A 144,179-nucleotide genomic window follows, 5' to 3' on the forward strand; every position below is an offset into this window, starting at 1 on the left:
AACTTAATATTTTATTTAATTCTAAATAAATTTCATCTAGAATCCACTGTAATAACCTACTATATGTAAAGCAAACATATTTTATTTTATTCTAAATAATTTGCATCTAGAATCCACTAGAATAACCCATTCCCTGTACAGTAAACTTAATATTTTATTTAATTGTAAATAAATTTCATCTAGAATCCACTGTAATAACCTACTATATGTACAGAAAACTTAATATTTTATTTTATTCTAAATAATTTTCATCTAGAATCCAGTAGAATAACCTATTCTCTGTACAGTAAACTTAATATTTTATTTAATACTAAATAAATTTCATCTCTAATCCACTGTAATAACCTACTATATGTACAGGAAACTTAATATTTTATTTAATTCTAAATAATTTACATCTAGAATCCACTAGAATAACCTATTCCTTGTACAGTAAACTTAATATTTTATTTTTATTCTAAATAAATTTCATCTGGAATCCACTGTAATAACCTACTATATGTACAGGAAACTTAATATTTTATTTTATTCTAAATAAATTTCATCTAGAATCCACTGTAATAACCTACTATATGTAAAGCAAACATATTTTATTTAATTCTAAATAATTTGCATCTAGAATCCACTAGAATAACCTATTCCCTGTACAGTAAACTTAATATTTTATTTAATTCTAAATAATTTGCATCTAGAATCCACTAGAATAACCTATTCCCTGTACAGTAAACTTAATATTTTATTTAATTCTAAATAATTTACATCTAGAATCCACTAGAATAACCTATTCCTTGTACAGTAAACTTAATATTTTATTTTTATTATAAATAAATTTCATCTAGAATCAACTGTAATAACCTACTATATGTACATAAAACTTAATATTTTATTTTATTCTAAATAATTTGCATCTAGAATAAACTAGAATAACCTATTCCCTGTACAATAAACTTAATATTTTATTTAATTCTAAATAAATTTTATCTAGAATCCACTGTAATAATCTATTCCCTGTACAGTAAACTTAATATTTTATTTAATACTAAATAAATTTCATCTCTAATCCACTGTATGTACAGGAAACTTAATATTTAATTTTATTCTAAATAATTTTCATCTAGAATCCACTAGAATAACCTATTCCCTGTACAGTAAACTTAATATTTTATTTAATACTAAATAAATTTCATCTCTAATCCACTGTAATAACCTACTATATGTACAGGAAACTTAATATTTAATTTTATTCTAAATAATTTCCATCTAGAATCCACTAGAATAACCTATTCCCTGTACAGAAAACTTAATATTTTATCTCTAATCCACTGTAATAACCTACTATATGTACAGGAAACTTAATATTTAATTTTATTCTAAATAATTTTCATCTAGAATCCACTAGCATAACCTATTACCTGTACAGTAAACTTAATATTTTATTTAATTCTAAATAAATTTCATCTAGAATCCACTGTAATAACCTACTATATGTACAGGAAACTTAATATTTAATTTTATTCTAAATAAATTTCATTTAGAATCCACTGTAATAACCTACTATATGTACAGAAAACTTAATATTTTAATTTATTCTAAATAATATGCATCTAGAATAAACTAGAATAACCTATTCCCTGTACAATAAACTTAATATTTTATTTAATTCTAAATAAATTTTATCTAGAATCCACTAGAATAACCTATTCCCTGTACAGTAAACTTAATATTTTATTTAATACTAAATAAATTTCATCTCTAATCCACTGTAATAACCTACTATATGTACAGGAAACTTAATATTTAATTTTATTCTAAATAATTTTCATCTAGAATCCACTAGAATAACCTATTCCCTGTACAGTAAACTTAATATTTTATTTAATACTAAATAAATTTCATCTCTAATCCACTGTAATAACCTACTATATGTACAGGAAACTTAATATTTAATTTTATTCTAAATAGTTTTCATCTAGAATCCACTAGAATAACCTATTCCCTGTACAGTAAACTTAATATTTTATTTAATTCTAAATAATTTACATCTAGAATCCACTAGAATAACCTATTCCTTGTACAGTAAACTTAATATTTTATTTTTATTCTAAATAAATTTCATCTTGAATCCACTGTAATAACCTACTATATGTACAGGAAACTTAATATTTTATTTAATTCTAAATAAATTTCATCTAGAATCCACTGTAATAACCTACTATATGTAAAGCAAACATATTTTATTTAATTCTAAATAATTTGCATCTAGAATCCACTAGAATAACCTATTCCCTGTACAGTAAACTTAATATTTTATTTAATTCTAAATAAATTTCACCTAGAATCCACTGTAATAACCTACTATATGTACAGCGAACTTAATATTTTATTTAATTCTAAATAATTTACATCTAGAATCCACTAGAATAACCTATTCCTTGTACAGTAAACTTAATATTTTATTTTTATTCTAAATAAATTTCATCTAGAATCCACTTTAATAACCTACTATATGTACAGGAAACTTAATATTTAATTTTATTCTAAATAATTTTCATCTAGAATCCACTGTAATAACCTACTATATGTACAGCAAACTTAATATTTTATTTAATTCTAAATAATTTACATCTAGAATCCACTAGAATAACCTATTCCTTGTACAGTAAACTTAATATTTTATTTTTATTATAAATAAATTTCATCTAGAATCAACTGTAATAACCTACTATATGTACAGAAAACTTAATATTTTATTTTATTCTAAATAATTTGCATCTAGAATAAACTAGAATAACCTATTCCCTGTACAATAAACTTAATATTTTATTTAGAATCCACTGTAATAATCTATTCCCTGTACAGTAAACTTAATATTTTATTTAATACTAAATAAATTTCATCTCTAATCCACTGTAATAACCTACTATATGTACAGGAAACTTAATATTTAATTTTATTCTAAATAATTTTCATCTAGAATCCACTAGAATAACCTATTCCCTGTACAGTAAACTTAATATTTTATTTAATACTAAATAAATTTCATCTCTAATCCACTGTAATAACCTACTATATGTACAGCAAACTTAATATTTTATTTAATTCTAAATAATTTACATCTAGAATCCACTAGAATAACCTATTCCTTGTACAGTAAACTTAATATTTTATTTTTATTATAAATAAATTTCATCTAGAATCAACTGTAATAACCTACTATATGTACAGAAAACTTAATATTTTATTTTATTCTAAATAATTTGCATCTAGAATAAACTAGAATAACCTATTCCCTGTACAATAAACTTAATATTTTATTTAGAATCCACTGTAATAATCTATTCCCTGTACAGTAAACTTAATATTTTATTTAATACTAAATAAATTTCATCTCTAATCCACTGTAATAACCTACTATATGTACAGGAAACTTAATATTTAATTTTATTCTAAATAATTTTCATCTACAATCCACTAGAATAACCTATTCCCTGTACAGTAAACTTAATATTTTATTTAATACTAAATAAATTTCATCTCTAATCCACTGTAATAACCTACTATATGTACAGGAAACTTAATATTTAATTTTATTCTAAATAATTTTCATCTAGAATCCACTAGAATAACCTATTCCCTGTACAGTAAACTTAATATTTTATTTAATTCTAAATAATTTACATCTAGAATCCACTAGAATAACCTATTCCTTGTACAGTAAACTTAATATTTTATTTTTATTCTAAATAAATTTCATCTGGAATCCACTGTAATAACCTACTATATGTACAGGAAACTTAATATTTTATTTTATTCTAAATAAATTTCATCTAGAATCCACTTTAATAACCTACTATATGTACAGAAAACTTAATATTTTATTTTATTCTAAATAATTTGCATCTAGAATAAACTAGAATAACCTATTCCCTGTACAATAAACTTAATATTTTATTTAATTCCAAATAAATTTTATCTAGAATCCACTGTAATAACCTATTCCCTGTACAGTAAACTTAATATTTTATTTAATACTAAATAAATTTCATCTCTAATCCACTGTAATAACCTACTATATGTACAGCAAACTTAATATTTTATTTAATTCTAAATAATTTACATCTAGAATCCACTAGAATAACCTATTCATTGTACAGTAAACTTAATATTTTATTTTTATTCTAAATTAATTTCATCTAGAATCCACTGTAATAACCAACTATATGTACAGTAAACTTAATATTTTATTTAATTCTAAATAATTTGCATCTAGAATCCACTAGAATAACCTATTCCCTGTACAATAAACTTAATATTTTATTTAATTCCAAATAAATTTTATCTAGAATCCACTGTAATAACCTATTCCCTGTACAGTAAACTTAATATTTTATTTAATTCTAAATAAATTTTATCTAGAATCCACTGTAATAACCTATTCCCTGTACAGTAAACTTAATATTTTATTTAATACTAAATAAATTTCATCTCTAATCCACTGTAATAACCTACTATATGTACAGGAAACTTAATATTTAATTTTATTCTAAATAATTTTCATCTAGAATCCACTAGAATAACCTATTCCCTGTACAGTAAACTTAATATTTTATTTAATTCTAAATAAATTTCATCTAGAATCCACTAGAATAACCTACTATATGTACAGCTAACTTAATATTTTATTTAATTCTAAATAATTTACATCTAGAATCCACTTGAATAACCTATTCCCTGTACAGTAAACTTAATATTTAATTTAATTCTAAATAAATTTCATCTAGAATCCACTGTAATAACCTACTATATGTACAGTAAACTTAATATTGTATTTAATTCTAAATAATTTGCATCTAGAATCCACTAGAATAACCTATTCCCTGTACAGCAAACTTAATATTTTATTTAAGTAGTAGCATGTGGAAAACTTAAAAACCCCACCTTTAACCCACTGAGGAGAGAATATCGCATATTAGAATCGGGGACAAAATTATTTCTGAATTTCAAGACATTGCAGTGGAATTGAATAACTTATCCAGTAACTTCAATATTACAGCCTTGAATACTATTAGTGAACTGCCGACTCAACTGTTTAAATTTCGAGGACTTGGTTACCAAGCATCTCTATGAAATCATTTCAACAAAATCAACTGGGCTAGATAATCTAAATCCTGCCCTAATTCACGCTTTAGCGCACATCATAGCTTTAATATTAACATACAGGGTGTTACGGATAAGAGTACCGAAACTTTTATTATGTGTTCTATGGGTCAATACGAGTTGAAAATGTCTAATGAACCATGGTCCTAAAATGAACCGTGCAATAACCACATCCGCTGTCTAGTCGCTAATGGAATATCTTCCAGAAGCTCTGGTAGGCCTCGTTGCAGAAATTCCAGGTACGAATCTCCATACAATCTTGGCGGAAGGAAATAGGGTCCCACTAGGTTGTCTCCAACAATGCCACACCACACGTTTAGGCTGAATCTTTCTTGGTGAGCTGCGACCACAGTTCCGTGAGGGTGGTTTTGGTTCCACTGATGGGTTTTGTGTAAGTTAAGAATACCATCTCGCGAGAAATTGGCCTCATCGCATGCTAAGATGACAATTGGGAACTGCGGATCTTCTTGCACTCTGTCCACAATCCACTGACAGAAGTTGCGGCGGTGTGGATAGTCGGCTTCGCTTAAGGCTTGAACTTTCTGTAAGTGGTAAGGGTGATAACGATGACCGTGAAGAATTCTCCAGACCATCACGTGATTTACACCCAGCTGTCGTCCAGCTTGACCGGTACTTGTGCTGGGGTCATCAACGAAAATTGTCAGTACCTGAAACATTGAATGGAATGTGGACAGAGTGCAAGAAGATCCGCAGCTCCCAATTGTCATCTTAGCATGCGATGAGGCCAATTTCTCGCGAAAAATTGAATGTGAACGGTGCGTGTAACAATGTCAATAATTGTTCTGTTTTGATAAATAAAAACATATCATTCATTATGTGCTGCTCGTTTTTGTACTATCAAACACGACTAGGTTACAGTTAAACGTCGAAAATTATTACAAGTCTTGTTTTTAAAGCTTCCGGACGATATTGTAATGATCTTTTGATATTCGGCGATCCTGTTATAACTTTCTCTCTAAAAAACAACCGATCATTTTAAGACAACAATTGTGATCAAGGCATAATAAGGATTTCACATTTGCGTGACTTTCGGTGTTTTTTAGGTAAAATTTTGAAAGCTTATATCTCCTAAACGGTACATTTTAGGACCATGGTTCATTGGACATTTTCAACTCGTATTGACCCATAAAACACATTTTAAAAGTTTCGTTACTCTTATCCGTAACACCCTGTATATCATAAACCTATCTTAATTTTCCGGTGTTTTCCCCACATAATTGAAAAAGGCAAAAGCCATTTCCGTTCAAGAATTAAGCGAATTCAGGTTAATTTCAGTTTTGGCTTGTCTATCGAAAACTATTTAGGGAATAGCATATGACCACTATCAGTATGCCATAGAACATGATATTCTATACGTAAAACAATGTGGCTTCAGGAGAAGAAATTCAACTTCAACATGTACGTCAGACCTTTTAGAATCAATTATTAATAAGTTAAAAGAGCGGTAGATCGTTGGTTTGGTGTTCGTGGATATGTCAAAGGCTTTTGATTCCGTTAGTCACCAAATACTACTTCAAATTCTTTAATGCTATGGCGTAAAGAATACTGAAAATAAATGGTTTGCATCGTATCTCACACACAGAAGTCAATCTGTTGTTATTGACGGTTGTACATCACCACCACTACCTATTTACAGCGGGGTACCCCAGGTTAGTGTATTGGGGCCCCTATTATTTAATATATATACAGCCGATATTCATATTTGTCTGGTGAATAGCACAGCACACGAATATGCAGATGACAGTTCGCTAATGACTGCCTCAAACAGTATTTCGGACTTATTATATAATATGGAATTGGATATAAAAAATCCTCAAAACAAAACTTTTAAATCGGAATTTAAAACTGAATAAAAAGAAAACCAAGTTTATAGTTCTGTCCCCAAATTTAAAACACTCTTTTCCTAATTTGATTACTTTAAAACAACATGATATCGATAGAGTAACATCATAAAAAATTTATCGTGGAAAACACATTGAATATACTATCAAGAAAATGAAATTGCGATATTGGCTATTGAGACCATTGCAAAGGTCATTGAACAGCAATATTTTAAATACTCTATATAAATCAGTGATATTGCCAATTCTGATGTATGGTATAATTTTTTATTTCTCGACTAGAGCAAAAAATATCAAAAAACTATCTTCTGCTTATCACTATGGTGCTCGTTTTGTGAAAAAAGTTACAAAATATTTTCCGTTAAAGGTTGCACTCGAGACTTTGAAGTGGCTTCCACTTGGCAAATTATATTCGTTAGCATTATTACAATTCATGCTTAAAGTCCATAATAATCAAATGCATTTCATAATCATAACACTCGGAATGGTGCCTCCCACTTCTTTAGATTAGCTGAAAATTCACATAAAAGATTTTGTAATAAAAGCATCAGGGAAAACGGTATTAGACTATGGCATGAATTACCTAGAAATATAAGAGATATTTTAAACTTAACTACTTTTAACAAAAATGTGTTGTCTTTTTGGCAGTAATTAGTTAGAAAATAATAATTTATTTTAATAGTATTGTATAAAACGACGCACTACTGTGTATATAATTTAATTTAATGTCAAGACCCTTTCGTAAAGCAGTGTATCGCTGAAAAGGATATCTTAAATAAAAAGCTTTTTTATTATTATTATTATTATTAAACCTTTTACATGTTATGTTACTATATAACTATGCAGAAATTACTAAAGTAGTTGAAATATAAAGAACAACATTAATTTAACCTTTAATTACAGTTGAAGCAAATGAAGTAATTTTTCAGAACTTGGTTTTTGAAACCCAGACAATTGTAATGGTACGTTTTCCGGCAGAAAACGCAAAATACTTTTCGTTTGTCTTTTGGGTTCTGACATGTATATTCAAGTTCACAAACTTTGTAGTTGCCTTTAATGTTTTCTAACCATTCACTAGTTATGGATTCGGTATCTATTGTTCTAACATGTATCAACGTTATATACGTTGTAATAATAGGTTCAAGCCAACACAACCCATTTACTTTTTCAAATTTTTTGTTTGGTTCATAATTATTCAAATGTTCCTTATATTCCTCGATAACAGATTTAAGCCACTTTTTATCATGTGTGGTTTCCATTTTTATTCCATTGGTTTTTCTCCCTAGCAAAATGGAGTACAAACATATTTGTGTTGTAATTCCATATTTTGCGACATTTGAATCCTTTATACAATCTATACTAAAAAAACAATTCCATTCGGAAATTAAAAAGTCCAACTTTGCGACTTCCTAGCAGATATGTACTATGGCCATCAGTATCCGAAAACTTAGGTGTGATTGTTCTGATAAAGTTTTACAACAACTCAACATGTAGAGTGATTTTATTTTGAAATGAATTATGCCGAGTGTGATTTCATCATTTAATTGTATTTTCATATTAACTACAATTAATTTTTTGTTTAGGGCTTGATGTAATTGCATAAAACCTGCAACATAATCTATTTTTTCACAACATTCTCTTATGCCAGTCAAACCTTCGTATGCTCTTTGGTATATGCTACTCGGTACCGTAAGAACACTACCTTTCGCGGCATATTTCCTAATTAGAACGGCACTAGTCTTGTCGTAAAGATTTAACCCACAATTGCGTTCTAAAAATTCTATTTCTTCGCCGCTTTCACTTTTATTTAGCTCTTTATTGAAACGTAATTCATTGGCAACTAACTCGGAATTGCTAATATCTCCAGCTTGTGCGTCAAAATGAGGTAATGTATAGTGTTTAAACATGACTTCCATTGGAAAGGGTTCACATTTTTTGTCTTCGCAGGCTCTGACAATATCAAATATTAAACGTCGATAAGTAACTTTTTTTATTTTTATCCAGATCAAGAAGATCAATTAAAAACACTAAAATACAACCACCACTGTCGTATACATTGCTAATTTCTGTGGTTTTCGACTCATTTACCTCTGACCAAGAGTTAGCTTCGCCGAATGCTAAACGTCCTAAAAGTTTTAAAGCTTGCAAGCTATCTTTAATTTCATCATCTGAAGCTACAGAACAGTCTATTATCTTTACTATAGCACTATGTAAGGAAACAGTACCGAGCAGCCAATGAATACCAAAATCTCTGTGTACTGGTATTAAAACTATCAATGTGTTCACACAATTTTCTATGTCTAACAGTCCTTTAAACGTTTCTTCTACCAAACTCAAACCAGCAGGGTCATTTGCTAGTACGATTTCGAAACAATTTGAACTAACTGGGAAAAACTCGGTTTTATTTTTACTTTGATATATTAACTGAGCAACTGCCGTGTTCATTAGCAAATCTGTTATTTTTCCAGGCATGAGACACGCATACTTATTATTTTCTCGCATTTCAACCTCGTAATTAAATTTCTTGATTTTAGATAACTTGCGTTTCTTTTTGCACTTGTAGTTCGTTTCATTATCAGAGAAAACTGACGAGAGGTCGATTTAATTTGAAAGTGCTTCAATAAGGTGCTCAGAATTCTTTGCGCGAGTAGAATATTTAACGCATGGACTATCAAGTTTTACATTTTTGCTTTTAGTAGACACAATGTGTGATAAACGAAGAGTAGGAACTTTATTTTCGGTTGCTGCGTCGTTTGACCGATTGCCAAATAACTCCATAGCTAAAATGTGTAAGCAGCGCTTATGGCCTTTTAGACAACTGCATAATTTGTTTTTATTTTCCGTGTTTATAACATGCCTTTCATTATTGTTTGGATCCCTAATGTGATAGAGTTGGGTACCTTCAACATGCCTAACGAAATTCTTTTCAACAATTTCTGATGCTTTTAGCTGAAGCGACCTTCTTTCGCTTGTAAATTTCAGTACCTCATTAAGTTTTTCATTTTGTTCGTGTAGCGAAAAATACGTGGCTCTACTTAATATATCTTCGAAACAACGCGGAATAACCGATAAAGGGTGTTTGTTAGCGAAATAGTCTTTGATCGTATAATTCTTATTTTCGTTTACTAAAGCAAAATTATAGTCAGTCAATTTAGCTACTTGCACTTCATATAACATTAAAACAATAGCATCATCTTTCATTCCTCTTTCCATCGTGACTACTGTCAACTCTGGGTGCAAAGTTTCTGACAAATTAAGTTCACTTGATCTTTGTTAAAGTTGGAAAATTTTATTTTCCTACCGATGTTTTGCGTAATTTGAAGTTTGAAATTGTGCTCTACAAAGTGGCGAAAATTTTCTGGCCACTCTTTAGAGTATAGCTCAAAGTTAATATCAAAGTACTCCTTGCTCTGAGAATGCATAAGTTTTCGTATTTCATCTACATATAGTTCATTACTAATCAAACGCAACCCACTTAAACAATTATTTTCATTTAGAAAACTATTAATTTGGGCTATCATAAATTTCTCACAAAACATTATATGGTTTTCTGCCACGTTGCAACTGTTACGGACTGCTTTTTCAATATGATCTTCACCTTTTATTAGGATAGGAGTATTTTTACCGAATTTTTCAAAGTTCAGCTCTGCCATCACGTAATCTTTCCAAAATAACTCTTGAACACATCCCAATTTATTGCCATGTAAAAGATAAATTACTGGAAATTCAGGATCTCCCTTAAGCCTAGTGTTTTTTAAAATAACGGTACTTAAAAAAAATTACCAAGTTTAAAAGACGCGTCGTACATCAAACATTGTTCTAATCTAGGGTATTTTATAGAGTCTTTAAGAAGATCTGTGCCTAACATGACACCTTCTTTGTGGCCCAAAACAACCATTAATTCATCTTTAAACGCGACTTTTCTAATTGAGTCTTTGGGAAGTACACTGTCACGAAGCACTAACAAAGATGAAAATGTTGAGCTATTAATTAGCCCGTTATTCTTTTTTTGGACAGTATCAGTCGAATCAACAGTTAAATCAAAAACATTAGATATTTCGTTCACACTGGACTTTCTTAGTGCGATGCAAGTCAATCGTATGGTTTAAATATGACCTTTGTACCCAAATTGATTCGTTACCGATGTATTGTACTATTATTGGATAACAGCCCTCAGGGGCTGTTCACAAATTACGTAACGCGGTAGGGGGGAGAGGGGTTTGTGCAAGCGCTACTAATTGTTACGTGGGGGGGGGGCCGAGGGTTCACTAAAATGTTACGTAACACATATTATTTTTAATATCGTAGAATAAAATTTTCATAACCTTCAGAAACAGTCGTAATTATTAAAAACATAAGCATTTTCATTGGTTTACTCACGTTTAAAAGAATTTCATATGACCTTGATCTACAGTTTCGCCTATTTTCCCCCGCTCGGGATGGACAAAAGTGCGAGAACGATTAGTCTGGATCTACCACGTGAATTTTAAAGTTTTAATTTTTTTCCTCAGTTTAGATTGATTTTTCATAGTTAAAAATGGACAAAAGCGCTCTATTTACGTCCCTCATATCTGCTTACGGAAAAGCGTTCCCCGATAAGACACCACAATAAAACCCATGGGTGGGTATAAAGTGTTGAATAAAAATACAGTTGTCATTTCAAGTTTCAATTACAAACAATAAAATTTAGTACCTGATCTTATTGTACTTTATTGCCAGCATATTAGTTGTTACGTACTATAATAATATCTGTTACGTAATTTGAGAAGAGGCGTCTTTCCATTTGTTACTTTTTGTTACGAGGGGGAGGGGGAGTCTAAAAAGTGGTTTTTCTGCGTTACGTAATTTCTGAACAGCCCCTCAGTTCGTTTCATGGTATACACGTACTTTTTGAAACCAGTACTCTATTCATAATCTTTCACTCCCCATCTTATGTAATATTGACGTTTCAGAACCGGGTGTGAGTCGTTCTTCGAAGATTTGTGCTGCTTCCATATCATGTTGTCGCCCTTAGATTTTTCCAGATCTGCTCTGGCAATTGATAATATTAAAATGTCTTCACCTTAAATAATGGAATCATTTAAACTGAATGTTACTCCATCAATAGCTCCTTTTGCAATGTTATTAAAAATACTTAGCGTTTCATTTTTAGATAATGGTAGATTAACATTTGTGTGATAAGCTACCGACAGTTCTTTCTCTTCTTGAACATTATGAACATAATTGACTTGATCTAATGTGGTGCCGTTGTATTTAGCCTCATTAGTGTCACTAACTTGATCTTCATTACTACCTAAATCCTCCGAGTTTACCAAATTCAATTGATCAGTATACTGAGTGCTACCAAAAAGGTCAATGGCCTCTCTTTGTGAGTATGGGCTCCCCAAATGGTCCAATACCACAGATTGAGAATGTGCGCTAGACGAATAATCCATTTTATTCGTGTCCGCACTACTCGATTAATCCATAGCGTTTGACTCATCCCTAGCAAGTGGAGGTGAGCAGCTGCTATGTGGGCCTACAATACGCTGATAGGCATCACCACCTAAAGATAAAAAACTAGATTTATGTATAGTCATAAATATCTGACCTATAATTTTTTTGTAAAAATGACCAAAAGGTCTTTGCTGTACCGCTAATAATCTATCGAGTTTAAGATGGTACATTCATAAATCCACAATTTCACCTAACCCCCTAAAAATTCTGGCGCCGCCACTGTTGCAGAAGAAATTATTAACCACCAATACAGTCGGAAATAAAAATGCAAGGCCTAATATCAGACGACATGTATTTTACTTTAGTTCTAACATTAAGTTCCAACTATTAATAATTAAAATATTACAAAACTAAATATCGCCAGTAAATAGGAAACTTTGCAATAATTTGAAAAATACACTTACCGTAAAACCTTGTTTTTAAATGTGTAAACATTACACGTTGTTCACTATCAATAGGACCTAAGAACTGCACGACATGGAGAGGGCACAACTAATGAATATATATAGTAGAAAATATGATTGTCGGATTATTATGGGAATCACTCCTAAAAATTTTATCGAGATTTGGAAACTAACTTTTAAATGTTTAATACTTTAATTTTTAATTATAAAAGCATTAATTAAACTCAAATTACACGTTACTTATTCATCCAAGGTTTTTTACCCATACGTTTTTATTCAATTTAGAATTCAGTGAGGTTCTTGAAAGGTTTTCGGATAATAGGGGGCGCTGCATAACACTGGACAGACCTTTTGGGGCCCTGGGCTATTTTTTAAGACCTTTGTGATCCCCAACGGTCAGCCATTGTATGTCCGTTGTCTAAATTCAACTACACAATAATCAAACCAAAACTTTTCAAAAGAATAAGATAAGACTACTGAAAATAAGATTTTTACTGACAGTGACTCGCTGTTAGGTTTTAGAAATTGTAGGTACCGTATGATACGCGATGTGGCGATGAGTCAAATTACTTTAGACGTAACTAAAAAATACATAATATTAAATGAACATAAATAATATTTACCAACTAAACCCTTATCCCTAGCCAGGGCCCCAAAACTGGCTGGGGGCCCTGGGCTGTAGCCCATTTAGCCCATGCCTTAAGACGGCCCTGACACTTGAGGACTAACCTGCCTTTTCTCTTTATAAACCGTACTATCCTTTTTGATTTTTCGAACGCACTATCTTAAAGCTAAATTAGCTCCCTAATGTTGTGCAGTGCCCTTTTAATCTAAAAACATTTCAAGAATGGTCGACCAGTTCAAAAGTCGCTTGATGACTTAGGCCTAGGGTGGTGCCTTGGGTATTAGCCTAGCTGATTATTATTATTATTATTATTATTATTTTAAACGGAATGACGGAGTCAAATAACTATTTGTAGTGTTGCCATAAATTTAACCATGCCTTTATATACTCGAACACATAGACTTACACCTTATAAACACAATAATTTTAAAGTGTCGTCAATTAGGACTCGTAGAGTCACATGCGTAGCGCAATCAAAAAAGCACTGCTCAAAGCTACGAAGTCAAATTGCGACACGTTCTCCGGTAAAAAGATGCGTTCTAGATAGGAGTAAATATTTCTATTGCCAAACAAGACCAGAAAGCAGACGTCCCTTTCGAAATTCTTAACGTAAAGAACAAAGACCACAAGTCCACAAACGCCAAAAGACGGCTAACGGCCAAAGACCAAGAAACGAGAAAGGTTAGTTAGAGTTTTCTTTATAATACTCTATAAAACTATTAAAATAAACTTTTTATACTTTTTTAAAAAATCTGCTATATAAGGTACACAAAAACGGCTTCAAATGATTGAATATTTCGTATTTTTTGGAAGGTAATGCATAATTCGGGCAGACGTTTATAATAAAACCGCATTTATATTAAAACAACACGTAAAGGCAAGGGGGGGCAGTTCGCGGTTCTAAAATCTCAGGAAATTTTAACTCTCTCGTCTTCCGCGTTTGTGACGTCATCATGAGACTCCCATCCCGTCCCGTGTCTCTCGCTAAGCGCTCTACCGCCCCAAATTTCTCGGTTATTTTTGAGTTTTTTACAAAAATTGAAGGCGTGTAAATTGTTTTATTGATATTAAAAAAATATATTTTTTAAACCAGAATTTATTGGAAAAATTCATTTTCCAATTAAACTGAACATTACAATTAGAATTTTACATATAACAAATACAAGTGTTGTGTTATCCAAAAATTTAAAAACGAAATTTTTCAATGAAATAACTCAATCCATTTAATAATATCTCCACTAGTTAACTTTTACCCTTTTATAAAAACCATACCCATTGTTTCAAACAAAACAAAAATGACTTTCTATAAAGTATCACAAATATCTTTTACAATTTTACAATGCCAATTTTAAAATTAATAATATCTTCACTAGTTAACTTTTACTGTTTTATAAAAACAATACCATTGTTTCAAATATACAAAAATGACTTTCTATAAAACATCACAAATAATCAAATATCTTTTAGAACTTAATGCCAAAAACGTTGTATTTTTGAGATTCAACTATTTATCTATTAAAACGCCAATCTCATTCAATAATGTCAGATTTGAAATCTAGTCAACAATTTGATATAAAATATCACCGTTATTTTTCAACTTAGAAATAAAAAGTTAACCTGGGTATGTTTTCAAAAACAGAAATTTTTGAATTTAATTTGGCTGGTTGTGATTTTACATTTATTTGTTAAAGCATTTTTTTTATATTGTCAATGAATTTAAAAATAACCGAGATCAGTTTCCTCTACAAATTATATAGAACCAAATAACTGAGGAAAGACTAGCTAGTGATCTTCGGATATGTGAATATGGCCTCTTATCAAGGGGCAAAAAATAATAATAATATCCTTTATACACTTCCTTACTTTTTATGTCATTGTGTGTAAAGCTGCTAAGTACATTTTAGGATAATGATAATGAAATTGTCAAACATTTCTGTGAAATGTTAAGTCACAATTTTTGTACCTTTTTCCTACTATTATATTCGGATTCTCTTTCGAGAAATCCCCGTCAGTTCTGATTGGAGAACCCTTTTGAAGTCTTCCAAATTAAAATGTTCTGAGCAAATACGCGATGTTTCTGGATTAAATTTGTCTAACCTTCTACAACGCACAACCCACACCTTCTGCAGCTCAGGATCTTTGCGGAATCAATAATATGTTATATTTTGGGTTTCTTCAGATTGTTTGGTGGATTTTCAACAATTTGGCACACTGCAACCGCATATCTTGTACCAGTCATCCTATTAGCTTTTGGAAACCATGTAAAAGAATAAATATTGATATAAAAAATGAAAAACCTAAATAAAAACGGCCTAGTCTTAAGTCATAATGGCATGCATTTTACAAATTGCAATATATTTACGTCTAACTTTGGTTAAAAATAATCCAAAATAAATAAAATAATAAAATCGAATACTTAAATAACAATAAAGTTGAAAAAAATGTACTTACTTAATACAATTCATAAATTATGACATAATTTAGGCAAAAGCGCTGTCCGTCTGACACCAAATCTAGCTTCCTTAAGGCCCTGGCACATGGCCTTGGGAAAAACTTAAAGAAATTCTCCAAGTCTCATGATGACGTCAATCGAACAGCCAATGAACGCGCTTAAAACTGCCCATAGGAAATGCTGCCAAACCAGCCAACCTATATTAGCGTAAATTAATTTCTAGGAACCTTGACGTAAAGGTCATATACGTTACGTCCTAGCTTCAACTCTTGCGATATTTCATTTTACAAGTAATGTTGAACTCCCGAAGCATGACGAACGGACTTGAATAACGGCCGGGATCTTTATGTCGGTGTGGTCTCCAGCTTTTCGCTTATTAACATTAGATTTGGGTTAAGTTAAGTTACAGAACGAAAATAAAAACCACATTTCCGTAGTAAAAATTAAATAACATTTATTAAAATGCTAGTCACGACTAGTTTCGCTACCGTTAGAGAAATAGGCCTGGGCAAGGATAAGCAAAATTATAAATCTATTTTATAGATAAACAGGAATATAGATAAGGCTCTATGATTTCCTTATCCATAATACCATTTTTTTATAGATACCAAAATTATAGAGCGGTTTTTATAGATCCACCGAATTTAAAGATCCAAAATTATGGAGCACTCTAGCTTCGCTTTATTACTTCACCTCATTTTATGGATACCTCCACTTACCTATCTTTTTTACCTAAAATGTATTGGGAAAAAATAACGAGACGAATATTATACTAAATCATTTTTTATTACACTTTTTGTACATGTTTTAATAAAATAGGCTGTAAAATATTATTAATTAGGGAGATTCTTCTTTTAAAATGGAAATTATTTAATAAGGAATAGTTAGTTCGATCTTCTACATCGAGGAAAAAGAAAGTTACGGGAACGAGGTCAAATTTTACATGAATGTTTTTAAAAAGACGTTCCCCCAATAATAGTTTTTTTACAAATTTGCAATCGGGAAATAGTCTCCCGTGTTCCAGAAAGGCATCGTCTTCTGCACCCCAATCTCTGATCTCACCACCACAGAAAAAACACTTCACGCAGTCCGTAAATTTGGTGTAGAAAAAATCCGCGTTGGTGAGTTCCATGTGCCACGGCTTCTCTAGCGGGAAACTGGTGAAAGTCTTTAACCGCTCGTCCGCATACCTCATAGGGCCTAGTTGGGCATCGTAGGTCTCCTGAAGCTTCGCGAACTCGAGCTTGGCGTACTCACACTCGGGAAACAAGGCGGTGTGGCAATCTAAGGGGTTAGATCCCAGCTCCCAATCCCGCACCAGAAGCAGATAGTGATATCCTTATTCCCGATAAAGAAGTAGCCCGCCTTAGCCAGTTCGAGAGTGTCCATATATTCCACCGGGAACTTTTTAAAATTAGTGACTCGTTTCGCCAGGGTATTCATTGTTTAGAGGAAGTTAAAAATTTAGTCCGACACCTTCGTAAACTAGCGATCGAATGATTCCTACCGAAATTTACAATGGGGGAAATATTTCCTATGCTCACCGAAAGGACTATCGCCTTTTTCCCAAGCCATAAGCTCTCCCTCACAGGCGAAGCATTTGACAGAATCTTTGAAATTTAAATAATAAAATCCAGCCCGAGCTAAGGCTCTACCATCTACGATATTAATCGGGAATCCCTTGTTAAACGAACGAATTCTCTCGAGCTCATGACGCATAGGATTTAGCTCCGTCTCATCCGTCTGCTCTTTATCGTCTTTCGGCAGTGTTAGGACGGGGACATTCCCTGTATTCTCGTCATTTACGAATTTACATAAGCGATTCTGCTCGATATGTTTCAGCAACGGGACGTCATTAGTCATCCACCCCTTGACGAACCTCTCACAAGAGAAGCACATGACGTTATCATTATGTCCTGTGAAGAAAAAACCAGCTTTCGCTAGCTCCCTAGCGTTTAAAAACTTACATGGAAACCCTCTGAAACTGGCGATTCTATTTTTCTCAAAATGCATCTTTTTTAACGGAAGCCGAGTAAAAATGGTGTCTATCACCTACGTCCGCGACCGATCGAATGATCCTTAGAACCGAGGCGGGGGTAAATCCCTCTCTCCATCTATCGCTGAGGGGTGAATGACCCCCTAAAAAATAGTCTATTATCACACGGCCCCCCTCGAATTCCTCGGGAGAAATATAAAATCTATTATTGCCCGGGCATGGCTAGATCTTGCCCTTTATCTAAGACTTCGACTATTTCGTTGAAAGAATCGTATATTAATCGTGACTCGGGGTAAGTCGAATAATTCAATTGGTTGTCTTTTTCTACGATATCCTCAGCGGCTATAAAATGCTTCTTGCACTTGAAATAAGAAATTTACAATGAAGAAAATTTTCCCAATGTTTCTCGAACGGACTATCTTCCTTATCCCAGTTCATTCGTTCCCCAGAACAGGAAAAGCGTTTTACGCAATCTTTGAAATTCGTATAAAAAACCAGATTTGGATAAATGCCTAGCTTCCCTTAAAGGATCAATCGGCAAACCTTCCTTTTTATTAATATTATTCTTAATATAATTATTATTAAATCCTATAGTATAGGAACGAATTCGCGCGATCTCGTATCGCATCGGCTTTGACCCTTCAAGCTCCATCGACACGGCTGGGACATCCCCCGAAAAATCATTTCTTATGAACGGACAAAAGTTACACTCTTTTTCGTGTCTTAGTAACGGGACGTCGTTGGCCGTCCAGTCGTTGACGACACACTGACAGGAGAAACACATTACGCTGTCCCGGTGACCGACGTAGAAAAAACCCGCTTTCGTTAGCTCCCTCACGTTTAGAAACTTACAAGGAAAACCCTTGAAACTAGCGATTCTGTTTTTCTCAAAATTCATCTTAAGAAAAAATACGTCTACCACTTACTTCTCCGACTTCAGGAATGACCCGGGAATGATCCGGTACTAGACGGCTAAAAAAAACCCTCGACTTTCTCTTTCCCCCACCCCCACTTACAAGTTTAGGCGTGTATGTTGAAAAAAGAAAACATAAATTTGAACGAAACATTTATTAATACAAAGGAAGATATTACAAAAAATGATAACATTGAATATAAGAAAAATGATGCGAATTGAGAAAATTACGTAATGGTTTTTTAAAAACATAAGAGTTCGAAAAAGAATTAATTGTTTTTTTATAAAGAAAAGTTTAAAAAGAATCCTTCGTCTTCCTCGAAGAGCGGCGAGGGAGCTGTCTGGTGATGGGCCTCCAGCCACTGGGCGAAGCGGTCGGGCTCCCTCGTAGATGAAATCGACACCGATTGTTCTGGTCGATGCTGATGTCCTTGGCCTTGGTGCAACCGATTTCCCCGAGTTCGATCACCTCTTTGGGGATGAGTTTCCTGAGGACGTGGCATTTCTCCTCTCCCTTGCAGTAAACGAATTCGGAGTCCTCGGATAAGGCCTTGAACCGATGTTGTAGCTCGATGTAGGGGGTATCCCCGTGGTTCCACAGGTAACCGTTGATGTGGGTAAAGACCCATTGATTTTGCCGGGCTACGTGATGAGAAAGACCGCTACCGTGGTACGGAGGTTTAACGAATAAACTTTTAACTAGGGGAAACTCCCCGACGAACGCGACGGCAACTTCTTTAACGAACGGTTGTCTTTCCATGATGTTTCCGTTGGTTGATACCCCCTCTGACTCAAGGTAGGTTAAATCCATTGGTTCCTCGTGAACCTTTCAGCGAAGGAGGTCAAACTCCGCCCCCTATAGCGATGTTCCAGATAGAACACGCAGTATTGTCCGCAAACTTTGCTTCCCACGGCCTGTAGACGACGTCTATTGTAGAGTATTTTCGAGGAATTTTTTCTCAGGAACTTTTTAATCGTGGGAAGGGTCACCGGACGACCCGCCGAGTCAAAGTACCCAGCCCTCCTGAAAGCGTCTAGGTAAATAGCTACCCAATGAGTCCCGGGCCCATCTTGAGGATCGAGGTTAACGACCAGGGAGGCGGGGAAGGAAGGCATATATTCGGGGAGTCTATCGGAAGCAAAGGCACCTTGATACCCGGGTAAATGCCCGAGGATCTCGTTTATTTCTAATGTGTTCATTTTTTTAATAATCAATCACCACGTTACGGTCTTTGTCTATTTGCATTAAACTATGGAATTCCCCGTAAATAACGACCGAAACCGATTCCGTGAGCGGGGTTTCGAATCCCAACTCGATACGTAACTGTCCCCGTCTTACGGGGTTCCAATGAGAGTTATCACTTGCGGAAAGATCAGGCGTGATATCAAAGGCGTATAGAGTGTACCCCCTCGGATATTCTGAGTGCGATATATTATTCCCATCATCTTTAAAATGTATATTTGTCCCCGTAAACAAGGTGTAATATTCACGGGCAAATTGATTCTGGGAAAACTTGGGCTGGAGAGGTTTTCTCGGAACCGCGTCTGAATCAACGTAGAGAGATAAGAAATTTAACCCGAATGGTTGAAAGTTATCAGGATTTTTATGAAAATCGCCCGCGCAAGCCGTATGTGAGACTAGGCCGATAATAACGCGTTGAGGGAGCGGTCCCAGCCACACATTGTCGAGACTCGTATTTGAAACGCCGGTGAGCAGTACGTGACTTTTCACTTCGGTTCTGGTAAAGGGTTACTTCGCGGTGGCACCTAAGAGAGCGTTTTCGTGAGCCAGAATGATTTGAGGACTTATCTTGCATTTCCGTATTTCCAAAGTAGCGTCCGTTATAGCGATCTTAAAATTTCCCACGTTTAACGAGGGGTCTCCCATAAGGACGAAGGCCGTTTTACTCCTAGAAAGTCGAACTTTAATTTCCACCCCGCTTACAAGGTATTTCGGAATGTTGAAAAGGTCGGCGTATATTGCCCCTACTAAGGAAATTTCCTTTGAATCCTTAACAGCTGTTTGACGAATCTTGCTCCCCGAGTTGGTAATTATATCGTCAAACTTTCCGGCAGCGTCTTTGGCGTAGAGACACGAAGTCAGGTGATATGTTTTAGCCTCGCCAGAATAGTTCACGAGCGATTTTAAATAGGCCCGGTATAAATATCGACTTGCCGAGGGCGTGATTAAATTGTCGTTCAAGTAAATTTCAATTTGATCGAAGAGACTATGCATTAGGTTATTACAAGTTGATAATTTAACGTCGGGGTCTAAATTAGCCCCATTCTCCCGCGTTACTTTACATTTAACGTGAAGGAGACTCATCGCGAGATCCGTATATTCCGGGCTTTTAGGGATACAAAATTCAATTTGGGAATCATCTCGTAGCGTAGAGATCGGTCGATAGAACGTTGGAGTCGCGCTTTCGACGCTAGTTTGCACGGGGGTGACCGAGAACAGGTCCAATTCCGATTTCAAGACTTCAACTTTGTACATCTTGTTCTTTTAGTTGAGGGAAAAAGTCACGAACGTGTTTCGTGGACTTCCGACGAGCTACTGGCCCGATTCTACGTTTAACGGTCCTTTTTCTAGTTTTCCTTCTGATAGTTGTTTTCTCGTTTTAGTTCTCCTACGCTTTTTTTGCCCCAAACCGCTTTGCCCGGTTATCCCTTCTAGAGCTTCACCGAAACGTTTCCTCGCCGAAGATTTTATATTCTCACCCGCCACAGCGTCATTGAGGATTTTACTTCCGACCCCCAACGCTTGTTTTCCTATATACTTCGCCCCTCTAACTAAAAGAGGGAAGGCCCAACGGAAGAGCCCCGAGAACAGACTTCCGAGACCGTGTACTTTCTGATAAGCCGCTCCTTGATAGAAATTAGACCCCCCGGTTTGAGCCTGGTTAAGATAATAATTTTTATAGGGACAGGACCCCCGCGCGTCGAGGACATCCGGCTTAGGCATCTTGTTTACGTAGATGTAGTTTAACCGTCAGAGACCCGAAGGCAAATGGCACTGGTTTCCCCTGAGGGTTCATTATATGTACTTGGATCGTGTCGAAATATCGTTTGGAGACTCGCACGTAATGAGGCACGTCGTATATTTTCCCGACGTTTTCCCCAAACGAGCCTTCTACGGGGACAATCCTAACGAGAGGAACGAGAGTGTCACCCACCATTTGATCTTCGACAATATAAGTGTAAACGTAAAGTTGAGGGGGGATTTGAAAGCCTATAAGGGCCGGTCTAACGCCCCGGTAACCCCTTTCCAAAGATTGAATTCCGGGATCGAAGCCTAATGTCATGGCTAGGCCAAAATGAAATTGCACTAGTACGTTATGACGAAAGGGGCTTATTCGAACTCGGCGCGTGATCTCGTTATATTGAAGAGACGTCTTCATATCTTTAATAATTTCGTTTATTACCTTAATTAAATGTTCGATAGAAGAATAGTATCCTATGGGTACCCTATAAACGTGGGAGGTCCCTCTGGGTCTTCTAGGCTGAGCTGCGCATTCGGCGATCTGAGCTTCACCCGTAAGAGTTTCTCCGTTTTTGGCGACATCGAAAATCTGCTCCGTTTTTTTCCCTTTCGGATTTTTTTTCCCCGGCGTGGTAATTTTAAGTGTTATTCCCAAAGTAGGTTGATCGGCTTGAGGCGGCTCTAGGTTTTTTTCGATGCTAGTCTTCGGTTCATTTTGTTTGACTTCGATTGGAGACGGGTTACATTCGACAGGAGGGATTTCGTCGACAACCATGAAAACGATAGTGTTTTGTCCCTCGAGGACGTTGAAGAACGCGCTAGTGTAATTTATCTCAGCTAGTCCGCACTCCCAAGACCCCGCCAATTCGACAGGTTTCGGTAACGCGGAGGTATAGGAGGCCATCGCATTGTCGGCGTAAACCGGCATGCTAGCGTTCGAAGGTAATGTCAGATACATCTTTTATCTTGACCTACGAGTTCGCGTTCGGCGGATATCCTATGAAACTGACAAAGTATTCGACCTGATTTTTGCGTTTCCGAGACTTTAGAATTTTATCGATCTTGTATAGTCGAGGTTTAGCGGCTAATTGCAGTTCTTCCTGATAGTAACTTCCCTTTATTGCCTCCCCCGTTAAATCTTCGATCGTGTAAAGGGGCGGGTCTAAATTCACGAGACGGGTGATTTTAAAGACTTCCTTCGACCATGTACCGGGATAGGCTTTATCAAAGACCCCTCTGTATTTGCTGATACGGCAAAATTCGCCGACTTTAAGTTTAGGTTGACGCCGGCTTTTCACGGGAATTTCCTTGTAAATTGTTTTAAATACTTTCAGGATATTATCCGGTTTCACGTCTAGGGATGACATTTTTATCGTAGAATGTTTTGTGGTATTGTAGCTACGAATGAAATCAGGGAGAACGTCCAAGTATTGATAAGTGTTATTAGCGGTGAAATATTTATACATTTTAGCCTTTAGCGTACGATTTAGTCGCTCGACCATACACGCTTTGATTGTATCGTTTTCGCTAGTAAAGAATTTAACTTTTATTTTTTCCCCGTGAACTCTCCCCCTTTATCGGTTTGGACTTTAAGAGGCGTGAGATCCTCGAATATTTTCTCGGTCGCGGCGATTACGTCTTCGGCTTTCTTACTTTTTATAGGGACTGCCCACGCGCGTCGCGAGAATGTATCGATACATACTAGTAGGTAATTAAACCCCGAATTGTGTTCGGAAATGTCGCTCATGTCCGCTAAGTCCATTTGAAACTGATCGCCTCTATTCGTCACAAAAACCTTGCTCCTTTTAAATTTTCGAAAGGCGGTCTTATGTAACGTGTACGATTCTTGCTTCGTTAACCATTTTTCCAATCCGTCGAAACTCGCGGGATGTTTTGGATCGTAATAAATTTTTTTCAAGACTGCCTCGGGGTTAGAAACTCTTCCCATATTGGTTGTTCCGTTTTCCTTTTTTTCTCGCCTCTATTGATAACCCCTTTCGATAAGGCCCGGGGTTTAAATTCGAGCGGCGTCCGAACGACTGATCCTTTTCTAGGTTTCGCCGAAAATGCAATTTTTTTCTTCTTCACTCGCGGGATGGTTTTCTTGAATGATACCGTAGGCGTGAACAAGGCGTCGAACTCGTTCCAACCGGGGGGGAGGCGTTCGTTTTCTATTTATAGCCCCAACGGCGTAACTTACGAGCGTAGCGATGTCTGACCCGGGTACGCGCGTTTGATCTATAAACCACTCGACCACGAAACTTTATCACCTAAGCTAATCAGTCTGTTAATTAAGTCCTTCGCACTTGCCCTAAACTGAATCGGTACGAGATTTAAGAAGGCCGTGTCCTGTCCGGTTTCTTTTCTATTTTTTGGCTTCGTCGCTATATCCTTAATGTTTTGATATCGATGGAACATCTGCTCGAATAATTTAACTTTATCCCTAATGTCAAGATTGGAATTGAGTACGTCGGTCATGCTATTATTTAATTCATCCACGGAGGACCCTAACGTATGGGGAAACAAAAATTGAGGGGTATCTCGAGAAGGGATGAGAACATTTTTATTATTATTATTAATATTATTATTATTATTTCCTAACGAGTCGAGGGGCACTAAGGCTAACTTTTGAGCGTACATTTTTTTATTTCCTTAAGAACGACCTAAAATCCCACTGAGGGCTGAAATAACGGTGGGGATGAGAATACTTAGAATCCCGTGACCTTTTTAAACTAAAATTAATTTCTACTTACGCCAGGCTACTTTTTTAGAGGCTATCTGTCTAATGAATTTATTTTGTTTAGCTAGTTTTCGTTTCTGACAAGGGTTTAACTTTAAATTCCCTTTCAAAGTATTATCGCAGCATTCAGCAATAGCATCAATTAAGGGTTTTTTTTAGCGTGATGGAGAATAGCGCGTCGTTGTTTAAAATTTGATCTACCTAGGGCCGAGAGAAAATCTTTGTGTCCGGCAACCAGGGCCGGCATTTCCAAACTGGTTAGGAACTTCTTGCTCTCCGCTGACTTTATACTCCCTACTTTTTTTCTTAGGGATATAAACCATTTCGGTTTCGTCGGGGAAAATATCCGTTCTTAAACGGAAGTCATCGGGGCACTCCTGCCTGATGTCGATAAGAATATAGCCGTGAGGGCGTTTGGTCGCGTCGAGATAGGCCTCGATAGCGAACCGGTAATTGGCGCCTCTAAGTTGACGGAATAATATAGCGGGTTGAAGTTGATCACGAGGGTTCTTAAACAAAACAATGTAATTCGCGTTCAACGAACAATCACGCGCATCCTTTGTTTTTGGGAAAATGTTCTGGGTTATAAATACGAAGCTTATATTACGGTGGTGAACGCCTTTCGTGAAGAAAGCCCCGACTTGACCATTGTTCTCGTTCATTAAATCGTCGGCGATGAGGAGAATGTGTTCACCTTCTTCACCGGGATAATCATCGAGATTGGGGACTCCTTCTCGGAACACTACGGAGTCTTTAAAGTGTCATAAAACGTTTGCCGCTCACTATAATGCCAAAATATTTTTGTCGGCGGAGGGGAAATCATTTCATCTTTATTTTTTATAATTCGCGCCATCAAAACGGACTTCCCGCTACCGCTCGGTCCGCTCAGAAGAGCGGAGAAAGGACCATACAGTGGTAACATGCTTTATTAAATAAGGCCTCTAAGTTAAACTACATCGATATTTAAAAAACAAACCGTTCGGGTAAATAAAAAATGATTTTAGCGGTGTTCTTTACTTAATACTGATGCTGCCATTTTAAGGCGACTTATCGCCTAATATGAGATACATTATAGGTTAATAGTTTTAAAGCCATAACGACTTATCTTTTGAATATGTTGGATAAACAGTTAATACCGAAACTTCGCGTATAAGGGTAATTAATCAATAATTACTTTTACAGGCATTCTATAAGCGGGTTATACCTGAATATTAGGATATGTTTTCATTCTCATTCTGAACTAGTCATTTTTTTAAAAAATATTATTCTTTATATCCGAAGGGTAATGTTTCGAAATTATCGATAACGCGTAATTTATTGACAACTGGCCTATATTTTTTAACTTGCTTTACAGTTACCACTGTATGATCATTTAACCGACAAATATGATGGGGGATTTCGATTTCTTTCTCGAGAGTGGGCGCGTCTACGTCGATTCCGAGCATCCCTTTCAACGAGTCCATAGATATGGAATTCCTAGTGGAATAGTTCTGCCTGAGACCTTTAGCCTTAACGACCTCCTTAATTTCACCAGTATCGCGGTTGAGTACGCGGAAGGCGTAATTTTTCGGACCGCCCTAGCAAAATTCGTAATATGACAATTTGGACCGAATTCGGATAACTGGTCCGTCATATCCCCTAGAAAGGTCCCTTCCTGCACTAGTTTATTTCCATCACGTGATCTATAAACTAGGCTGTCCGTATCGTGGTATAAAATACTATTCCCTAGAGCCTCTAGATGACTATAAGAGCCTCATTCGGGCAAAAGCGGTGGTATAACAGGCTAAAACTACGTTTACATGAGCCAAAGCCGGATCGATTTCCTTGAGATGTTCCCATTTGACCAGCAACGTCTTATCGTTTATCGCCAAGACACTTTTCCTTTCGATGTTCGGGTCGTTAAATAGTTTAAAGAATTGTTCGCGGTCCTTAATGATCTCAGTTTTTACGAGGTTATTCCGTTGTCCCCACTTACCGTAAAAACTATTTAACAATAACTTCGCGACGGGACGTTTACCGGGGTTTAACGCGATCTTCGCGGGATCGAGTTTAACGCCTTCGTGGTCCTCGAAATCCGAGACGTATTTGTTTTTTTCGTCGGGGGTAGTGATCCCCGCTGGAAACCCCGAAGCCTCGGCCTTCATTTTGTACCTTGTCTTGATGTATTCCGAAAACAAGCCCCCTCCTGGGTCTCCTTGTTATACTGCGTTGTTTGATAATGCCAAGCTTCGTACATTTCAATCACTTTGTAACCTCTGGAAACGGCTAGTTTCAGTTCGTCGGAAACGAATGTCCCCACGAATGCCCGCTCGGGATCGGAATGAGGACACCTTCCTTGAAATCTTAGACGTGCACAGGTACCACATAAGACGAAAAGAAGTCGCGAATTATGGTGCATGGGTAGGATAGGATGAAAAAGTCTAGGAGGGGCGAGAACGCGGCACTGAATTAACCCGTCCAGCGAATCGAGATCTCGTAAATCATCAGGGTCTAATAAAACTTTTGGGTGACCGACGGGAATTTTATCTAGAAGGTTGACAGTCGGGTAAAGTGAAAGCATGTCGACGTTAAACGCGCGTTCATCTCCTTTGGCCTTGTAGTAAAGGACTGTCGCGTTAACTCGAGGATTCAAGGGTTAAATTAACTTGCGCGTACTTTTTCGAAAAAGCCTCATCATTGGCTTGACGCCTTAGATCGTAAAAATTACATTCCCAGATCTCTATGACGTTTTTCTTAAGTTTCCGGAGTTGAGCAACGACCCTGACTGTTTGTTGGTATCGTAGGTTAAACGTTTGCGAGGGATCTGACCATAGGGGTCTGTCTCTCCCCACTACTTGACACCGTGGACACCCGTGAAAATAGCAGCCTTGAAACATGTAAACGTCGTTCCCATCTAATCCATCCACTTTAAATATACCGACCATAGCCTCTCGCCCCCGCATAGCTGACACTATTCTTATACCCCTGCGTTTTTCTTCCCAGACGAGCCATTCAAAGGCCGCGTTTGATTGTCGGTCCCTATTTCTCATCCCCCCGGGGGGAGTATCCCTATCGTGTCAGGAATGAGGAAGCGTTTCCTAAAGACGTAATTGCAGGCACCCGGAAGCGTGATGGCAGCGCTGAAAGGGTCAGTGTCGCAGATTTCCATGAATTCACGTCTAAACGTAGCGCATCCCAGTCGGAGTATATTGACATCCACCGTACAATACGTAATCGCCCTTTAAGGAAGTCAAAGTGACCGCCAGCGGCTATTTGCTCCCGGTGCCATTTAAGAAGAGCTGTTCTTTCTTTTACACCTAGATAGTTAGCCCCGTACGCTTCAAGGGGCGGGAATTTATCCCGCTTCTCGGTCGAATAATTCGTGTTTATGGGGTCAGCGGGATCGAAATTATTTTCGACAAAATTAAACAAAAAGGTGAGGGAATCTACCCTTATCCATGGAAGGCCCTAGTCCAAACGTCTTCCTAAACGCGGCGAGTCCCATGGGGATGAACGAATAGGAATCGAGAAAATTGAAATTAAAACAGAAAGAAATTTCTAGGACCCGCGCCGGGAAGACTTCCGAGGTACACGAAATTTGAACTCGGTCATCATCGAGAAGTTGATCAAAAATAAAGGTCACGAACTGCGTAATCCCGAGTTCTATGTCGCCCAGGAAGCGTACTTCAACGTATCTTCCAACGAGATTGAATAGCGGATATTCTTTCACCCCATCTTGGATAATTTCGAAATTCGCGGGTAGTTCCAGTTGGAGACCCTGGCCATCTTGTTGAACGGGCGAAGCCTCGATGACTTAAACCGGAAGTGGTGGGATGCCTGCGAGCTGTAGAGGCTCCTCTTCTTGAAGAGCAGGCAGGTTTTCAGGCTGGGGTGCTTGAAGAGGCTGAGCGATTTCCGGTTGATTACCTCCAACTTGAATCGGGGGTGGTTGGTCGATCTCTAATTCATCGAGCGGAAATGGTTGAGGCGGTGGAACTTCATCATCGTCCGCGGGGAGAGGCGATAAAAGGGGTGGAATATCTTCGCTCGAATACCAGTTAAATGATGAAATTGAACTTTCACTGCTCCACTTTAAAATTTTATGGGAGGGCCCCACTTGATCTAGAAAAGGGTCCGGGTTCTTACGCGGAGAAGGAGAAAACACGGGGCATGGGGAATCGCCGCGAGAAAAAGTGTCTCTAAGAAATATCGCGTTAGTTTGAGGGAAAGTCCCGGCTCGCGGTGAAACTTCCCCGGAATCCGCTTCAGGAACCGTTAAATTAAGCGGTAGAAGTTGCGATAAAGATCGCCTTTTTCTAGAAGGAACTAGGTTATTAACGGTTGAAGTCCCTTGAAATTCAGACGTGTTATTATTCAGGCCGAGAAAAGTATCTACTTCCGGATTTAAGCGTCTATTTTTATTTTCCTCCTTATTAAAATAGTTATCGCCATCGACGCCAGATGGCGAGAGGGGGCCAATATTCGCGAAAGCGGTATCTCGCTTAAGACCGCTAGCTGGCGTGAGCGTTCCAATATTCGGTGGAGAGAGGGAGGATTCTCTCCTCGCCGCGCGCCTCGATGCCACGTGCGGTGAAGGGGTAACCGCCGCTATTCGCGGAACTGTCAGCTGGGAGTTTTGACGTTTCGTTTAAAGGGAATTCCGCTAGCCATATTTCTTCTTCAGAGGGTAAAAATAAATCGTCATTAAGCGAGTCTAAATTGTTTTCGGGGGGGAATCGAGGGTAGATCAGAGGCTCCACTTTCATCATTGTTTTTAAAAATATTCGTTCCTTCAAGTTCAGCCCCGATTGTTTCCCGGATAATATCCGCTAGTAAGGAAGTCTTTGGGGGCTTAAGGCCCCGTGTTGAAGGACATTTATCGGGCGCGGTAGCGCTAGGGATAATATTTTCGAGGTCTACCGAATGTCCGCTGGTTTCGGCTTTGCTGTTAATTAGTAATGCTTTTTCAAGCTGAGAAAATTGCGAGAATAGGCTGGAGTGCAGTGCCCCCATTCTGGGCTTTTTTCCGGGGAAAGTTGAGTAATTTCTAGAGGAGGCGTCGCGGGATTAGATCCGATTAGTAAAGTTTTTTCATACTGAGAATATTCGGGGGGAGTGAAAAATCATCCGTAAATATTTCAGAATTCGTAATCTCTTTTTCGGGGTTATTTAATTCGGGACTAGGTGATTTTTCCGAAGGGTTAAAACATTTTATGAATTTTATCTCGTCATTCGAAGTGGAAGAGCTGTCGTTTAGAGTCGCGTCTGATATCTTTTCAACCGGAGGCATCCATAAATTATTTGATAACGGGAAATCGGCGTCTAGCGAATTGCCATCGATGGGGCTAACGGGGCTGGGGTTAACCGGTAATTCGCGTGGTTGAGTGACCGTTGGATCATTTGATTGGTTAGACCAAATGTAATCGAAGTCATCATATTCCCCGAATTCGTTTAATACGTCGCGTTGTTTCGCGCATTCAGCTAAGAAGGTCGAGGTTTTAATCTCGGACGGAACATTATCGATTAGCGATTCCAATTCTCTTAAATTATTACAATTTCGCGGGGCTAGAGGTATAAGTGTAAGGTAATCAATAAGTTCAATAAATACGCGTATCAATTCGAAATCTTTCAAACATTTAGGTAATACGCGCGGTAATTCGTCAGGACAAAGGGTTAACGAAGTCAAATAGAAAAAAACCTATATAAGAAATTAATGCTTACCGGTCTTATACCCGATTTAAAATCGCGCAGTGCGTTAAGGAAATTTAGTTCCATATTTTTTGGGTAAAAATTTCGAATGGGGCTTTTTAATCGGGTCCCGGGTCTATTTATGGCGTCGCTTTTAAGACCCCCTCTACATCGGGGGATGGTATTCCAGACATGTAGGGGGGTGGAAAAATGAATCGTGTCTATCCAAGGCGTAATATTATTCAGGTATAATATTTCCCACGGTTTTGGAACAACAATCCCATTACTCACAATTTGAAGCCGGGTCCGCTCGTATTATCCCCCTAAATTCATCGACAGCTTTTCTGATTCGTAAAATCTCGCTTTAGAAATAAAAATCGTCGGATTTTTCACATTGTAAAAAAATAACATTCCTGCCTTTGTATTTTTTCCCCGTTAATTATAAAAATTCCTCCTTTTATTGAAAGTTAACCTTAAGTCGTAAACTCCCCGGTTGTCTTCAATAACTTGGAGGCGCTTTTATTTGGTGAAAAAAACTGTATAGATCTAGCCTCGTGAATTTACCGATAGTCAGAACAAGTCCAAGATTAAAAAATATGGCCTCTGGGAATTCCCGAACACGCTGGTAAGTTTTTCAAATTTTATTTCGCTTGATTATTTAATTCTAACTTTTAAAAAAATTTATCTAGCCGTCAACCCTCTTCATCATCGGATTCCTCCGATTCTTCCTCTGGGGAAGAGCTAGAGGCTCTTACCTCTATTTCGTGAGTTTTGATATTTATATATTTTCGTTTCGTTATTGAACTATATATTTTTACCTAGTTATTCCCCTGCAAGCCCTGTTCTGGGCTTTTCTCATTGGAACGAGAACCTTCTACTTCCTTCATCACCGGATGTGGTGATAATTTCTCCCAAGTAGGTTTTTTTAAAAAATCTTTAACCTCCTTTTTTTAAAAAAAATATCCTAAATCATTTTGTTTTTCTAAAAGCCCACTTTCATCACCTTCCTCACCACCGGTGGCTCTTTCACCGACGCCTGTACTCCTCGCGACCATCGTTATGTGTCAGCATTAATCTCCTTTGCCGCCGTGTTACGTGGTGCCTTCCCTCGATCATAACGACTCGCCTTCTCTCCAAGCCACCACCCTAGACTCCTTTAGTAGTTATACTAGATTCTTTTTTTTTAAATTTAAGTTCTATATTTTAGCAGTATATTTTGGGACTAACTTTTTAAGGGTAATAAAAAAATCTTCTCCAGGCGTGATATATTTTTTCCCGGGGGTGCATGAGTCATCCGAGGGATAAAAAGATCGGGGATAGCTCCCGGGTTTGCGTCATTTCGTATTCGGGCTTCGAAGCGTTAGATGTCTTACGATTTGGGTAACAGAAAACAAGATGCAAACTTTCAGCGGAAAATCAATTTTCGCTGGCGTTTAGGAAAAAATTCGTGTCTATCAATTGGCTTAAAAGGTGAGGACCTGGAAATATTCTTTTTCAACGAGGTTACTTTCCAATCCTCGATATGCCTCCCGCCTGTAGCTTTTAATAAGATGTATAAAAATTGGTATATCATTGAATCACATACCAGAGAAGTTGAAAAAAATAAATTTAGTCTCGAGCTTGCCAAAATTGGGGGTCGTACTTTTGAACTTTTAGCTAGTAAAGGAAACGTTACTCTTTTGGCGTATAAAAGTTTCGGGAAAAAAGAGGAATTCCAACTTGGCGAAGCGGGTATCCTAGCTTTAAATCTATGTATCCATGCTTTCGACAAACATTTGACTGAAATTGAAAAAGAGAGGCCTTGTATTGAAACCATGTTCGAAGTTCTCAAACTTCACGTTCAACGAGTTGCCGGGTACCCTGACAGCGAAGATTTTGAAGATATCCATTTCGGCCAAGGAGATTCTGATATATTTCCAGACGTAATGCGTAAATTTGGTTGTTATTCGAGTACATTTACCATTATAAGCGATTATACTAATCTAATTGAGAGGCGTAACCTGATATCTGCCCTTCAAGCGTATAACTTGTTCTTCTTGTGTTTTACGCAGTTACCAAGTCTGGTGTATTATCAAAATTAAAATAAAAAATGAAAAAAATATATGTCTTGTTATTCAACTTATCTAATATTAGGCAATTGAACGCGCGTCGTGAAAGAGGCTTATTCCTACAAAAAAAGAGTGAGGGAGTGAGTAACATTCTTGGCTTGCTATTGTCGGAAAAAAGAGGGGGGCCCCTGGAGCGCAGAAGTCAGCGACTTGAACGGTCATTGTAAGTATCCATAAAACGACGGGTGGTAAGCGAAGCTCCGTAAAAACGGCGGAGGCAAAAAAAAAATAAGCGAGGTTAAGTATCTATAAATTCGGTGGATCTATAAAAATCGCTCTATAATTTTGGTATCTATAAAAAATGGTATTATGGATAGGAAATCATAGAGCCTTATCTATATTCCTGTTTATCTATAAAATAGATCTATAATTTTGCTTATCCTTGCCCAGGCCTATTTCTCTACCGTTCGGTAGCATCATCAGGTGTGTGAATGAGAGCGAAACCCGGTTACAATTTCCAAATGGTTGCCAAAAAATTATTTGGACCTTCGTCAAGATTAAAGATGACATTAGTCTTTTGATGGTCTAAAATTTCTAAGGATTCTCTGAGATTAAGTTTAACGTAATTGTCAATTTTACATAATATTTTAGTTTCATCAAATAATATGGAATGATTAGGGTTATTTTTTGTGTGTTCGGCGAGGGCAGAGGAATAGGTTTTATTGTTTTTTACATCGTTTTTATGTTCATTAAGCCTGAATTTAAAATTGCGTTTAGTTTGGCCAATGTATAGGCCTTCACAGGAACAGCAAATTTTATAAACACCATAATTTTCGGTAATCGGGATCTTATCTTTTTTGGGGGCTAGTGTGTTGCTTATTTTATTACATGGTTTAAAGACTGGTTTGATTTTTTGGTTGCCTAATTTTTCCGAAACATTTTTTATGAAAGGGATAACAGTGTAGGTTGTTTTATTTTTATTATACGGGATGTTGGTATTTATATTTATTAAGTGTCTACTTTTAACTTTGGATAGAGTACGGTTTATTAAAGTTTTGTTGTACCCTCTATCTTTCCCTACCGCTTTAATAAAGTTTATTTCGTTTTTTAGTGCTATTTGGTCTGAGGAGATTTTTATAGCTCTAAATAAGTATGAGTGGAAGCTGTTATTTTTTGACTTTCCACTCATACTTATTTAGAGCTTTATCTCCTCAGACCAAATAGCACTAAAAAACGAAATAAAAGTTATTAAAGCGGTAGGGAAAGATAGAGGGTACAACGAAACTTTAATAAACCGTACTCTATCCAAAGTTAAAAGTAGACACTTAATAAATATAAATAACAACATCCCGTATAATAAAAATAAAACAACCTACACTGTTATCCCTTTCATAAAAAATGTTTCGGAAAAATCCTTAAAATTTTAGACCATCAAAAAACCAATGTCATATTTAATCGTGACGAAGGTCCAAATCATTTTTTGGCAACCATTTGGAAATTGTAACCGGGTTTCGCTCTCATTCACACACCTGATGGTGCTACCGAACGGTAGCGAAACTAGTCGTGACTAGCATTTTAATAAATGTTATTTAATTTTTACTATGCAAATGTGGTTTTTATTTTTGTTCTGTATTTTAATGCATAGGGTTAGCCATACCTTCTCAATAAGTTAGGTTAGGTTTCATTAGGATTTCAGTTTATTGTCATAAACATTTCCCGAAGAATATTATTAAACCATATATGGATACATATTCCAACAACACCCGCATATTCGCATAGCGTGAAATATCATTTTTACGCCAATACCTTAAGAAACCACTTTACTAGAGAGGACTAATATTTTCTAAATTCTAGTACTCAAATTACGCCTATTTAAAATATTAGAAATATATATATTTTTTTCTAAATATATTTTAGATAATTGGTTTACTTGGTGGTGCTAGTTACGTCAAGTGGCATGAACAAATTAGACGACCAGGGGAGTGACCGAAGAAGTGCTCATTTAGATATTGATTATGATGATAAATCAAATTGCGATAGTGTCGATGAATTAAGGAGTAATCATTGAAATCTTATCATTGATTATCGGTATAACTACAGTGAAACTGGAATGAACGTTGATGAAAACGGGACGAATTTCTCACAAGCTAGTGCAACTGTATATGATAATCCACATTTGGGCAATAATTTCGAAAATAATTCGCTTTCCTTACCTTATCTAAGAAACGTAGATGCTTATTTGTCACTAGATGAAGCATTTAAAATTTTAAAAAGCGTTGAAAATGGTTCGTTTGAAGGTCATGTTCCAGAAATAAATACTTGCACGGTAAAAGGAGGATATATTTTTATTTTTAAAACTTTTGATGCCAAAAAGAAGGATACATCAAGGGATGGAATGATTTGGAAACAACATAAAAACACGTTTAAAAATGCTTTTAAACATCCTACTGTGAAGCGTGAGTTTTATATTCGTTCAGGGAAAAATGATAAAGATTACAATGTAGGATTTGAAAGACACATCTATACTCGAAGAGAAGAAAAGAAACACGGGCCATTCGTCGTAATAATACAGTATACTGGTAATGAATCGCTATGGATCCCTAGACCACATGGAAATGTGAAAAATAGCATGAGAAATTTCGTCAGTACGTTTCCCTCTACAATAAAAGCATTAAAAGAGAAAGCAAATGAAAACTTATGTCCCCAAAAAATTTATAAAAATGTGTATAACAAAGTAAATAGGGAGCTGTGTTTATTCTGTAAGAACGAAGCTAAAGTTATGCGACCCATTGCTTTGCCTAGAAACCGGAAACAAGCTCAAAACACGAAATATTCTTGCGATAAATCCAAAAGAATATCTGACGACTCTTTATCCTCTGTGTTAATTTTAAAACAAACTGTTATGAGCGACATTATAATGGAAATAGATTTTGGGGGTAAATTAGGTTTAACGATTATCTTTTCCCAGCCATCTGCCTTATCGCTCTGAAAACAACTTCTTGAAGAATCAAATAATTATTGTGAATTAGATCAATGTATAACGTATGATACTACGTTTAATATGGGTAATTTCTATCTAAGTACAGTTGTGATGCGAAATACGAGATTGGAAAAAGACCCCATTTTCCCCCTTTTATACGTCTTACATCAGAATAAAGAGTCATCGGTACACGAGATTGTTTGGTTTAACTATGTTACAAAAGAATTAAAGTATGAGACGTTTGGAAAAAATACCCCAATTGTAACAGATCGTGAATTAGCTTTAGTAAGGGCTATTACTAAAAGCTCAGAAATAGCGGATAATAATCTTCTATTCTGTTCAAACCATATTCTAAACAATGTTAAGCTATAGCTAATTAAGAAAAAAGGCACGTGTGAAGATAAAGCCGTATACCGAGACCAAATTAAGATGCTAATGCAATGCCACAGTCAAGAACAGTTTGACCAACAATATGAATTGTTTGGTGAAGATTGGTCTATAGCTTTTTTTAAAATATGCGAACACTCATTTAAAACTGGATATCCGGAAAAGATGATTAAAGGAAAATGTTAAAAGGTTTTCTGCCTTCCAATCTAAATCTTGCATCAATAATTTAAGTGAAAGTCTCCATAAGCAACTGAAAGCAATTAGAGGGAAAAAAGAGCTGACCGAAGACGCGGTTATATTAAGATTGGTAGAATGGCAGACACAAACGTTATTGGAATATAATCTGGCGCTGAACAATGAGGGCAGTAATAGAATTAAGCCCATATTTGCACAAAGTAACGAATTGAATATCAACGACTTTTATGTGGAAGAAGTAGTCAATGAAGCCAAATCGTCTTTAAGCGTACCGAATTTTCTTTTGGAAAAGCCGAAATGTAGCAAAATATTTAAAGATATAGCAGCGGAAGTCTTACAAAAGGGTTTGTTTACAATTAGTTTTGATCATTTTCTTATCGATGTTAGAAGCCCTCATAATGATGAATATCATGTTGTCAATATTTACAATAAGAAAAACCCTTGCAGTTGTCCATATGGTAAAATTCGTTGTTTCCACATCGAAGAAGTCGAATATATACTTAGGAACAAATTGCATAATATTCCGGATACGATGAAACTGAGTAAGGTATTCAAAAAGAGTGGAAAACGAATAAAAGGACGAAAGGGCTTTACTCGACAGCATTATGAATTTATAGTGGCTCCTGATTCTCTCGCAGCTTCTACTTACGGACCTGCCACTAAAAGATATGTACAAAGAGATTTATTAGAAAGTAGTCTACTTCAAAATGATATAAGTAATACTTCTAGCCAAGACTCGGACTTGGATCTTCACACCGAAATTTAAAAAAAATAAAAAATTTAATACCTTTCAGAAGATAAAAAAAACACAGCGACTAGCTAATGAGTGTGTAGCAATGAATGGCTTTGATCTGAATTCATTTGATTGCAATCAAATTTGTAGAGTTAAAATGAAAAGAATTGATCGTTTTACTTCTCTGAATCCAACGAAATACATTGACGGTATATTATAGAACAAAGCTTTGGCAACACTTATTAATATTTTTAATCGATCAGAAAGTTTTTTGATCTTAACTACCTACCTGTATCAATTAATGTTTTCTGTGGACAAAAATCAAAAAGATCTAGTTACAGAATATTTGACTACACACCAAAGAAGTAATAACCGCGATTTAGTAGTACTTGTTCCACGAAATGTTCATAGCCATGATCATTGGATACTAGTTGTATTATACAAAGATGATCGTCGAATGGTAGTTCTAGACCCTTCACCAACTTCTAAAAAATCAATTTTCCAAAAACATTTGCAAAAATTAAAGGAAGTTGCCAAAATATATTTTAATATTCAAAACCAAAAATGGAACTCCGAGTTCGGATTTAAAGCATTACCTAAACAAGAAAATGGTTTCTATTGCGGACCACATTCTTAACAAAAGTCCTATAAATAATTGGTCGACAAAGATAAACACCACAGTAGGACGAAGCTGGATTTTTCATTTAGTAGGGTGCCACCTTATCTTAAAAAATCATTTTACTATAAAAATATATAACAAGGTATACGAAAAAATATCATTTTGCTCATTACACTTACAGTATAATACTATAAACTGAGGGTTTTCCAAACATTTCCAAGTTTCAAGATTATTATGGATTCTAGATGAAAATTATTTAGAATTGAATAAATTGGCATGTTAACTGTACATATAATAGGTTATTACAGTGGGTTCTAAAAGAAAATGATTAAGAACTAAATAAATTATTAAGTTTGCTGTAAATATAGTAGCTTACTACAGTGGATTCTAGATGAAATTTATTTAGTATTAAATAAAATATTAAGTTTACTGTACAGGGAATAGGTTATTACAGTGGATTCTAGATGAAATTTATTTAAAATTAAATAAAATATTAAGTTTATTGTACAGGGAATAGGTTATTCTAGTTTATTCTAGATGAAATTTATTTACAATTAAATAAAATATTAAGTTTACTGTACAGGGAATAGGTTATTCTAGTGGATTCTAGATGCAAATTATTTAGAATAAAATAAAATATGTTTGCTTTACATATAGTAGTTTATTACAGTGGATTCTAGATGAAATTTATTTAGAATTAAATAAAATATTAAGTTTCCTGTACATATGGTAGGTTATTACAGTGGATTATAGATGAAATTTATTTAGTATTAAATAAAATATTAAGTTTACTATACAGGGAATAGGTTATTCTAGTGGATTCTAGATGCAAATTATTTAGAATTAAATAAAATATTAAGTTTTCTGTACATATAGTAGGTTATTACAGTGGATTCTAGATGCAAATTTATTGAGAATTAAAAAAAATATTAAGTTTGCTGTACATATAGTTGGTTATTACAGTGGATTCTAGATGAAATTTATTTAGAATTAAATAAAATATTAAGTTTGCTGTACATATAGTAGGTCATTCTAGTGGATTCTAGATGCAAATTATTTAGAATTAAATAAAATATTAAGTTTGCTGTACAGGGAATGGGTTATTCTAGTGGATTCTAGATGAAATTTATTTAGAATTAAACAAAATATTAAGTTTACTGTACAGGGAATAGGTTATTCTAGTGGATTCTAGATGCAAATTATTTAGAATTAAATAAAATACTAAGTTTGCTGTACATATAGTAGGTTGTTACAGTGGATTCTAGATGCAAATTATTTAGAATTAAATAAAATATTAAGTTAACTGTACAGGGCATAGGTTATTCTAGTGGATTCTAGATGAAATTTATTTAGAATTAAACAAAATATTAAGTTTACTGTACAGGGAATAGGTTATTCTAATGGATTCTAGATGAAATATATTTAGAATTAAACAAAATATTAAGTTTACTGTACAGGGAATAGGTTATTCTAGTGGATTCTAGATGCAAATTATTTAGAATTAAATAAAATACTAAGTTTGCTGTACATATAGTAGGTTGTTACAGTGGATTCTAGAGGAAATTTATTTAGAATAAAATAAAATATTAAGTTTACTGTACAAGTAATAGGTTATTCTAGTGGATTCTAGGTGCAAATTATTTAGAATTAAATAAAATATTAAGTTTACTGTACAGGGAATAGGTTAATCTAGTGGATTCTAGATATAAAATATTAAGTTTACTGTACAGGGAATAGGTTATTCTAGTGGATTCTAGATGAAATTTATTTAGAATTAAACAAAATATTAAGTTTACTGTACAGGGAATATGTTATTCTAGTGGATTCTAGATGCAAATTATTTAGAATTAAATAAAATACTAAGTTTGCTGTACATATAGTAGGTTGTTACAGTGGATTCTAGATGAAATTAATTTAGAATTAAATAAAATATTAAGTTTACTGTACAGGGAATAGGTTATTCTAGTGGATTCTAGATGCAAATTATTTAGAATTAAATAAAAACTAAGTTTGCTGTACATATAGTAGGTTGTTACAGTGGATTCTAGATGAAATTTATTTAGAATTAAATAAAATATTAAGTTTACTGTACAGGGAATAGGTTATTCTAGTGGATTTTAGATGAAATTTATTTAGAATTAAATAAAATATTAAGTTTACTGTACAGGGAATAGGTTATTCTAGTGGATTCTAGGTGCAAATTATTTAGAATTAAATAAAATATTAAGTTTACTGTACAGGGAATAGGTTCATCTAGTGGATTCTAGATGCAAATCATTTAGAATTAAATAAAATATTTAGTTAACTGTACTGGGAATAGGTTATTCTAGTAGATTCTAGATGAAACTTATATAGAATTAAATAAAATATTAAGTTTGCTGTACATATAGTAGGTTATTACAGTGGATTCTAGACGCAAATTTATTTAGAATAAAATAAAATATTAAGTTTACTGTACATATAGTAGGTTATTACAGTGGATTCTAGAAGAAATTTATTTAGAATTAAATAAAATATTAAGTTTACTATACAGGGAATAGGTTATTATAGTGGATTCTAGATGCAAATTATTTAGAATTAAATAAAATATTAAGTTTGCTGTACATATAGTAGGTTATTACAGTGGATTCTAGAAGAAATTTATTTAGAATTAAATAAAATATTAAGTTTAGTGTACAGGGAATAGGTTATTCTAGTTAATTCTAGATGAAAATTATTTAGAATAAAATTAAATATTAAGTTTCCTGTACATATAGTAGGTTATTACAGTGGATTCTAGATGAAATTTATTTAGAATTAAATAAAATATTAAGTTTATTGTACAGGGAATAGGTTATTCTAGTTTATTCTAGATGCAAATTATTTAGAATTAAATAAAATATTAAGTTAACTGTACAGGGCATAGGTTATTCTAGTGGATTCTAGATGCAAATTTATTGAGAATTAAAAAAAATATTAAGTTTGCTGTACATATAGTTGGTTATTACAGTGGATTCTAGATGAAATTTATTTAGAATTAAATAAAATATTAAGTTTGCTGTACATATAGTAGGTCATTCTAGTGGATTCTAGATGCAAATTATTTAGAATTAAATAAAATATTAAGTTTGCTGTACATATAGTAGGTTATTACAGTGGATTCTAGATGCAAATTTATTTAGAATAAAATAAAATATTAAGTTAACTGTACAGGGCATAGGTTATTCTAGTGGATTCTAGATGAAATTTATTTAGAATTAAACAAAATATTAAGTTTACTGTACAGGGAATAGGTTATTCTAGTGGATTCTAGATGAAATTTATTTAGAATTAAACAAAATATTAAGTTTACTGTACAGGGAATAGGTTATTCTAGTGGATTCTAGATGCAAATTATTTAGAATTAAATAAAATACTAAGTTTGCTGTACATATAGTAGGTTGTTACAGTGGATTCTAGAGGAAATTTATTTAGAATTAAATAAAATATTAAGTTTACTGTACAGGGAATAGGTTATTCTAGTGGATTCTAGATGCAAATTATTTAGAATTAAATAAAATATTAAGTTTACTGTACAGGGAATAGGTTATTCAAGTGGATTCTAGATGCAAATTATTTAGAATTAAATAAAATACTAAGTTTCCTGTACATATAGCAGGTTATTACAGTGGATTCTAGATGAAATTTATTTAGAATAAAATAAAATATTAAGTTTACTGTACAGGGATTAGGTTATTCTAGTGGATTCTAGATGCAAATAATTTAGAATTAAATAAAATATTAAGTTTGCTGTACATATAGTAGGTTATTACAGTGGATTCTAGACGCAAATATATTAAGAATAAAATAAAATATTAAGTTTACTGTACAAGTAATAGGTTATTCTAGTGGATTCTAGGTGCAAATTATTTAGAATTAAATAAAATATTAAGTTTATTGTACAGGGAATAGGTTAATCTAGTGGATTCTAGATATAAAATATTAAGTTTACTGTACAGGGAATAGGTTATTCAAGTGGATTCTAGATGAAATTTATTTAGAATTAAACAAAATATTAAGTTTACTGTACAGGGAATATGTTATTCTAGTGGATTCTAGATGCAAATTATTTAGAATTAAATAAAATACTAAGTTTGCTGTACATATAGTAGGTTGTTACAGTGGATTCTAGATGAAATTTATTTAGAATTAAATAAAATATTAAGTTTACTGTACAGGGAATAGGTTATTCTAGTGGATTCTAGATGCAAATTATTTAGAATTAAATAAAAACTAAGTTTGCTGTACATATAGTAGGTTGTTACAGTGGATTCTAGATGAAATTTATTTAGAATTAAATAAAATATTAAGTTTACTGTACAGGGAATAGGTTATTCTAGTGGATTTTAGATGAAATTTATTTAGAATTAAATAAAATATTAAGTTTACTGTACAGGGAATAGGTTATTCTAGTGGATTCTAGGTGCAAATTATTTAGAATTAAATAAAATATTAAGTTTACTGTACAGGGAATAGGTTCATCTAGTGGATTCTAGATGCAAATTATTTAGAATTAAATAAAATATTTAGTTAACTGTACTGGGAATAGGTTATTCTAGTAGATTCTAGATGAAACTTATATAGAATTAAATAAAATATTAAGTTTCCTGTACATATAGTAGGTTATTACAGTGGATTCTAGACGCAAATTTATTTAGAATAAAATAAAATATTAAGTTTACTGTACAGGGAATAGGTTATTCTAGTGGATTCTAGATGAAATTTATTCAGAATTAAATAAAATATTAAGTTTACTGTACAGGGAATAGGTTATTATAGTGGATTCTAGATGAAATTTATTCAGAATTAAATAAAATATTAAGTTTAGTGTACAGGGAATAGGTTATTCTAGTGGATTCTAGATGAAAATTATTTAGAATAAAATTAAATATTAAGTTTCCTGTACATATAGTCTTTTATTACAGTGGATTAGAGATGAAATTTATTTAGTATTAAATAAAATATTAAGTTTACTGTACAGGGAATAGGTTATTACAGTGGATTCTAGATAAAATTTATTTAGAATTAAATAAAATATTAAGTTTATTGCACAGGGAATAGGTTATTCTAGTTTATTCTAGATGCAAATTATTTAGAATAAAATAAAATATTAAGTTTTCTGTACATATAGTAAGTTATTACAGTGGATTCTAGATGAAATTTATTTAGAATTAAATAAAATATTAAGTTTACTGTACAGGGAATAGGTTATTCTAGTGGATTCTAGATGTAAATTATTTAGAATTAAATAAAATATTAAGTTTGCTGTACATATAGTAGGTTATTACAGTGGATTCTAGATGAAATTTATTTAGAATTAAATAAAATATTAAGTTTACTGTACAGGGAATAGCTTATTATATTGGATTCTAGATACAAATTATTTAGAATTTAATAAAATATTAAGTTTGCTGTATATATAGTAGGTTATTACAGTGGATTCTAGATGAAAATTTTTTACAAAAATATAAAATATCATCTTTACTTTACAGATACTTTGTTATTATAGTGGATTCTAGATGAAAAAGATTAAGAGTTAAATAAAATATCAAGTTTACTCTACAGGGAATTAGGTTTTACAGAGGATTCTAGAAAAAAACATTTATAATTAAATAAAATATCGAGATTACTTTGCGGGTGAAAAATTTTTATACTGGATTCTGGAGGATTTTTTGGTTTAATTAAAATATCTTGTTCATTGTATAGGATTCTATATCCAAAAATCAAAGATTGAAATATATAAAATATTAGATAATTGGTCTTATTTTAAGCGTTTCGAGTGACGTGTGTAAAGTTATGTTATTATCTTTGATATGTGAAAGTGTATATTTTGTCAAATAGTACTCTCTTAACTATGTTAGTAGCAAACATACTGTATTCTAAGGATTCTAAGATTCTAAAATTCTAGTGATTCTAAAGATTCTAAGATTCTTTTTAGTATCACCCGAAACAGATCACTGCATCGCGACTGTTTTCATAATGAAGCCATTCAAAAGTTTTAAACCAGCTACTATGGCATGACCTAATCGAACTATTCTTAGGATATGAAAATCTTTCATCGGGAATGCACTTTAGGGTGACACTTTGATGTACTAAGCTGGTCGAAGGTTGAGCCAATGTGTCTTCTAATGCAGGCGTTGTACTTGTATTTTCCAAAGTGCCAGAATCAACATTGTCAGTTCAAAATTGGATGGCTCCTGGAGCCTGTGATAGTTCAATTCCAATTGCTTCATTTGATGGGCAGGAATCGCGGGTCTCGATATTTTCTTTAGAATAACTCTGACTTGAATTTAATTTAGACTTATTTATCCAATCAAGTACACTCGGAGTTTTTTTAGACATGGTAAAATATTTCTATTCCAACACAACTGATTTAATATATTTTACTAATAAGTCATTTAGTGATTTAAGGCGTTAGAATGAATTTAGTAAAAAAAATCAGCTTAAGCCCTAGTATTATACTCAATTTCCAAAAAAAAACCCTACTTTGGTCAATGTAATAATTTAATTTATCATCTAGAAGTGTGTCACTGTTGTTCGAAAGTTCTGGACAAAACTTTGAACTTTCCTGGGTCAATCTCATTTTCAAACGCTAATTTAAAAGAAGGGGTGTAAACCGAGTAATACAATATTACCAAATATACTTGTAACACAATTAAAATTTACGTTTTGTTACTTTAAATACATACGTAAAATATATTACAAATATCCAACAACATATTATAAAGACTGATCTAAAATTGCAATAAATATAAATTATTCGCCTGCTTCTATCTGGCAGTCAAGGCTTTCTTAGGGCATGGGCTAGCAAGCCAGGGCCCCCGATCAGTTTGGGGCCCCGGTGTAGGCAAGTATGTGTGGCCTACCACGTGTATCTGCGGTTGAAAAGCTTTAATGTAAAAATATTATTTCGTCTACTTTTGTCTAAACCATTTTTCTCTTGTTTCGTATCCTGTGTTATCCCAAAATGTAATAATGTAGAATTATGCTGAAATCTAGCTTTCTCAGTTCCTTAGATTACATGTTAGTTTTCTTAATATATCAATATCAAACTGTTCGTACATTTTATATTATTTACTATAGTATTACTAACTTAACGCTTAAATAGATTTATATTCATTATTCACGGTATCTGCACTTTAGACGGCTTTAGAATAATAGTATTCTGAAGGATGTTATCGCATTTTTAATCCGCGAAGATTTCTACATTAGTTTTTGTTTTCTATTTCCAACAGTATCACGGACACAGCCTAATTGTCTACTATATGTAAAATGGGAAGTTATGTATGTCGACGTTAGAAAACCTTGAAGAGGGTTCGGCGGGATATTCAAAGGGAAATTAATTTTCTTGCTTTTAAAATTTTCGAACTCTATGCAATGGTTTTTGAAACATACGTTTTCTTTAAACAAGACTTACCCTTTTTTTTGGCAAAACAAATTACCTATTAGTAACTCTAACTGGAAAACTGAGGGGGTGCTGCCCCTCGGATTTCACAGTCCTGTTTTGTTATTTTGAAAATGTTTCTACCACAAAACTGTAACTTTTTTCACTCTCTCTTTGAACAAAATGGTATAATTAGATAACTATTTAATTTAATGTAATATTCTTTTCACTGCTTTGTTTTCTGGGATATGTTTGCATCACAAGCTCTTGAGAGAAGTTTTCCTCTCTCCACTGGGTTTTTACACTTGAGATATTAAACTGTGGGAAAATAATATGACGTCAAACAATGGGTTTTTCCACTTTAGATATTAAACTGGGGGAAAATAATATGACGTCAAACAATCGGTTTTTCCACTTTAGATATTAAACTGTGGGAAAATTATATGAAGACAAACAATGGGTTTTTCCACTTTAAATATTAAACTGGGGGAAAATAATATGACGTCAAACAATTGGTTTTTTCCACTTTAAATATTAAAGTGGGTTATTTATATGACGTCAAACAATGGGGTCCACATAAGATATTAATTTTGAGAAATGACGTTAGTGTAGTCGTCAAAAAATGGGAATCAATCTTTAGTTGCAGTTTCGATATTAATATCAAGTGATTTTAATCTCGAGTGTCAAGAAACTAGCTTATTATTTACCCTGGCGTCATTGCTTTCCGAGACACTGAACTGAAAAAGTGCGTTAGCTTTGCTCCCATCCTCTACCGTAAAAATGGAAAAACGTTATATTCTTAAATCTATTTAGTACAAAATTAACTCTGTTTCAATAGACAAACGTTTAAATTTTTTTCTTTAGCCGAGGTTTATACCGTATCCAAACGCAAGGCCTAAAAAAGACGTATCAACATAAAAATATCGTTAGGAGGATCAGTGTACATTTCTTTCGGTTTCGACGGATCCAAGTTACAAGTTCTTTTCTTCAAAAAAAAACGAACGAAAATATTCTGTTCTTGAACTCTGCGGCTTTCAGTAATCTAATCTCTCTTTGGGAAGAACCTTTCGCCGCAACGCAAACCGGAGCATCGTCTCTAACACCGAACATCATCGTCTACCACGGCAACAAAGAATCCATCGTCGCCACGTCAAACCAAATAAAATTGAACTCAGACTATGGCCATGTTCTGGATCTGCGAGCTCGCGAAATCAGTGAGGACCAAACTAAACTTAATTTTATTCGGTTACAAAGAGAACTTGTAAACGAGCAAAAAATTTAATCGAAAGCATGTACTTAGCTAATGTTAAAAACCTTCAAAAAACTTATAAGGGTTTATTTTTGTACCCTGATCAATTTAACTTGTACCGTAAAGTAAAATCATATTTTGGCTGTTTTAAATCACCCTCGTAAGTACTACAAGATTTTACCAATTTACTCGTAGATAATAAACTTCGCTACTGTGATTTGTTTTTATTGTGTAATGTACAAGATAACCATCTTATGGAATATCTGATAGTACCTACTAACATGTAAACAAAAATACTAATATATACAAATTTAATGTCAAATAACTTGTTCTTATTGCTCATATTCTAGAGATTAGAAACTATGGGGTTTGAGGGGAAACCGGAGAAATCCATCCTAAAAAAGGCTGCTAGGGCAAATCCAATTCTGGAGAATGGGGAAAACATAGATAATCTGGTGATTGGAAATTCTGGTGATCGGGGGGAGGGAGGAAGTCTAGGGATTGGGAGAACAAAGGGGGAGCAGAGAGAATCTGGCTGTTGCCGTGTTTTTATTGAGATATCAGACTGATAATCTCAAGCACCAGAAGGTCACACCTTTCTCTAACTTCTAAAGCACTTGGCTTGGCCTTAGTAAAACCAACATTTTTACTTGAAAGCCCAAAGCTCTGTGAAAATAAGTCAATCGGATTTGACTGACACAATTTAAACTTAACTATTGACTCTGTGGCCCTGTTTACCCTCAACGATTGTTTTATTACTTAATCTCCTAAGTTATTGAAATCGGTAGGAGGAGCTTTTATATTAATTGATGAATCAACTACCTTTCTACATTTTCGGTTGAGGAGCTTAGTAGAGTACCATGAAATCACAAATATGGGCACAGCCAAAGTATCGACCCAAATATCAATATTGAGCTATGGAAATTTGGTAATGCTTTCACTATTGGGTTGTCATTTGCTATTTTAACCGTAACGTTTGAAGAGTTATGCCCCGAACGCCAATGGTTCTAGTTGAAATTGCCAAATATCTTAAAAACTCACACTAAAGTAGGCACATGATAAACTTCAAGGGCCCTGATTGCCGACAATAATATTCAGCTATAATTGTCCGGCTACCGTTTTAATACTAACGGTTGAAGATTTATTACAAGCACGGCGGCGTTGACTTAGTTGTATGTAAAAAGGTACACAACAATCGAAACGAATGACTTTATCGTGGTTTCAATTGGTCAAATGATAAAATAAACGTAGACAATCGTAACGCCGTCTACGCTTTCACTGTACACGTAAGATTGCGCAAGCTCAACCACTTTCTCTTCATTAGGTCGATATGTAAACGAAATTTGCAAGTTTTCAAATGTTAAGCACGCGGCAGAAATATCGAAAGCTAAATGAAACAAGCTACATATAAATACATTACAATATTTTTAAAATATGAATTTGAAATCGGAACAAATTTTCAATCATCGTGTACGTAATACACCCAAGAGTTATTTTATCGAAATTGAAGTTTTTGAGTTACCGGGAATTAGAAATAATTTAGCGAAACACGTCAACCGTAATTTATATTAATTTTGAGAAAAACTGAATTTTTCAAGTTACCTGATTTTTAAAAAAAGGTAGCGTAACACAAACATGGTAAATTAATTAAAATTTTAGACACACCGAATTTTAAGAATTACCTAGTTTTGGAAGCACCGTATTTTAAATTAATTTTTAGACAATGCGAAATTTTAAAATTACCTGATAATTCTTCATCAAGTCGAATCAATTGGTACGAAAAACAAATATATCACAATTGTGCGTACGCGGGTTGCGGGATCCCGCGAATAAGTCAGAAATCTCTCTAAAAATTAAAATATCTGTTTGAAGCCGAAAAAGTAGTTCACAAACAATCAGTACTAACTTAAAAATAATATTCAATCAAGTCGGTATTAATGTAAAAATTAAGTATATTTAAATTCGAAAATCACCAGAAAACCACTGAAATGCTCAAATGCCCCACTACCGGTGCACCGACCTGACCGAAGTTAAAAAGGCCGACGAGTGCATGATATTTCCCATCGTTTGACTTATCATGTGTCTTTGTACCTCTAATGTACCGCGCGAAATCGTGTAAGCACCGGCGGCGATAGCGGACAGAGTACGTAAAATTAAAACAATATACGCGTTGGGTGAAAGAAATAAAATAAAATTATTTTTAAAGAATGTAGTGAACATTGTAACTAAAATTTTAATTTTTGTAAAAATAGTGAATGAAATTTAGTAATAAAATAAAATTTGACGTTTTAAAGATTCAACAATTTTAGCATTAGACTATAATATTTAATGTGATGTTAGAAAAAAAATTAACAAACCGGTCGTTACATCTCCGACTTTGTAAAAGATTGCGCTTTTCCAAAGGAGTTTTCAAGACTGCTCTTTTATTTGCAATTTATTCCTAGATTGCCACCCCGTTTCGAAGAAAAATACAACAATGCCTATTTCACTAGAGTCAAACAGAAACTAAAACCAGTTGTCAAAACAAAATAGTACCTCTTCTCGTATTAGTTCTTTGCTTTAAAACACGCAATCACCCTAATCGTAAAACTTCCACACACGTTTCTAGAATAGTTTTCGTATTTTTAAAAGATTCATTAACTATATGTAGCACAGCGCGGTCGGTTAGTAGTCGGTTAAGAGACTGAGAGTCGGTTAAAGGTCGGGTCGGTTTTGCCGACTGAAACCGTCTACAGTCCAATGTTTTGACTTTTTGCCATCGGCGGTTAAAGTGGGCACTAAGCAGACGGCCATTGCAACACTCCCAGTTCAATGTATACTTAGGTGCCGACTATTTACCAACGCTGATTAAGATAACCATTTTAAAGTCGGCATTTGTAACCCTAAATTTGATAGTACGATAGGTCGGCTCAACCAACAATTGACCGACCTCAAGTGAATCGGTCTTAGGTCGGTGAAAATAACTGACATACGGCTAACTAATGTACGACTGATCTTGTGGTCGTTTTAACCGACCTTTCCGTTTTATATGTGTTGTATGTGCCGCCTGTTTACCAACACTGTTTCGGTTTGCCATTTTACAGTCGTCAATAACGACCCTTACTTTGATATTCGAAATGTCGGGTTAAACAACTATCTGCCGACGTAAAATAAATGTACCTTAGGTAATTGTCGACTCAATTTATTGACGGTTTTACCGACTCTGAAATTAGATTCTGACTAGAATGAGAGTGGCTAAAATGAGATAGAGGATATGCTATTTGGGTAAGTGTCAACGACAATTTGCCACCCATATAACTAGACACGTTTATATAGTTGGCTTTACCGACAGGTCAGACATTTATTATATCCTTATTTTAAAATAGCGCCAGATTCTTTCATTTAAGTGACATCTATATTTAAAAAGGAAAATTTATTACAACAATCTATTCAAATAAGTTAAAATAATAAATAAATGTGATTAATTTGATTGATATTCATCATATTTTAATTTACGAGTTATAACAGTTTTGACCTGCCACCTGTTGGTAGCGTCTATTTCAAACGGGGGAACTAAAGTTCGTGGGCCTTCTACCATACAAATATCTTTCCGTGCGTACCACGTGATATTCAGAAATCAGGACTCTGAGAGAGAAGGGGAAAGCCGGTATCTGCTCGCTGCATGTCGTGGCCAAAAGTTTAAGTTTTACTTTATTCGACCGTGTTAAATTTATATCTCTATGCAGGGGCGGCTCAAGGGCCGGGCAACCCGGGCAATTGCCCGGGGCACCGGTTCGACAGGGGCGCCGAAATTGAGTTGTGCGCCTTTTTGGTTTACCAAGAATTGGATTTGTTTATAAATTTTTTAATGAAAGCGTAACATAATTTGAAAAATCTTTAGCTAATTAGAAATACAAATCGTTTTCCCAACCAAAATGTCCAACATCGTCGATGAACGTTTTTTTGCTACTAATTTATTTTGCAATTCTGACGGATGAAGCATTTTTCTGGTATTAACATTATAAACCAGGGTATATAATAATAATAAGAAGAAAAAGTGGTTGGGCGATACTACAAGAATAGAAGTGTGCCAGAATTTTTAGCCCGTTGTACCTAGTAACGGGGGCCATACCTCCAGAGGCCTATCATCATAGTGCCCTACGCCAGCGTCCCAAAGCCCGGACAGGTGACAAATCCAGCATGGGTAGTAGTACCCTACTAATGATGGTCGCACCTTTGATGCAAACCACTCAACCCAGCTAAAGGTGCGGCAATGGGTTGACCAATTCTCACTTCGCACACAGTGGTGGGATTAAGAGTGTATGCTATAGCAACAACTCCAGCTGACAACCTACCTACGTAGGTCATACCCTTTGGAGAGAGCTCCTAAAGGGGAACGACGGGAACACAGCAGTCCACATAACCCGGCACAGCTGGCACAGTAGATCCCGGTGTGCTCCAAAAGGCCAGGAAACAGGACCACCGTGCCCTCATATGGAGGCCCGCCACCCCACAGCAGGCTACCCAATCCAAACCTGACCGAAGTCGGAGGTGTAGGTACACCGGGCTATAAATTCTGACACACTGTCAGGATACAACATTTGAAATAATCGACTCAATTCAAGTACATTTCGTTGACAGGTATAACGAGGCATTTTTTATTTTACTGGAGTACGTTCAGAGAATAATTTTAAAACGAAGCTGTCTCTTTAAAATAAAAAACACGTGGGAAATTCAGTTGGCATAAATTAGACTTCTTGCAACATTCTTGCCCCAAATAAGACGCGTGAATTCTGGAATTGGTCTACTATGTAAATTGTATTTTTTCTAAAAAAAGATTTAAAATGATTTGGCTTAAAAAGCAGTCCCTATTTTTATCTTTACCAACATATGATCATTTCAAATTAGATAGGTTATGGTGTTCGAGTACGCTCTACAACTTGTTGATTGAAAATTTTCGTCTACCACCTATCGTTCAATACTATACTGTCCTATGCAGCTGTAGTCTGGTGGCCAAGGGTTACTCTTAAAACGGTGCAGTCAGAACTGCGCACTCTTCAAAGGCTAGCTTGCGTTGGCAAAACAGGAGCTATGAGAACAGCCTCAACTGCTTCTCTAGAAATTCTACTGAATATTCTTCCTCTACATTTGTTTATAGAGGAAGCTGCTACTTTTGGTGCCTATAGGCTAAACCAAAACGGGTGGTGGATGGCCAATAGTTGGGAAAAGAGCCACACTACGCTTTTTAGGGATATTTCCAGTCGGTTACCTGTTCTTTCAATGGGTTCTGACAACATGGCTGCTAAACTTCGTTTTAGTAAGCCTTTCGGCGTGAACTTCCCTAGCCGCACAGAATGGTCAAATGTTACCCTCGGTACCAGAGGGGAAGTTGTCTATTTCACCGATGGGTCTAAAACCCATTTAGGTGCGGGCGCAGGGATGAACTGCCTAACGACCAAATACGGCTTCTACGAGAGCCTTGGGATTTATGCAAGTGTCTTTAAGGCAGAGATTTCTGCTATCTGCTTCTGTGTTGACTTCTGTCTTAAGAAGAACTATCGCGGGAAAGTTATCGAAATTTGTTCGGATAGCCAGGCTGCTTTAAAAGCTCTAAACCAGTCTAGTGTTTCTTCCAGACTGGTTCTTAGCTGCTTGGATCTCCTTTTCAATCTCGGTACGCTTAATAAGGTTCCACTTTATTGGGTCCCAGGACATAAGGTGTATCATGGGAATGAAAAGGCTGACATCTTGGCCAGGGAGGGTGCGACGGCTGGGTTCTGTGGGCCAGAACCTGCTGTCCCTATCCCCCGTGGCTTGATACGCAGCCTGGTTTCCAAGTACATGACTAACCATCAACTTGAGCTCTGGCTCGAGATGGATGGCCAAAGACAGGCTAAGGAGTTTATTCCTGGCCCCTCTAGGCAAAGGGCGAAAGAACTGCTTTCGCTCTCAAAATCTAGTATAAGGTGGGTTACTGGCCTGCTTACAGGTCACTGCCAGCTCAACAGACATTTAAATCTTATTGGTATCAGCGATGACCCACTATGTAGGGCCTGCAAGGCCGAGGAGGAGAGTGCCTCTCACGTTCTCTGTAGCTGCGATTTTTATGCGGCTCAAAGGCTAGAGCATCTTGGGATGCATCAATTGGAAACTAACGACTTCTTTAATATGCCAGCCAAAAGTATCTTAAGGTTTGTGTCGGAGATAGGACTTTTCTAAGTCATAGGTCAGGGGAGAACAATGGACCTAGGGTCGAAGTGCATGGTTGGGCATTCATGCCTCCCCGCCCCCTCTCAATAATAATTATAATTATCGTTCAAAAAATAAAAATTTCAAAACGGTGAAAAATTTAACGATTTTTCTGAAAATTCCAAAAGAAAAGGGTTCTTTCTTATAAACGCCTGGGCCGATCAAATTAGGACAACCTATATATTAACGATAATCCTATTCAGCATGGACATTATAAGTAAAGTACTTAAGGTATACTAGTCTTGCCACCTTACCTAGTGTTTCAAACTCCATGTAAAATGACCATGTACCATAAAGAAGGTATTAAATATGTTTACACAAAGTATTTAGAAAGAGATTATTTATTGTTATGAAAAAGGTAAATTTATAACATGGACACGGTAATGTTTTTACGGGGGGGGGGCAGTTTAATTTAGCCTCAAAATGAGAGGGGCGCCAAAAATCCCCCTTGCCCGGGTGAAAAAAATTTCTTGAGCCGGCCCTGTCTCTATGGTGTAAATACTTGTATTGATAATTTAGATAATTTTAAAAATTTAAGAAGTTGAAAGATAACATTGAGTTATTATCTTCTTTAAAGAGCTATTATTTGTTTGAAAACAAGACAATCGTAAACGATTAAACGTGTCCGTGACTAGTAAATTTAAGTCTTTGCTTTATCAAATAATCATTTACCAAAGCTTTGTAATATAGTTAAGCGAATTAATCATAATTATTCAGGTGTGTACTCAGATTTCCTACATTTATCTACCAAATATTGATTCAAAATATTTTTAAGTAATATTTTTAGCTGGATATAGTTCAGTTGATGTTAGTAATAAGCTAAAGAGCCGGCGAAAGACAGTTAACGTGTAATCGTTATAAGATGGTGTTTCGACTGAAAGTTTCAATTTTATTTTAAAAGTGGGTGATCTGTCCTGTAATATCAAAATATTATTATTCTTAAGAATTTTAAATTTTTTACGGTTTTCTTTAATTGATTTGAATGTTTTTAACGAAATTGTTAAAAAAAGGTTTGTATTAATTTTTCTGTATATTCCTGATTTTTAAAAGTTTTTAAGACATATGCTACCATTTTTTTATACACAGGTAACGATTTAGCTCCTAGAAATAACCAACTGGAAGTCTCTTAAGTTTTTGATAATTTTTGTTATATTGTGAATTGTACAATCTATTAACTTAAACTTATACCTTTGCATCTAAACCAAACTTTCATTAAAAAATTATATTTGACTTAAGCTAAATAAAAGTTCAGAAGAATATTATTTTATGTGATAAAATACTCTTATTAAGTAATTAGTTTTGCAATAAATTAATTTTCATAAAAATCAATAAATAAATTTTATAATTAAATTGAAATTGTTTGCAGTTTCTTAGGGGAGATAATTTGCCAACCTTTTCTTGGATAGAACATCCCGACAATTTTGGGTGGTATCCATCATACTGAAGGCTCGGCAATAAAATGACCTATCAGATAATACTGTAGACCAATATCGAATTTTTAGGTGGGAAAAGAAACATTTAGATGTCGGACAACTAAAGATCTACTGGCGGTTAATTTGTATATTTAGAAAAGGCCAACAGTAGGGCCGACTAAATAACTACCAGCTGATCAACCCACAAATAATAAGTCGGAAAAGAGGTCAATATGCTGTCGGCCAGTTTGTGTTACTTTTATTAGTCGGGCCAACCATGGCGCGGGTAGGGCATCCCGACTAATCGCCTAGTAGTGTATAGACACCACCCCCGACTTAGTCCCGACTAGTCGTCCCTACCAAAATCGTAGCGTTCGGGCCGACTGCTTTGTGCTACATGAGTAGTGTATGATTTTGCAAGCTTCAGAAAATCGTTACTTTTTAACTTTTGAGTTAAATTGTACCGAACTATTTCTTATTCTTATCTTTTTTTTGTGTGCATGGCCTAATTTAACCACGTATATATTTTTTGTTTAGTTACTCGGGATGCCGGTCGGGTATAAACCTGACAAATAGTTGTGATGCCAGGGTTATAAAGGCGTATCTCTACGTTTCTTAGAAATAGCAATATTCCAAAAGTTGAGTGACAATGGAAAATAAATCGTTGTGCGAGAGTTCTTTTGGTGAATCTCATGCAAAATGGGACACCTCGTCAAGGGTGGGGTCAAGAAGACCCAGGATGCAGCGTCCCTAACTTGATTGGGTCCCCTCTAATTTTGGGGGGGATTTTGTTATAACTAATCCTCCAACTCTTTGATATTTATACGGAGGACGGAAAAGAAAAAGACAAAGAAGTGTTGGACAACGAAACCAAAAAAGTCGGGAACCAAAAGAGAGACATGGTCTCCAAAAACTACGCTAGTGGGCCTATGGAAAAGTTGTTACAGAAGCTTAGAACACGTGCAGAGAGATGTGTGTTTCAGGCCAGATAAATTATTATTTGTTAGTTTTGTTCGAGGGGCTAACCACTTCATAAAATCCGATTACACTAGTACAAAAATGAGTACAGCCTTTGGTAGTGCAAATTCTGTAATCAGTTAGGTAATCATTTTAGTACAGTCAAAGCTACAGGCTTGTACACCGATTACGGCAAGTGATCAACCCCTCGGTTTTGTTCCATATATAGGCAAATGCATTTTACTCCCAAGCTATCTGATATACAAATAACCGAAACCAGATATAGGTAAAAATATTTAATTTACATAAGGCTGAAACATTATTATTTTCTATTTTTTAATATGTTAATTAATGTTCACGGGATTCACAAATAGTTTTTCTTTTTAACATTTATTTATAACTTACAGATTGTACAGAAAATTTTTAAGAGTGTTAACTTTACTTCTAAAACCATGCGCCACAAAATTTCGTTGTTTATCATTTTGTAGAAAATTCGACAAAAACAATAGAAATATTACGCTAAAGGATATAAACAAAGAACGTAACAATGTATTTATGTCTTCTTGTAAAATATATTGTTCCTTTTGAATATCAGGAACTCTTAAATTTTTCTTGATGTCTTTTTTAAATAATCCAGCAGATAAAACGTGGCTTATGCTGCAAAACAAGATTTATTTTAATCGTATGGAAAACTCATTTACGCTGAACCAGGGAATTATATAGCTAACCGGGGGTCTTTTACTACGCCAAGAAGGAACAGATATTGTATAGGATACTAAAGACATTTTTTTGTCTTACACACATCATATGAATATATATGAAGCATTTCCAAGTCATCTATAAAAACGATCAACAACGGGATAGAATATAACCCTTCAAGTGAACCTAATAGAGTCAATAATAAATAATAATAATAATAATGTCCGAGGTCTGTTCGCTCGTGCCCTCGGTAGTCCAAAGGTAATGGTATTGGACCGGTAACAAAAAAGGTGTAGGTTTGATTCCTGATCGAGTTGATATGATTTATCTCAGTCAATCTGGTATGGAAATTAACGCATTAACTGAATATCTCTTGGTAATAAAACCCATTTTACAGGTAACGTTTTTCAAAAGACTATATAATTTGCAATACGACCACTCCAGGTCAACTCAATGAACATCACGGGGAGAACAACCTGTTGAATTTAAACGGATATAATTCTCTTTACGGCAAAATGCCAGTAAGTTAATGGCCAAAATTAGCAAAGTTACACTTAATACTGATCTATATGGTCAGGAGCAGTGTTGGGTAAAATACTTCAATTTCGGTATTTATATAAAATACTAAATACTCATGGCCTAAAGTATTTAAAATAAAATACTTTATTTTAGTAATTTAAAATACTAAATACTCAAAATACTGTAATTTCTTGAAAGCGGAAAAAATGCCAGACTGTCCGACAGATCGAGAATATAACGCTTTTACGCGTGATCTAAAAGGCAGATTTTCTCGTAAGACTAGTCTAGTGGCGTTGAAGTACCGAGGACTCTAAGAGTCCTCGTTACTCCAACGCAACCCCGGCTGATATGCGGAATTTTTCACGACTTTGTGGGCGAATATAAATTATGAAGTATTTCTTCCGCTCGCGGCTTGATGATGTTTTGTCGCGGATAGTTTAATTGTATGGAGACTATATGGTGGATAAAGTATTTTGTTCAAAATACAAGAAAAATGTATTTAAAATAAAATACTAAATAAATTTCTTTAAAGTATGTAAAATAAAATACAAAATACTGAAAAAGTATTTAAAATACAACTATTTAAAATACTACCCAGGAGTCCAGCTGGTCCCTAGCAGGATGCTTCCCTAGCACACACTGCGAAACGGACATTTTTAGTTAGAACGGCGGGTTTCGTGATCGTGGTCAACCATTCAAGGTGGGCACTCGTAACACCATAGCGGTGTTTGCGACTCGGAAATAGTTTCGCTAGCCAAGAAGCCGAGTTTGATTTTCACCAGTGGCGCCGATCGCTTTTTTTTCTAATAAACTTGGAATGAGGCTGCTGGCAACACTGTCTTGCGCTAAAATAGACATATTAAAGAAATAGATACCTTACGCGGAGAGTTATTCGCCTAAAATATACAGGAGCGATAACTACCAGACAACCCCGTATCAAGTTATATAAACCTTGCCCTTATTACGGGTGTACTACGTGTAAAGCGCCACCTAACGCTTAACAAAATTTATCGAGTTTAAAATCACGCTATGATTTTTTTATAATCTCACCTACTCGACAGCCGAAATTGATTGTCTTCTTGGCGCCGCTTCCGTATTAACTAAACAGCTCACCTTCCTCAAAAACCTTTGATAGAAGTTGAAACGTATTGAAAACGTATGGCAGACACGTTGCGCCGAATTAATTAGAAATTCTGACTTCCTACTTGATTTATAAGGCTAGTGTTTTAAATATTAAAGATATCGTAGGCCAAATAATGTTCATTATCACAACCACGCGTATGTTATTTCTTTAATCTCTGCTCTTTGTTCTCATTGTGCCGCGAAGCGTTATAGTTTCTTGCTCTTAGGAGACTTTAATTATCCCTCTATAGACTGGCTTAATAATATTCCGCGTGTAGGTGCCTGTGCCCAAACGAAACTCTTTCTTGATTGTATAACTGATTCCTCCCTCTCCCAGTTTGTTAATTTCCCAACTAGATCTGCCGGTGCACTGTGTCGCGACAATATTATTGATTTATTTTTTCCCTCTGACCCCGGTCTGGTTTCGAACATTTCCCTTTTTTCTCCTTTGGGTACTAGTGATCACGGTATTATTTTCTTCAACTTTGCTTTGTATGGCTCCCATTTTAAGACCTATTTTTAAACCTAATTTCTACAAAGGGAACTATGACGCTTTTAATGAGTTTCTTTCGCGTATTGATTGGTCTTTGACGCTTTCCCGTGATTCCCTCGCTGACTCTTGGGTTGCCTTTCGTACCTCTTAACTGCCGGGATTTCGTCCTTTATCCCATTTAGTAAGCCGAAGCATCGTAAAAGTAACTCTAACCGCCGCTCTGCCTTAAGCGGAAAAGCTAAATCTATGGCCTGGTGTCGCCTAAATCAATGTAATAAACGACACGCTTCCCAGTCAGTTATCTCTGGAAATGTTGCCTCTTATCGTAAGGCTCACAACGGCCGCACTAATCACTCGCGTAATTTGAGGAGAAAATCTGAGGCAGCTGTTTCCAGTCTTGTAAAGGTCAACCTTAAAGGTTTCTGTTCTCACGTCAATCGATTTCGCATTTCTCGCCATAAAATAATTGAAATTAAAAAATCTGATGGCTCCTCTACGACTTGTTCCTTGGAGGCCGCCAATGTTTTAATCAGTATTTTGCCTCTGATATTCAACCTCTGCCTTTTGTCCCGTCTCCTTCTTGCGCTGCCCCTCTCTACTTTTGACAATTTTACCTGTACGCCAGCTGATATTAGTCGCCTTTTCGGGAAGCTAAATTTTGACAAGTCTCCGGGTTTCGACGGTATTCATCCACTCTTATTACGCAATTGTGCCCCTTCCCTTGTTTTTCCGCTTTACCTTTTTCTTTCGTTCTCCTTCTCGAATTTTTCGTTGCCTCCTTCTTGGAAGGAGGCAAATGTCACACCAATTCACAAAAAGGGTCCCCGCAATCTTCCATCTAACTTTCGTCCCATTTGCGTTTAAATCCAGGTTCCTAAATTGTCTGAAACCTTGGCTTTTGAACAGCTGCTTAGCTTCCTCTCTTCCTCAAAAGTTTTCAGTAATGCCCAACATGGCTTTCTACCTAAACGATCCTGTCTCTTTAACCTCCTGTCTGCTTCTAACCGTTGGCCAAGTTGGCTTGATCAGGGCTTCGCCGTTGACGTAGTTCTTTTGGATTTTAGAAAGGCGTTCGACTCCCTCCCCCACACCGCTATTCTTTCCGCCCTTCAAGACGCCGGTGTTTGTGGTGATGCGCTTGCTTGGCTTGCGGATTACCTTTCTTCTCGTAAACAACGTGTTGTGGTTGACGGTGAAGTCTCAAACTCTCCAAGCCCCTAGTTCGTTCCGCTCAGCGTCTAAATCATTTTTCCACACTCTTAGAAAAAAGGATCCAATGTTTGTCAAAAATTGTAGAAAATAGTCCAACTTTGGATCATACGAGTAAATGAACTCCCTGTTTTTCCTCTTAAAGCCAAATGTGGATCCTATAGAAAAACGTGTCAACTTCAAACATTATAATTTTATTTCAAAAACCAGATCGTTTTTGAACAGCGGCAGGGGGCAGCAACGATAAAGGGAAAAAACAGATGACGTTAAAAAACGTTGTTGGTTTTTTGACGACGGTCACCACATACTCTCTCTCTCTGATCTTATTCGAGAGATAGCGCGTTCAAGCAGCACTTTATTGGAAACGAGCGTCCGCGTGGCTAGAGATCGGCGTTTGAATAAGAAATTATCCAATTATTTATTTTTTTTATAACCGCAAATTATTCAAAAAATATACGAAAAAACCGATTATTTTGCATGGTAAATAGTTGTTTATTCGTAGAAATAGTTTATAAAAAAAAATTAACCCAACTTTTTATGGTTAATCGAAATTTTGCCGGTTAATTTATTCGTTCCGCCGACCTCTACGCGTGGCTTTGTTCGAAATTTTGTTTCGGAACTTGGAAAAATCACTACGACCTATATCTTTAAGGTAAGTGTTTTTATACTTAAACTTAAGAATTATGGGTTGCAGCACAGTATTAATTTTAAGCTGAAAACTATGTTACCGACAAAAAAAATGAAAATTATTCCATTTTGTAACAATATTCATCAAAGACAGGTCCAAAAAACCTGTTTAGTTTATGATGGACATAGCGAGAAAGTTTGTTCGTGGCGGCTCAAGTTTCCCCCTTTTTCGTGAAGGTTGTGAAGGGGACATTCCATTTGTCTAGAGCTACGTAAACGGAAATCGTCATTGCGTGTCGTACACACCGGGAATGAGCAGTTATATCATTGCGCTATTAGTACTATAGAACTTATATTCTTCCGAGGCTGCAACTAAGAATAGATTGGCTAAAGAACCATAATCTCATATAAGAAACATTTATTTTTCCGAATTAATTTATATATTTTTATTTAGAGTCCAAAAACTGTCACTCCAAATCTGTTTAGGAAATGAAGACTTCACCACATGTAAAGGCGACGTCGAAATAAAAAAAAAAAAATTAAGTTTCTATAATCGAGCGGCTCTATTTGCGGGTGTTTACGCTTTCCAAAACGAACTTCCAAAAACTCGTCGCGGAACATTAGAATATTTTCAAAAAACGAGGTTTAAAATAAGTGTAGATAAAGTAGCCCCATCCATAATTACTATTGTAAATCAAATGTCTAAATAAAAAAAATATTATTTTTTGTAAAATTATTGCAGTTTTATTTCAACAATTTATATATTTCAAACACTAAAATTTTTGGAATTCCAAAGAGTTTTTTATTCGAATCCTACAACGCCAAAGGGCGACTCTTGCCCGTCCAAATGGGGACTCTTGCCCGTCCAAAAGGGGACTCTTGCCCGTCCAAATGGGGACTCTCGCCCGTCCAAAAGGGGACTCTCGCCCGTCCAAAAGGGGACTCTCGCCCGTCCAAAAGGGGACTCTCGCCCGTCCAAAAGGGGACTCTCGCCCGTCCAAAAGCTGACTCTTGAACGTCCAAAAAGGGAATTTTGCCCGTCCAAAAGGGGACTCTTGCCCGTCCAAATGGGGACTCTTGGCCGTCCAAAAGCGGACTCTTGCCCGTCCAAAAGGGGACTCTTGAACGTCCAAATGGGGACTCTTGCCCGTCCAAAAGCTGACTCTTGAACGTCCAAAAAGGGAATTTTGCCCGTCCAAAAGGGGACTCTTGCCCGTCCAAATGGGGACTCTTGGCCGTCCAAAAGCGGACTCTTGGCCGTCCAAAAGGGGACTCTTGCCCGTCCAAAAGGGGACTCTTGGCCGTCCAAAAGCGGACTCTTGCCCGTCCAAATGGGGACTCTTGCCCGTCCAAAAGCTGACTCTTGAACGTCCAAAAAGGGAATTTTGCCCGTCCAAAAGGGGACTCTTGCCCGTCCAAATGGGGACTCTTGGCCGTCCAAAAGCGGACTCTTGCCCGTCCAAAAGGGGACTCTTGCCCGTCCAAAAGGGGACTCTTGCCCGTCCAAATGGGGACTCTTGCCCGTCCAAATGGGGACTCTTGTCCGTCCAAAAAGGGACTCTTGCCCGTCCAAATGGGGACTCTTGGCCGTCCAAAAGCGGACTCTTGCCCGTCCAAAAGGGGACTCTTGCCCGTCCAAAAGGGGACTCTTGCCCGTCCAAATGGGGACTCTTGCCCGTCCAAAAAGGGACTCTTGCCCGTCCAAAAGGGGACTCTTGCCCGTCCAAATGGGGACTCTTGCCCGTCCAAATGGGGACTCTTGCCCGTCCAAATGGGGACTCTTGCCCGTCCAAAAGGGGACTCTTGCCCGTCCAAAAGGGGACTCTTGTCCGTTTAAAAGGGGACTCTTGCCCGTTTAAAAGGGGACTCTTGCCCGTCCAAAAGGGGACTCTTGCCCCTTTAAAAGGGGACTCTTGCCAATCCAATGGGGGATTAAATAGAGTTCAAATCTGAACCTTTTTTTTGTCCAAATCTGAACCAATACCTCCTAAAATGCAAGACAACTCGTCCAATTTTGGTTAAATTTAAAGCTACAAAGGGATTGATAACTCTAGAAAATTTGGATAGCTAGATCCACATTCGGACTCTAATATATCCATCCAAATTTGGACGTCAATTTTCTTATCCAAATTTGGACCGAAATGTGTGCTCTCACAGAGTCAGTCATTTGGATTCTGTTTCATCCAAAATTGGACAACATTTTTTAAGAGTGGTATTAATGACTGGAATTCCCTTCCCCGAGAGATTGTTTCTATCCCTAATCGCCACACGTTTCGCCGCCACGTCTCTGCCTTTTTTCCTTTTAAAAATTCCTCTCGCGTTACTTGATTCTTAACCTCTATTTCCTAATTAACTCATTTGTTTTCGTATCTCCCTTTATTTATTTATTTTTTCGCATTCTCAAAATCCCGTGTCATTTTGTCATTATTTTTATTTTATATCGGTCTGGTTTTTTTTGCGTATTTCTGTAACGATGCTCAAAAAAAAGCCCACCTAGCAATTTTTTTGTCATAAATAAATAGCCCTGAGCATATCGCCATCTAACTATTGGTTTCAGTTAAAGTAAATAGTAAAAGGAGTCATTATTTAGTCAAAAGGTACAATCATCGCGACTAAAAAATGTGTATTGACCGACTGTTACTTTTTGACCAGTCATTGCCACTAGTTTGATGGCTGTTGGACGTCAGCCTGACGTCGTCACCAATGCTTAAAAGTAAACGGCCTTTAACATCGGCGGTTTTACCAATGGGGGCAAAGCCCCCATGGATTTTTCCCAATGGGGGCTTCGGCCCCGCCGCCCCCATGGGATCGGTGCCACTGGTTTTCACGCGTTGGGGCCAGATTGAACAGTCTCGTAAGTGCGTCCTGACAAGTGTGTCTCGTGTTCTCCCGAGTCCGTGGTTTTGTTACTACTCCGCTTCAAGGAATCTTGTTTGACGAAAAAACATTTCCTTCTCATGGGACTTGTGCCCCGGTATATTTGACTGGACCCCAACCAATGAAAACCATAACGTCATGACGCTGACTATTATAATTGGGGTTCCACAAGCGAAACACATCAAAGGCGCAAAAGAAGCGTCTCCAATAAATCAACTCTTTACTTTTGTAAAAGCTGACATATTTGAAATAAAACACAAAAATAATACAATGCGGAGTTTCTCAATACTGCGAAAATTGGAAACTCTCAATTCAGGCTCGCGAGGGAATACTTGGAAATGAACGGACCTCGGTCCATCCCCAAGCAGCTACGGCGAAAAGAAAGGAGAGTGAGATAAGGATATGTGTGGAGGAACTCGGGCTACCTCTTACCAAAAAGTCACTTTAGATACCCCCGAGCAGATATGACTAAAAATACTTTATCACGGAGACCCCTCACAACAACGGCCGCTTGCGGGCGCCTGAAAATATCCACCAACCTAAATTAAAGAATGACAAGGTCGAATCTCCATCAGTTTAATTATATAGTCATCGGAATTAGTGGAAATGGCCTAAAAGACATCGTTTCTTTTTATATCAACCATAGTGATTATTTATCTAGTGACACCGTAGATAGAAACATTTCACTTTGAAAATCTTATTAAGCGATATCGTACCTATTGGCATCCTCCTTAGTGATATCATTCCTACTGACATTTGCCTTAGTTTCATCGTAACTAGTGACATCAACTTTAGTGATGTTGTTCAAAGTGAAATTATAACTTAATTCTTATCCTTCCTCGTTTCATGTCCATAAGCGATTACGTAACTATTGGCATAAGTCTTAAGTGATATCTTACCTAGTGACCTCACCCATAGTGATACTGTACCTAATTGCATAGCCGTAAGTGTTATCGTACCAAGTGCTTTTTCCTTATTGGCATTACCCACATATATAGTGTACCTTGTGACACCCTAGCTCTTTTGACACATCCTACCTGGTCCATCTCCTTAAGTGATGGTGTAATATCGAGCCTGCGACATCCATTTTAATGCAATGGTTGTAAATGACTTAATATCTGAGTACATCCCCTTTTGTAATATATCTCATATTAGCATCTTTCCTCGAAACAATCTTTCATATATTTGTCAAACTAGCTTTTGTGACCAATATTTTTTATTGAAACTCGTAAAACATGGTTTTTTTAATTTTAATTAAGATGGAATGGTTTAGACTAGTATTTAACGGGATATCATTTACCATTAAAGCCATTAATTATTTTTATTAAACATTTTATATTTTATAAAGTTGTAGTCTGAAATATTAAGTTTTAGGCCAGCAAATTCGCAGGTTTTTACCTTAAATCCAACAGTTTAATAAAAACTAATTATAACCTTATTTGTTATTGATTACTTTTTAAATGTTTCAGATTTATGGAAAAATTATGTAATCTGCACCAATGAGATTCAAACTCACACTCAAGGATACAGCACTTATTTTTTGATATTGCGTTTGTATTACGTTTCAGTCACACTCGCCTTCGCCAGTTACATAATTTCCATTGCATTAAAGATCTCTTTGTAGACGGTAAAATTACAATTGGCCGACTGTTCAAATAACTGTCGGCGGTATACTTGTTTTGGGCATGATTACCGACATTAAAGGTCTCTAATAGACTCAATTAGGTTTATACAGCCAACAGTTGGTCGACTTTGGTCGAAAACATCTTATTTTTAATTTAGTTAGCTAAAGGCTGGCCAAGAGATTTACTAAGGGCCTATCTCTATTCTTAAACGTCTACAATGTTATTTTCTGCTTCTCCGTGCGTAGAGTAAATTCTACGAATTGTAGCCGTCTACTGACCGAAATATAAAATAATTATTTCATAACAATCACTATAGTAATGCTTAAGCATAGGCTTAACAGACGACTGATACAGACACTTTAACTACAGCGTCGCTGCGCCACCTAGCAGCGTGGGAAATAAGGCGGTGGCAGTGGGCAAATTACCAGTTTAAAAATTTCTCGGAGTAGTTTATATATTAAATCGGAGGGGGGTTAGTTAATTCGAGGTGTTTTATATTTTTGTTAGTAATTTGTAAAATACTAAGTTTTAAGTTTGTACACTTCAATTTAAATTCACCCTATTGAAAACGGTTAAAAGTTAAAACACAATATTCTAATGTAGCAGATGGCGTTCACTGGTCCAAGGTTAGTAAATTTTAGTAATAAAATGTTGCCTCGATACGCTGCGGTTGCTAAGGGCTAAGGCTGGCTACTTCGTTGCTAACGAAAATCATGATGTCACTGAGATGAGATCCTATTAAAAATCAATGGGATCTCATCTGAGTGACGTCAGCAACAGACAAATTTTTGAGGCAATGTAATAATTCTTTCAAACCGTTTCTCCTTCGAGACCCCGTTGGTCAAGGTCCAGTTTATTTATTCTAATGGGGAATGAACGCGCCATCATCCTTGTAAGACGTGTAAAAGGCGACAAGATGACGGCCGCTACGCCAAGGAGGTCTCATGTACGAAAAAATGCATATTGGCCGAACCAGGTGACGTCACCTGTAACTTTGAGAAAGCTAGCATTTTCCGAACCAGTGATGTAGAAGCGCAGACTGAGTAACAGACCTAGAATCAGAAGACGCGTAAACCAAAACCCCCTTTTTGAGGCAACCTTTTCTAATATAAATTTTACCTACCTTGCGCTACGTGCTGCCGCCATTTTTCCGAATTTTTCCCGCCGAGCACACGCTAAACTTTTTACAAGGATACTGGTGCGTTCATGCCTGCTACTTCGTCTTCCTTTCGAAGTTTCTATCCTCCTTGGTTTCGGTATCGAATTGATTAAACGATTGTTTAAAGACTATTTCAGCGACGTAGGGACGGACTGAATATTCAGCGTTCAGGTGTGGGAGAAATAGTCACATCGCAAATAGACTATTTTTACTTGTTGTGAATATATTTCCAACTGTCCGTCTTATTGAGTTATTAAAGACAGAATGTTTTTATAGTTTTTTCAACCTGTTGCTCAATTAGCCACTTATAAGAATTTTTAGAAGTTTTCTAAACTTTTCTTCTTTTAGGTTTCATTCGTCTGCTTTAAGGCATACACGATTTTATTAAGCTAGGCTCTAAGGAGTAAAAATTATATTAGTTGGGCGAGTTTCGTTATTCATTTAATCGAATTATAAAAATACTCCTAGCGTTTTTTTTTGTGTAATATTTTGCTAAATCTAACTGAAAAGGTTTAGTCTAATTGATTCATATTTTATATGAATCTTGGATTTGTAGTAAATGTTTTCTATTTGAAAAGTGTAACTGTTTTATTTAACTTAAAATTCAAGTAAAAAAGAACACATTGAAATTAAAAGATTGTTAATGTTTTAAACTTCTAAAATGTTCAAAACGAAGTAGTGAAATTATGCTTTTCTTTGTTACTTAAGTGCTTTTACACTTGTTCTGAAAGCGTTCAAATAGTAATTTGAAAATTTGAAGTGTAAGTTCCTATTGAAGTGAAAACTAGGAGAAATGTTGGAAATCTGAACAGTATTAAAAAAATTCTAGTCCGATCTTAATGATCAATATACAGTTATATAAATTTTATAAACTATTTATCAATAAATATATTTTTAAGAAATATTGCACTGATTATATTCGGGATGTATTAATATAATACGTTGTTATAGTTTCATAGCAGAATTATACGTCTAGAGACATCTTAATATTCCGAAGAGGTGGTGTTGGGTATGACTCCATAACGGGGTCGGGTAAGGATCCTAATCAGTGTTTCTTTCAGAAAATTTTCTTCGGAGGGGTTTCCCAGACATTCGGGGGTGCTTGTATCCAGTGGCGTGCGTAGCGCTCCCTGCACGCCTGGCAGTGGCGTCAGAAAAAGGGGGTAGCTCCGGGGGGGTGGTAGACTTTTTAGGAGGGGGATTCGCCCCCCCGGAGAGATGCCTGAAAGAGACACTGATCCTAATCGGAGTCGGGTATGAATAAGTTATTTGGTCGGGAATTAATCCTAATCGGGGTCGGGTATGGTTGCGAAATGGGGTCGGGTATAAATCCGTTATGGTGTCGGGTGTGTCTTCAAAACGGGGTCTGGTATGAATCCGAAATGGAGTCGGGTATCATTGCAATATAATACCTACCCATTGTTAGTCGGAAAGTAGTTTCTTTGCGGTAAAAATAGTCTCACGGACTGTAATTCGGGCGGACAAAGTACCAGTCAAAAGAGTAGTTTAACGACTGTATTTTGGCCACGAAATAGTCGCCGTCAGACAGTCGGCCCAACCGAAAATCGGCGCCGTCGGGCAGGCGAAAATTGCTACTGGGGGGCTGTTAAGCAGAATCTTGGCCAAATGAATTATCTTCCCCTAGGCTAAGGAAAACGTCCGCGCTACCCTATTTACATACTTTCACCTATAAGTAAAACCACAGCGTTTCTAGCGGCCAAACGAAATATACGTTAAACCGCCTTTAAATATCCTCTACTTGATCACAGGAAATCACTACGCTTGTAAATAATCCCATTTCAGTACTTACAACGAGTTTAGTTTTCTCTGGCAACAGAAGGCGAAATTCTTAGAGAGTGGAATGGAGATAAGATCGAAGAAAAGAGGTTCTTGTGAAATATGAATTTTGTCTTCCAAGTTCCAATGAGAGCAGGCTATCTTTATGGCCATATTGCTTTGAATGTAAGCGAAGTTGGGCGTTTCTGACACTTTTTTTACGTAGTAATCGATACCTTGGAACTGGTCATGTTTCTCATTTTCGACAATTTTTGCAATATTAGCAAAAGACGATGAGCGTCGCAGAGACTGAAAATAAATTTTCTTGAGAAGATTTCCCTAATAACATTGACTTCAAATGTTTCCTGCTCCCTGGGCTTCCAAATTGAGATTAATTGTTATACTGAATTTAGTGACCCGTGAGTTTGGGTAGCATGATTGGCTGGGCATCACCTTAATACGTATTGTTACCCTTCAATCTAATTTAAACTAAGGATCTTTACTGAAGTTTGTGCATTTGTTGTTAGCCTGTTTAATTCAATGGAGAATTCTTAAACACGACTCAAAGTTCTTATCTTCAAATAATTTATTTATATGAAGCACCATTGTTTCTCGTTTGTTCTATAAATAAGATAAAATAATTATTTCAAAAATGAAGAAGATACAAATTATGCTCAGAAAAATCGGTTATTTGAATCGAAAACATTGGTTGAATAATAACGCTTAAGCAATTTGCTTTTCCAAATATTAAGGAAATGTCAAATAACGTTGAAAATTATTTTGTTCAAAAAATATTTAATAAGTTAAAATAAAAATATTTCAATAAAAATTAACTATAACTAAAGGGGTAAGGTGCGAAATCGATGTTCACCCGTGAAACGGGAATTTGACAAAATTTAATTTTGCATTTTGCATCGGAACTAGTAGCCGCCTGTGCAGGCGCCGGTTTAAAGCTTACCATGTCAAAAATATTACACTTTGACTTATATGGTCAAAGCCTATTTTTTCGCTCAACTTACCTTCTTTTAGTAAAGCAATTCTATTGTTTTCCTTCGAAGTCGACCTTACTACTTACTGAATCTTTAGTAAGAAATATGCTTAAAAGAAAGTGAATATCCTTGATATTTTAGCGGTCCGACTATCATTTTCCATCCTTTACCACTACTTATTTTCTCCAATAAAATTTCGATTACATGACGTAAAAATTATTCCATTAATTAAAGATTTGTTATGCAAAATGATCTTATTTGATTAATATATTAGTTGACCCTGATAACGAAATTGCTTACGACGATATGATCGTAGAGATATCCATCTTGATCAGAAGCAACCCGAATGGTTCCCAAACTAGCTTCCTGTTCCAATTGTTCCCAATTGTCCAAGGGAGCGGCTGATGACACGTTACTCACATTTGATGTAAGCATTGCGCAATAGAAAGGTATCAGGAAAACTTCCAACAGCAGACAGGAAACTTGAAGCAAACTGAGTGCAGTGTCTGCCCCAGGTATGACGTGTTGTCAAATTAAAAAAAAAAACAAAGAACATCAAATCAAGATAGAAATTCAAAAATACGTTGAGCAGGTATTGTATTGCATAAGAATAAAAAGTGCTTAATTGATTAAAATAACATAATTGTTTCATTCAAAAACACTTGATATTTTTAATAAGCCTTTTTTAAAAACTATATTTGTATTAGACATGTTTTTCAGAAGTAAGCCCAGAAGTTTAATATAACATGTTCGTGTACATGTCGTACAGCCACTGGCACGAGATACTTTCGGACTCCTTTTAACGGCACATCTGAGAAGCACCTAATCTTAAACCTTAGCAAATCAGTCACTCATTGTTCTCATTTCAACCGTCGAACGATAGGTTATGTTCAACTGGGCAAAATATTTAAGAAAAATTTAAACTATCCAAAGAAATTCGATGAAGAAACAATTCTGGGTATCTTAGAAACTTTTTCTTATGTGATCTAGAGCCGAAACTTTAAGGAAGTATGCTTTGCTTATGATACTGATTAAGAGGGTTTTCATGGTGCATTCCCAGATCTTATCTATCGATATATTTTTCCAATTTGAATTAATTTGTTACTGTTTATTTCAAATTAATAGAGATAACTTCTCAGTACGTGTTATTGACGCAACATTTGATGATAATAACTATCGCCTTTTGAGAATCAAACTGTTTGTTACATCCTCAAAAATGCAATTTTTTTTCGCTCTTTTGCTTTTTTAAAATGATCAGGCATATCAAAGAGATTGATGTGTTTTTACGGGACGGGAGTTTATTCATCAATAATCAAGTATTTCCCCACCACACATAAGCAGACACTTGATTCCAATGAAACGAGCATGCGTTTTGGGCATCGTGAGCTTCTCGATCGTTTGCACTTGATGCACACTGTTCAGCTAGGAAGCCTTTCTGACCTTCGAAAAATATGTTTATTTTTGATAACTAAATTTCCCACGAGTGGGGAACGAATGTTAGCTGGTAACTGTATGGGACATGTACAAATGGTAGCCAACTCTATTATCTAAATAACAGCACTAAAATATCTGCTAACATTAGAAAAACACTACGTTTAATTTCTTTGTTTACGCCTAATATGTATATACGACGACGGACAAGGAAATCTTTTGTTTAAACGATAAAAAGGTTTGTTGCCTTTTCAACTACTTGAATAGCGATTGTATTTAGCCTCTTGTGATTCCCTCTCTCAATGGGTCTCAATTAACAGCGCTCAGTCACAACAGTAAAATTGCTCACAGTTCAAGTGAATGCGTTTAAGTGGTCTTAAGGTGTTTCGTACATGCCATGGCTTACCCGGAACAAACGTTATTGCCGTGAATCTAGTAACCGCCTTCGACAAATACACTAATGAAGAATAAATCATCGTAGGGCGCAAAATATGACAGATTTTACAGCCAAATTCAGTTACATGTAGATCAACAGACAAAACCTCTTGCCGTATTTTTTCAAGGAGCATTCAGCCATAGCAAGTTTGGGTAAAGCAGTGGACATTTTTTCCAAATTCTTAAAGCCAGATCTATTTCCCCTTATGCCGCAAAGAGCCTCTTTAGGGACGGATATTTAGTCGAAGTTATACTTTTTCAAATTTCCAACATTTTCAACTGCATATCAGGACATATACCGTCGGAAACGTTATCATAAAACTCACAACTTCTTCAATTATATAAGCCTACTATTACTTTTTTTTGTGTAAATCTTTACTGAGATTATTGTTCGAGCCATTTTACTCAAAAAGTACCAAATTTAAAATTCTAAGAACCCAGAGTTTCGATGGCAACGGCTCTGAATAGGTATCGATTTTCTGGGCCCTCGTTCTTGGATTTCTTCTTGTTTCAGTCTGGGTGGCTGCCCAGAGAGGGCTGACGAAGAAGATCCCAAATACGATGGCGCTAGAGGGTCAGTGCAGGTGAAATTCCACACCAGGGATTTTCTACCTGCCCAAGGGACCAGAGACATGCCATCGGGTCTTTTCCCATCATCTCGCGATAGACCACGAGGCTCGGGAGTCCGTTAATTTGACAAACATTGTATTATTTTTGCGTTTTTTTAATTAAGTTAAAAGGTGATTAAATTGGAATCAAAATTAATGTAGAACAGATCTATCTTTCTCCGAACCCGCAATCCTTTAATTTACGTTTCAAGACAAAACACAATTTCACAGTGATTTACATTAATGGAGAAATATATGCAGGTAGAACCATGAACCGTGAAGCATTTCTAGCAAAAGTTTAACACATTTAATTTTTGATGGGTAAAATAATTTCAGCTTCTTTTTTTTTAAAAAAGTGTTATCTGCTTAAATTTAAAATTAAGGCATGAGATTATTTAAACATTAATCAATACTACCTCCGTTTAGTTTTTGGTTTGATTTTTCCTTGAAAACAATTATTATTTTATCCATTTTTAATCTCGTGAACTCGTAAACAGATATGTAAATGATCACAAGTAACCACACCTAAAAAAAGGAAATAAACTTAAAAATAAAGTACTTATAAGAAAACTAGCATTCCAAGAAGCGTTTATAATATATAAAGATTAAAAATTAATGGTTTTTAGCATCTTTTTCAAAGCTTTGCAATGAATTCCAATTTTGCAAATACTTGATGTAACAATTATCTGAAATAATATAAACATTTATTTAATTTAATTTATTTCTCTTACTTTAGGGTTATTTTATAAAATACCTTATTTTATAAAGTTTTGATTAAACTCCTTTTTAAATCACCCTTAGAACACTACCTACAGCAATTTACAAAAGCATGGCAGAAATTTATACCACTCGTATAAATAAAGAATTTATAAAGAATTGGCCGTTTAAACAAGGCTAGAAATAAACGAACCTCTAAATTAAACGGTGTCACAAAAAATAGGCCCGTGCTCAAAATGAAACTGTTGGCTTTGGTGGCGAACTTGATTTCGTCAACGTCATAAGGTGTTGAGTAATCCACGACTCGAAATCTTTCGTAAATTTCCGATATGCACGAAAACGCCAAGTCCGATTCCTACATTTAATAATAAAACAATTAAATAAAATCCTCTTGCAAGAGTTCGCCACGGACCTATTATCAGGATAATTTTAAAAGAAATGAAATCTGTTTTTTAAGATTCGTTCCTAAGGGCTTTTTTAACGATAAAATAATTTTGTTTGATGAAATTATAACTTCTTAGTGTGGTTTCAGTTAAAGTGAAATCCATTGTTTTTTAAGAACAGATGAGTTCCAAAAAATTTTCGTGGTTTATTATGTTTTAAATCAATATACAATTTGATCCAGCTCTGAGCACATTTTCATTTAGGGTGGTGATTGGCTAGCTCTTTCCCCTTGCAGCAAAAGGATCCAGGGCTTGTGGGAAAAAAATCGGAACACCTAACTTACGTTAGACCATTTACGGTTTTTACATTCCATAGCTAATTATTCGGTAAAAGGAAGTATTAAGACCTAAATCAGCCACATAATAATTCGCTTAATTAGTAAACATTAAATTTATTTACAGTTTAAACTATATTAAACAATTAACCTCTTTAATTTCTTAGTTAGCTTTCCTTGGATATATTAATGGGAAGTTCATTTTAGGAAGCGTTTTTTTGCTCCGAGAACGTGGTCGGCACCGAATATGTAACTCATAGTACATAACATCGCAGTTCAAAGCAAATAGCCTTTACCTCACTTAATGACGGTAATGTTTACTTAAAACTTATAGAGATTCCCGTTAAATACAAAAGCAACTTCTTTCTTACGTTTCTGAGGAGCATGGCAATCATCCCAGTCCACTCTCCCAAATCATTTTTAGATCCGAACTGTTTATCCAACGGGAATTGAACTTTAATCCTGAGAAAGCAAATTCTGTTAACCAATAATTCAGCGATTTATCGTATAGAACACTTAATAGTGAATTAGTGATACAAACCTGACATTAAAATAGCGCATTAACGTGGAGAAGAATAGAGCTTCGTAGCCTTCCGTATTGACGACGTAATTATTTTGGTCCAATTCTAGTCGAACATATGGATTCTGTGAAGTTGAAATAGTTTTAAATATTTAACTCCGAAGAAAAACAACTTTAATTTATTGAGCTATTCTGGCTTTAGTTTTCGATTTTGCCTTTATCAACAACGAACATTCCTGCATCGTACGCAATAAAATTTTCGTAATTTTCAACATTTCGCAATCGTAAGGAATATAATTAGGTCAGAACTTAAAAATTCGTACGAACTTACAGCGTTAAAAACCAATAAATCTAAAGATTTAATAATAAATATTTACCGAAACATCTCAAGAGCACCTTTTTCAGTCTTAAAAGTTAAAGCGTCTTCGAAAGGAGCCGCCATTTCATATCCCCCACATTTGCCATTTGTGACGCATTGGTGGCGCCATGCATTAGTTATGAATAACATTTAATGTTTTAAATTCAGTTTTCCACGCATCTGAAAGAACTTTTTGCGCTACGCTATAGCGTTGTTATTTACTTTAACATTTCGCTAGATTGATAACATAAAATACAAATCCTTGAAAATGAGGTAAAAATTATAATGAAGTCATTCACATTAAAATTAAATCCACTGAAAACTTTTGCTATACAGTTAGAAGAAATTTCATTTTGTTACTCAACTGCTGAAGGGGTACTGTTTCGAATATAAAGTCGTTTTGTACAAATCTTTAAAAAACATATGTCAGAGAAATGTTTAATCAGAAAAATCGGACAGTGAGAGGGAATTTATTTGTGTATTCAAGTGACTGCACTTTTTTCAAATCAAAATTAATGGTACGCTTTAGCCTGACTGTCAATAATATTAGTTTCCAAAAAAGTCGGTTACAGATAAAACTTAATTGGTTCTGATTGAAATTTATTTGTCCGCCATCTGAAAGAGTTTTTCATTCAATTCTCGGCACGGCATTTTAAACAGTGTTTCAAAATAGCTCCAAACACTCTCTAGAACAACACACTACACCAATTAACATTTATTGAAATGAGAAGAATGTTAACTATCACCAAAACTTTATACCACAAGCGATTAACAATCGCGCTGACCAGTGGCGTACCTGGGGGGGGGGGGTGGTCCGCACTTTCTAGGGGCGGCATTGTTCACTCAAGAAATAATTCGTCTTTTTAGTTATGGTTAACGTTTAGTCTTTTCTCGTAGTGAGTAGGCCCGGATTTAAGGGTAGGCATCCTAGGCACGTGCCTAGGGGCCCCCACAAAAATTAACAAACAATTCCAAAGGATTGCAAAAATCAAAAAAATTGTTGAGACTTAGCTACGGTCCTAAGGAGTTCCAGAGGGCCCCTTTTTAGATAATTTCATGACCTTGATTTTTTTTTTCTATCACGGCACAAGGTTTTCAGTCCTTAGGAAAAAATTTTCTGATAAATCGGGGATAATTTTAAATGAAGAAAATATTTGAATTATACAAGTTTTTAAATACGAATTTAACTTTCCTGAGTCCGGCGGCTACTAACGTAGTAATAACCGTAGATAAATGTCCGTCGAAGTTTTAGCCGATTGTTTTCAGTTTTTAGATTAACGGAAACGGATTATACGGATAGTTGAAATATATCTGTGCTGTGTAGTAGATTACTCATTTGACATTGACACCGACTTTTAAGTTTGTAAGTTCTTTTTTTCTGTATTTGTTTTTACTTCATTAATTTTACATGAGATTGAAAATATATATAGTAAATTGTTAACCGAGTTTATTAATCTTGAATTAACCCTTTATGGTTTAAAATCAAAAATCTAACAATATTATCAATATTTAATCTAAAGCAGTGTTGCCAATGTTTGAAAGTTGAAATACCCATTGCTGGCTAGTAAATTTCCCACAAATTTACAAACCCTAATTTAGCCCCGCCCCCAAGGAAAACATAACGGAAAACATGCCATAATTTTCAAATTTTTTTAAAAATTAACTTTTTAAAATTAAACTTTATTAAAATTACAATGTTTAAACATTTTGGTTGCTAGGCTTATGCATTGATTGATTGCAGTATTAGGAGGCACCTCCTTTATATTATTTATAAAATCACAAGATTCACGAAAAAACACAGCTCTAGATAATTTTGGGCTTTCTGTTGATAGTCAAATTAAAATAAAACATAGGATAAATACCCGCGGAAATTAAAATTCCCACAAAATCAACGTTTTTGAAAAAAAAAATTATTTTTCCAACAGATCCAAAATGAACCCAAAAAATTCCCACAATATGGGAAATTTCCCACCATCTGGCAACAATGATCTAAAGTGAAACCAAAACTTTATCGTTTCCTTCAAACGTTCCATATTGTTATGCACGACCACACAAGACGACCTAATTTTTTTTAGGTAATACTAATATACCGTTATATATAATCCGTTTTTATTCTTACTAAAAACTAATTATACCATATTATTATACGTAGACACGTAGAAATATAATTTTAAAACCTTTATAGCACGAAAATCGAAACGAGTGCAAACAATTTTGTTAGGTTTAACGAATTACGAGTTCTACTCCACTACCATGGACGCTGTATCTTTAAAGATACAATGTCCATGGTCGTTCCATAATGTTAGGCTTGCACAATACTGTACTCTTATTTACAGTAATATTATACACTTAACATTGCGTTTTGGCTGTTTTGGAAATTGGGAGGGGCGGCAAATTCGTGACCCGCCCCGGGCGTCAAAGGGTCTAGGTACGCAACTGGTGCTGACAAAACGGATCGACGTGGAGCTCGGTTCACTCGGGGAAAAATTTGAATTTCATTAAAACCAAGTCGTTTTTTAAGCCGTCGAAATGAACGCCGGCGGAACCATCTTAAAAACAAACTTCATGAACGTGTAGGTTCTACAAACGCTCTCATGTAAATATGGCTAGAGCTATGCTTAGTTGCACTTATATTACTGTTAATACTTACGACGACATGCGCTATCTTTAGCTCGGTGTAATTACAGCAGTCGATTTCGCTCGGCATTTTTTTAATAGGTTTTAATTTTCTGAAAAATAAAGAATCAGATTAGGTTTTCGTCTTTTTTGTACTCTTTCATCTAACGAAATATTAATGTGTACAATTACATAGTGATTAAGACTGTTTGCCAAATTAAACCAGGATAAAGTTTAAACGAGAATTCGTTGACTGTAAACGGAATGGATTTCTGTCAATTGAGAGGCACCCACTCAAAGATTTAACTCATTGGCGGGGAATTTAAATACAACCTAACCAAATCTAAAACTAAAAGAACCCAGTGTCTCAAAGTCCCGAAATTAATCTGAATTCGATGTAGGGGCCTAAACCGACAGACATAAAGAGAGCAGATTTCGGATGCCTTAAAGTTATCAATTTTATCTATCCCCCGATTCAATTTATTTCGATATTTTAAAACTGCTAAATTTTATTTATTTCTTCGATATTAAACGTATAAGTCAAATCTAATGGAATCTTAAGAAATTATATATAGACGATCGGTTCATTTTGGTTGTATAAGATAATGAAGGTGTTACCATAAGAAATCAATGTCGTTTGGGGAATTGTAACAGATCCACCTGATCCGAATATTTACCATCTAAATCAGTTAAGCGTTTGAAGCCCTTGTCTAAAACCCTAAAGCGCCGCCCTTAAATTGCCTGCTTGATAGGATCCCGAAGCCTTCAAGTCTTGGCACCAAAGTGGTTGCACTCAATTCACCCCGAGTAAATATCGTATACCATCAACGTTCTTATTTTACATTTCTCAGAAAATGATTCTCAAAGCCTACCAGCTACATGTACATCCGTATAAAAAAACGTTTTATTTTGTTCTTGCGTTAGTGATTTAAAATAAAGGGTCTTATATTATTAAAAGTTAGATCGAGGAACTACCGTAGTTTTCACATTTCTGAAACCAAACACTTTTCAATCAAACCGTGGATTTCACATTTAAAATGCATTCAATTTCTATTCAAACAATGGATTTTACATTTATATTGCATTCAATTTCCAATCAAACCGTAGATTTCACATTTAAAATGAATTCAATTTACAATCAAACCGCATAAATAAGTAAATTTGGTTTTTACAAAACAAATTGCATTCAAACTGTAGTTGCGGCTTAATTTCCACTTTGGCCCAAAAACTCTACTTCTTTTCGAGTTACTCTAACTCAGTACAAGATCTAGGCCCCTATTTAGCCTCTGGGTAAGTCGTTCTCTTGATTGAACCGTTAATTAAGTATTGACGGTAAAGGGGATTTTAAAAATATTTTAAAGAAAATTTAATGTACTTTAGTTTCAAATGCTTTACGTGATTAAATCAACTGTAATAATACTTTACGGTTATATTTTTCCAATACTAACTCTATTCTCTAAATCTCTGAGTATTTTAAACCAGCATGTATAAATATTACATTTAAAATAAATAAAACAAGTCGACCCAGGCCGTAATATTAGTTCCACATCAGTGTATTCGAGTGGGCAAACCCATACACCCTTAGTAGACACGGGTAGGCAAACAAATACAAAAACTGTTGAGGCTACGTGATTTCTTATCGTTTGATATATAAATTGCCATCCTAGGTTAAAGAGTGGATGCAGCCCACCCTCAGGATACCTGGGTGGGCAAACCAATTTAAAAGCTGTTGAGGCCATTGATTTACTATCGTTTGATATATAATTTACCATCCTATGTTAAAGAGTGGCCACCGCCCACCCTCAGGATACCCGGGTGGGCAAACCAATACAAAAGCTGTTCAGGCCATGTGATTTTATATTATCTCGGTGATTAAATTAGTATTTTCTTAGATCAGATATTTAATATGGATTATTAACAACTGCATAAATCATATTATTCCAAGAATGTATTTATGTACTAAGAACATGGTAAGACGGAGATTCTGTCCCCATGGTCGCATACTTTTCAGCTTAAGGGCCTGTTGCCAAAGCCCTAGCCAAAGTGCTAGCCCATTGAATTTAAAATGTTTGATTCTAGCAAAGCAGACTTTTGCAACACGCCCTAAGTTCGACTGCTTTGGATTTTTTGGTGTCACTCTTTCAAGTAAACCCGAGCGTAGACGATTCCAATCTTTTACTTTTATTGTTCTATGAGACCAAATTGTTTTTTTTTTCGATCACTCTCCCTTTAAGGGGGTTTTTCGGAGGGGGAGGGGGAAATTAACGGCTCTGCGTGCGCGTCAAAGAGTTCTATCGAATGAGACCAAATCTCTGGACCAACTATACAAACTATACAAGTTCGCCAAGAAGGCGATAATATTATTTTGTGCCACACATAAACGACTTCGATAAGAATGTGCCACACTTATTTATTACTTCTGACCATACACGGTTTCGATAAGAAAGTGCCACACTTACTTATTACTTCTGACCATACACGGTTTCGATAAGAAAGTGCCACACTTACTTATTACTTCTGACCATTCACCGTTTCGATAAGAAAGTGCCACACTTATTTGTTACTTCTAACCACACACGGTTTCGATAAGAAAGTGCCACACTTATTTATTACTTCTGACCATACACGGTTTCGATAAGAAAGTGCCACACTTATTTATTACTTCTGACCATACACGGTTTCGATAAGAAAGTGCCACACTTATTTCTTACTTCTGACCATACACGGTTTCGATAAGAAAGTGCCACACTTACTTATTACTTCTGACCATACACGGTTTCGATAAGAAAGTGCCACACTTACTTATTACTTCTGACCATTCACCGTTTCGATAAGAAAGTGCCACACTTATTTATTACTTCTGACCATACACGGTTTCGATAAGAAAGTGCCACACTTATTTATTACTTCTGACCATACACGGTTTCGATAAGAAAGTGCCACACTTATTTATTACTTCTGACCATACACGGTTTCGATAAGAAAGTGCCACACTTATTTATTACTTCTGACCATACACGGTTTCGATAAGAAAGTGCCACACTTACTTATTACTTCTGACCATTCACCGTTTCGATAAGAAAGTGCCACACTTATTTGTTACTTCTAACCACACACGGTTTCGATAAGAAAGTGCCACACTTATTTATTACTTCTGACCATACACGGTTTCGATAAGAAAGTGCCACACTTATTTATTACTTCTGACCATACACGGTTTCGATAAGAAAGTGCCACACTTACTTATTACTTCTGACCATACACGGTTTCGATAAGAAAGTGCCACACTTACTTATTACTTCTGACCATACACGGTTTCGATAAGAAAGTGCCACACTTACTTATTACTTCTGACCATACACGGTTTCGATAAGAAAGTGCCACACTTACTTATTACTTCTGACCATACACGGTTTCGATAAGAAAGTGCCACACTTATTTATTACTTCTGACCATACACGGTTTCGATAAGGGGGGTCAAAATTGGGGCGGGGGGAGGTGAAGTTTGAGGTTAACTTGACCATAAAACGCGGTAAATATACGTAAAATAACGCGGTAAAAGGAACGAGAATTGCGACAACTTAACTAGACAAATCCCCCCGCGTCGCTAAAAACGACTAGAAGTTCCGAGTGAATTTTGAACAGAGCGGTGTGTTTTTGGAGATTACGCGGCCAGCGGCTATCTGGGTTCGAGTCCCGACACCGTCTAAAATTATTTTTCGCAGCTCCATCTACCGTGTTCTTTTAAGTTTGTCTAATTTGTTCTGTGGTTAATATGGCCCGTCCAAGAACGCTTTTTGGGTTAGAAGTTCAAAGATTCAATCGTTCGTCTATTTGGTAAAACCAGTTGAAATATTATTTGTACCTCTCTCCAGGTTACTTGCCAATCACAAAAAAAAAACAATGTTTAAACTTTGTGTCGATCTGACACCAGTCTTTTAGGAATCTTCTGCTGGTTGAATCTCTGAGCTTCTAACCCATTTTTCTTGAGCCCGTCCGTGCAATAAGCGTTCCTAGACCAATGTGCCATATTAGCTACAAAACGAATTAGACAATTTTAAAACCATTCCTTTAGCATGTTTAGGGATTGTCTTATTTGCTGAATTTCTGGACGTCTGGACCGCTGAATTTTGAAGGATTCCTCCTACATAGAAGCTACTATCTGATAAACCATCTGGACTAAATTGATTAATTTGCTGAAGTGCTGAATTTCTGTACCGGAAAATTTTACTTTACTTTCAAATAGTTTCTTTAATTTTCAAACTGTCTGGACAAAATTGACTAATTTGCTGAAGTTCTGAATTTCTGGGTGAGTACTTTTGTGTTTACATACATACACTAAGAAAAATAAAGAAACATTATGTCAATTTTAATAAATCTGCATTACCCTTGTAATATTTAAACATCTTGGTATGGGATACAATCATTACATAAAAAATATTGGTTTTTTGAATGAATCTCTTCTGTATGGTTCCAAAGTCTGCATTGTACGCAAAGAGTTCCGTTGTTGTCGTCTGGCTTAAAATTGATTGTATTGTTTCTTCGAATACCTTGAAATTCGACCCTAATTCGGGGGAAACTTTCCACCAATGATATTATTTGGCTTAGTATAGTTTTGAAAGTTGGCGGTATTCTTTTTTTTTGTTTGATAATATTTGTCAACCATTCCATAACACTTAGATGATTCGAAAATGCGATTAAGCCAGTATCTCAATAAATGGGAATAGTGACATATGTTTTTATCTAAGCCTTTTCCGCTTAATAAATTGCATACAAGAGAGGGGGAACTTTAGGCCTAAAATAATGTAAAGAAGAGCAACGGGTCACCCCGGAGTGATATTCTAGGTCTAAGCTATATACGGCTATGTCGTATAACCTTCCTCATGTCTTTTCACCCCTTACCAGGTGACCCACGGCCAGATCTCATCCAATAGAGTTTCTATAGGAGGTAAACGTTTTTCACAATCATTATATCTGGTTATATTAAATGCGACTAAAAGTTGAAAATATTATAATAACAAAACAAAAGTATTATTTTATTATTAAGTTAATTTATTTTTATAAATACGAATCGAAGGAAGAATTAAAGAATTCTGTGTATTTTTTCGTCATTTTATAAAATTAAATATATCGGTTTTGTAGATGGCGTAGTAAGATTGAAACGGTCAGCGCCATCTGTTGATTTTCATTGGTACTAATAGTTTAAAATGCTTCCCCTTAAGGCATAGAAAAGCACCACAGTCATATCCATTTTTTTGGATTGAAAAGTTGGTGGATATAACAAATCTCCATTCTTTTGGTTGAAATTTGATTTTAGCTATAAATGATAATAGCCTCTTAAATTCCTTTTCCCTAGGGGATTTTGAATGTAAATTATTCCACATACTATCAATTAAATAAATTATTTTTTCATTAAATGATATTATACCCAAAATCCAATGGATGCCTTTACCCAACGTATCTGTGTTGATTACTACAATAACGCAATCTCTGTTTAATGCTGATGTTCTAGTAAATTAATTTGCAGCTCTATTTAGGGAAAGTCTCGATAATGTAAAATTTTTCGGTCCGGAAATTCAGCACTTTAGTCCAGATGGTTTGAAAATTAAAGAAAATAAAGTAAAATTTTCCGGTCCAAAAATTCAGCACTTCAGCAAATTAGTCAATTTTGTCTAGACGGTTTATAAGATAGTAGCTTCTATGTAGGAGGAATCCTTCAAAATTCAGTGGTCCAGACGTCCAGAAATTCAACAAATTAGACAATCCAGAATTTTTATGACATTTGCATCTTTAAATTTAATAATTAATATAGTATCACTAAATTAAAATGGCTTTGTCTTCAAACTCATTTTACTTCTAAAAGGACATTAATGAACTTTTGCACTTGTTATTGAAGTTTCTCGCCTGACGGATAAAAAACAATTGATAGTTTAATGAGAAAAAATTGGTTCAAGGAAGAATATTGTTTGCCTTTAATTGGCATCATAATATAGTGTTTAGAAAACCTGTTTCCTATAAAAATTACTGATAGGAAAATAAAGGAAGCATATGTTGTGATTGGATTGAATTTTTGACTTGAGACTCACTCACGTTTTTTGTTTAACGTAAGAGAGTAAGAGGAGATAAAAACGCTACCATTGAATGTTGGTTGTTTATAAGAGTAACGGTTTATTTTTGTATTAGATAATAACCAACAAACCAGTGGTTTCGTCGGAAAACTTGCTACTCTACGAAATTAGTTTAACAGTAAAACTTCACAGTACATATTTAAAAATATCGATTTATAAATTGATCCTGATCCTATTTCTTGTTTGTTACTAAAAGTAAAACAATACTTTTATACCTTTACTTTAATACCATTGGGGGACGAAGTAAAATTTCGCTATTCAAAATATGGCGTCATTAATTAGGTGCCCTTTACTGCAAACAGAACATTTGAGGAAAATGGAACACCAAAATAATAATTATTTCCCGAAATAATGTGCCAATCTTATGTGTACATAACCAGTATTTTCGATAAGTCCTTGTTGCCTTGTTAAGAGGAACAACCTAGTATCCATAGATCACTTAATGTTGTCTCTCAAACTGGTCCAGATATATGAATTGCCCTATTTTATGAGATGGAAATTGCTAAAAATTAAGGTTAAACCTAACATGTGTAAATAAATTAATCGGTTTTAGCCGTCACAATTAAAAATGTATTATCGAGACCATGCTATTCATTTACGATTGTTTTTTTACCTCATCTTCCAAGTCTAATGGTTGGAGAGTTATGGACATCAGTGCGGAATCAAGAAAATGAATGTTTAAGGGTGAGTCAATTTACTAATAATTGATGTTTCATCATTGTACCCTTAAGGTTGAGGATCTAAGTACAGTTCCAGGAAATAAGAAATATCGGCACAACGAAAGTAGCAACATTGAATCAATATTGAGCTCTCGAATGTCGGTTATGCTCTATCGACTGAAGTGTCATTTATAATTTTAACCGTAACGTTTGAAATGTTATGTTTTGAGCACCGCTGCTACTAGTAAAATTAAATAAATCTGGAAAATGTACACTTAAATAAGTACATGACCAACTTCTAGTCTAGGGCTCGGCATTCGGATAGGAAATGTTGTCTTACATTTCTTTTACATCCATATCCGAAGATAATTAAAAAAAAAACGTATTCGTTGAATGTTAAATGGTATGATAGTTCTGAATAATATCCAAAAATAAACAGATAATCAAATTTTTATGATTAATGGAAATTTTAGCGGTTTATTTATCTCCGTGTCCCCGATCTCTGTTCAAGGCCTCTTATCACCAAAACATATTTAGCTATCGTTGGTCTGCAACCATTTTAACCTAACGGTTTAAGACTTATGTCAAGCACAGTGACGGTGGCCAGGTTCTATATAAAAACGGTACCCACAACTTGAAAATAATGTCTTTTTCTCGAATTATTATTGGTTTAGCTCTCATCGTGGGTCAAATATTTAAAAGTCACATTTCATATTAAAGACAATTTTAACGCCGTTAACGATTTCCACTTTATATTTTTCGAGATTAACCACACTCTCTTCGTTGGCATAGTTGTTGGTTCTCCCAAAGAAATTTGCAAGTGTGTTTAGTGTGAAGTACGCGGCAAAAATATTGAAAGCTAAACGAAACAAATTGGAAAACTTAAATAGTAACACTCCTCGTACGAATGCGAGTTCACCTAAAGTCGCCTATCCACATCTTACCAACGAAAGCGGTAATTAGTACATTTTGTGCGGAATTGCTCTGACTGGTAAACACTTAAAAAGTTCGAATTGCGAAATTCTTAGGGTATTAGTTATAAAATGGGAACGCTTTACAAATCAAATTAAAAAAGTATGTTTTAGCGGGAACATTCGAGGATAAAACTTTAAGTTGTAGAGAACTATCGAAAATCTACGTTAACCGCGATACAGGTTTCGACATGATGGGCTATCTCTCAAAACGAGCGTGAAATCATATAAGGAGTGAGAAGTCCGAAGGCTGTAATGATTCGGTGCCGTTAATCTTCGTTGCTTTCAACAGACGTATTTTTAAGTCGCTATTTGATAAAATACCACAAGAAAAATTACCATAGCGTTAGAACTGGAGACCTTTAAGGCCATTGAACGGACCGTTTTGACCATTACAACGCTAAGGGAGCTCGTAGCTCTGATGTTCTACAACACCTCGAGGATTTTGGGTGGCGCTCCGTTATGTTGGTACCATAGTCAACTGTAAATGGCCATATTAACGTCTTCTAACGAGCCTGCTACTTTGTTCTGCAAAAGCTCAAAGTCATTTTGTCCAATAGGACGATTTGGATGAAAAAGGGACCGATTACTCCATCCCCGAACAAAACTGCCTAATCGTTTAGTCTAAATTGTTGTTGGTAATGGTGATGGTGAGGGAATCTCCAGTGAGGATCGACTGCCATAACTCCACATGTGGTTATTTGGTCTGAAGAAAGGTCCATCTCTCGCAAAAGAACATAGAATTTGATTAAAATTTGGGTAATCATCAAACATTATCATAAGCCAATAACAGAATTCATATCGACGTTCCGTGTCTCCTTCATGCAGAGCTTGGCGTAAGATCACTCGAAACGGATTGAAGTGGTAATTGCAAAGAGTGTTCCACACGTAGTACCTTGGCAAACCAAGATAGCCACTTGCGCCTCTAACGCATGCTTGAGGATACGCAGTGAAGTAAGCCCCAAATGTCTTTTCCACGTTGAGGTTTGACGACCGGCTCCACGGAATCTGGGATTGACTTCTCCGTTGTCGTTGAATTCTCGAACAGCTCTAAGAACGGTGATGTGGATGCTTCTCCAGTCAGGATAGAGACTACTAAACAAATCATAACTCGTTGAGCATCTCCCTAATACAAATCTACCCAACGAAATAAAGTGGCATAGTTGATTAGACTCAAAATCGTGAGAGACTTGATTTAAAACGGAAAGATTTCTCTTAAAAAACCCGACTTTTTAAAAAAATCAAAATAAAATGTTTTATTAGTACGCGTAATTATTAAAATAAAATTAAGACCTAAACGAATAGGCTGCAATTCATTTTTGAATTAATAAAAAATAACCTTTAGTTGAAACAAATAAACATTTTAAGCCTTTTCTCACGTTTAAGTATAAATTTTCAAAAACTATAGCCTCCCATGACGAGCTGGTTTTATTCATTAATTCGGATCTTTGTGAAAAAAGGTTATTTTTCAATAAAGCCCACTTTATAGGACATTTTCATTAATTCTCTACAACTTTCTCGTTGAAAGTTTTCTTCCAGCATTTCCCGCAAAAAACATTTCGCAATTTTAACTCTTGAAGATTTTGAGGAAAAATCCCAGTCAGGGCAATTCCTGACACTCTGTATATATCCTAATGAGAAATGTCTAAAATGCTGAATCTTAGTTGAATAATGATATTTTTATATTTATTTCAGGGTAAATAATATTAAGTAAGGAAATTTAATGATTTGCGTGGTTAACGAAATGATTAATAAAAGCACACACTAATGGTTTTTGGGAATCTTCTAAAATGATTGAAAATTCTAACTAATACTTCTTTGGTTATTAAACTTTTCAAACAAAATAATTCCTGATTATTAAAAATGTACAATAAAAGTATATTTATTTAAGAAAACCTGATTTCATTAAAAAATTGATTTAATTGAGCAACATAATGAGTTATGAAAATATCAAGTATCAGGACTTTCTATTAAAACACAATATTAGCTATAGCGGGACGGACCTAACTGAAAAAAAAATAGTTCATGGGAGTATGATTGTAGATCAGGAAAATAAAGATATTATTTAAAACTCAAACCAAAAAGTACGCCCCAACCAGCTTTTTATAAAACATCGAACACACTGCAATGTGTAGTTTTTATTTTCTCTTCTTATTCTGAATCAATTGGATAATTTAAATTAACTAAATGGACCATAAAGAGGATATTTTTTTACAATAATAGGTAATTTAGTAAAAATTGTTATGGAAAAAGTAAGGTTTGGACTATTTTTGACCAAATACTCGAAGAGCGCAACTCACAGAGAGCATTTTTGTTGTTTCTAAACATGCATTTTGAAATGAATAAATTATTCAATATCACTCAATGAACAAAAAACAGTAATTTTTCATTAAGAGTTTATTTGGTTAAATTTAAATTGCCATAGAAAGGTTGGCCGTTAGTTTTAATAAAACACCGAGCAAACTGTAATTCCAGTGACCATTTAAGTTGTGGTTTTTTCCATCCTTAATTAAAATCAGTTGAATAATTAAATCTCACTATGTGGATCATTAAAAGCCGGTTTGTAAGAGCTTTTTTAGTACAATTTCAATTTTTAATTGTGAAAACGACGAAATTAAAGAAGTGATCAAAGCCTTTGAAAAGCGGGAATTAGGGGAAAGAGAACCAAATAATTTCCGTGAGCATAGAACAAGAAGAAAACGGATCTACTTCCTTGAGTTAATAGAAATACGCTGAAGAAATTCTGAAGACGTTCGAAATGTTGACGCCAGTGGTGTAAGAACCGCTCTGGATCCAGGGTAGTAGTGTTTATATACACGTTCTGGCAGCTAACATGCTAACAATGAAAACGCTAAATTTGGAAGCTATGTAAATATTGTATTTTCCCGTGAACCTAATCTATGATAAAATAATAATAATAATATCTTTATTTGCCTTTGCAAAAGGGATATCTCAGTTCAGTTTAGAAAAACTGTTTTACAATGAGGTCCCGTATACATTTAAATTACAATAAATTAACATAAAATAGACTTGTGTGTTTTTTACATATTTAGTTATTTCTATTTTAAAAGTGTTGAGATTATTGATAGTTTTAAGATTAGTTCGTAGTTTGTTCCATATCTGTTTTCCTAAGTATTGCACGTTTTTTGATATTTTACCTTTCATGGTAAAACCGTACATAACGGTTCTTGTCATGTGGTCGTGTGGACATTTATCATTAAAAATAGTTAAGATATATTTGGGAAATATATTGCTATGCATCTTGTACATAAATATGAGTAAGTTGAAGTGATATCTTTGTCTTAGAGTTAACCATCCCAATTCAATAATTGATTCCTATTGAGTTATTTTTGTAGATTCTCGTATAAGTTTGTTATACATGTCATGGTTGAATGTTTTGGAATAAAACCAGTTTGATTACTATGGAGCATATCATTTTGTATCACATGATTTAGTAGTTGGTCATTTACTATTTTGCCCAGAATTTTTGATAAACATTGCAGGACGGAGATACCTCTGTATGAATTAGGATCTTCTTCATTCCCAGACTTGAATATAGGGATTACTTTGGCTTCTTTCCATATAGATGGGAAGTGATTTTTTTCAAATGATAAATTTATGATTGACGCCAGAGCTTTTGATATAAGAATCGCTAGACCCTTTATTATTTTAATAGAGATACCATCAGTACCTGTTGCTTTAGTGTTTTTTAGCTTTTGGATATATGACATAACAATCTTCTCGTCAACGTTTTCAAAGTTAAATTGAGGGACTGTTGGAGGATCATTCTCTTTGTTATCGTTGTCGAGAAAAGCGCAATTAATTTGTGATTGATTATTTATAAAGTGGTGGTTTAGTGCTTCAGCGATGTCAAATGGTTCGTTTATACGTACATTGTTTACATTTAAGGTCAGGGTGCTATTTATTTTTGTAGCTGATCCAGAGTTCTTTTTTATGATTTATTAGAGATGTTCTTAATATAATTGCTCTTGGCATCGTTAACCATTTTATTAGCCACATTTCTATAATGTTTATATTCGTTGAAAAAGTTTTTATTTTTAATAGACTTTCTTTGAACTTGTCTCGCATAAACATTGCATATTTAACTTCATTTGTTAACCATGGAGGATCATTTAGTGATTTCCTCTTAGTACTTATAGGTGCATGCTTATCTAATTGACCAATGATAATATTGTTAAGATCATTTACCGCAGTATCCACGGTGGTATAGTCTAAAGTATTTAGGAATAGTTGAAGATCTCTCGCTAGATTGTCAAAATTAGTGTTTTTATAGTTTCGAATTTTCATAATGGTTTTTTTGATCTTAGGACAGCTCCTTTACACGAGATAATATCGTGGTCGGAAGCACCAACAGGCGTGATGTCCACAACTACAATTCTTTTGGGGTGCGATACATAAATATGATCTAGTAGAGTTTCTGAGTTTAAAGTTATTCTCGTTGGATTTTTTATTAATTGTTTGTAATTGTTCATGACTTGTTTTAATTGTTTCGTATTTTTAGAAAGTGGTTTCTCCATTAAGTTACAATTAAAGTCGCCCATTAGAATAATCTCATCCCGCGAGTCAGTATGAATGTTCTGTAGATTACTGGTCAAAGGGCATTTGGTGGACAGTTACATACACCGGTATACAGCGGTCGTTGACTCTTGTCTCTAAGGGAACACCATAGAATTTCTAAGTTTGAGTTGTTTACGTTACACCCATTATAAGGTTGGATTGGAAGTTGTTCTCTAAAATAAATATAAACGCGACCCTTAGAGTTTCTTACTCTATCTTTACGAATAATTTTATAACCATCAATTTTGATGAGATAGTCGCTATTTACACTACTTAACCAGGTTTCCGAGATTAGGAGTATATCATAATTATTAGATCGGACTATGTGGATCACATCTTCAAAATGTTTTTTCAGACTCCGTATATTTACGTGAGCAATGTGCAGTCCTTTCTGTTTTTGTTTTTGGGTGTGAATAATTTTTGGGGGAGACAGTCAATGTTCTATAATTTCTTTTTTTTTATAATAGTCTCCTTGAAGCGATGAACCTTTATTAGGCATGGCCAGTTTTCTTGGTTCAAGATTATCTTTTCAGATTTTACATCGCAAATTAGAACAAATGCTTTGGTCCATGTGTTTAGGTCATCGATAGACGATAGGTCAATGTCGCTCCCACCCAGGCTTTGGAGGTGGTCCTTGATATTTTGTACCTCGTTGCTTGCGTCACAGTTTATTATTTTATATTTACGACTTAATATACTGACAAATTTTAGGCTTTCTTCATCTTCAGATGCACCAAACATTTTACCATCCTTTTCGTAGCCATTTGAAAGACACCAGCCACTTATGCCTTTTGGCCATAAATTTGGTTTCAAGAAATCTTCTCTGTTCATTGTACACTGTATTACGAAACAATTATAGGTTGTAGTTGGATTCTGTGATTTCATTGTAGTCCTAATATTTGTCACTGTTAAGCCTTTGGATTCTAAAAGAATTTTCATATCTTCTTCTGTGATTGATTTTGAGCATTTATCTATATAATAGTCATATGTCTGTCTAGATGTCTTAATGCTACAGTTTTGGATTTTATCTAGTGACATTTTTCCTCTGAAGTCTTTTTTCATAGTGCGTATTTGATTTTGAATACTGTTTTTTAGTTGTACAAATTTCTGTAGTTGCACTTTATTTGGGAATTGAACATTTGTTGGCTTGTAACCTTTATTCTGAGGATGTCCATTAGTGTGCGGGGGTTGATTTAAGGATGAATCGGAATGATTGAATTGTTTTATAGCTGCAGCCGAGTAGGTTTTAGTGGGTCTACTACTTATATCCTTTTTTATTTGTGACCTCTCCGTTTCGGTCTCAATTATCTCTTCATCTTGTTCCTTGGGTCTTTCACAGATAGATAGTCGATTTGAGATTTCAAGCATTTGTTCTGGAATAGATTGTTCAACGTCGCGTCTTGCTTTTAAGATTTCCATGTCAGTTTTGATAGTCTCCATTGCTTCGGTTTGGTTTTCATTAATGGTATTTAGTTCTTTTTTCAAACTATTCAGGTCATTTCGATTTTATTTTATTACTTACCTAGTTTAGGGTTGACAGTTCGTTTATTGGCTATGGGATAAATAAGCTTATAACTAAATTTAAAAAAAACGGTTTTTAGCATTATATTTTATTAACACCGCGACAATTATTTTAACACAATAACGTTCACCTTAATCAAATTAACTAGATATTCAAATTATAATTTGCGTTACTTAATGTGTATGACTTTATTTAATCTTATTTATTGAATGATGCAATACGGTAATTTCCAAATGCTAGGGTTTTAATTCCATCTATAACATATCTCTTACTCTCACAAGTGCCTAATGCGATTTTAGTAGTATTTGTCGTATACAGCTCGTGATTTTGTGCTGCTATTTTGTTGGTTTTCACTTACGTTATGCATTGCATAAATTAACATTGTCGGTAGGTGTTGTGTTTTATATGTTTCTTGACAAAATGTCTGTCAATACTTTTAGCAGTATTCTTGTAGAATATAGTCTTCTGAACTATCATCCCAGACTTTTATTGCATCAAACGAATCTATTTCTTCTTCATACATCCACTGGAATCCATCTGTAGGCATATGCCGACTCATTGACAAACCCATAAGGATTATAAGCGTCAAAATACATTAGATAAGAGCTTGGTTTTGAAGATTAATAGTTTTCCATGTATATATTATTAGCTTCAGCGTAGCGCAAATTTATCATAGAAATTCCTCCTCTAATGCCGTCCTCAATGAAAAGATATTGATCGACATCACTCAAGAGCTCCAGCTTCACACCAGTCATCAAAAGAAACGCTTGCCAAGCTAATCCTGGAGAACTGTACATAAAGCAGGGGTCTAGACTAAAGTATTGCATACTAAGACTCCTAAAGCTTTCGAAGACGTCTGCGAGCAGAAGCGTATCAGTTAGCACGTAAAGATTTTGGTATTTTTCAAGAATATTTAGGCTACATTTATCCCAGATTAGTTGGGCGTAGTCATAGTCCTCTTGAGATATATGCTCATTGGTAAGACTATTTAAAAATTATTCCTTGGGAGGGAGTGACGATTCTTCAAACCTGTCGAATCCATCCTTATACTTATATGGGAAAACACCCTTTCTTGTCAAACTTTCGGCCTTGTCCTTGAAATGGTCCACAACCAACGAAAAAGCGTTTAAATTTTGAACTCAGATATTAGCAACCAAGGAGTCTAAGGACGCATTAAGAAACTGTAACGAGTCCTAAAATCGCAACCTTTCTAATGTAAAAGTTAAATATTTTTCCATATTGTGTGGTATGCAAGTATTTCGACGGCTTTTGAAGCATCCAAGACTCCCCATTATGACATGCGAAGCATAATTCCGCAAGTTATGTTACACGACCGGAACGTGGAAGAGAGATTTTCCCTCGATGTAACAAGAATTATGAGCAGCCACTTAAAATTATCCGATATGATGTTCGTGGTCTCGAATCTTTCTGTCACTATCTTCAAACTTCTTTCGGAAAATATAACAATAGGTGTGGATGATTCAAATTGTTTCTGTTCCTTAACCGATAGATTCATGAGAATGTTAATATTAATTCTATTCATTAGTCATTCTCTTCCTCTTGAAGCATTTTTAACAGTGTAAACCACTGGCTGCTTAATCAATTTTCCCTCGGGACCAACTATTATGTACGAAAAACCGGAAGGACGATGCTTTCCAACATTGGTTGTACTAGACTTTATTGGATCTGGCTTAGGAGTCTGAATTTTCTCAAAAAGCATTCAAAGTCAGCATATATGACAAAATCAACTCTCGTTTATATAACATGCTTGTTAAATGTTAGCCATTTTTCATCCTCATCAGCCAATTCAACCCTCATAGGACCATAAGCTTTGCAAAATTTGAATATTCCTTCAATTGAAAGTCTTTGTAGACAGTAATGACAGTAAAAGCAGGCGTTCTTTTTTTTAGAAAACAGCAGCTTGTTTAAGTTCCTCACCAATTTAAATGGTTTTTGTCTTCATCCGCTACCAGCATCAAATTAACCCTTCTAACTTCCTCGTATATATTTTCGCTAACATAAAGTGGATATATTTCATCCTCACATCCAAAAATGTTGACTGACAGATTATTCTGCTTCTCAAACTTTCCACCTTGATGTATCTCCATTGGGAAACTTATACCACTTAGATCCAGCTCATTCTCATACTGAAAGTATTTTCTTACTAAATGGGCATTTTTTTCCACTGGATGTAAAGCTGACAAAATGGACCACACGAGGCACTTTTAGTCCTCATTTTGAATATTTATTATCGCTTTCTATTTACGCAACTCCTGGGGCAAGTGAATGAATCTGGAATCTTTAAAGAGATCATTTTATTATCTACAATATGAACCAAAATTACTAAAAAGGCCCTTACCATTTAGTGGTTTATAGGGAACCAAAGTAATTTCCGAGGGGCTGATCACTCCGCGTAATCGGTGTACAGAGCCGTACCTTTGACTGTACTAATCGGATTACGCGTAATCTTTGAAGTCCCTGCCTTTGGCAGTGGTAATCTCAGCGTAATCCGGTGTACAGACTATTTAAGAGTGGTTGGCCCCTCGGTAATTTCTCCATACAAAAAAACTTCAAGGGTCCATCCGCTTCCTTCTCTCTCACTCCGGCATTGATTTTTCTATTTTCGCGAAAGCTTCGAGCATCTGAGCCTCTAGTTTATGTTTCTGGAGAGTGGTGAAAGCGGTGCTTTGAAAAACGGCGAAGTTTCTATAAGACCTCCTCCCTCGGTGTAAGCGGTTGCCTTGGATTATCGTCCTTGAAGACTTATATACCATTTTAGACCACGCCATAGTTCCAATTGTGTTAACAGAATATCTCTAAATCTTTCGGAAGCCTGAGCGGAGAAGGTATTAATCTTCTTCAAATCATCGTCACCATTTGGAAATGTCTTATATTTTGTAACAGTTCCACTCAATGCACAAGTTTTATAGTAACATAAACATCAGGATGATATTCTTCATCTGGTGGAATAGAGTAACGGTTTCCAGTCTGCTTCTGTGGAGCGTGAGCCTCGTCGCTATGTTTGTTAAACTCGATATTCGTGCTGTGATTGTAGACCATTGGACCGAAATCCAATTCGTCCGAATGTACCATTTAACCGAATCCCAATCGACCGAAAACCGCGTTTTGTGCGGTTTTTATTCAATATACGGTAGTGGTACATTTTTACTTACCGTAGGTTACGTGACGATAGTATATTTATTTTGGACTAAACTATGTCTTAAATATTTATTATTTCGTACCGTTGGGCATTTCTAGACCTTTTTCCCATAAAATTCGATATTTTAATGGGAAATATTTCTATTACTGACTGTGTACTTCCACTACTGGAAACTATCGCCTGTAATAAGTATTGATTCAGTCAATTTATTCTTGTATAAATAAAAATGATTCTGAAATAAACCAAAAATACATATTTTTCTAAGCATAATGGCTTAACCTAACCTAAAGTGCCTACGCGCCTGCGGCGCGCCCGGCTAACCTAACCTAACCCAACCCAACCTAACCTAACCTAAAGTGCCTACGCGCCTGCGGCGCGCCTGGCTAACCTAACCCAACACAACCTAACCTAACCTAACCTAAAGTGCCTACGCGCCTGCGGCGCCCCCGGCTAACATAACCCAACCTAACCTAACCTAACCTGATAGCCTAAATAAATATATTTCGGTTAATTGGGAAAACACATAGCATTATTTCCCATTAAATCAAATCCCATTCGACCGAATACCATTAAACAATAAAAGCCTGACATATGTCCTGCATTTATATACTATAATGGGATTCGGTCGTATGGAATTCGGTCGAATGGTAAAATCTCTAGCATTATATCCCATTGGATCGAATCCCATTAAATCGAAAATATTCGTATTACATTTTTGTTACTAGTTTAACATGGATTGATTCTTTTGCTTAGTCTAAATTATGAATACTAAAATCGCGAACCCTACTATACATAAGAATCTGCAAATAAAAACACGAACCAGATTTAAATCTCCGAATCAACCGAATCCCCACCATATTGGGCTATAAACGAAAATACTTTTCGTTGCAATGGGATTCGGTCGAACGGGATTCGGTTCAATGGTATACAACCTCGTGCAGTTAATGCAGTTATATCTAAAGCTCCACAAAATAAATATTTCATAACTATATAAAGAAAATTCTATAAATAAAAATCGTCAACATAGCGGAGTGTCTTATAATCTGGCACATATAGATTATGCCGACGCTTGTGACGACTAAGGCTAGATGCGTAACGAAAGTCACTTCCACATTCATAGCACAGTAAAACTTTCCCACAACTTCTATTAGACATTGGTAAATCAAGAATAAAAATACCAAGAAATTATTTTAAAAAGTATGAAATTTATTAATTTTTTCTTATTTAATTAAATATAAGTAATATAATAAAAATTGCTACATTAAATTATACAAGGTGTTTTTTTGCTCGAAAAAGTGATTTTTTTCAAAAACTATGTTTTCTAGAAAGTTGATATTTGTGCTGTACATTATACGTGCCGGAGGACACGTTCTACCAAAATTGCATCTAAATCGAAAAATATTTTCACGTTTTTTGAAAATTTAAATTTTAACAGCTAGGTGCTATAAGAAAATTGTCAGTGAGAAAATTGTAGCGCGTCACCGAAAACGTACTATTAGCGTTGGCGCGAAAACCATAGACGTCGTTTTCACTGAAAAAATACGATTTGAAAAAGTGACAAGTTGGGCAAGCTAAAATAATTTCTTTTGAATTCCATTGGGAGAGTAGTGAACTTTATGAAAGTCAGAAATTTGTTAATCGGGTGTTTAATGCAATAAACACCGCTGAAAAATTGAGGAGACAATGGCAAAGAAGGTATATCAAGATATATATATTTTTTTAATTATGTACAGTGATGTTTAAAAGCAAACCTCAACTCTATAAAAAAATGTTTTGTTTAAAAAAGGCATTATTGAACTAGCGATAAATCTATTTTAATAGATGCTTTGGTGACATCTTTCGGAAGCAATTGAAGATAATATACAAAATACTAAAAGCATCAAGTGTTAATGACTTTTATTCCTATAATATATTTATAGTATGTACTTGAGTCAAGTATGATATTTGAAATAGCTTAATATATGAAGAGAGTAAACACATTACTTAACACGCAGAAAGCCTAATTATTTATATAGCATATTATGTAACTATTAATAAGGTAACTTTATTTATTTAATAAAGAATAAGTTAACATTATTCACATTGGGTTCTTAGTTAAAAAAATGCGAGTACCTTTAATGCATACAAATACATAAATTAAATTTTTCTATGCATAATCTTTTACGTATTTATATTATCAATAATCGCAAAAATACAAAACCAACATAACGCTAGCTAAAAAAAGAAAAAACCCATTAAACCACTAATAATTTTAGTTATTAAATTTAAACATTATATTCTTATAAAAGAATTTTTTAGCTAATTTAAGATGCATTAATTTTACTCGGTCTATAATTATCTAAATGATAAAATATATATTTATTTTTTAAAATATTAAGGATATATTTAATCATAGACATTTGCTAGACGAAAAAAAAAACAAATCACAATAACTAAATTAACTTAAATAAAAATATATTACTATTAAAATCGTCATCCCGAAAAAAAGTATTTATTAAATAACGAGAACATATTTTAAGTTAATCGAAAAACAAAACAAGCAATAAAATAAAAACAGTAATAAATTATTATCAATATCGCATATAGCGTAAAGCTAGACTTTAAATTAATATATAATAACCATATAATATTTAAATTATCATAAATGGAAGGCTTATTATGTTAAAAGGGTTTAAGTAATGACACGTAGAAACATTATTGTACTAACCTGATAATAATACGAAGAGTTCCATCTACACGTAAACTGCAAGACAGCTTCGAAGGAGAAATTTTCACAAACAGAGACCACAAACAGAATAAGTTTAAGACCCCAAGGCCATCTCCTGTTATACCCTCTTTATGGCTACTTACATTATTTGGTTATAATTTCTCCATCTCGCAAACATGAATTCACTTGACAGTGTAAATGAAGTACATTAAAACAGTTTTTTATATTATAAAAGGGTTTTGTTATTGTTAAATTCCAAAAGTGGTTTAATTAGATTATCGGATAAACTCAGAAGTGCTTGTTTTTTGTTCGTCGATGATTAAATATATCCTCAATGTTTTTAAGAAAAATTCATTTTATCATTACATAATAATGGACGAACTAAAATAATGCATCTTAACTAAGTTTTTCACTATGAATAACATTTTTAGTTATTTCTAAGTTATTTTTAAACTTAGTTAAGATGAGTTTTAGTTTTACCTTTAGATTCGAAAAAAATGAGACTAATCTTTGAATGAAACCCTTTTAATTTTTTTCGGAGAAATACGGCAAATTTTCCGGAAAATAGTCCTCGTTCATTTTCAGAGCGGAACATTTTCCGACTTACAACACTATTAAAAATACGTCATTACTTTATGCCAAGATTTAAATTCACAATTGGTTTTACATTGTGACAGTAGCAGTGGCGAAGCTACAATTAAAGGACCCAATCTTAAGGTTTGTGTTGCAAAATTTACATCATGCACTTACTGTAGATGCATTTTATTTTGAAAAATTATAAAAACTATTGAAAATAAACCCACGCACATTAGAAACTAAAATAGGCGCGATAGACCAATATGTATTGGAAAGGGCAAAATTGTTTTAGACCCTTTACTCCTCTTGGTAATACAAAGTTAAAAATTATCGTAAAGTGGCCAAAGTACTGTAAGATAAATTTTGAAACGTAGTACTGAATATATCTTTAAATAAAAGGATAATTTTTTTTATAAATCTGCTATAACGCTCTGGAACTTGCTATTCAGGTAACTAGCAACACTTACCACAAGACATAGTATCTGTTAAACCTTGGTAAAGCTTCTGGATAATCTAGCATAAACAGGATACTTGCCGGAACAAGTGGCGTTGTCCTGTTATCCCAGACGTCTGGGACAGCCTTGTAAGTACAATCACGAATATCCTAACGGACGGTGCTCATACTTCCGTGGCGCGCCTCCCGTCCTTATCCCCAAATTTATATTTTTCTAGATTGTATTTTACCTCTAGGACAGCTTGTTTATTTCACTCTTTGAATGCAAGACATTGCGTACCAAAATTGTTGACAAGATTCACTGATAGCTTTCCACTCTGTTAGTAGGTTAGGTTTGGATGTTGAGGGGTTTCTCGTAATCCTCAGCACTCGGTCAGTCCTTAACGTCCAAAAACAGTTAATATCAAAGGCACACTCAAACACATCAATACCAACAACCACAACACAATAGCAGAATACACCCAAGGTGACCGAATTACTGCTGATCGTATCCCAGATCACGTAATTGGAGCAGTAATAACAGTAGCCTTTTCAACGACTCTTGAAACTACGAACATATGGATAAAAATTTGCCCCTGCATTTGCCAAGTGCGACAACCTTTCTAACTCTTTCTCCTGTTATGTCTTCTACAAGCTCCTTGACACATCAAAGACAGACTCGGCAAGTTCACTCGGAGAGTTCAAATCGGTCAATAAATAATAAATAATTCGGATTCAGTTATTTTCCTGAAGTGAATGAGCCTTTCCGCTAAATTGAACCATTTACGTGCACACGAGAAACATATCAGCAGGGACTAAACCCAAAAAATATTAGAAGTATACTATTTTCAACTTTTGAACTGAAAATTCAATTTTGGTCGAAAAGTTTATAGGTATTAATTATAAAATAAAATTTTAGGTTTTGAAGATCGATCAAATTGAGATTATTGAAAACCAAAATTTACAAACCTGTCGTCTCGTCTTCCACTTGGCTTAAGCGCGGCGCTTCGTTGTAGGATTATAAAAGGCAAGACTTTTAATGGTACTTTACTTCTCACGTGCCGCCCTTTTAGCGTGAGCTTTGTTTCGAAGTAAATTCCGAAGTGGCCTATTTCATTAGATTCAAATGGAAACTTAATATATTCGTCTTCATTAGCTACTTCTTGAAAATGAACGTTGAAATAATAAAAGAATCTGAACGTCAACAATAGACTGCACGAAATAGTTTTCAGGCATGCGATAATATTGATCCTAGCACATTTAAATGAAAAAGTTTCGCTATTAGTTCTTTACTTTAAAACACGCAAACACCGTAGTCATCAAACTTCCACAATTCGATCTAGAATTTATTTCGTATCTTTATAAACTTCAGAAGTGCATATTTTGCAAGCTTCACAAAAATGATAGTTTATTTACTATGTTTATATTGATAGAGTATAAAACGCGTCGGTGTTTTTACCTCTCCGAGGGGACAAAGTCCCCTAGGAGGGGTTATACAACCACCGTGTCTGTCTGTGGGTCTGTCTGTCAGGCCTGCGAACGCGTTCGCATTTTCGGTGCAAAGTGTTATCACTGCGTACGCAGTTTCTCGAGATCTCTGCGTTCGCAATTTCTCGAAGGGTTGGCAAAACCACCGTGTGACGGTGAGCGTTAACGGATTCATTTGCGGTTTGGTTTGGATGGTGTTTTTTCGCTCACCGTCGTGACGGTTTGGTGTATTACGTTTTTGTAATGTTTATGCGTAGGTTGTGAGTGTTGAATTTGTTGTGTTTGTGTTCTGATGGTTGTGCATGTTGAGTCTGTTATGTTTATATGGGCGTTTTCTCTCCAACTTCTTCTTAATGACTTTGGGACGGACCGAGTGCTGAGTGTAATGCTACCTCTCAACGTCCAATGGCAGGGTTTCCACCAGTTGTACACGGTATTCGTCTTAGTATCAATTTGCGATCGCATCGGGCGGGATTTGAACCCGAGACCTCCTGCTTGACAGGCGAACGTTCTACCACAGAACCACCGACACTTGTTACGCCTTATTGAAAATTAGACCTTCAGCTTTATCGGAAGCGTATTTAATAGAGTACGAAATTTTGGTTTAATTGAAATAGAATTGAAATTGAAATTATTGCATCGAAGAAATTCTAATTTAGCGTTTCTCTATTGATTAAAAACAAATGCGCCACCCAGGTTTCGAACCCAGACCATTCGGCTTGGCAGTCGAGCGCTCTACCACAGAACCACCGATAGCTGCTTAGGTTCACTGAAATTAAGACACGCATCGTAAGCATAATAGGTAATAAAGTCTTTTTTTATTAATGAATTTATGAAGGTCTAATGTGGTTTTTTTACGAATGAAAATTTAAAGGTTAAATCTTGTTTTAGCGCAGTCAGCCGAGATAAGAGGGTTAAAGGGTAGACCCTGTGGGTGGTCCACTTTGTTAGTTTTTTGTTATTTATTTACGGGTATTCTTAACGACCTATATATAGTTGTGTTAATTCAAAGACGATAATTTAACGTTTATTGCTTTAAGAGCTGGCGGTTAGTCAAGTGGCTCTCTGTGCTTTGTTGATGGTAAGGTTTTTGCTTCTTGTAAATATATTTGGTGTGGATATTTGGATATCTACGATTTCTAACGCAGTCAATGATTTCCTGGGTGTGCGAGTCATTATATGATATTGGAAATTGGACGGCATTGGTCTTTTTCATGCGGTATGTGTCACAACGTCAACTGGAAGTCTACGAGTGTTGAAATAAAATGAGCGTTAAAGATGCGGCAAGTATTTCGTAAGCGAGAAAAATACAATTACCATCTGTAGATATTTCTTTCATTAATATTTGCTTAGTATTATATTCAACTGATAAACATGTACTGTAAAAAGGGTTAAATTCAGTTGTGCATTGTTTTAGTAAGTCTAACTCGCTGTTGTAACTAGTTAATTTATAATATTCTGAATAAATTAAACTCGATTGTTTCGTCTCAATTATTTAAATTAAAATTAAATTTTATACCGGGCAGGGTTTGAACCGAGAATACGTTTTTCGTAAATAACTCTGAATTGCGCATATATCTTTGGGGGTCGTGTCGAGAAATTAATACCACTAGGGACCATTCTTCCGAGGAGAGGTATATTTTGGCTTGCCAACTTGTTTTAGCTCGTTATGAGCGATTGTAACGGGTGGGACAATTCAGTTCGCTCGTCCATCTGATTAATCAGGTTTGAGATAAGTGTTACGGGGGGGATAATTGGGGATAGGGACGGGACACCCGTGGCGGAAGAATGACAACTACCCGTTGGTGTATTAGTGGTCGTCCTCACACGGCCATCCACAAACTCTGCCTCCCAGACGCTTGGGATTACAGGAGTACGCCACTACTCCCGGCCACGCGTAGGTGTTTCCGCATTTGTTTCAACTCGGAAATGCTCTCCCTTGTGATTTTGTACCATAAACATGGTGTTCCAATTTGATCTGCTATGGCATTTATCACCAAAAACTTTCCTATCTTGTTTACAAATATCCGAAATCAGATATAGGAATTAAATAATAAAGAACTTTTAAGAAGGCTTCTAGATAATTATTTTATGTTTGTTATTTTCTAAAATAGTTTCAAGTTTTAAATATTGGAAAATAAAAGAATATTTTTTACGGGATTCCCAAATAGTTTTTCTATTATTTCATTTTATTTATAACTCATAGATTATACAGCTTATTCTTAAAAGCTAACTTAACCTTTGAACCCACGATACACAAATTTTGCTGTTAAACATTACGTAGTATCTTTGTCAAAAACAATCTAAACATAACGCAAAATGTTATAAACAAAGAACGTAACCATGTATTTATGTCTTCGCGTGTAATGAATTGTTCCTTTTGAATACCAGCAAGTCTTATATTTTTCTTGCTATCTTTTTAATTTTATCCAGCAGATAAAAAGCGGCTTACACTTAGTTACAAAATATATTTTAAGGAATAAAATGATTTCGCTAGCTGGTTGTCTTTTATTACTCCAAGAAGGGACAAAAATTGTTTAGGATACTAAAGATAAATTTTAAGAGTATAGAAATCTGAAAATGCATAACATTTTTGACTCACACAAAACATAGTCCAGTTATTTAACTGAAATATCAGCTGAGCCTTGTAGCACAGCTTCCACCAATTAAGTGTTTACGGTATAGGTCTTAAGCCTTGTCCACACTTTTCCTTGCTTTCGTAGGAGTTGCATGAACTGTACTAAATCGTTTTAAACCGATTAAAACTGTATTCTACAGTTATAACATGAGCTTTATTGTAAAACCCAAAAGCTGCGGTTAGGTTTCGAACCCGATTCATCTGCATGGTAGGCGTGTGTTTAACCATTAATCCATCGGAATAGAGCATTTCAGAAAAACGAACCTACAAAATATAAGCGAAAAATAAACCTTAGCTTGGGTGGCAAAGACTACATTCATGCCGGACAAGAATCGATACCGCTTCTATTTGATAGAAGGCACCTGTTTTAAGACGTTTTAGCTCGCATTGCCAAATATTATTCAAAGAATTTATTTCGAGTATAAGCCAGTTATGTCTACATTGTTTTAAGGAACGACTAAAATTGAGAAATCTTTCCATAATTTCCATGGCATTACAGTTTATTGCTGTTATTATATTTTTACTTTATCGTGATTGCATTGAGACATTATCCTAAGGGTATATTGGAAACTCATTCGCATTTAGCCAAAGGGGGAGAGGGTAAGAGGCTCAATTTAACGCTTTTCCGATACGCAACAGATTTTCAGCTTGTGAAACTCAGTGAATTTTCAGAACTACTTATTCCGCGTCGAGTGTTCAAGATATAGGATTGAGTCAAAATCCAATGTAAGGCTTAATCTTAAGGTTTTGCGCTAACATCTCGCAATCCCACAAAATAGGGCACTTCATTACTCGAAAACGCTTACCCATTTCGTGGTTGGCTGAAATACTATTATAAGACCTTGTCGTCAATGAGCCAGCTCGAAAATGGCAACCCATTTCGAGGTCAGCTGAGATACTATTATATGACCTACTTGACAATAAGCCAACTCGAAAACGCTTACCCATTTCGTGGTTGGCTGAAATAATATTATAAGACTTTTTCGACAATGAGCTTACTTGAAAACAACTACCCATTTCGAGGTCAGCTGATATACTATTATAAGACCTTCTCGACAATAGGCCAACTCGAAAACGCCTACCCATTCCGTGGTCGGCTGAAATACTCTTATAGGACCTTGTAAACTCTGAGCCAACTCGAAAACGGCAACCCATTTCGAGGTCAGCTGAGATACTATTATAAGACCTTCTCAACAATACGCCAACTCAAAAACTCTTACCCATTTCGTGGTTGGCTAAAATACTATTATAAGACCTTCTCGACAATGAGCCTACTCGAAAACGACTACCCATTCCGTCGTCGGCTGAGATACTCTTATAGGACCTTGTCGACTTTGAGCCAACTCGAAAACGGCAACCCATTTCGAGGTCAGCTGAGATACTATTATATGACTTCTCGACAATATGCCAACTCGAAAACGCTTAACCATTTCGTGGTTGGCTGAAATACTATTGTACGACCTTCTCGACAATAGGCCAACTCGAAAACACTTACCCATTTCGTGGTTGGCTGAAATACTATTGTAAGACCTTATCGTCAATAGGCCAACTCGAAAACGCTTCCCCATTTCCTGGTTGGCTGAAATACTATTATAAGACCTTCTCGACAATGAGCCAACTCGAAAACGTCTAACCATTTCAAGGTCAGCTGAGATACTATTATAAGACCTTCTCGACAATGAACCAACGCAAAAACGCTTACCCATTTCGTGGTTGGCTGAGATATTCTCATACGAACTTGTCTACTCTGAGCCCACTAGAAAATGGCACCCATTTCGAGGTCAGCTGAGATACTATTATAAGACCTTCTCGAAAATAGGCCAACTCGAAAACGCTTACCCATTTCGTGGTTCGCGAATTCCCCGTTAGGTGGCTCACTGGCTCTCGTTACTTTGCGCCGCTCTCCGAAAGAGCCCCCCTCCCCCCGAAACAAAATTCAATCGTGGTTCGCGAATTCCCCGTTAGGTGGCTCACTGGCTCTCGTTACTTTGCGCCGCTCTCCGAAAGAGCCCGCCTCCCCCGAAACAAAATTCAATCGTGGTTCGCGAATTCCCCGTTAGGTGGCTCACTGGCTCTCGTTACTTTGCGCCGCTCTCCGAAAGAGCCCCCCTCCCCCCGAAACAAAATTCAATCGTGGTTCGCGAATTCCCCGTTAGGTGGCTCACTGGCTCTCGTTACTTTGCGCCACTCTCCGAAAGAGCCCCCCTCCCCCGAAACAAAATTTGATCGTGGTTCGCGAATTCTCCGTTGGTTGGCTCTCGGAACTTAGACCCACTCTTCGAAAGAGCCCCCCTCCCCCGAAACAAAATTTAATCGTGGTTCGCGAATTCTCCGTTGGTTGGCTCTCGGAACTTAGACCCACTCTTCGAAAGAGCCCCCCTGCCCCCAAAAATTCAATCGTGGTTCGCGAATTCTCCGTTGGGTGGCTCTCGATACTTTGAGCCCCTCTCCCCCCTGAAACTTAATTCAATCGTGGTTCGCGAATTCCCCGTTAGGTGGCTCACTGGCTCTCGTTACTTTGCGCCGCTCTCCGAAAGAGCACCCCTCCCCCGAAACAAAATTCAATCGTGGTTCGCGAATTCCCCGTTAGGTGGCTCACTGGCTCTCGTTACTTTGCGCCGCTCTCCGAAAGAGCCCCCCTCCCCCCGAAACAAAATTCAATCGTGGTTCGCGAATTCCCCGTTAGGTGGCTCACTGGCTCTCGTTACTTTGCGCCACTCTCCGAAAGAGCCCCCCTCCCCCGAAACAAAATTTGATCGTGGTTCGCGAATTCCCCGTTAGGTGGCTCACTGGCTCTCGTTACTTTGCGCCGCTCTCCGAAAGAGCCCCCCTCCCCCCGAAACAAAATTCAATCGTGGTTCGTGAATTCCCCGTTAGGTGGCTCACTGGCTCTCGTTACTTTGCGCTGCTCTCCGAAAGAGCCCCCCTCCCCCCGAAACAAAATTCAATCGTGGTTCGCGAATTCCCCGTTAGGTGGCTCACTGGCTCTCGTTACTTTGCGCTGCTCTCCGAAAGAGCCCCCCTCCCCCCGAAACAAAATTCAATCGTGGTTCGCGAATTCCCCGTTAGGTGGCTCACTGGCTCTCGTTACTTTTCGCCGGTCTCCGAAAGAGCCCCCCTCCCCCCGAAACAAAATTCAATCGTGGTTCGCGAATTCCCCGTTAGGTGGCTCACTGGCTCTCGTTACTTTGCGCCGCTCTCCGAAAGAGCCCTCCTCCCCCGAAACAAAATTCAATCGTGGTTCGCGAATTCCCCGTTAGGTGGCTCACTGGCTCTCGTTACTTTGCGCCGCTCTCCGAAAGAGCCCCCTCCCCCCGAAACAAAATTCAATCGTGGTTCGCGAGTTCCCCGTTAGGTGGCTCACTGGCTCTCGTTACTTTGCGCTGCTCTCCGAAAAAGCCCCCTCCCCCCGAAACAAAATTCAATCGTGGTTCTAGAATTCTCCGTTGGGTGGCTCTCGATACTCTGAGCCTTTCTCCAGAATAGTGTTACTCCCGACAAAAAAATACAATCGTGGTTCGCGAATTCTCCGTTGGGTGGCTCTCGATTCTTTAGCCACTTTCCAAAAGAGCAGCCCTCCCTCCGACAAAAAAATACAATCGTGGTTCGCGAATTCTCCGTTGGGTGTCTCTCGTTTATTTGAACCGCTTTCTAGAAGAGCAACCCTCCAACCGAAACAAAATTTAATCGTGGTTCGCGAATTCTCCGTTGGGTGGCTCTCGATACTTTGAGCCCCTCTCCCCCCCGAAACAAAATTCTTTCGTGGTTCGCGAGTGTCCGTTAGGTGGCTCACTGTCTCTCGTTACTTTGCGCTGCTCTCCGAAAGAGCCCCCCTCCCCCGAAACAAAATTCATTCGTGGTTCGCGAATTCCCCGTTAGGTGGCTCACTGGCTCTCGTTACTTTGCGCCGCTTTCCTAAAGCGCCCCCTCCCCCCGAAACAAAATTCAATCGTGGTTCGCGAATTCCCCGTTAGGTGGCTCACTGGCTCTCGTTACTTTGCGCCGCTCTCCGAAAGAGCCCTCCTCCCCCGAAACAAAATTCAATCGTGGTTCGCGAATTCCCCGTTAGGTGGCTCACTGGCTCTCGTTACTTTGCGCCGCTCTCCGAAAGAGCCCCCTCCCCCCGAAACAAAATTCAATCGTGGTTCGCGAATTCTCCGTTAGGGGGCTCACTGGCTCTCGTTACTTTGCGCCGCTCTCCGAAAGAGCCCCCCTCCCCCCGAAACAAAATTCAATCGTGGTTCGCGAATTCTCCGTTAGGTGGCTCACTGGCTCTCGTTACTTTGCGCCGCTCTCCGAAAGAGCCCCCCTCCCCCCGAAACAAAATTCAATCGTGGTTCGCGAATTCCCCGTTAGGTGGCTCACTGGCTCTCGTTACTTTGCGCCGCTCTCCGAAAGAGCCCCCCTCCCCCCGAAACAAAATTCAATCGTGGTTCGCGAATTCCCCGTTAGGTGGCTCACTGGCTCTCGTTACTTCGCGCCACTCTCCGAAAGAGCCCCCCTCCCCCGAAACAAAATTTGATCGTGGTTCGCGAATTCCCCGTTAGGTGGCTCACTGGCTCTCGTTACTTTGCGCCGCTCTCCGAAAGAGCCCCCCTCCCCCCGAAACAAAATTCAATCGTGGTTCGCGAATTCCCCGTTAGGTGGCTCACTGGCTCTCGTTACTTTGCGCTGCTCTCCGAAAGAGCCCCCCTCCCCCCGAAACAAAATTCAATCGTGGTTCGCGAATTCCCCGTTAGGTGGCTCACTGGCTCTCGTTACTTTGCGCTGCTCTCCGAAAGAGCCCCCCTCCCTCCGAAACAAAATTCAATCGTGGTTCGCGAATTCCCCGTTAGGTGGCTCACTGGCTCTCGTTACTTTGCGCTGCTCTCCGAAAGAGCCCCCCTCCCCCCGAAACAAAATTCAATCGTGGATTGCGAATTCCCCGTTAGGTGGCTCACTGGCTCTCGTTACTTTGCGCCGCTCTCCGAAAGAGCCCCCCTCCCCCCGAAACAAAATTCAATCGTGGTTCGCGAATTCCCCGTTAGAAGGCTCACTGGCTCTCGTTACTTTGCGCCGCTCTCCGAAAGAGTCCCCCTCCCCCGAAACAAAATTCAATCGTGGTTCGCGAATTCCCCGTTAGGTGGCTCACTGGCTCTCGTTACTTTGCGCTGCTCTCCGAAAGAGCCCCCCTCCCCCCGAAACAAAATTCAATCGTGGTTCGCGAATTCCCCGTTAGGTGGCTCACTGGCTCTCGTTACTTTGCGCTGCTCTCCGAAAGAGCCCCCCTCCCCCCGAAACAAAATTCAATCGTGGTTCGCGAATTCCCCGTTAGGTGGCTCACTGGCTCTCGTTACTTTGCGCCGCTTTCCTAAAGCGCCCCCTCCCCCCGAAACAAAATTCAATCGTGGTTCGCGAATTCCCCGTTAGGTGGCTCACTGGCTCTCGTTACTTTGCGCCGCTCTCCGAAAGAGCCCTCCTCCCCCGAAACAAAATTCAATCGTGGTTCGCGAATTCCCCGTTAGGTGGCTCACTGGCTCTCGTTACTTTGCGCCGCTCTCCGAAAGAGCCCCCTCCCCCCGAAACAAAATTCAATCGTGGTTCGCGAATTCTCCGTTAGGGGGCTCACTGGCTCTCGTTACTTTGCGCCGCTCTCCGAAAGAGCCCCCCTCCCCCCGAAACAAAATTCAATCGTGGTTCGCGAATTCTCCGTTAGGTGGCTCACTGGCTCTCGTTACTTTGCGCCGCTCTCCGAAAGAGCCCCCCTCCCCCCGAAACAAAATTCAATCGTGGTTCGCGAATTCCCCGTTAGGTGGCTCACTGGCTCTCGTTACTTTGCGCCGCTCTCCGAAAGAGCCCCCCTCCCCCCGAAACAAAATTCAATCGTGGTTCGCGAATTCCCCGTTAGGTGGCTCACTGGCTCTCGTTACTTCGCGCCACTCTCCGAAAGAGCCCCCCTCCCCCGAAACAAAATTTGATCGTGGTTCGCGAATTCCCCGTTAGGTGGCTCACTGGCTCTCGTTACTTTGCGCCGCTCTCCGAAAGAGCCCCCCTCCCCCCGAAACAAAATTCAATCGTGGTTCGCGAATTCCCCGTTAGGTGGCTCACTGGCTCTCGTTACTTTGCGCTGCTCTCCGAAAGAGCCCCCCTCCCCCCGAAACAAAATTCAATCGTGGTTCGCGAATTCCCCGTTAGGTGGCTCACTGGCTCTCGTTACTTTGCGCTGCTCTCCGAAAGAGCCCCCCTCCCTCCGAAACAAAATTCAATCGTGGTTCGCGAATTCCCCGTTAGGTGGCTCACTGGCTCTCGTTACTTTGCGCTGCTCTCCGAAAGAGCCCCCCTCCCCCCGAAACAAAATTCAATCGTGGATTGCGAATTCCCCGTTAGGTGGCTCACTGGCTCTCGTTACTTTGCGCCGCTCTCCGAAAGAGCCCCCCTCCCCCCGAAACAAAATTCAATCGTGGTTCGCGAATTCCCCGTTAGAAGGCTCACTGGCTCTCGTTACTTTGCGCCGCTCTCCGAAAGAGTCCCCCTCCCCCGAAACAAAATTCAATCGTGGTTCGCGAATTCCCCGTTAGGTGGCTCACTGGCTCTCGTTACTTTGCGCTGCTCTCCGAAAGAGCCCCCCTCCCCCCGAAACAAAATTCAATCGTGGTTCGCGAATTCCCCGTTAGGTGGCTCACTGGCTCTCGTTACTTTGCGCTGCTCTCCGAAAGAGCCCCCCTCCCCCCGAAACAAAATTCAATCGTGGTTCGCGAATTCCCCGTTAGGTGGCTCACTGGCTCTCGTTACTTTGCGCCGCTCTCTGAAAAAGCCCCCCTCCCCCCGAAACAAAATTCAATCGTGGTTCTAGAATTCTCCGTTGGGTGGCTCTCGATACTCTGAGCCTTTCTCCAGAAGAGTGTTACTCCCGACAAAAAAATACAATCGTGGTTCGCGAATTCTCCGTTGGGTGGCTCTCGATTCTTTAGCCACTTTCCAGAAGAGCAGCCCTCCCTCCGACAAAAAAATACAATCGTGGTTCGCGAATTCTCCGTTGGGTGTCTCTCGTTTATTTGAACCGCTTTCTAGAAGAGCAACCCTCCAACCGAAACAAAATTTAATCGTGGTTCGCGAATTCTCCGTTGGGTGGCTCTCGATACTTTGAGCCCCTCTCCCCCCCCCGAAACAAAATTCTTTCGTGGTTCGCGAGTGTCCGTTAGGTGGCTCACTGTCTCTCGTTACTTTGCGCTGCTCTCCGAAAGAGCCCCCCTCCCCCCGAAACAAAATTCAATCGTGGTTCGCGAATTCCCCGTTAGGTGGCTCACTGGCTCTCGTTACTTTGCGCCGCTCTCCGAAAGAGCCCCCCTCCCCCCGAAACAAAATTCAATCGTGGTTCGCGAATTCCCCGTTAGGTGGCTCACTGGCTCTCGTTACTTTGCGCTGCTCTCCGAAAGAGCCCCCCTCCCCCCGAAACAAAATTCAATCGTGGTTCGCGAATTCCCCGTTAGGTGGCTCACTGGCTCTCGTTACTTTGCGCCGCTCTCCGAAAAAGCCCCCCTCCCCCCGAAACAAAATTCAATCGTGGTTCTAGAATTCTCCGTTGGGTGGCTCTCGATACTCTGAGCCTTTCTCCAGAAGAGTGTTACTCCCGACAAAAAAATACAATCGTGGTTCGCGAATTCTCCGTTGGGTGGCTCTCGATTCTTTAGCCACTTTCCAGAAGAGCAGCCCTCCCTCCGACAAAAAAATACAATCGTGGTTCGCGAATTCTCCGCTGGGTGTCTCTCGTTTATTTGAACCGCTTTCTAGAAGAGCAACCCTCCAACCGAAACAAAATTTAATCGTGATTCGCGAATTCTCCGTTGGGTGGCTCACTGGCTCTCGTTACTTTGCGCCGCTCTCCGAAAGAGCCCCCCTCCCCCGAAACAAAATTCAATCGTGGTTCGCGAATTCCCCGTTAGGTGGCTCACTGGTTCTCGTTACTTTGCGCCGCTCTCCGAAAGAGCCCCCCTCCCCCCGAAACAAAATTCAATCGTGGTTCGCGAATTCTCCGTTAGGTGGCTCACTGGCTCTCGTTTATTTGCGCCGCTCTCCGAAAGAGCCCCCCTCCCCCCGAAACAAAATTCAATCGTGGTTCGCGAATTCTCCGTTAGGTGGCTCACTGGCTCTCGTTTATTTGCGCCGCTCTCCGAAAGAGCCCCCCTCCCCCCGAAACAAAATTCAATCGTGGTTCGCGAATTCCCCGTTAGGTGGCTCACTGGCTCTCGTTACTTTGCGCCGCTCTCCGAAAGAGCCCCCCTCCCCCCGAAACAAAATTCCATCGTGGTTCGCGAATTCCACGTTAGGTGGCTCACTGGCTCTCGTTACTTTGCGCCGCTCTCCGAAAGAGCCCCCCTCCCCCCGAAACAAAATTCCATCGTGGTTCGCGAATTCCACGTTAGGTGGCTCACTGGCTCTCGTTACTTTGCGCCGCTCTCCGAAAGAGCCCCCCTCCCCCGAAACAAATTTCAATCGTGGTTCGCGAATTCCCCGTTAGGTGGCTCACTGGCTCTCGTTACTTTACGCCGCTCTCCGAAAGAGCCCCCCTCCCCCGAAACAAAATTCAATCGTGGTTCGCGAATTCCCCGTTAGGTGGCTCACTGGCTCTCGTTACTTTGCGCCGCTCTCCGAAAGAGCCCCCCTCCCCCCGAAACAAAATTCAATCGTGGTTCGCGAATTCCCCGTTAGGTGGCTCACTGGCTCTCGTTACTTTGCGCCGCTCTCCGAAAGAGCCCCCCTCCCCCCGAAACAAAATTCAATCGTGGTTCGCGAATTCCCCGTTAGGTGGCTCACTGGCTCTCGTTACTTTACGCCGCTATCCGAAAGAGCCCCCCTCCCCCGAAACAAAATTCAATCGTGGTTCGCGAATTCCCCGTTAGGTGGCTCACTGGCTCTCGTTACTTTACGCCGCTCTCCGAAAGAGCCTCCCTCCCCCGAAACAAAATTCAATCGTGGTTCGCGAATTCCCCGTTAGGTGGCTCACTGGCTCTCGTTACTTTGCGCCGCTCTCCGAAAGAGCCCCCCTCCCCCCGAAACAAAATTCAATCGTGGTTCGCGAATTCCCCGTTAGGTGGCTCACTGGCTCTCGTTACTTTGCGCCGCTCTCCGAAAGAGCCCCCCTCCCCCCGAAACAAAATTCAATCGTGGTTCGCGAATTCCCCGTTAGGTGGCTCACTGGCTCTCGTTACTTTGCGACGCTCTCCGAAAGAGCCCCCCTCCCCCCGAAACAAAATTCCATCGTGGTTCGCGAATTCCCCGTTAGGTGGCTCACTGGCTCTCGTTATTTTGCGCCGCTCTCCGAAAGAGCCCCCCTCCCCCCGAAACAAAATTCAATCGTGGTTCGCGAATTCCCCGTTAGGTGGCTCACTGGCTCTCGTTACTTTACGCCGCTCTCCGAAAGAGCCCCCCTCCCCCGATCAAATTTCAATCGTGGTTCGCGAATTCCCCGTTAGGTGGCTCACTGGCTCTCGTTACTTTACGCCGCTCTCCGAAAGAGCCCCCCTCCCCCGAAACAAATTTCAATCGTGGTTCGCGAATTCCCCGTTAGGTGGCTCACTGGCTCTCGTTACTTTGCGCCGCTCTCCGAAAGAGCCCCCCTCCCCCCGAAACAAAATTCAATCGTGGTTCGCGAATTCTCCGTTAGGTGGCTCACTGGCTCTCGTTTATTTGCGCCGCTCTCCGAAAGAGCCCCCCTCCCCCCGAAACAAAATTCAATCGTGGTTCGCGAATTCCCCGTTAGGTGGCTCACTGGCTCTCGTTACTTTGCGCCGCTCTCCGAAAGAGCCCCCCTCCCCCGAAACAAAATTCAATCGTGGTTCGCGAATTCCCCGTTAGGTGGCTCACTGGCTCTCGTTACTTTGCGCCGCTCTCCGAAAGAGCGCCGCTCTCCGAAAAAGCCCCCCTCCCCCCGAAACAAAATTCAATCGTGGTTCGCGAATTCCCCGTTAGGTGGCTCACTGTCTCTCGTTACTTTGCGCCGCTCTCCGAAAGAGCCCCCCTCCCCCGAAACAAAATTCAATCGTGGTTCGCGAATTCCCCGTTAGGTGGCTCACTGGCTCTCATTACTTTGCGCCGCTCTCCGGAAGAGCCTTGCTCCCGACAAAAAATACAATCGTGGTTCGCGAATTCTCCGTTAGGTGGCTCACTGGCTCTCGTTACTTTGCGCCGCTCTCCGAAAGAGCCCCCCCCCCCCCCCCCCCGAAACAAAATTCAATCTTGGTTCGCGAATTCTCCGTTGGGTGGCTCTCGATTCTTTGAGCCAGTTTCCAGAAGAGCAGCCCTCCCTCCGACAAAAAAATACAATCGTGGTTCGCGAATTCTGCGTTGGGTATCTCTCGATTATTTGAATCGCTTTCTAGATGACCAACCCTCCAACCGAAACAAAATTTAATCGTGGTTCGCGAATTCTTCGTTGGTTGGCTCTCGGAACTTAGACCCACTCTTCGTAAGAGCCCCCCTGCCCCCATAAATTCAATCCTGGTTCGCGAATTCTCCGTTGGTTGGCTCACTGGCTCTCGTTACTTTGCGCCACTCTTCGTAAGAGCCCCCCTGCCCCCATAAATTCAATCGATGTTCGCGAATTCTCCGTTAGGTGGCTCACTGGCTCTCGTTACTTTGCGCCGTTCTCCGAAAGAGCGCCGCTCTCCGAAAGAGCCCCCCTCCCCCCGAAACAAAATTCAATCGTGGTTCGCGAATTCCCCGTTAGGTGGCTCACTGTCTCTCGTTACTTTGCGCCGCTCTCCGAAAGAGCCCCCCTCCCCCGAAACAAAATTCAATCGTGGTTCGCGAATTCCCCGTTAGGTGGCTCACTGGCTCTCGTTACTTTGCGCCGCTCTCCGAAAGAGCCCCCCCTCCCCCCGAAACAAAATTCAATCTTGGTTAGCGAATTCTCCGTTGGTTGGCTCTTGCTTCTTTGAGCCACTTTCCAGAAGAGCAACCCACCCTCCGACAAAAAAATACAATCGTGTTTCGCGAATTCTCCGTTAGGTGGCTCACTGGCTCTCGTTACTTTGCGCCGCTTTCCGGAAGAGCCTTGCTCCCGACAAAAAATACAATCGTGGTTCGCGAATTCTCCGTTAGGTGGCTCACTGGCTCTCGTTACTTTGCGCCGCTCTCCGAAAGAGCCCCCCCCCCCCCCCGAAACAAAATTCAATCTTGGTTCGCGAATTCTCCGTTGGGTGGCTCTCGATTCTTTGAGCCACTTTCCAGAAGAGCAGCCCTCCCTCCGACAAAAAAATACAATCGTGGTTCGCGAATTCTGCGTTGGGTATCTCTCGATTATTTGAATCGCTTTCTAGATGACCAACCCTCCAACCGAAACAAAATTTAATCGTGGTTCGCGAATTCTTCGTTGGTTGGCTCTCGGAACTTAGACCCACTCTTCGTAAGAGCCCCCCTCCCCCCGAAACAAAATTCAATCGTGGTTCGCGAATTCTCCGTTAAGTGGCTCACTGGCTCGCGTTACTTTGCACCGCTCTCCGAAAGAGCCACTCTCCCACCGAAACAAAATTCAATCGTGGTTCGCGAATTCCCCGTTAGGTGGCTCACTGGCTCTCGTTACTTTGCGCCGCTCTCCGAAAGAGCCCCCCTCCCCCCGAAACAAAATTTAATCGTGGTTCGCGAATTCTCCGTTAGGTGGCTCACTGGTTCGCGTTACTTTGCACCGCTCTCCGAAAGATCCACTCTCCCCCCGAAACAAAATTCAATCGTGGTTCGCGAATTCCCCGTTAGGTGGCTCACTGGCTCTCGTTACTTTGCGCCGCTCTCCGAAAGAGCCCCCTCCCCCCGAAACAAAATTCAATCGTGGTTAGCGAATTCTCCGTTGGGTGGCTCTCGATTCTTTGAGCCACTTTCCAGAAGAGCAACCCTCCCTCCGACAAAAAAATACAATCGTGGTTCGCGAATTCTCCGTTAGGTGGCTCACTGGCTCTCGTTACTTTGCGCCGCTCTCCGAAAGAGCCCCCCTCCCCCCGAAACAAAATTCAATCGTGGTTCGCGAATTCCCCGTTAGGTGGCTCACTGTCTCTCGTTACTTTGCGCCGCTCTCCGAAAGAGCCCCCCTCCGCCCGAAACAAAATTCAATCTTGGTTCGCGAATTCTCCGTTGGGTGGCTCTCGATTCTTTGAGCCACTTTCCAGAAGAGCAGCCCTCCCTCCGACAAAAAAATACAATCGTGGTTCGCGAATTCTGCGTTGGGTATCTCTCGATTATTTGAATCGCTTTCTAGATGACCAACCCTCCAACCGAAACAAAATTTAATCGTGGTTCGCGAATTCTTCGTTGGTTGGCTCTCGGAACTTAGACCCACTCTTCGTAAGAGCCCCACTCCCCCCGAAACAAAATTCAATCGTGGTTCGCGAATTCTCCGTTAAGTGGCTCACTGGCTCGCGTTACTTTGCACCGCTCTCCGAAAGAGCCACTCTCCCACCGAAACAAAATTCAATCGTGGTTCGCGAATTCCCCGTTAGGTGGCTCACTGGCTCTCGTTACTTTGCGCCGCTCTCCGAAAGAGCCCCCCTCCCCCCGAAACAAATGTTAATCGTGGTTCGCGAATTCTCCGTTAGGTGGCTCACTGGCTCGCGTTACTTTGCACCGCTCTCCGAAAGATCCACTCTCCCCCCGAAACAAAATTCAATCGTGGTTCGCGAATTCCCCGTTAGGTGGCTCACTGGCTCTCGTTACTTTGCGCCGCTCTCCGAAAGAGCCCCCTCCCCCCGAAACAAAATTCAATCGTGGTTAGCGAATTCTCCGTTGGGTGGCTCTCGATTCTTTGAGCCACTTTCCAGAAGAGCAACCCTCCCTCCGACAAAAAAATACAATCGTGGTTCGCGAATTCTCCGTTAGGTGGCTCACTGGCTCTCGTTACTTTGCGCCGCTCTCCAGAAGAGCCTTGCTCCCGACAAAAAATACAATCGTGGTTCGCGAATTCTCCGTTAGGTGGCTCACTGGCTCTCGTTACTTTGCGCTGATCTCCGAAAGAGACCCCCTCCCCCCGAAACAAAATTCAATCTTGGTTCGCGAATTCTTCGTTGGGTGGCTCTCGATTCTTTGAGCCACTTTCCAGAAGAGCAACCCTCCCTCCGACAAAAAAATACAATCTATTTCTCGAATTCTCCGTTGGGTATCTCTCGATTATTTAAACCGCTTTTTAGAAGAGCAACCCAGCAACCGAAACAAAATTTAATCGTGGTTCGCGAATTCTCCGTTGGTTGGCTCTCGGAACTTAGACCCACTCTTCGTAAGAGCCCCCCTGCCCCCAAGAATTCAATCGTGGTTCGCGAATTCTCCGTTGGGTGGCTCTCGATACTTTGAGCCCCTCTCCCCCCCCGAAACAAAATTCAATCATGGTTCGCGAATTCTCCGTGGGGTGGCTCTCAAAGAAATATCCTAAAACACCGTCAACAACCTAAAATAGTCGTATACCAGGGCGTCGGCCAATTCCTCGCTGCCAACTTAAACTGACTCCAATTTGAAAAGAATTTCGGTTAGGCTTAAAAAGCTCGATTTTTTGTTTTGGTTTTTCCTCAATATTATTGGAACCACTTGTCCAATTTTGAAACCTGTTCCGGTTTTGGAAAGGAAACAATTCCTTGCGTCGATCGGTGTTTGTCACATGCAAGAGTTTCTCGATTTTCTATTGGTTGAAAAGGCGATGTTTTGGTTTATTAAGTCTCGGTCGAATACTTATTCAATAATTAAAATATTAAAATAGCAAAACGTTTCCCCGTTGTTTAACCTTTCCAAAAAGGTATAATTCAACCCTCTACTGTGAAAGATTTTTGAAACATTTGAAAAACCAAGTGTACAGAAACCTTTGTCCAGGACTTTTAATAAAAGTGGAGTACAAACCATTAAGTACAATCTCTTGAATTTAAAAAGTATAAATATTGTAACTGCACAAAATAAGAGACGTTTCGATGCGTTAATTTTTATAGTTAAGATTATTTTAGAAGTATTAATTCGTATATATTTATATTTAAATGCAGTTCAATCTGGAATTTGAAAGACTTTACCACAAAAATCCGGAAATAGAGTTTCAAAGGTTTTTGAGTAAAAACACCGATAAAATATGGAAAATGGCCCCGCAATCGGTCAAGGAGTTTAAAATAAAGATAGAAAATGACGTCAACCAGACAACTGACGTGGAAACGAAAACGAGTATGTTTCTCAATTTTCTATTAAACTTAACTTCTAATTATCTTCAGACTATTGTTTAATACTATTAATTTCTTTAAAGGGAAGAAAATGGCTGGAGCGTTGCTAATAATTCCAAGTTTGGTGAAAGAAAAGCATTTCAAAATTTTCCTAAATGAAAAAGAAATCCGCCAGCTTCCAAACGATCCAATGATAATATACTCACACAATTCAATTTTAAAAAGTACAAAATTCATTTTATACGTGGACCGGGTAATGGTTTTTAAAGTGAAAGATTTATACCTCGGAACCATTGCCTGGTTTTCCGCGTATTGGATTTTTAACCAAAAATATTCAAACGTGTGTAGTAAAACCATTATGTTTTTTGAAGTGGTATTGGATTTAAAAATATCTAAAAGAATTAAAGCTGTAAAAGATTTGGGGGTAGAATTTCAAATTTATTGTTTCGTAAAACAAAATAGTGATAGAAATGCTTTTGTATTATTTATTTGGCATACATCGATGAAGGGGCCAATTGACACCGGTACCGGGGTCGACTAGCTCCGCTACCGGGATCGACTAGCTCCGCTACCGGGATCGACTAGCTCCGCTACCGGGATCGACTAGCTCCGCTACCGGGATCGACTGACTCCGCTACCGGGATCGACTGGCTCCGCTACCGGGATCGACTGGCTCCGCTACCGGGATCGACTGACTCCGCTACCGGGATCGACTGACTCCGCTACCGGGATCGACTGACACCGCTACCGGGATCAACTAACAAAATATAAGTTTATTAGAAAGGGAATCAAAAAGGGTAGAATATGAAGAAGGTACAGAAAGTGAGTGTTTGGAAGGTGCAGAAAGTGAGGGCTTGGAAGGGGTAAACAATGAGGGTTTGGAAGTCCTAGGCAATGAGGAGTTAGAATGTGTAGGCAATGAGATATTCGAAAGTGCCGAAGTTGTAGACCATAGTGGTAAAGGAGTAAGTGATGATGGGTTAGAAAGCGGGGAACGTGGAGAAAATGTTGCGTTAAAAGATGAAGATAATAGGGATAGGGTATCGGAGGCTACTTCGGATGAAGATTATTTTTCAAGTTCAAGCTCGGACTCCACACTTTCAGACACTGAAATTGATATACAACAGGATATTCGAAATTGGTCCATAAATCAAAATATTGGTAATAGTAGTATTAGCGATCTACTTGTAGTTTTGAAACAGCTTGGTTATGATCTTCCTAAGGATGCAACAACCCTATTAAAAACCTGCCGCAACACCAGTGCAGATATAAGAACTGTTTCTAATGGTCAATATTGGCATATTGACTTTGATTTGGGTTTAGCTCAATTTTTTAAGGATAATCCTGATTATGAAGATACAATATCTTTTGCTATTAATATTGATGGAGTTCCCATTCACAAAAGCACAAATATGCAATTTTGGCCTATTTTAGGATGTGTTTTTAGTTTTAAAAGCGGTATGAATTGAAAGCTATTTCCAGTTGGAATATTTTGTGGCAACTCGAAACCAGGATCTTAAGCTGAATTTTTAGAGAAATATATTAGTGATCTAGAAACACAACAACAAAATGGGTAGTATCATCAAAATCAGACTGTAACAATCAATCATAAAGATCCATTCATTATGGATATGCCAGCTAAGGCGTTAGTAAAATGTACGAAAGGGCACACAGGGTTTAGATCATGCAGTAATTGTACAGCGTGCGGAGAGCGTTTTGATAACCGCACAGTTTTGGTGGAATTAGACTGCCCTTTGCGTACGAATGATGATTTTAGGAACCAAACCGATCCCGGACACCATTCCGTCGCTGAAAATTCACCTATTTAAGATCTTGATGTTGACATGATTTCGCAGTTCCCCCATGACTACATGCACCTAGTTTGTATTGGCTTGATGAAAAAGCTATTGCTATCTTGGGTGACGAAGGGAAAACGGGATTTTAGACTAGGGACTACAGCGAAAATCACACTTTCGGGTAAATTAAATGAAATACGGGAAAAATTCCAAGTGATTTTGCTCGGAAACCACGCGGTATTAATTTTGTAGATAGATGGAAGGCGACAGAATGTCATCAGTTTTTACTTTACACCAGACCTGTGGTTTTGGAACGTATACTTTCAAAGGAAATCATGAATCATTTCTTTATGTTGCATTGTGCAATTTATATATTGGTCAGTCCTGAGCCTTATAAAATATACACGGAATATGCCGAAAAGCAAATAATTTCATTTATTGAAACGGCGTCTAAAATATATGGCAAGGGGTTTTTGGTGATGAATGTTCATTTATTATCACCAGGAATCCATAACGCTACTTGGAATGAATAACGGCTTCGATTCCCCGCCGTTGTGGTGGAACATAGTAGGCGGAGCTTATAAGCCCTTGTTTGTCACTGAATTTGACGTCATTTAAGGCGGTATAAGCGTTCTAGCCCCTCCCACAATGTTCCGCCACAAAATACCACAGGGGATATGGGGAGATACTCATTCCAAGTAGCGTTATGGATTCCTGTTATCACATATAACTAATGATGTGAGAAAATTTGGCCCTTTAGACTGGTTTAGTGCCTTTGAATTTGAAAATCATTTGCAATTTCTCAAAAGAAAGTTAAGATCCCCAAATAACCCTTTGGCACAACTGATGAAAAGGTTTAGTGAAAACGAGTCGCTTCCATCAAGAATAAATTCAGAACTAAATGTAGCCCTTTTAAAAAAATATAACACAAATGATCCAAATCTCCCAGACAATGTTGAATGTTTTAAGAAACTAATTTTGCCGAAATTTAAGTTATAATCCCGTAAAGCAAATAACCGTGTTAAGTTAAATAGTGGGGAAGTTGTACTAATTAAAAGTGTTTTAAAAACAATTCAAATGACATATTTATACTAGGAAGTATCTGTAATGTAGTTGGCGATGTTTATAATTACCCAATTAGTTGGTGTATTTGAAACTAAATTATCTAGGCAACGGAAAATTTATCCAATTTCTTTGATAAAGCAAAAGTGTTACTTTTTTCCAAAACCAACTGATAATAAGGCTTACATATTTCCACTTTTACACTACTCTTAAACTAAATTTGACTTGAGCACATTTATACATGGCCACCAATTGTACACCCTTAAAATAATTTTGTGGTACTCATCTATTATATATTCAACAAAATCTTATGATATGAGCAGGGTTCAATTCCAAATTGTAGCAATGTGTAAAATATAGTTACAACACCTTATGCGTAGAGTTTACAAGTTATCTACACATCGGCTTAATGGGTTTCCCCGAGTTCTTCAGTTTTCTTTTTTCCTTAAAAACTTGTAGACGTTAACGGTTATAATGAGTGTAGGAAGCTGATGACTCGCGTGGCTACGCATTGTAACCCAGCCACATGAATTAAAGGAATCAAAAGTCGATCGATGACTTTGGCCTAGGGTTGAGCCTTGGGTAATAGTTTAGCTGATTATTAATATTATCATTATTGCAACACACGAATACACTGCTTCCCAGGTCTCAAATCAAGTAAATTGTAGTGGTAATGAAAGTTACCTTTTTTCCGTATCTGGAAATTGCGAACACAATGATAACACTTTACCCCATGTTGCCTACTGCGAACACTCTGACACTCCCTTAAACCCTCACATACAGACACAGACATAGCAGAGGCAAACGACTCCGTGAACATGTTTTCTCGGAGAGGTAATTATTCGGATCCATTAGAGAGTTCTTGCTAATCTTTATTGAAATAACGAAAGCAGCTGAGCGCGACTAATCGTTCTTTTATTCCCAAAGCATACGTGAAAACGTCGTCAGTCATGTGTTAAAATTGTTTCGAGCAATACTTAAAATGAGTGTTTCGGTATTAGTTCTTTACTTTATAGCACGCGATCCGCCTAATCGTTCGAACTTCCACAATCGTTTCTAGAATTAATAAACATTCAGAGTGCCCTTTAACTGCCTTATTTTTAAAAGTTTCATTATCGAATAATTTAGCAAGCTTCATAAAATCTTAAGTTCTATTATGATCTAATTCTGAGAAGGTTAGAGCACGCGCAGGTGTTTAGTCATTTGTTATAAGCCGGGAAAATATCGTTGTTTGCGGCTTAGTGCAATTAATATGGTGTATCAATTTGTTCAAGCATTGCATTTTTCGTCGAAACCTTTTTCCTATATTGTATAAAAGAACCCAAAACCAGATAGAGAAAAAATATATAATTAATTAATGGATTCCAGATAATTATTTTCCATTCTTTAATATGAAAAATAATTTCAAGATTAAATTATTTGAACATAAAGGATTATTTTTAACGGGGTTCTCAAATACTTTTTTTAATATTTCAATTTATTTTTAACTCTTAGATCGTACAGTAAATTCCCAAGAGTGTTTACTTTACCTACGGAACCACAAATCACAAAATTTTAATGTTTAGCATTTCGTTGAAAATTTGACAAAAACAATATAAATATTACGCCAAAGGTTATAAACAAAGAAATTAACAATTTATTTATTTCTTCAAGTATAATGAATTGTTCCTTTTGAATAACAACAACTCTTATTTTTTCATGTTGTCTTTTTGATTTAATCCAGAAGATAAAAAGTGGCTAACACTAAAAAAGAAATATTTTTATGAAATACAACTCAGTTACGCGGAGGAAGGAAATAATATAGGTAAACGGGTGTCTTTCACTACGCCACGATGGAACAGATATTGTAAAGAAAACTAAAGATTATTTTAAGGGAACACTAATCTGTATATTGTTTTGGCTAAACACATAATATTTATATATAATTAGCATATCAGAGTCAATAACGGCCTGTTCAAGAACGGAATTAAATGTTATCCGTCAAGCAGTGGCGTAGCTAAGGGGGGTTGGTGGGGGTGGTTCACCCCGGGAGCCACCCGTTTGGGGGTGATTTGGGGGTGACACCCTACCAAATCGAGTCAAACATAAATTTGGATGTCGGAGGTCTGTTGACTCGTGGCCTCGCAAGTCTAAAGTTATTAGCCTTGGAACTGAATCAAAAAGGTTGTCAGTTCGTATCCTTCACGAAGTCATATGGTTTTTCTCAGGCACTCTGGTATGGAAACTAACGCAGAAGTATTTCATGGTAAAAAAAACTTCTAAAATTGTATTAATTCCTGCACTATTAGTGTCATTATTTCTGTAACTTTATTGAAAATAACCCAACGGAAACTAAATTAAGTTTAATTGTTACTTTGTAAGTAAACACAACCACTTGAGTTTCAAAGTACCAAGTGCAATATTATCAAATGGACGCACCTAGTGGCTTTTTCTTCAGTGACATCGTACCAATCAAAAATCCCTGAGTGTCATCCACTATTTTGAAATCAAGCTTCTAGAAATGGAAATAACTGAAACCCCATTAGTGAAATATTGCAATAGCTACCTCATAATTAGTAACCTCTTCCTAAGAGGATTTCTCCTTACTGTCATTCTAAGTATGGACACCCACTTCGTGAGATTGCAAATGGTGGATTCTCCAATTTAATATCTAAGAAAGGTATATTAATTAACCCCTTAGTGAAATCGCAACAAGTTACATCTCCCTTAGTTATTTCGTACCTAGTGACTATAAGTGTTTTTCGTAAATCGCCATTCCTAGACTAAAGGAACCGTTGCGACCTAGCCTACATTAGTTTCAATGTATCGCACCCCCCAAATAACTTGGTCTTTTGGGGGATAGATAATTTGTTAGGGCGTCTAGGGGAAATGAACTGAATTGAGAAATGTCATGTTTAAGAATTAAAATTAAAGTTTAATACGCAACACATTTCATAATCATTAGAAATAATTAGTTTTGAGAATAAAACACAACACCTTTTACAGGCATGATTTTCAAAAGACTAACTTTTACTATTTATAATATTTACAACAAAATCACTCAGGGGCAACTTGATTAATATTATGTGGAGCACTCCCCGTGGATTTTAAATGGGGATGAATCCCTTGACGACAAAATGCCAGTGAATACATCTTACAAATTTTCAAAGTTACACTTAATACGGATCCATTAGGTCAAGAGTTCAGCTGTTCCCTAGCAAGATGCTTCCTGCTATAGTTTCAGGCAGCACCTTCGCGGAACGCCAATTGAGAATATAACAATCTTCAGAGAGAACGGCCAGAATTCAAACGCAACGATAGGTAATTTAAAATAAACTTAAAGTAAAGGAGCATGAGAGGAATAATTATGGCTGAGATAACTTAACGAAAGAGCAATATCTCACAGGATTTAATATTTGGGCCCTACAGAATCTTTCATAAAATCGGAAATTGGGTTCTTTAATCGTTATAAGTGCACAAACATCTTTGGAAGATAATTTGAGCCATGAGTCAGACAAGCCAATTAAACCTATCGCGGAACAGCCTCTTTCATTAAATTATTATAATTGCTGAGTAGCATTTGTTGCGAAGAAATCTTATCGGTTTGCATCTTCAAGAACAAACAGTTTCTGAAAGAGTCGCCGTAGCATCGACTCCTAAATAGCCTTTGATTTGGACATTACTGAAGTGCCAATCATCCGAAATAAGCGAGTAGCTAACCACTTACAAATGGCCTGTACACCGATTACACGTACTCAACACTGATAAAGGTAAATACTCTAAAGATTTCGCGTAATCTCATTAGTACAGTCCCAGGCACGGGCTTGTACACCGATTATGCCGAGTTACTAACCCCTCGGAAATAAGATTGGAAAGGAAGATTTGGTAAAATAAGGCTTACACAGTTATACACGACCTAGTCCGCGTTTATGTCACCAACGTTGTCGGTGCTTTCAATTAGCTGTTTCCGAAGGTCACAATTTTGCGAGTAATTCAGGTGAGCTCACTGAACGTAAATGAAGTAAAACGTGTTTTGAAATTTTCGATGAAAATTTTAGAAACCATTACTTAACTTTTATTTTAAATTTTTATTTTTCACCCTTAGCCAAATGTGTACTTCAGTATATTACAACCGCAGTTTTACCTAAGCTGTTATAATGAGTTGTGAAGCAGAATCTTGGCAAAACCAATCATCTTCCACTGAGCTAAGAAAATCGTCTGCGGAAAAGGTATTTCGCAAAAGGCGTAAGAATCAGAGGCTCATACAGACTTTCACGGCGGTTTTAGCGGCAAAAACTAAACATTATTTAAGCCACCATTAGACATCCTCTACTTGAACAAAGGACATCACTACGCGGATAAAGATCCCATTTCAGTACTTACAACGTGTTAAGTTTTCTCCGGCAACAGAAGGAGAAATTCTTATACAGTGGAATGGAATTATGTTCGAAGAAAAGATTTTCTAGTGAAATATGAATTTTGTCTTCCATGTTCCAAAGGGTGCAGGTTCTCTTCAAGGCCAGATTGCTTTGAATGTAAGCGAAGTTAGGCGTTTCTGACACTCTTTTTATGAAGTAATCGACGCCTTCGAACCGGTCTTTTTTTCTCATTATCGACTTTTTCGGCTATATTAGCAAAAGACGATAACCATCGGAGAGACTGAAAATAAATTTTCTTTAGACAATTTCCCTACTCACATTGACTTTATATGTTTCCTGTTCCAAATTGAGATTTATTGTTATACAATGTTAAGTAACCTATTAGCTCTGCAGGAATGAATGGCTTAGCATCACCGTCCTACGTCTTCTTACACAATCATTTAAATTAAAAGACATTAAATGTTTCTAGCTGACTTGTGCCAAAGTTGGTGCATTTCGTGTTAGCTAAGCTAATCATTGGTATTTGTTGTTTAATTTTATGGGAAATGCTTAAATACGACTCGAAGTTCTTATCTCTAAATGATTTATCCATTTCGTTTGTTCTTTCAATAAGATAAAAAAAAGTCTTCAAAATTGTAACCGGGAAGATACAGAAACTAAGAAAAAATGGTAATTAAAATTGAAAACTTTATTTCCATTATAACGTTTAAGCAATTTTATTTTATCAAACGTTTAGGAAATTTCCAATAACGGTGAAAATAATTTAGAATTACCCATAACAAAATTTTTCTTGCTTCTGTAAAAAGCCAAAACGAGGTACACTCGTTAAAGTGGCATTGAACCATATTTAATTTTGCATTTTGCAGGCGCTAGTTTAAAGCCTACCATGTCAAAAATGTAACACTTTGAAAATATACAGGTTGTGACGGATAAGCTTGCCAAACATTAGGTGACGTGTTCTTTGTGTTAAATTGAGTCGAAAATATTTATTAACATGGATCCCAAAATGCATGGCTTTCGAGTAATTGGACTCCAAAACGCAAAAAACGGGCAAATGTGCAGTCTCAATTATTCCTTGAACCCAATTATATTCTTTAACTAAGCATTGGTTTTTTTTTCGAAAAAGATAAGAAAACGTTCAATAGTATAAGAGCGACATTTAATTAGAACAAGTAGGATACGTGTGTAAATTGCATTTTACTTAAAAAATGTGTTTCAAAGTGACACCGTTGTTTGAATAAACGATTCTAATTGAATAGGGATCTTTTTATTCTTCAAATGTCATGAAACACGTACAAATTTCATTCAATTAGCTAAATGGTTCCCAATGACCACCTTGGGAAGCTTACAGGCGGTTTACGGATCAATAATAAGTTTTCCTAGTTCATCTATGTCGCCAACTTCAGCGTTGTGAAACAAGTCTTTAATGTATCCCTTGAAATTCAAATTGGAAGTGGTTTAATCCGAAAATCAAGTAGGCCACACAAGGCCCCCCCACCTCAACCAATCCCTCTTAAAGGAAACTAAAGTGTGTTGGAGCTTCGTCGTGCAAAGAACACATGCGCCTCAACGTTGTTTATGGTATTACTCGTCAATACAATTCACCATTTATCCTGGGTGGAAGAAAGACAGGTGCAAGTAATATGTTACCACTAATTCCCAACCAGATATTAAGCCTAAATTGCTGTTGGTGTGATCGAACAGTTGTCGCGTGATGGTTTCTTTGACTCCATTGATGTTCATTGTGCAGATTGATAATGCCATCACGAGAAAAATTGGCTTCATCAGCCGTTAGGATTATAGCCGGAAACTGGATCTTCAGCAACTCTGTCCACAAAACACTGGCAAAACTCAACTAACCTAGCAAAGTCTGCTTCGTTAAGAGACTGTGGCTTTTGAAGTTGGAAAGGGTCAAACTGGTGACCATGAAATATTCGCCAAATATGACCTGATTCACCACCAATTGCCTTCCCACTTGCCGGGTACTTCTTTCGGGATCATTGTCGAAAATGTTCAATAGCCTTGGCATCTTTTACGAATCACACCACTATAGATAAGTTTTCTACACCTCAACTGTCCATTGTCTCATCTTATTTTAAGCAGTACATTTCGATGCCGCTTTCTTTAATCTGGTTTGATATTTGTTCAAGAACCATGGATGTCATAATACTGATTACTTCATTGTGAATTTCATTTAACAAATACGAAGCTTTTCGAGGTATTGAATCAACGATCGATTTTAAATTGGAATCTTGTTGTCCACCTGCCTCGTCCTGAAATAGGTCTTTCAACGAAACCTGTTAAGCACTTGCAAAGGAGTATTAACATTCCGCGCCTGGACTAACAAACTCATATAGTCTTTGTCACGTGGTTCCTGAAATAAGGAAATATTTTTAAGGGTGTAAACGTTAGGCCTAAGTCAGAAGTCGGGATTTCGTTATTCTGAAATGGCTAAAAAAGCTATGTGGCTTAAAGGAAACACTTGTTCCATTCCGGATTTTAAAAGTAATACGCTTCAGTTCTAATAAAAATATTATAAATGTTTCATTCAACATCACTTTTTTGTAATTAACCTTTTTTTAAACACTATAATCGCATTATGAGTATTCATGAGTTCATGTACATGCCGCTCAGCCACTGACACCAAATACTTTCGTACACCTTTTAACATCCCATCTGAGAAGCGCATTGGCGGCCTAAGGGAGGGCGGTCCGCCCCGGGTACCAGGGCAGCAGGGGTTGCCATCGGAGAAGCTCGAGGGGAGGGGTGCAAATCAGAACGATTAAACTTGAAGAAGACGGACCCGTGAAAACTTCTGCACGGTCCTGGGGGTGTCACAAAACACTGCCGCCGCCCCGGGGACCCAGCCTTCTTAAGCCGCCACTAGAGAAGCGTAGTCTTAGCCCTTGCCAAATCACTCGCTCATTGTTCTCACTTCAACCGCAGCCGTTTAATGTGAAGTTATGTTCAACAAGGGAAATGTTTTAAGAAAAAGGTGATGAAACGATTCTAGTAATCTAATAAACATTTTCTAACTTAATAATTTTCCGGGAATACATCCACCAATTTTTCTTGTTCCATTATCTGATGAACTTCCCTAGTTTCTAGTTGTACTAGGTAATGCTTTGGTGAAGCCAGGCCCGGACTGAGTACTAGCTGGCGGGGCCTTCGGCTAGAGACTGAAGAGTGGCCGCCTTATCGGGCGGTGGGGAGTATGGAATATAAATGTATTTATTGTTAAAATTAGGGATGCACCGATATTGGTACAGCCGACATATCAACCGACCGATATATCGGTTATCATTAACCGATATTAACAAAGTCATCTATCATAACAGAAGTGTATATGATAAAATCATTGTAAAAGACGGATTAGTGCACTGGCATACCATTTTACTAAAATTTTTCATAAAAAAAGTTTGACAGAACATATCAGAATATGTTTCTTTTCATTTTATTTGACCCATATTTATCACAAATCCAATATCGTTGATTTTATTTGTTTACATTCGAAACTCCTTATCTAAAAAAATGGTTTAGCTTCTGAGGTCTGGCGTTCGTGGCGCGGCCATCACTTTTTGGGTCCTTTAAAAACATTCTTTGGCCTTGTGCGCTTGGTGGCGAAAAATTCTCAGCCCTCTAATCCCTTGAAGCCGGGGGCCCTCGGCGATCGCCGACAAGCCGCTATGGCCAGTCCGGGCCTTGGTGAGGCCGTGGATATAATTGCTCCTAGACATGCTGTAGATGATTATTCTTGTCTAGGAATTTCAAGCTACAACGCATTTCTAATGGGCAACGCTAAATTATTTTGAATCCAATATATTCATAATTGATGTTTGTTTTCTTGTGGATAATTCTACTAGTCTTAATAATCCATTAATTATTATATCCATTAATTATTATTATCGCAGTTTTTAATGATTCTATTAAAATTATGAGTACCAAGGTCAAGAAACCTGTGAAACAGAAGAAGGGAAAACTAAAGGAGTTCCTGCAGTTTGCGGTATTTACAAAAATTGTGCTTATGGTGTCCATGGTCGGCAAGAGTATCTACCGTGTAAGATATGTGGCTTAAATTTCCATATCGCCTGTTATAGTATTCAATCGGACGAACGACCATTTTACTTCAATTCTGATAGAGAGTCAACTTTCAAATGCAGTTTTTGTAAGTCTCTTAAAGACGACGACGCCATTATAAATACGCCACAAGGAAATAGGCTAAATCTAACTGACATTCAAGACTTGGCTTCAAAATCTGATTCTGACTCTGATTCGGAAGACGAAATAATGAGCACTAATAGCCCAAATGGCGCAACTGCATCTACTTTATTGGATTTATTAAACACATTTTTTGCCATCAGCAGTAGTGCTCGTCATAATGGTAGCGTATTTGATAAAATTTTAACGTATCTCACTTCTATTACGGGTACGGTTAAATCACTCCAACTTGAACTACGCGTTCATAAAAATTTATATAACGATTTCAAATTGAAGGGTTATCACGTCAGAACCTCGAACTAAAAAATGAAATAGATATTATTTCTTTGCGTAGGACTACGGATAACTATAGATCTGAAGTGATCCCACGAACAACTCTAATCAAGAAAATGTAGAAAACGTAAAAGGTAAGGAAGGGGATTTTACTCTGGTTAAACACAGGTCTCGTAAAACATATGCTAAATCTTTAGGGAAGCAACCCCAAAACAGACCAAACGTAAAGTCTTCGAACGGACGTTTTGTACAGCACTCTACAAATACCAACAATGGGGATAATAGTCAGAGAAAGCCTATTAAGAGAAACGCTACCATTGGGACCAAACCTTCTGACAGTATTAGAGCCTGTGCCGTAACTAGGCAGGTGCGACAGGTGCGGCCGCACAGGGCAAAGGACCAAATGGGGGGCCCATAAATTGGCTGTTATGAAAAAGAAATATTTTACATTTTTGGGTGCGATCGACTCGGACGTTAAAATGTCTCAAATATTATCATCGAAATATCGATTAAATACACTATGAAATAGTGAAAAATCTTCTAATAGACTTAAGATCGAGTAGGTAACGATAATTTTGTTTTACCAAAATTTTTATTATCATCGTGATATACTTTTATACACCGATCTGACATGTGAAAATCTTCGGAATGCATGTAACAGACTAACAGCGCACGGCCCGCTAGAGGTTCGTTGGTCGTTCAGCTTGTTCGCGTCGCCTGCTGCTGTTCACAACGGGAATTCGCGGGAATCCGAAACTAGTGTTTTTACCTCTCCGATGGGACAAAGTCCCCTAGGAGGGGTTATACAACCACCGAGTCTGTCTGTGGGTCTGTGGGTCAGGCCTGCGAACGCGTTCGCATTTTCGGTGCAAAGTGTAATCACTGCGTACGCAGTTTCTCAAAGGTTTGGCAAAACCACCGTGTGACGGTGAGCGTTAACGGATGCATTTGCGTTTTGGTTTGGATGGTGTTTTTTCGCTCACCGTCGTGACGGTTTGGTGTATTACGTTTTTGTAATGTTTATGCGTAGGTTGTGAGTGTTGAATTTGTTGTGTTTGTGTTCTGATGGTTGTGCATGTTGAGTCTGTTGTGTTTATATGGGCGTTTTCTCTCCAACTTCGTCTTAATGACTTTGGGACGGACCGAGTGCTGAGTGTAATGCTACCTCTCAACGTCCAATGGCAGGGTTTCCACCAGTTGTACACGGTATTCGTCTTAGTATCAATTTGCGATTTATTTACGCCGGCCGGGAATCGAACCCGGGTCTGCCTCGTGCGAGAGATTTACTCTAACCACTCAGCCACCAACGCTTGTTAAGTTACGGTGTTTTTCTAAAAAACAGCTTTGGCGAATGTCATTTACAAAGTTATAACGTTAAGTACTATAATTTATTCTACATCATTTTAAATATTTATAAATTATATTAATCGTATATTTAATTAAATATTTATAAATTATATTTATCTTATATCTAATTAAATATTATAAAATTATATTAATCTTATATCTAATTAAATATTATAAAATTATATTAATCTTATATTTAATTAAATATTTATTAATTATATTAATATTATATTAAATTAAATATCTGAGTATTTTTATTTATTTGATCGTGTTCAGGAATTGAACTCGGGTCGCATTGTTACAATGCAGATAGTTTACCGCCGAGCCATTGACTTCCTTTAGTCAAAAAAAGTAAAGAAACCATTATGATAAGGCGGGTTTTTTACCTTTTAATAAGGCTTAGAAAAAGGATAATTATTCAAAACTCCCGCGGAAACTATATCAAAGTAATAATATAGCGCCACCGTGTGGAAAACTATCAATCAAACCGGGTAAAAATACTACAGGACGGGGTCCTGGTGTCGGTCAAAAGTTATGACGTAACTTTGCGGTTTTAATTAGTATGTTCGGTCTTCGGTCAAGAAAAGAATTAAATTGTTTCTCGTTTGGAACCTGAGTGAATGGACTTAAGTGTATGAACAGTGCGTGCTTAAGACTGAAAATGTTAAAGTAATTGTGACCTAACTCAAGTCAGCTGTAAGATAAAATTGATTGTTATTATTTTTTGAATTGAAATAACCTAATTTTACCCTTGAAATTATCAAGTCAACCTGTGAGGCTAATTAAGTAGATTGGAAGTAATTAGTAGCGAACAGCTCTCAGCTGTTAATTAAGACGGAGTTTATAGTTAGGTAGTTTGAATTAAGTTAAAATTACTCAGTGTAATTTATAATATTTACTTAAGTATAAGTGTGTTTTGGTTTATGTTTCAATCACGATGAACTAAGACAAATCTATTCTTAGACACTTAAGTACCAGTTCTGTACAATTACGTAGAAGGGATATATATATTGTTGGGCTATTGATGAAAGTTAAATCTAGAACGTTCCATAGACTGTTTTGAATAAAAATAAACTTTTATAATTTTGTATAATTCTGGTTGCCATGTTATTTTCTAATCACTCGCCCACAACATTACAGTTCTGGCAATCCCGAATCAAATAAATTTTCAATATAACGGCGACGGGAAATTATTCACGTAAATTTATCGCGCGGCCTTAGGGAATATTCTTTTCACAAAATTTCGATAAACTATCGTTTAATTAAACTCAGCCCGATTCCGTTAAAATTATAAACCAAAAAGCGAACGGTCGTTATCATACCCTATGTAGATATTTCTTTCATTAAAATTTGCTTCGTATTATACATGTATTCAACTTATAAACTTGTACTGTAAAAAAGGGTTAAATTCAATTGTCCATTGTTATAGTACAGTCTGTTAAATAAGTCTTTGCCTATCGGAGTTTTCGCACTGTTCTTAAAATTTCTCGAAACGTGTAAGCGATAGAACAACGACCACATAAGCAATTTTTATTTATTTTTTATTTCCTTTCACGTAGTGTCGTCGGTTTTGGCAAAGCGACAATAGTTTCGGCGGAAACGCTAAATGTCGTTTTTGACAACTTCTTTAATACTCAAATGACGCCCCTGAAACCGACATTTTCGGATTAGGGGTGGTCGACTCATATTTAGAAAGTATCACTGTTATCTCTCTACGAACAACGGTTGAGGAGATAAAGGCCGTTGACACTTTTGCGTAAATTTGAGGAAAACTTAAAGACGTTAAATATCACTTTGGCATTCCCTTTGATGATTGAGAGCCTTTCAACAACAATTAATATTGTATAGGAATGTTTTAAGAATAGCGGCTCGACGAGAATGGAAACCATGAAAGTAGAAAATAAGCGTAGAAAGCTATTAACACTGGTGTAGCAAAAAGTGGCCGCCATGTAACTCCCACCACCGATTTCGATAAGGTCCTTTTTAGCACAAGTAACATAATATTTATAAGTGTGACTCTTCCCATTGGTTCAATCATTATAATGTAAAAACGTCATTCATTCGAAGCAAGGTTGCGTTTTAAAATATAATTTTCCATACGAGATTTCCTAAAAACTCTTCTAAGTCCCCAAGTGCTTTAACAAATTATTTTAAATATTGATAAAATAATATATTGTATGACATTTTTGTAACAACAGAATATTTTAGAGTTGATTACCGAATCGGGTAGTTACGAACTTATATGCTAATCAATAGTATCTCTAAAATAAATATAATACTGTCATGACAAAATATCGATGAACTGAAATGCTCCATCCGATTGATTAAATTAAACGTGTGTTGTTTATCCAACCCGGTTGAATTGTGATAATAGTTTTACAATTTTTAAACTTCTTCTTAGGGCTACACTAATTTGAGATATGTAGATAACTGGAGTCAATTTTCAATGCAGATAAAAGATTACTGAGAGCTAAAACCTCGTAAGTCATTACAGAGAGAGCACCGCTCAAGTCTATGCCAGGCATGCAGCTTTCGGCTTAAGTGACGTCCTAGTAATGAAAACTCTCAATACTATCAACAAAACGTGTATAATCTGGAAGCCTATATAATTTATAAAGCATAACTTATCATAAAATAATTTAAATTCAACATTTCAATTTTTAATTTTAAAATAACCTTACAGGATGAACAGCATAAGGCGATAAATATTAATAAAAATCTACGGTATGGACGCTTTGCGTTATATTCCTTTTAAAGTTGGTTTTATTCGCGGCTTCGATCAGCTATACAGGGTGTTTCGGGAACCTTTGTCACAAATTATTGAGCGTATACTTTGGCCCATTCTGAGACGAAAATATTTAGTGAACATGGGTCGTAAACCTCTTCGTGCAATATTATGGACCATCTAATATCAGCCGAAAGAACACGGTAAACACCCTAAAAGTGAGGTTTTGTATTTTGGCTTGACCTTTTTTTTTATTACCCAGTTGTTAATAAATGAGATTAAGTTGCAGAAATGGGCAACGCTTACGTGTAAATTTAAACGTAAGATCGTTGAAAAACGTCAACAACTTAATCTCATTTAATAACAACTGGGTAATAATGGAAAACAATAAACTTAAGTCTCAGGGTGTTTGCCGTTTTTGTCGGCTGATATTGGATGGCCTATAACTTTGTTACATTAACGTCACGCTGTTGAGACGACCTTCTATAGGATGGAGAATCCCGACTATGCCATCGCCTAAGCATGCCCAAACGTTTACGGAGAAATGCCCGCTTCTTTTAGTAAAATTAATGTAATTAGGATCAAATCGCTGATTTCTAACTCTCGTAACCCATATAACAGGTGATGACGATGAACTCTGAAATGACTAATAAACAAAAGCACAATTTGATATACAGGGTCTTTTTTTTTGCTCGGAAAAGTGTTTTTTTTTTCAAAAACTATTTATAGTACCGATTTCAAATTTGGAAGGTCATTTCTCTATACCGGGGGACATCAGTTTGAGAAATTTGAGCGTTTTCGGTAATGTTTTTCACCAATTTTGAAAAATTATTTTTCGACCACTAGGTGCGAGATAAAAAATTTCTATTATAAAGTTGTAGGCCGTCATCGAAAACCCTTAAAAATTGTTCACTCGACGAAAAACAACTTATTTATCAGTGAAAATTCGAGCTTGAAAAATTTACAAGTTGGTGAAGCCAAATTACGATTGTTTGAAACGATAATTGAAAAGGGAACAAGTCTAATACAAACGTAGTAGAGTTTTCACACTTGAAAAAATGTACACGTTTGGTTTTTAAATGCAGATATTTTATTCACATAAATTTTTACAAAACATTTTCAATAATATCACCATTGGCTGCAACACAGGTTTGTGCGCGGACAATTAAGTTCTCAAACGCTTTCTCTACCATTTCTGGTGTGACGTCTCGGCAAGCACTGATTATTCGTCTAATGAGTTCCTCCCTAGTTTCAATGGGCGTGGCGTATACCTTTGCTTTAACGAATCCCCAGAGAAAATAATCCAGCGGTGTTAGGTCAGGTGACCTTGCTGGCCAATGCACTGGACCATTTCTCCCTATCCACCTTTCAGGAAACTCGTTGTTGAGGTGCTCAGTTACTTGCCGGGAAAAAGCGGAGGGGCGCCATCTTGCTGAAACCACAACTGACGTCTTTCAGCCAATGGAAGGTCGTCGATTGCGTCACTCAGTTCGTTCTGTAGAAAATGTAAATACCTTTGGCCGTTGAGGTTCGTCGGCAGGAAAAAGGGACAAATCAAACGGTTTCCAACAAGTCCAACCCAAACATTGACCCGTTCAAATTGAACCTGGTGATGATATTCAAAACCCTAATGTGGGTTGATGTCAGACCAAAGATGGCTGTTTTGATGATTAAAGGGCCCATCTCTAGAAAATGACGCTTCGTCGGAGAACAAAACATGGCGCAAAAATTGTCTATCTTCTTGGAAAGCATTTAGTAACCAGTTGCTAAATTCATAACGTCTTTGATGGTCTCCGTCAATTAGTCCTTGGTGGAGCGTAGCTCTGTATGGGTGATAGCGATTCTTACGAAGAATTTTCCACACACGATTTGCAGAACAACCCAAATCAGCAGCGGCGTTAGCGCAACTGTGACGAGGATATGCCACAAAGTACGCGAGTACATTGTTCTCGAAGTCTAAATCCGGTTGACCTAATCCGCGAAACCTAGGTTGCAAGTTACCAAATTGATTGAAATCGTGAATTGCTCGTCTTACTGTATTTACAGATGGTGCTCCATTTGGATGTCTTTCTGCGAAGATTTCAGTCACTCTTCTAAGGTTTTGCGCTGCTTCTCCATAGTAAATGGCAACTATCTCGGTACGCTTAGCTACTAAATAACGAGGCATTGTTCGAAATATTATCAAACACTGATAATAATCTCCCAAAGTTTTCCTTTAAATACCCAATGCATGTTTAGGATTGACCTATAGCCTCGTGTTTTTTAAATCCGGTCTTTTTTTAACCAAAGTTTCAACTGGATTAGGTAATTCGGTTTCAATTATCGTTTCAAACAATCGTAATTTGGCTTCACCAACTTGTAAATTTTTCAAGCTCGAATTTTCACTGATAAATAAATTGTTTTTCGTCGAGTGAACAATTTTTAAGGGTTTTCGATGACGGCCTACAACTTTATAATAGAAATTTTTTATCTCGCACCTAGTGGTCGAAAAATAATTTTTCAAAATTGGTGAAAAACATTACCGAAAACGCTCAAATTTCTCAAACTGATGTCCCCCGGTATAGAGAATTGACCTTCCAAATTTGAAATCGGTACTATAAATAGTTTTTGAAAAAAAACACTTTTCCGAGCAAAAAAAAAGACCCTGTATATCAAATTGTGCTTTTGTTTATTAGTCATTTCAGAGTTCATCGTCATCACCTGTTATATGGGTTACGAGAGTTAGAAATCAGCGATTTGATCCTAATTACATTAATTTTACTAAAAGAAGCGGGCATTTCTCCGTAAACGTTTGGGCATGCTTAGGCGATGGCATAGTCGGGATTCTCCATCCTATAGAAGGTCGTCTCAACAGCGTGACGTTAATGTAACAAAGTTATAGGCCATCCAATATCAGCCGACAAAAACGGCAAACACCCTGAGACTTAAGTTTATTGTTTTCCATTATTACCCAGTTGTTATTAAATGAGATTAAGTTGTTGACGTTTTTCAACGATCTTACGTTTAAATTTACACGTAAGCGTTGCCCATTTCTGCAACTTAATCTCATTTATTAACAACTGGGTAATAAAAAAAAGGTCAAGCCAAAATACAAAACCTCACTTTTAGGGTGTTTACCGTGTTCTTTCGGCTGATATTAGATGGTCCATAATATTGCACGAAGAGGTTTACGACCCATGTTCACTAAATATTTTCGTCTCAGAATGGGCCAAAGTATACGCTCAATAATTTGTGACAAAGGTTCCCGAAACACCCTGTATAGCTGATCGAAGCCGCGAATAAAACCAACTTTAAAAGGAATATAACGCAAAGCGTCCATACCGTAGATTTTTATTAATATTTATCGCCTTATGCTGTTCATCCTGTAAGGTTATTTTAAAATTAAAAATTGAAATGTTGAATTTAAATTATTTTATGATAAGTTATGCTTTATAAATTATATAGGCTTCCAGATTATACACGTTTTGTTGATAGTATTGAGAGTTTTCATTACTAGGACGTCACTTAAGCCGAAAGCTGCATGCCTGGCATAGACTTGAGCGGTGCTCTCTCTGTAATGACTTACGAGGTTTTAGCTCTCAGTAATCTTTTATCTGCATTGAAAATTGACTCCAGTTATCTACATATCTCAAATTAGTGTAGCCCTAAGAAGAAGTTTAAAAATTGTAAAACTATTATCACAATTCAACCGGGTTGGATAAACAACACACGTTTAATTTAATCAATCGGATGGAGCATTTCAGTTCATCGATATTTTGTCATGACAGTATTATATTTATTTTAGAGATACTATTGATTAGCATATAAGTTCGTAACTACCCGATTCGGTAATCAACTCTAAAATATTCTGTTGTTACAAAAATGTCATACAATATATTATTTTATCAATATTTAAAATAATTTGTTAAAGCACTTGGGGACTTAGAAGAGTTTTTAGGAAATCTCGTATGGAAAATTATATTTTAAAACGCAACCTTGCTTCGAATGAATGACGTTTTTACATTATAATGATTGAACCAATGGGAAGAGTCACACTTATAAATATTATGTTACTTGTGCTAAAAAGGACCTTATCGAAATCGGTGGTGGGAGTTACATGGCGGCCACTTTTTGCTACACCAGTGTTAATAGCTTTCTACGCTTATTTTCTACTTTCATGGTTTCCATTCTCGTCGAGCCGCTATTCTTAAAACATTCCTATACAATATTAATTGTTGTTGAAAGGCTCTCAATCATCAAAGGGAATGCCAAAGTGATATTTAACGTCTTTAAGTTTTCCTCAAATTTACGCAAAAGTGTCAACGGCCTTTATCTCCTCAACCGTTGTTCGTAGAGAGATAACAGTGATACTTTCTAAATATGAGTCGACCACCCCTAATCCGAAAATGTCGGTTTCAGGGGCGTCATTTGAGTATTAAAGAAGTTGTCAAAAACGACATTTAGCGTTTCCGCCGAAACTATTGTCGCTTTGCCAAAACCGACGACACTACGTGAAAGGAAATAAAAAATAAATAAAAATTGCTTATGTGGTCGTTGTTCTATCGCTTACACGTTTCGAGAAATTTTAAGAACAGTGCGAAAACTCCCATAGGCAAAGACTTATTTAACAGACTGTACGTCTAACTCACTGTTGTAACAACTAACTTATGATATTCTGAATAAATTTAAATTAGTCGTTTTGTCTCAATTATTTTAATTATAATTAAAATTTTATATCGGGCGGGATAGAACTGGGATAACATTTTTAACAAAACTCTCGAGAAATTAATACCACTAGGGACTATTCTTCCGAGGAGAGGTATATTTTGGCTGGCCAACTTGTTATTGAAGGTAAGCCACGATTGATAATATTTTATTTTATTAAAAGTCATTATTAAAACTTACCAAGTTGCCAGAAGGTAACGGGCCCGAAGCTAGTGCATTAAAATCTGATTTTGAGGTTTAAAACTGAAATCGAGAGGTCCGGGATGATCGCTGTGCTTAAATAAAGTTACAATTTAGTAATTCTTCTACTTTTTGGGAGAAAGTCTTATTTTTTTTTAAATAATAATCAGCTGGCTAATACCAAGGCACCACCTTAGGCCTAAGTCATCAAGCGACTTTTGAAGCCATTAATTCAGGTGGCCGGGTTACAATGCGTAGGAGGGTGGTTGCAAGCCCTGCATACCACGAGATCGAGCCAACAGCTCCCTACACTAACTAATACCGTTAACCTCGACAAGTTTTTATGGAAGGGGAACCGAAGAACTCGGGGGAAAACCCCTTAAACCAGTGGGGAGAGAACTTGCAAACTCAACGCAGAAGGAGTTATTCCGAGTTTTCACCCAGTGCCACAAGCTGGGATCGAACCCGGCTTCTCTTGCTGCGAGGCGAAAGTGCTAACCACTCCGCCACCCCACCATTTAGCTACTCATGGTAATTTTTGAATACAGCAGGGTACATGACGACGTTCGCGTTCGTTAAGCTAAAATATTTTCGGTAACATTTTCACCAGATGAGTTCATTATTTACTTTATAATAACCCTAATGCTGAGGCCGTATAAGTTGCTATTTTGAATTGTTGTTTCGACTACGGAGTAAGTGTTTTACTTTTAAGGTTCAGTCTATGGGCTAGATAGTAACTTAGTAAGTTAGTTAATTTTCTATTTAAATACATCGAGACGGCTATGTACTTTTTCAGGCCAAAATACTCAAGTACCAGCCGGGTGCTCAAAAACGAAAAGTTTGCAAAGAAAAATATGAAGAATGTAAATCGATGTCGAAGCAATTTGGTAAATGGCTTAAAAAAGATTCCAAGGAAACACAAGAAGTTGGTAATCCCGTGGAAGACATCAACTCTAGTCAAATTACTACAGTTACTAATTTACGGAATGATAACCCAATTTTACAATTGACATCTACGTTTAATAGAGGTCGGTAACGGTTAATCATTATCCATGTTTAAATTGATTTTTTCGGGAAAAAAATGTAAAAAAAAGACATTTACCGGTTAATATTTCGAAAAATCATTAAAAACATGTATTATTCGTAAAATTTGAGCTTTTTATCGAAAAAAACGCCGTTTTTCCGTTTAATTTTACAAATTTATCAAAAAATTAATCGGATAATACAGAAATATAAATGACTTGATCAAAACGTTTTACGAATAATTTTGAGAGCTTTATCTATTGAATAAAAGTGAACCATCCCCGACCTCTATACGTTTAGAACAGAACCGCGGAAACCCTATAATAGGGAGAGTGGGGGGGCCAAAATTAAGTCCTTGCACAGGGCCCAGGAAAGGCTAGTTACGAAAGTGACGCCCAACCCGCCTAAGCAAGCGCTTTTCATATCTCGTCTACCGATCACGGTCTCAAACGACGATCCAAAAAAAATTATTGAACACGATACCGATTTAAAAACTGTCGAATGTAAACGATTAAAAACTAAATATCCCAGTTACGCCTCTTTTTACGTAACTGCAAATCGAGACGAATCCGAAGCTTTAGCGAACCCCGATAATTTTACAAAGGATTGTTTCATCAATAAATTTTTTGGTGTCATTAAAGATGATCTTATATACACATCGAAACCCGATAACGAACCAGTTACAGTTACGCCTAAACAACAAGGTAACGCGGCCTTGAATAACAGTACCTGTTAATGATGGAAAATACAATACGACCTAATAAAAGCTCTAAAACGGAAGAAATATTTACACAGGAAATTAAAGCGCGATGACTCCATTGAACATCGAGATAATTACTCTACACAGCGAAAACTTACTAAGAGCCTACTTTCTAGAGATAAACTAGCGTACGAACGATCCATTTCAAGTTCGGTTGGTCGAGACAGTAAGAAATTCTGGGCTAATGTCAATAGATAGATAAATAAGTCTCAACAATTTTTGAATTTGTCAAGGAACGGCCAACTCCTTAACAATAACGAGGATATCGCCCAGGAATTCGCAAACTGTTTCTCCAACATTGCGAACGACAGCTCCGACCCACTTGACGACACAACCACCTTGCCTGAAATCCTACCAAACAATTTTTTCAAATTGTGGATTACCGAAAATGATGTTGAGGACGCTATTAAGAAACTTAAACCAACGACCACGTGCGGCCATGATTCTATTCCGAACTTCATCATTAAAGGTTGTTCCTCCATACTTATAAAACCGCTTGTTCAGACTTTCAATACCTCGATAAGTAATGGAATATTCCCCAATGAATGGAAATGCGGCGTAATTTCCCCTATATTAAAAAAGGGATTTTCGGGTGACACGTCGAATTACAGACCTATAACGTTATTGAACTCTTTGGCCATGGTATTCGACTACATAATGTACAAAATTTCCTTCCGGATACGCAACACGGTTTCGTCAGCGGGCGGTCGGTCGAAACCTTGCTTGTTCTTCCTACTTCGTGGAACCCCATGTGACTAGGCGCGGACAGGTCGACGCAGTTTACATCGACTTATCAAAATCCTTCGACCGTGTGTCCCACCCTAGACGTCTAGCTAAATTATCACACTACGGTCTCGCTGGTAGTCTACTGTTATGGGTCAAAAACTATTTGGTGAACCGTACCAATATGCTAAAAATTAATGGTCAAATAACCAAAATCTCCTATGATGTCACGTGCGGGGTCCCCCATGGGTCTTCGTTAGGCCCTCTTCTATTTAATGTTTATATTTCCGAAATTAAAACCCTATTTAAAAACTCGAAGCTTTTCCAACTGGCCGATGATCACAAAGTGTGTAAAACTATAGAATCTCCCTCTGATTGCCATTCTCTACAGAGTGAATTATATAAATTAAATACTTGGTGTGTGGAAAATAATATTCCCATCAACCCTGATAAAACTATACTGGTGTCTTATACTAGGAAAACAAATAAAATCACCTTCAACTATAAAATAAACGATAAACTTTTGAACCGACAAAAAAATGTTAAAGATTTAGGAGTATTCTTTGATTCGAAATTTATTTGGACAATTTTTTATTAAAATGAAATTAAGTTCAAATAATTAAATTTAATTTAAATCACGTTTTGTTTAGTTCTCTGCCATACCTAAAAAGGTCTTCATGCTGCATTCCCAGAACTTATAGTCCATATAATTTTTTTCCAACTTGAATTAATTTTTTAGTGTACATTTCCAAATAATATAGTTTTATTCTCGGTTTGTCTAATTAACGCAGGATTTGATATTAATAACTATCGCCTTTTAGATTGGGAAATTATTTGTTGCATCATCCAAAATGCAGAAAAACGTTTTAATTCCTCCAGTTTTTGACTATTTACTTTCATCCCCCTCCTAACGGGGTTGAAAGTATTGCTCTAGTGACGATGTAGTAGGGGTAGTAGTAGTAAGTGTCATAGTTCCAGAGAGAGAGAGAGAGAGAGAGAGAGAGAGAGAGAGAGGGAGGGGATATGAGACGAGGACCACGTTAGCCCCATCTACCATACGGCTAACTCAGCCATGTACGTTCAGCGGTAGTGTCGAGTAAGAATTGCTTTTACGGCAAACTCGTCTCCGAGAAGCCCGAAAGTGCGAAAGACGAGGGGCTAAGCACTTCCTGTAGTCAGTGTACAAAATTTCTAAAATGATTTGGTAATCATTTTCTACTCAAATTTAGGTAAGCGTGTCCATTGCCTAGTCCCTGTAATCGCTTTGTAAACACATTGTACTCCATATAATCGCTGGGTTATCACTAGGTAATACGTTTGTATTAGCCGTAATTTGATGATCATAATATTTTCGACAATAACTGAAAAATATTCCGTTTTCGGGTGAAGATTTTAAACTTTGGCCGGTCGAGTTTGATGATGAAGAAAGCTGTATGGCTAATTACCCGAATATCCGTCCGTCGGGCTTATTTACTGTCAAGTGCCCATACATGCATTAAAATTCGAGGAAAACTCGTAGCGAGACACGTCGCTTAATTATTCCCATATGGTCGTTTGTAAATTATTTTAGTAAAGGTGCAGGATTTCTTTCTATTTATTTTGATTATTAGTTGATACTAATTTGTTTAAGTCTAATAACGAGTCTAAGAACTACCTAGAGACATACTAAAGTTTGTATGTAAACAGTAACACACCAGACTCAACACCCACAACCGTCATAACATAAACACAAAAAACTCAACACCCACAACCGACATAACACAAACTCAACATTCACACCCTACACATTACAATAACGAAATATCTAATCAAACTGAGTTAAAACTGAGCGTTAACGAAAAAAAAACCAACCAAACCAAACCCAACCGCAACTTAATCATTTTAACGCTCACCGTCACACGGTGGTTTTGCCAACCCTTCGACTTCGTTCCCTAATTCCTAGCAACTGCGAACGCAAAGAGTCCTAGCAACTGCGTACGCAATGATTAAGCTTTGCACAGAAAATGAGAACGTGTTCGCAGGACAGACAGACACACCGACAGACAGACACGGTGATTGTATTACCCCTCCTAGAGGACATTGTCCCCTCGAAGAGGTAATTATGTTGAAACTTTTAAATGTTGTATAAATTAACTCAGATAACCGGACATTCAGAAAAATAATGTGATTTATTTGAAAATTCACTAAACTAATTAATTTATTTCTAGATTTTTGGATTAAAAAAGCAGTAGATTTGATTACTGTTACGAGAGTTTCTGAAAAAATTTAGATTTTCTGTTAGAATTTTAGGATTTTTCGAAGCTCACCCGAATTAGTAGAAATCGGCGTTTGAATAAGAAATTTTCCAATTATTTATTTTTATTCATAACCGACAATTGGTTAATCATTGCGTACGCAGTTTCTCGAAGGGTTGGCAAAACCACCGTGTGACGGTGAGCGTTAACGGATTTATTTGCGGTTTGGTTTGGATGGTGTCTTTTCGTTGACGCTCACCGTCGTGACGGTTTTGTGTATTACGTTTTTGTAACGTAGGTTGTGAACGTTGAGTTCGTGTTATGACGGTTGTGGGTGTAGAGTTTGTGGTGTTTGTGTTATGATGGTTGTGGATGTTGAGTCAATTGTGTTTGTACGGGCGTTTTCTCTCCAGCTTCTACTTAAGGACTTTGGGACGGACCGAGTGCTGAGTGTTATGGCAACCTCTCAACGTCCAATGGCAGGGTTTCCACCAATGGTTCACGGTTTTCGTCTTAGTGTCAATTTGCAAATTATTGGCGCCGGCCGGGATCGAACCCGGGTCTGCCGCGTGCTAGAGATTTACTCTAACAACTGAGCCACCGACGCCTGTTACGCGACGGTGTTTTTTTAAAACAGCTTTGGCAAAAGTCCTTTATGCTGTTAAGTTAATAACACAATTTATTTTATAACATTTTATAGATATATGATGTATATATTAAATTTATAATTAATTAACTTTGTTAATGTAAAATACTATCATAACCAGGAATCGAACCCGGGTATCATTATTACAATGCGGATGTCTTACCGCGGGGCAATGACGTCCATATAGTTATAAGTTGTCATAAACAGACTGTTGGAGGAATGTTTTACATGAAGAATACAAACAATTTATGTAGATATTTTTTTAATGCGGGTATAGTGAAAATAGAAAGCATCATAAACAATTGTTGAAGTAAAAACCGAGATAAAAATAAATACAGGATTTGGTTAAGCGGGAAGATAACAAAGTACGTAGATTTTTACCTCTCCGAGGGGACAAAGTCCGCTAGGAGCGGTTATACAATCACCGTGTCTGTCTGTCTGTGGGTCTGCCCTGCGAACGCATTCGCATTTTCCGTGCATTGCGTTCGCAGCTTCTCGAAGGGTTGGCAAAACCACCGTGTGACGGTGAGCGTTAACGGATTCATTTGCCGTTTGGTTTGGATGGTAATTTTTCGCTCACCGTCGTGATGTTTTGGTGTATTACGTTTTTGTAATGTTTATGCGTAGGTTGTGAGTGTTGAGTTTGTTGTGTTTGTTGTGTTTGTGTTCTGATGGTTGTGCATGTTGAGTCTGTTGTGTTTGTATGGGCGTTTTCTCTCCAACTTTGGCTTGCCAACTTGTTATTTATTTTTTCTGATACTCTAGTTTTCGAAACAGAATGTGCGTGACGTAGAACGTATGTAAATTTCACGTTTTATTAAGATCAGTTTTTTATTTTAATTATCTTTTGTTTTATCTGTCGGAAATTAAATCGGGAACCCGGTTTTCGGACTTCGATGTTCTGCCGTCAAAGCATTGATTCCTGTTATGCTTGTTAAAAAAATCTAATTTTTTTTTACTTATGACGTTAAATCAATATTGGAAATATTTTTTTTCTAATACGATATGTTTAAGTTGCTGAATTCCAGGCTAAGGTAGGGCCTTTTTGTACTTTTGTTGACCTTTGTTTAATGATCGAGATAACGTTTTGATTTAATATTTATTCATTAGTATTATTGGGTTTTTTTCAGCCGTATATTATTAACTATTAATTTATTTAAAAGGGATTTTGTTTCTTCCGCGAAATAGTTCATTTGTGACGGGCTGGTCCAGCTGAGTAAGTCTTGATCTTATTGGTTTTCTATTCGATTTAAAATTCATAATATAATTTCATTAATGTAGTGATACTGGTTTGAGGTGTCGTTTAGTCGAAATCAATTTAAATTTATTAAACAATTATATTCAGTCAAGTGGCTTTGTATGCCTTGTATAATTAATGGTAAGGTGTTCTTATGTACTTAAAATGGCTTGGTTTCCAAGTATTTGAATTTGAATTAATTTGTTGCTTGATTGTGTTGTTATATTTTTGCAATTGGTTACTTTGACTCTGAAGGCTGACCTATTTGGTTATTTAATTTTTGTGAACTTGTTAAAGTCTAAATTTTTTACGTATGAAAATTTGAAGGTCAAATCTTGTTTTAGTGCAGTCCGCAGATAAGATGGTTAAAGGGTAGAACCCGTTAGTTTTTTGTAATATATTTCGTTTTTCGGTCTATTGTGTGTTTTGCGTATTAATGTTCAAGGGTAATAGTTCATTTATAAAGAAAAAATCGAGTTGGATACATCGTGCTCTTACGTTGGTCTGGTTTTTAACTGGGTCGTCATTACTTCGTAATTTATTTTAAACCCTTTCTCGACTGATTAAGATGTTTAATGCAGTTCATAAATTGGGTTCGTTAGTTTTTATTTATATAGAGCCCTAACTATTCCATCTACGGTCATTTATGTATATACGAGCTGACGTTAAGTCAAGTGGATTTCTGTGCTTTGTGAATGGTAAGTTTTTCGCTTCTTGTTAATACATTTTTTATTTGTGTGGATATTTGAATATCTACGATTCCTAATGCAGTCATTGATTTTCTGGGTGTGCGAGTCATTATATGATATTGGAAATTGGGCGGTATGTCACAACGTCAACAGGAAGTCTACGAGTCGTCCACTACCAGATGTCGAATATAGCTATTCTACGGTATCTTCATCAAGGGCGAGTGTTGAAATAAAATTAGCATTAAAGATGTGGCAAGTATTTCGTAAGCGAGAAAAATACAAATACCCTCTGTAGATATTTCTTTCATTAAAATTTGCTTCGTATTATATTCAACTGACAAACTTGTACTGTAAATAGGGTTACATTCAATTGTTCATTGCTTTAGTACGTCTAACTCGCTGTTGTAACTACTTTATTTATAATATTCTGAATAAATTAAAATCGGTTGTTTCGTCTCAATTATTTTAATTATAATTAAAATTTTATACCGGGAGGGATAAAACCAGGATTACGTTTTTAGTATATAACTCTGAATTGCGGAGATATATCTTTAAGGGTCATCTCGGGAAATTAATACCACTAGGGACAATTCTTCCGAGAAAAGGTAAATTGTGGCTTGCCAACTTGTTTCAATTTAACAAGGAAAAGCGTTCAATTTAATTTTCCAAGAACACAACTGTATTGTTTTTTTTAAGTAAAAAAAGAGACAAATAATGGCAAATATATATTGTTTAATTACATATTACAATCTCTTGTTACTAAAACCAAACATTCAGCTTCCTCTACTAATTAAACTCAGTTTCCATTACTAAACCAAAGACAAACCCGTTACTAATTCTTATTTCGAACGTTTAGCAGACCCAATTATATGTACAGGAATATAAATTAATCTAGTAAAACTGCCTGCCGTAAGATGGCGCTACAGGCTTAGGTTTAAATTTTAGCTCAAGCTACCGTTACCGTAATTGCGACGGGGCGCACGTATTGGGGGCATACAGTGTTCCATTTCAGGATACAGGTCATTCATATTCCTAGCCTCAAAGACAGCTTCCTAATCGACAAACGTTCGCGGCGATTTTAATTTAAGCAGATAAGTTCTACGATTTTGTTAAACTAGGTGACTAATTTAAATTCAGCTCTTCCAATTGTAAATTATTATTAAGCAAATTGCATTTAATTGTTTATTCATTAGTCTGTTTTCTTCAGTTTATGCTTAAAGCTAAAGCCATAACGAGCTCTTGTTTGCATTGCTTTAACCCATTATTAAACCTAGCCAAACTCTTGAATGGATATAATACGTTCTGGCAAACATACTCCTTCTTTGAAAGTTGCTGCCCTTATAGGGGGTATGATAAGCCGAATCCTATGTTCCTAACATAATTTATAACATATTGATCGATCATAAGCACTATCTGCGCTTAGAACTTTTATAACTTTTACGGATAAGAGTAACAAAACTTTTATAATGTTTCCTATAGTTCTCTACTAATGTATAATATCCAATGAATCATGGTCCTAAGAAGCCCCGTTTCAGAGATACGAGCTCTCAAAAACCGGCCTGAATACATCGAAATCAACGCAAATGTGAAATTTTATCCATCCTTGACCCCAATTGTTTTCATAAATATATCGGTTTTTTTAGTGATAAACAGATTGTCGAATATCAAAAGATCATTATTAGTTCGTTCAAAAGTATGCACCGCCAAATTTTTTAAAATACAAAATTTATGCTAGAAAGATTTACTAATAATTAAATCTTTCAAGTTAATGATAACATCAGCTACACCCAAGTAGAGAGAGATATGCAAAAACCAAGAACGCATATGGAAATTGTTTTATTTTGGTTCAGAATGATTGACGAACGTTTTAAAAAGTTCTGGTGTAGTACGAATAGTCACACATCCATCATTTATGCGCTGCAACAAATTATGACCGAGTGATCTGCTCATGAGAAAATACAAAATAATATTGACCTCCCAAAATTGATACGAAAAGATAATATGCTTCATATTTTCAACATTATCTAAAAACCAAACCACAGAAGAGAAAAGTATCTTTTTAGTGTCAAACCGCGAAGTATTTAAAATGAATAACAGCTTAAAATGTATATCTTCTATCATTTCGCATAACCAAGTCTTAAAATTACAAAGCGTAGCGCATTCTCTTCGGTTGTCTGGTTTCTATTAA

General features: G+C 37.0%; 1 protein-coding gene across 1 annotated transcript; it reads right to left on the reverse strand.

Moving 5' to 3' along the window:
* Positions 1-20,655: 20,655 nt before the first annotated feature.
* LOC149956302 (uncharacterized) lies at positions 20,656-21,402 on the reverse strand. The gene has a single exon (XM_090166838.1). It carries the CDS (start codon positions 21,400-21,402, stop codon positions 20,656-20,658), a length of 747 nt encoding a protein of 248 aa, XP_090022964.1.
* Positions 21,403-144,179: the final 122,777 nt, after the last annotated feature.

Source organism: Leiobunum rupestre, chromosome 2 (assembly GCF_980474605.1).
Source record: "Leiobunum rupestre chromosome 2, qqLeiRupe1.1.hap1, whole genome shotgun sequence".
Taxonomy (NCBI): domain Eukaryota; kingdom Metazoa; phylum Arthropoda; class Arachnida; order Opiliones; family Sclerosomatidae; genus Leiobunum; species Leiobunum rupestre.

Bases quoted from the DNA above. Each gene is read 5' to 3' on its own strand.
- LOC149956302 (XM_090166838.1), bottom strand. From the start codon at position 21,402: ATGTACAAAGTTGAAGTCTTGAAATCGGAATTGGACCTGTTCTCGGTC.